The sequence below is a fragment of the Ochlerotatus camptorhynchus genome, unplaced genomic scaffold, assembly GCF_037179485.1.
Source record: "Ochlerotatus camptorhynchus isolate MF236.1 unplaced genomic scaffold, CSIRO-AGI_Acam_v1.1 ptg000082l, whole genome shotgun sequence".
Lineage (NCBI taxonomy): Eukaryota > Metazoa > Arthropoda > Insecta > Diptera > Culicidae > Ochlerotatus > Ochlerotatus camptorhynchus.
In genome coordinates, this window is record NW_027040572.1 from 1,220,931 (window position 1) to 1,365,109 (window position 144,179).

At 39.0% G+C, this 144,179-nt stretch overlaps 3 protein-coding genes across 3 annotated transcripts; 1 reads left to right on the plus strand and 2 right to left on the minus strand.

The window, feature by feature from the left end:
- Positions 1 to 51,405: 51,405 nt before the first annotated feature.
- On the minus strand, positions 51,406 to 80,536 carry MFS9 (major facilitator superfamily transporter 9). The gene is made up of 6 exons (XM_065218012.1): positions 79,764 to 80,536; positions 59,873 to 60,047; positions 59,692 to 59,811; positions 59,066 to 59,612; positions 52,009 to 52,142; positions 51,406 to 51,938 (listed from the first exon to the last, which is right to left on the minus strand). Exons 1-6 carry the CDS (start codon positions 79,790 to 79,792, stop codon positions 51,474 to 51,476), a joined length of 1,470 nt encoding a protein of 489 aa, XP_065074084.1. The 5' UTR covers positions 79,793 to 80,536; the 3' UTR covers positions 51,406 to 51,473.
- A 39,350-nt stretch (positions 80,537 to 119,886) lies between these two features.
- LOC135698074 (sialin-like) lies at positions 119,887 to 121,626 on the minus strand. Its single transcript, XM_065217932.1, has 4 exons — positions 121,499 to 121,626; positions 121,259 to 121,433; positions 121,077 to 121,196; positions 119,887 to 121,023 (listed from the first exon to the last, which is right to left on the minus strand). Exons 1-4 carry the CDS (start codon positions 121,525 to 121,527, stop codon positions 119,887 to 119,889), a joined length of 1,461 nt encoding a protein of 486 aa, XP_065074004.1. The 5' UTR covers positions 121,528 to 121,626.
- A 10,743-nt stretch (positions 121,627 to 132,369) lies between these two features.
- LOC135698129 (sialin-like) lies at positions 132,370 to 136,496 on the plus strand. Its single transcript, XM_065218013.1, has 5 exons — positions 132,370 to 132,409; positions 132,471 to 132,645; positions 132,703 to 132,822; positions 132,878 to 133,418; positions 135,907 to 136,496. The coding sequence occupies exons 1-5, from the start codon at positions 132,381 to 132,383 to the stop codon at positions 136,488 to 136,490; spliced, it is 1,449 nt and encodes a 482-aa protein (XP_065074085.1). The 5' UTR covers positions 132,370 to 132,380; the 3' UTR covers positions 136,491 to 136,496.
- Positions 136,497 to 144,179: the final 7,683 nt, after the last annotated feature.

Here is a 144,179-nt window from a genome sequence, read left to right on the forward strand (position 1 = left end):
TTCTTATCTGTGAATCTTAGGCCTCTGATAAAGATGATAGTTGTAATGAAGCTTTAATGAAGGTCTAAGACTGCTTCAAGTTTTATATCGGTCAGAAAAAGTGTACCATAAAACATAATTGTATGTTTTGTTTTGGTTTTATTCTTCAGTTATAAGTAGTGATGCAGAACCACCTTACAGCTACCGTTAAAACTATGAAGTCTGAGTTTTAATTTAGTAGTCATAAAACAGTTTTATAGACGACTTGACGGCCTGATTTTATGACAAGCACACAAAACCGTAATACAACCACAGGCTGGAAGGGATGCTATGATAAAACAATGATAAAATAAGAATAAATCTTCCAAGCATTTAGATTGTTACTTGGGGGGCTTGTTTCCGAATAAACGCGATTAGTTCATTGTAGGTTGGTATCTGTTCTTCATTGCAGTGATTCTCCCATTCCCTTAGTGTGTTAGAATCTAAACGACGACTCAACCCTTCGACAAGCACTGAATTCCAGTGTTGTTCCATTCCTTCCAACTGATTTAAAATACTAACATGCCGATCAAACTGGTCTACCAATTCCGACAAACTGGTAGCCGACTCACGTTTCAACGGCGGAATCGAAAACAAAGCGGCGAGATGTCTTTTTATTAATAGATTGGGGTTATTGTACCGTTTTTCTAATAATCTCCAAGCTATCAAATAATTGTCGGCGCACATTTCGAGAGACGAGACGATTCTCTGTGCCTCAGACTTGAGCGATGCCTTCAAGTAATGTAATTTTTGTACTGGTGTTAGTTGCAGATTTCCATGAACAAGGGATTTGAATACATCTCTAAATTCTATCCAATCCTCTGAGTTCCCATTGAACTCAGGAATTTTTATTTCTGGTAATCGGACAGATTGGGCCATTGGACCAGGATTTGGAGGCTCCCGTGGTAAATTACGAACGTTTTCACATGGCAATTTGGAAATTAATGATGATTTGAGTTCAACGTACATGTTGTGAAAAGCGATTCGCTCTTCGGACAACTCTAAATCCTCATTTTCATCAACCACTTCCAATGATTCAATTTCATCTTGGACTTCGGAGAACTGTTTCCATAAGTCATCTAGCAATTCTAAACGCACACGCACTTGAGAACCTTGTTCAAGTTGAAAATTATCATTAAATGATTTTATCAAATTGGCTGAGCCCAAAACGGTGGCTCTTTTGCGATTCAACATCTTCAACCGGCTGGTAACCGGACGACTCTTTCTTTTAGGAGTCATATGCCCAAAACTACGATACAAAATCGAGGGAATCGTGGATGGTACGTACCTTCGTAATACTTTAGGAAAGAATTTCGCGGTGATCTGAAGAATTGCAGAACGGCGTTCAAGATGGCGATACCTCGTACTTCCCTTCAGTAGATGGCAATGGCGACACACACAGGGCTTCCAACACGAGTCGATTCGTGTGCTCGAACGGCCCACGTATAACTTCCAGCAAGCACGGTATTGATGTCGGTCGTCGTAGTTATTCCCACGAGAGTGGATCGAGATGATGAACACTAATGCACTACTATTTCGCGCAACGACAAACTTCAACCGGCGACACGATTCCCGGGTTTCGGCACCAAACTGTTAATTAAAGTTTTGTGGGATTCACTTCGACTGACCTTCCGAGGATTTTGTTTAATACTGCTAAGAACTTCTTTCTTATAGACACTGTTGGGTAGAGTTTTGGTTTACAAGTGAGTTCTTTATTCTAAATAATTCTCGATTTTATACCCAATACCATACCAATACAATGATACCTTGAACTACCGGAAGCTATCACCGTTACTATAGAATTATTACTCAATACAATTCAAGTTATAAACTATCCAATGAACTATATTTCAGGCGAATTCATCCTTGCACAGTAACAATATAAAAATAAATTAATTTCAAGAATTAACACCCATCGAGTAGCATGTTGGACGGTATACTCGAATCTTTTCTTGTGCTGATAACAAAGCTCCAAAAATTTCGGGGGTTACGCAGCAAATTCCACTGGACTCTGAGGACGTGTGACCACAATTTACTAAATTAAAACTATTAAAAATATCCCAACTTTAAAAATAAGTTAAATTACTATCTAGTTATAAACAGGAACACAATCATTCAAGTTTCAAGTTCATTCCTTTCTATTAGAAATATAGTAAAATTTTGGGGGCGACCCCGGCGTAGTGGTTAGCATCCATACCTCTCACGCCAAAGTCACGAGTTCAAATCTCATCCCCGGACAAGTCACGAATGACCCAAGAGTGTTAAAATGACTATAATAAAAAAAAAAAAAAAAAAAAAGTTAAATTTTGGAGTTATACCAAATGTAAGTTAGTCCGATGCATCGAATAAAAAATTGTTCTGGAAAAATGCTTTAATACTTTATTTTCTCTTCAAATATCAGAATCATGACATTCAAAATCCAGTATCTTAAAAATCTGATGAAATTTAATTATAACCTGATAATTCGCAACTTTTGCCACATGCCAAGATTTTTTTAAATTTTTCATGTCTTAATTTTTTCGTACTAAGAATTTTTCTCTCGAGAAATGCTGTGAGTCTCATAATCTAGGTGAGTTTCGTATGATCTTGAATTATCAGGGACATTTATTTTGTGAAGTTTTTTTTTGAAACTTTTGATTAGTTCAAACATAAAATAATTATTAAAATTCTTATTTGTTTTCAATATTAATGTACCAGAATTTTTATGAAATAACTTTCTGAAAGGATCTTGCAATTTTATCTTAGTTAGATAATTAGGACAATTCATCTAAGCTCGTTGACTTTTATTTACATTTGTATTCGAAGAATTTATGCTTACAATCTGTATCAGAGATATCCTTTTTTATTAGTTACAATATACCAAAATTATTTTGACGTATGACTACGTCTGTGATTTCTAAATGGGGGTTTGTGAAAACCGAAAATGGAACATGAAACAAAATTGTGAAAGATTTTGAAGGTTGTTAACTCAGCTGCCCCTGGTCTAATTTCAATATTTTTTCCACCAATTGATCAGAAATAGGGCTACGCATCGACAATGCTTCCGAATGTTGATTTTTAACTAGAAACTATTGAAAAAGTGGTAAATGTCCAGCATTGTCCAAAACCGTCGAATTAACTAATAAATCCACCAATTACGTACCTACATATGCTGCTTCCCCAACACAGTCATCAGAGAATCATTCTTAGACGAAACATGTCGATGTAGCATTACGACGAGGTTCGGTAGTTCAGTGGTTACCGTTTCTGCTTACTGAGCAGAAGGTAGGGAGTTCAATCCCAGGCCTGTCCCCTTCCTTGCAATTTTTCACTATGCCTAATTCTATCCCCACTAGATTAAAATAAAAATAAATTCTGCTTTAACCGATCGTATCACTTACTACAGTGAATCCTGATCTAAAAATAACCTACCTCACTAACACAACTATCCTTCCCGATAGGGCTGTCCCTTGTAGTTTTTATTTTAACATTCACAATGTTAAGAATTGTGCATCTGCAGCATATGCATGTACGTAATTGATGGATTTGTTACTTTGACTATATGTTTAGTATTACTTCTGCGTAAAGTCAACGATTTACATAGTTGAAGATGCTAATATCAAATAACAGACTAAAGTGGTAATTTTTATACGATAGATGAGAACATGAAAGTATAGAATTGATAGTTCCGTTAGAGTACGGCAGTGTGAAAATTGCATATAGAGAGTAGAAATCTAGCAAGGACAACTTTAGGAAGGTACAAATCGGTTTGATCATCTCTCTTTACCAAACTCCCCCGTTGGAGAGGGATGGTTAGGGGTATTCCCCTAAAAGGGGTATTTTGTCAAAATAAACAACTTTACTCAAGACATCAAGTCTCCAAAACGTCAGAGAAAGAAGTTATATTGTCGCGCCATATTTGCGGAAGAGTTTTGAACTATTTGTTAATGTCTAAAGATAGTCCTTATTAAGATGAGAAACTTATTAAAAAATCGCGGAAATGCTTCGTTTCGGAGTTTTTGATTTTTCTTCGCTAGATTTCATTCCTGGCCAAGTGTGCAATGATTACCCTCCGTCTCGATGAGTCTCATCGTCGCCCACTGGTCACCATGGCCGGTCGAACTCCAGACGAACCTAGAGCCACACTACCGTTCATACTGGCGAGATCGCTCTGATGAGACAACGAAACCCTACCCCCAAGATCCTCCTCTTTTCCTATCGATCGATAATGTACCCTTCTAACCACGGGTAAGCCGCGAATATTCGGCCGAACTCCTACTAGACATAGAATTAAGTAAATTTTGTTACAAACAAAGAACAATGAATGATCGGCTCCGTAAAGCTAACGCGATTGAGCATTACAAATAAACAAACTAGATAAAAAAATACCAATGATTAAGAATGTTGCTGTTCCAAATGAAACAGAAGTCCGGGGGATCTTGTCTGCACTGAATCAAAATTATCAACAATCTCATCCCATTGTTGGAGCCATTTATAAAAAGACATCTTGCAAATCCTCGATCCGGCTCGTACCAGAAACGAAAATGGATGAAAATGTTAGACGATACAATCATCGTCGCATGTCTATAAAGCAGATCATAAAAAAAACAACACGTCCGTTATTCGAAGATTGATAGAAGATTATTTGCCCGCCGCGAAAACAGTGAGTGTTGATTAACAGGATCATTTTTCGTGCCAAGGACAGGGCAAAACGAAAGGAAAAAAGAAACAAGCCCGACAGAGAATCAGAACGAACAAGGACAGTCTGATATTTTAACCGAGATGTGAAGTAGGTCGTGTAGTTTTAGTATGACTGAAAATACAATCGCTTAGTTCCCGTTGAGCAGTTCCTCGCCAAATGACGCATCGGAAAAACTCGACCTTCTCCGATTTACATATCACTTTGCATAATTGTGCGTTAAAGGGTGTCCACAGTTAAATTGCATCACATAGAAGTACTCGCAAAAAAATTGTTTACCGATTGTCATGATTTTCAAGGAATATAATACTATATTTAAGTTTGGTTAACGTATATTTATTTCTCTCAATTCCAAATGCCCGAACTTTCATCTTAATTCCACCCATAAGGTTTTGTACAACGGTTAAATCGAATTTTTTCCAGCTCTCAGCGATGATTTCAACATTTCCTGTTCCGTAGTGACAACTTTAGGATGCTAACGGAGTTCGTGCTTCATTATAGCCCAGCATCTTCCGATCGGCCGCAACTCCGGTGTGTTTGTGGGATTGAGATCCTTCGGCACGAAATTGACAGCAATCCTCTTGTGCCACTGCAGAACAACCTTGGAGTTGTGACAAGAGGCTAGATCCGGTCAAACAATTGTAGACACGTTGTGTGATTTGAGAAACGGAAGTAGCCGTTTCTTCAGGCACTCATTCATGTAGTCTGGGTCATTTACGGTAGTAATTGTTACGAAAGACTTGCTCCGCTTTCCACACGAACAAACCGTCTGCCAAATTACCAACCACTCGCTTGTGACCTTCAACGCAGTATGGAAACGTTCTTCGAAATGTTTTATGACACGAGAACAGTAGATTGTTGGATTTCCAATATCTTTCATATGACTCGCTACGAAAGATTCGGGTTGTTAAGAAGTTTGTGCAAAATTTTCGACTCCATTTTCAAAACTACTAGAAATTTCACAATGGAACTCACGTAGTGTCAACAGGCCATCTCTCCCAAAATTTCATTAAAATTAACACCCTAATAAAAAAATACTATTCTACAAATGGTTTGGATGATACCCTGAACACGTCGTTTGGCAAAATATCCATACAAATTTTATTAGGGTAGCGTTACCTAATTTTAGGGGGAGTCTTGTCAAGCGTTACTTATGTGACGGTTGTTCCCGACGTCATTTTGATCAAAAGTGACGGTTCCGTGCTACAATTTATTTAATGACAAAGACGCCATTTTTGAAAAAAGAAATACAAGACCCTAATGGTCGAATTTTTGCAAAAATGTTAATGATTGCCCATAACAAACAATTAAACAAAGTTTCGTGCAAATCGTAGAAGGTCGAGTATTTTTTTTATTTTTGTTTTGCTACTTGGTGTGGAGTTAAAAAAAACAGTGAATAATTTTTGCAGCCATGACTGCGTTGTACCACACAAATTAATCAAATCTGTGAAAAATAAACGCAAAAGCTAGACCTAATGCGTAGAACCTAAATGGTTACAAGTGCGAAAAATATGCGAAACAGAGAGAGAGAGAAAACGGGCCAGATAAACAAACATGTTTTCCACAAGATTTTCATCAAAGTAGGCGACGACGACGATAATGAGGAAAATAGTGCGAATCCGCAAAAAAAAATGATGGCATCACGATGCTGATGATGCTGATGATCACATCCGTCTTCGGGCGTTCACTGTTGATCGGAAAGATCCACCACAGTCAGCCGATTTAATGACGAAATAAACAACTTGTTGTTTATATCTGTGGGTAGCATTGAACGTAATCGAGCCGAATACGACGGACGGGGATATGCTAAAATTGGAACGTCCATTGATGTACCTAGTTATTTTCGAACAATGCAGGTTATTGTGGGAGTGATCATCAGAAATAGCACGAAAGTAATCAGTTTTTAGCAATGACTGGATTGATTACCAACAAATCCGAAGCAATGTTGGGCAAATACTGGTCACAGATGATTCCGCTTTTCTGCGTAGGAGCCTGAGGCTGTCAAAGGAGTGTCAAAAATTGCCCGCCTCCGGAAAAAGCACATGACGTCCTGTGGCCAAAACATGTGGTCAGATGGCCCGACTATGGACAGGCGAGTGGACCAGTCAATCATCTGTGACGCAGGCAGCCGAGAAAAGAAAGCATTTCTTTATGTTGATTTAAGGGGTGTTGCTTGCGCGCTGCTACTCTCTGCCATGAGTCACCCCCGTGGTTGTCGTCGCCGCATCTATTTAAACGCTAAGGAGGTGTGAACAAATGAACTGTTCATTGTGATCGGAACGCGTGGGTTCAGGAATATGGGTTGCCTTTCATGCGAGCTTCCGGTGCACTGAAATATATGAATTTCTGAACTCCTTACAATTGACACCTCACTCAGCTTCCGTTTGAGCCCTTCCCTTTCATAATAAACATAATTTTATTTAATGCCCGCCCACAAATCATGCCAACACCAAGCGTCACATCAAACCCCAAGGAGAAACAAATCCACACAGCAAGAATGCACGACCGCAATAAATCAAACCTCTTGATGATGATACATTCATATTGAACTGACAACATCTCTCGCCAAGATCCACCACTGAACTCAATCATGTGAGGTTCCTTGGAATGCGTCTCTTAATTTCTCATTATTAATTTAGAACGTCGTCGTGCTTTGCTTTTAATTGAAACCATACGGTTCGGTTCGGCGGAAAGCATTCCTGAGGCCACCTACACGACGATGTCATCATTGTGCGGGGCAAATAAAATAGATATTTTTCACCTGAACCATGGTAAATCCGTCGTCGCCAGATCGGAATGCGGCTCGGTTCCAGACTTGGAACGGAAAGATTGTTTTGGTGTCTCTTTGACTTAGACGGTATGTTCATTAATCAACTAGAGCATGAAACATCGCTTCAAAAACAGTTTTATCATTTGAGGACGCCGGCGGTTGAGTGTCTTGTTGCGTCGATGTTGTATTCCCTGGGCGGGCGCCACACGCATTTTGAGTCAAACCAACACGGTGGACAAATGAGATATGACAGATTTTCCTACCGCGGTCCCCGTTGGGACGCTGTCGGTCCTAGCAAACGTCGAGTTTTCAGCAAAGTAAACAACATTTAGCAAGCATATCCAACAGAAGTCACATGGGAAAACGAATTGGCACGGTGGTTGTAAATTATTTTATGGTTGTTTTCCCGAAAACAGATTACAAGTTTTGCGATGAGATATGGATTCAAACATGTTGTGGTCTAATGATGAATATTATTGTATCACTTAAGAATGACCGAGACAAGCGTTCTAAATCATAAAATTCTAATGGTTTTCGTCGATCATCTTTTTTCGCTGTCGTAGATTGAGATAAGTCAGGTTGTGTCTTTGGGTGAGAAAACCATTCCCTGAAAGTTTAAGCTCATTTGGTTGTAGGATGAGCTGGTGCTTTTAGTTTGAATGTTGTATGGGGATTTTGGATAAAATATAAGAAGAAATGACACTGCTACTCTCTATCGATCATGAAAAAGTTTCCTTAATCTCGATTTGATTCAGATTTTCAAAATATGTAGTTCAAACAACGAGTAACAACTTTGCCGAAGACTGCATTATGAATCTGGTTTGTTTCATTGAGATCTTCGCTTTTTAATGTATATGAGAATTTTGTATACGAAAATTTCAACCAAATTGCCTATACCAACATAAAACCAAAAACATTAGTCCGTGCTACGTCAAAAACAGTTGAAACATTCAGAAAGTAGTACATGTACATTTATAAAAATCTTGCTTGGTTCTAGAGTAATCATCATTCGTTGAGTTGAACCTAACTATTGACCACGAAAAGGCTTGCCAATGCACATCAAAAATCGACTACATACATTCGAACATCTGTTTATCTCAAATCGACGGAAGACATTCCGCGCAACTACCATAAACCGGACTAGTTCATGTTGAGTATCGTCAAGCTTTGTCTACAATTTAGACTTCTACATCAACACATGTAGAGCAGCCTTCAGGTTCAATTGGCTAAACTTGGTGAGTTCGTTCCACTTTGTAAATTTTTATCTTTTCAAACCAGTAACGTTGGGAGATCACCGTTTTGTGATCTACCACCGAACCTTAGTCGTGACAACTTCAATCTAGGGCATCAGGATTTTACAGTTATCAAAGGATCACATTTTAGTCCTAGTTACTTTTTACGACTTGATAATAGTGACAAGACCCGGGTAGTGACCAACGCGTTATGCATTTATATATTGTATATTTCAAATCAAAAATATTGTTTATGTTCATAGATTTCACATAATCCTTTTCCCTTTGTCCTTCTCCTTTTCCTTGCCCTCTTCTCTTTTCAGAAAGTGAGTAATGGTGCTATAACCATAAGTCATCAAAGGCTAGGACAAGAGTTAGTGCTCATGGCCCAACCGTCAGAAGAAAATGGAGCATCACTTGACCTTTCTAGCTTTGATGCTTCCAACAACCAACCAATCATATAATAACCAAAATCCGAACGTACGGTACGAGATGTCCACGTTTCATCCATTTATTCGATTTAAACAGGCCCGATGTTTTCTGAATCATCTTGCCCCTTAAATTCTGTACAGTAGGTCGTTTTGATATGTGTGACGCATCTTCGATGTGAAACATATATCAAATAGGCAAGAAAAATGATGTAGGTATATATATCATTTTTCGGGATGCTTTCAAGAACTGGCCGTGTTGGTGTTAGATTAGATTACATTAGATTAGATTAGATCTTGCTTGGTTCTAGAGTAATCACCCTGGGCATTGGCATAACCTTGAGGATTGCTTAACTACAACCAGGTCCCAGGGCTTGTCTGTATCTTTACATTTTGAAAGATGCACACTAGTGATGCCAGTTGTGATGTAGCGAACCAAAGTTTGTTTTGATTTAACTACTAGACTAAATTGAATAATTATGTAGTTTAGAATTATAGTATAAAATATGAATTGTTTCTTTTAAATAATTGAGTCTAATAGTTACAAAAATGTAAAAAATTAATTTTCATTATTTGGCTCAAAACTTTTGGAATGCTACATCACACAGATACTACCTTTGAATTTGGCTTGATCGAGTGGCGATTTTGTTTTCCCTTTTCTTTTATTTAGATCAATACGATGCAGTTTTGAAGAAAACAACGATATCAACTATATTCCTTCTCGGATGAAGACAGCGAAGATGATTTCCTTATGAGCGAATTTGAAGACGACGAGAGCGCAAACAAAACGACTGTTCTACCGCAAATCACTCTTTACTACTACTATTCAATATTACTTCCTCGATTTCTCGTAAAATAGTCAGTCATTCATCGGTTTCATTTATTAGCATTCAGTGGAGTTTTTGCTTTTATTTGTACCACCTTTTAAGTTTTTGATGATTAGATTTGCCAGATTGGGTAGAGGTTTCAAAGTTTACGCATGTCTATAAGCCTAATTGTAAACAGTAAACAGGGTGCCTTCCATTCATTTTGGCTGAGGGAATTTTTTGTGAGATGGTGGAGTGGTGGGGTATTATGATGATGTATGTTGTGCGTAAGTGGCGGAGGGAAGTGTGGGGTTTGTGTTTGGCGCATCTTGTTATTCCACAGTTATGTCCATAGTTGAATGGAAGGCACCCTGATAGCAAATATAATAAATGTTACTTATAATACTTAATTAATTAATTTTTTTTTTGTTCTATTGTCTTTCTCTCTTTATATCGGTGCATGATAAGATACACGGAACAAGGTGAAGATAAAATAATACTTAAATGTAAGTATCACATAATCTTGCAGAATTGATCCGACGCCTACGAATATAATGGAGATAGTTAGATAAAAACACGAAGGATCCACGATCAGATTCAAAATGGAAGTGATGCGGTATAATCGAGGAGCTGTACTAGTGAGATTGATAGCAAGAGATGGACACTGTTTATTTTCATCGATAGTGAACCAACTTCATCATACAGAGGTGCATTCGGAGCAACATTATGAGATGGTTTGGCAGCTCAGACGGGAAGTTGTGACTCACATCCGGAGTCACATTCATACATATTCAGACAACCTGATATCCTATCTTATGGATCCTGAAATACGCACTCCTGGTAATACATTGGAAGAGAATATGTGATGAACTAGCCTACGGCTAAAAATCACAAAAATAAAGAAAAAAAAAAAAAAAAAATTGGAAGAGAAAACCCAACTGTTCTTGCAAAGGCTCGAAACCTCAGCAGAATGCCCAACTAACATTTTCAGCTTTGTAAGCCAACTTTTCCAGCGTTGTGCTGTAAAGTAGCTGAAAAGAAGTTGCAGATACAGCTACAAGCAAAGGCTAGCAAAATAGTTTTGGAGAGCGTTTACTCAACTTTCTCACAACCATTATTCAATTTGTCAGTCGCACTGAATAACATCAGCCAATAAACGCTAATGTCACTTCTATACACACACTAATCAACTTTCCACTTGTAGCTGCAAAACAAAGCTAACAAAGTGAATATATTACTCATTTGATGGCTTCTACACAACCAACAACTCTTGCTGAATAACATAAACATCAAAAGTGCTTTTTCAACAACTAAACAACCTGTACTCAGCTTATAAACTGTGTTAGAGCAATTTCGGAAGCATTTTCACAGTCAACTAGGTTTATTTTTAGACGTGTGCAGTTTTATAGCTTTTACTCTACTCTTTTATAACTAGTCGAGAAAAGTGATTCATGTGCACTATTATAAAGCCTCTACTCAGCGATTTTGTTGTAGAAGGGAATGTTGATTTGTTTACATAAGTTCAAAGTGTTGGCGTAGCACAGTTGGTAGTGTCAAGGTTTGCCAATTAGGTCGTCTCGAGTTCGATTCCAGGTTCTGGTGCAGGGTAAATAATTTGGTGATTATTTGTAACTAATTTCGATTAATTTGATTCACAGCAAAATAAACTCAATAAATTCCTTCATAAAAAAGCGTAAACAGTATTTAACCCGGCTTCAAAAGAAAGCTGTGTAGTGATTATTGGACAACCGTGATAAGGTTGAATAAGCGCCTTTCAAGTTCACACACAACTAAACAGCAGGATAACAGCTGTATAGAAGCGTTTATGGATATGCAATAAGAGCTTCTCCCGACCGTTCCAACAGCCATAAGTAGCTGACTAAGTTCGCCAGATTTGCTTGTATGGAGGTTGAGTAAAGGTGTCCTCATATCGTATAACGTTTGAATATAGCTTGAGACTGTATAAATGAAATGAGTAAAGCGTTTACATTGTGAAAATTGTTAGTTGGGTGGGGCGGTGAGGAAACGATTTCAGCGGTATCCATAATCTATGGAAGGAGAGTCGACGTGTACAACGAAAATGGACCAATTATAAAATTTAACGAGAATGGAACAGTCAATGGAGTTATACGCCTTGCATACCGGATTACTGCTCATACTAGAGAAAGTTGCAGCAGGAATCACTACGATAGTATTATCCAAAATCTACAATTACGAAATAATAGATCCCAAGAGGTAACAGAACAGACACCCAATGAATGAGGTTATCAGGCCCCGAACAGCGAAATCGAAATATGGCAGCGGAACCCAAGGATTGATGCATCACAAATAAGTAACAGGTCATACGAACATACGACAATTAATACGACAATGACAGGAAACCCAAACCAAAAATACAGAATAGCAACATGGAACGTCAGAGGATGCTCAAATGACAGGAAACGAGATGAATTAGACATTGCTCTTAACGAACAACAGATCACATTAGCCGCTATACGTCCTTCAATACACTCGCACTTGAGTTACGGTTAAGTTTGTTTACTAGCTGTTTCAATTTTATTGCTTTTCTCGTGTATATTTTGTGACTTTTTTCTTGTGTTAACGTTTGCTGGCTTGAGTTCTCCATAAACATCAAGAGCAACGTGAAGTTCAGTGCAAACACTAGTTGTCCCGTGTGAATTCGTGTGGTTTTGTTTCACGCTGTTGTGATCCAAAATTTATTGACGTAACTCATCGACCACCCACGTCACTGATTTTGCCGCTTTAGTCGACATTGGTTGTGGCGCCTGTTCTCCTGCAACCAGCGTTCGAATTATCTTTCATCGAAGGACAGCGAAGAGTACATCAGTAGGCGCATTCAGACGTGATCAACATCGAGATGGAGAAAAACTGCTCGAAATGTGACTCTGCCATCGTTGGCATTGAGCAGGTTGCTTGTCGCGGATTTTGCGGTGGATCGTTCCACATGGGCTGCGCCGGAGTGTCTCGTGCGCTATTGGGATACTTCACCACACACCGAAGCAACCTTTATTGGATGTGCGACAAATGCGTGGAATTATTCGAAAATTCTCACCTTCGATCTATTGCAATCAAACCCATCGATACTGCTCCGCTCGTGTCTCTCACTCAGGCCATCAGTGAGTTGCGCACCGAAATCAAGCAGTTGGCGTCTAATTCTACCAGTACCGCTTCGCCGCCTGCGCCTAGGCCGATTCCGCAAGTTGAGAAGCCTCGCATCGTTGACAACTGTTTGTCTGGATCCAAAGCATCGTGCCAGGATGTCGTATGCGTCCCAACGTACTCGGAGCCGAAGAAATTCTGGCTTTACCTGTCACGAATCAGGCCTGACGTGGCAAACGAGTCAGTTCTGGGGATGGTGAAGGCAAACCTGAATCTCAGTGAAAATCCTGACATAGTCAAACTAGTGCCCAAAGGAAAAGACGTATCGAACCTAACGTTTATTTCCTTCAAAATTGGTTTGGACCCTGGATTGAAATCCCAAGCGCTGGACCCTTCAACGTGGCCGGAAGGTATCATGTTTCGAGAGTTCAACGGTTCCCAAAAATTTCGAAAGCCCGTCAACCCGTCTCCTACTGGCTGATCCCGGGATGCAACGTCGATAGCCTAATGGAAGCCCCCAAGCCACCTGAAACAGTCGTGCCCATTCCTGCATCCTGCCAACCGAGTCGTCCCGGGCCTGTTAGGGTAGGGGAGGGGGTCTTCCAACCGGAATTATCAGGCAAGTACTTTCCACTATCGACTTATGCTTCGCCTGATGTACCTTCGACTTATAGCACTGTGACTTCTGTTTGTTCAAACACCAATGACGAGATCGAAACCGAGACTGCTAATACTGCATCAACTACTTCATCGATACAAACCAACTACACTTCGACACCGAGACGCCTGCTATACAGCATCATGGAAGCCCCCGATCCTCCCGACATGGTCCAGTTTGCATCCCGTATCAACTTAGTATCCTGCCATCAGAGTCTCGGTCCCGTTGTCGGGAGTGGAGAGGGGGTCTTCCAAACAGTGAACACCGGCAAGTACTCAAGCTTAACAACCTGCTCGCTCCCTGATGATCATTCACTTTCTAGTGCACCCGATTACCAGCGTTGCGTGACCTCGTTCGACGACTGTGGGGGCAGTAGTGGAACCCCATCAAGACATCGATTTCTGTCGGTTTATTACCAAAACGTCAGAGGTCTACGAACGAAAACATCTGACTTGAAGTTAGGATTATCCAGCTGCGATTACGATGTGGTCGTTCTCACCGAAACGTGGCTCCGGCCCGATATAATCGATGCGGAGCTAACATCGGATTACTCGCTGTTTCGATGTGATCGTAGTGAATCAACAAGCAACTTGTCGAGAGGCGGGGGTGTGCTCGTTGCAGTAAAATTGAGTCTGCACTGTACCGAGGTATCTTTAACCGACTGTAGACAGCTTGAGCAAGTCGCTGTGTGCGTGAAACTACCAAACCGGTCTCTGCACATTTTCGGTATTTACCTTCGTCCGAATTCTGATCCTGCGTTATATTCCACCCACTCTTCCGCTGTTCAGTATGTTGCTGATCGATCGGCGGCCAGCGACATAGTCTTACTTCTTGGGGATTACAATCTCCCTCAGCTGCAATGGACCTTCGATGAAGATGTCAATGGATACCTGCCTGCGAATGCCTCCAGCGAACAAGAACTCGTACTAACCGAATCCATTTCTACATGTGGTTTGGTTCAACTAAACTCAATCTCAAACCCGAATGGCAGGCTACTCGATCTGGCTTTTACGAACGCTCCTGACGATTTTGAAATATCGCATCCTGTTTTACCACTCTTGCCTATCGATCCTCACCATCCGCCGTTAGAACTTCAAGTTGATGTACATAGATGTGTGCACGTTCCAGCAAACGCTCAGTCGGACTCTATTGATCTGGATCTTAGGCGCTGCGACTTCGAATCTCTCAATGCAGAATTTTCATCGGTTGACTGGGAGCAGCTTCTTCAGGGGCACTCTGTCGATGATATTGTTCTTCTGTTTTACGACAAGCTTTACGAAATTCTCCACTTGAAGGTCTCTCGACGCCGCCCTGCGATTAGTGGAGCCAACAGGAAGCCCTGGTGGTCCATTGAGTTAAGAAACCTACGCAACAGACTGCGTAAAGCACGTAAACGATTCTTCGCTAACAAAACCATTGAAAACCGAGAATCGCTTCACCTTGTGGAACTGTCCTACAAAGAGCTCGTAGCATCAAGCTACCATGAATACATGCAGAGGCTGCAATCGAATTTGAAACAAAACCCATCAATGTTCTGGAGGTTCGTGAAGCAACAAAGGGCAAGCAATCGTGTTCCGGACAATGTCAAGTATGGTGACGCTTTGGCCTGCTCTTCTGAAGAGGCAGCTAATCTTTTTTCGACCTTCTTTCAAAGTGTGTTTAATGCGGAGTCGCCCCAACCTCACCCGGGTTGTTTTCAAAATGTGCCATCCCATGATATCCACCTTCCTTTTTTCAATTTTTCTCGTGAGGAAGTGTTGAGAGCGTTAGCCAAACTAGATGCGTCGAAAGGAGCCGGAGTCGACGGTTTAACTCCAACACTGCTGAAGAATTGCGCCGAGTCTATAGTTAAACCTTTGACGATACTGTTCAATCGATCGTTAAATGAAAAAACATTCCCAGGTTTATGGAAAACTGCCAAAATGATTCCCATCCACAAATCGGGTAGCGTGCGGCACGTTGAAAATTACCGCGGGATCTCGATTCTCTGTTGCCTGGGAAAGCTCTTTGAATCCTTGGTCCACGAGGTCTTACTGTCTGCAGCAAAACCGATAATTTCGGAATACCAGCATGGATTCGTTCCCCATCGCTCTGCAACAACCAACTTATTATGCTACACCAACGTTTTGTTTCGTGAGATTGAAAGCCGGAATCAAGTGGACTCTGTATACATTGATTTTTCGAAAGCATTTGATACTGTTCCGCATAGCTATGCCGTGGAAAAGCTGAGACATATGGGTTTTCCCGATTGGATAGCCGACTGGCTAATGTCTTACCTGACTGGTAGGAAAGCATTCGTCCAGGTGAACTCAGCACGATCCAGGACCTTCTACATTCCATCTGGAGTTCCACAAGGGAGTGTGTTAGGTCCATTGATCTTTGTGCTCTTCATCAATGACTTGTGCCTGCAAATATCTTCTGGAAAGTTGTTTTTTGCCGACGACCTCAAAATCTTCAGAGTCATCAAGTCTGTTTTGGACTGTGTTGCTCTGCAGATTGACATCGATGCCCTTTCACGATGGTGCAAGGAAAATGGAATGTGCGTGAACATCAATAAGTGCAAGGTGATCACTTTTAGCCGTTGTTGGATTCCCATCAATCATCTTTACAATATTGACACTGCTCCGCTGGAACGTGTGCAGTCTATCCGTGATTTAGGAGTTATCATGGATTGTAAGCTTCGATTCAACGAACATATATCCACCGTTACTGCCAAAGCCTTCTCCGTTCTTGGGTTCATTCGCCGCAATGCATCTCAATTCACCGACGTGCATTCGCTTTGCTCTTCGGCACCTACCGTGGAATGATCCTGTCCATCTACCTGCATATCCAGAACGATGTCAACTAATTGATCTGGAACTGCTATCGGCAAGACGGCTGAAATTGCAGCGGCTGGTTATATTCGATATCGTCCAGAATAACGTCGACTGTTCGGATCTTCTCCTGCAAGTATCACTGAACGTTCCACAGCGTCAGCTGCGGTACTCAGCACTTATCGCAGTTCCCGCACATAGAACATGTTATGGTCATAACAACCCGCTCAGTTCTTGCCTCAGAGCTTTCAACAATGTTAGTGATTTGTTTGATTTTAATGTGTCCAAAAATTGTTTTAAAAATAGGATTAAAAACATAGCATAAGTTAAACTAGTCTGTACGACACTGTCGAAGACGAAGAACAAATAAACAAATAAACAAGAGTCGCGTATGCCTGGATGCACGTTCGAGACACGACATAATGGGTGGTACAATGTTAACGATGACGATAGAATTCGCCAACGAGAAGGAGGAGGGACTGCTATTGTCGTTCATAAATCTATACATAAGCCGAATAAGTTCAAAAAGATAAGTTCGAACTCGTGCTCGTATCTTAGTGACTTCGCTGGAGAAAATATTATATTTATATCCACTTATGCTAGACCGGTGACCAAGGAGGATAATGGAGAATTTTCTGTGTTGATATGTTTAGGTCAGCGACATAGTCTTACTTCTTGGGGATTACAATCTCCCTCAGCTGCAATGGACCTTCGATGAAGATGTCAATGGATACCTGCCTGCGAATGCCTCCAGCGAACAAGAACTCGTACTAACCGAATCCATTTCTACATGTGGTTTGGTTCAACTAAACTCAATCTCAAACCCGAATGGCAGGCTACTCGATCTGGCTTTTACGAACGCTCCTGACGATTTTGAAATATCGCATCCTGTTTTACCACTCTTGCCTATCGATCCTCACCATCCGCCGTTAGAACTTCAAGTTGATGTACATAGATGTGTGCACGTTCCAGCAAACGCTCAGTCGGACTCTATTGATCTGGATCTTAGGCGCTGCGACTTCGAATCTCTCAATGCAGAATTTTCATCGGTTGACTGGGAGCAGCTTCTTCAGGGGCACTCTGTCGATGATATTGTTCTTCTGTTTTACGACAAGCTTTACGAAATTCTCCACTTGAAGGTCTCTCGACGCCGCCCTGCGATTAGTGGAGCCAACAGGAAGCCCTGGTGGTCCATTGAGTTAAGAAACCTGCGCAACAGACTGCGTAAAGCACGTAAACGATTCTTCGCTAACAAAACCATTGAAAACCGAGAATCGCTTCACCTTGTGGAACTGTCCTACAAAGAGCTCGTAGCATCAAGCTACCATGAATACATGCAGAGGCTGCAATCGAATTTGAAACAAAACCCATCAATGTTCTGGAGGTTCGTGAAGCAACAAAGGGCAAGCAATCGTGTTCCGGACAATGTCAAGTATGGTGACGCTTTGGCCTGCTCTTCTGAAGAGGCAGCTAATCTTTTTTCGACCTTCTTTCAAAGTGTGTTTAATGCGGAGTCGCCCCAACCTCACCCGGGTTGTTTTCAAAATGTGCCATCCCATGATATCCACCTTCCTTTTTTCAATTTTTCTCGTGAGGAAGTGTTGAGAGCGTTAGCCAAACTAGATGCGTCGAAAGGAGCCGGAGTCGACGGTTTAACTCCAACACTGCTGAAGAATTGCGCCGAGTCTATAGTTAAACCTTTGACGATACTGTTCAATCGATCGTTAAATGAAAAAACATTCCCAGGTTTATGGAAAACTGCCAAAATGATTCCCATCCACAAATCGGGTAGCGTGCGGCACGTTGAAAATTACCGCGGGATCTCGATTCTCTGTTGCCTGGGAAAGCTCTTTGAATCCTTGGTCCACGAGGTCTTACTGTCTGCAGCAAAACCGATAATTTCGGAATACCAGCATGGATTCGTTCCCCATCGCTCTGCAACAACCAACTTATTATGCTACACCAACGTTTTGTTTCGTGAGATTGAAAGCCGGAATCAAGTGGACTCTGTATACATTGATTTTTCGAAAGCATTTGATACTGTTCCGCATAGCTATGCCGTGGAAAAGCTGAGACATATGGGTTTTCCCGATTGGATAGCCGACTGGCTAATGTCTTACCTGACTGGTAGGAAAGCATTCGTCCAGGTGAACTCAGAACGATCCAGGACCTTCTACATTCCATCTGGAGTTCCACAAGGGAGTGTGTTAGGTCCATTGATCTTTGTGCTCTTCATCAATGACTTGTGCCTGCAAATATCTTCTGGAAAGTTGTTTTTTGCCGACGACCTCAAAATCTTCAGAGTCATCAAGTCTGTTTTGGACTGTGTTGCTCTGCAGATTGACATCGATGCCCTTTCACGATGGTGCAAGGAAAATGGAATGTGCGTGAACATCAATAAGTGCAAGGTGATCACTTTTAGTCGTTGTTGGATTCCCATCAATCATCTTTACAATATTGACACTGCTCCGCTGGAACGTGTGCAGTCTATCCGTGATTTAGGAGTTATCATGGATTGTAAGCTTCGATTCAACGAACATATATCCACCGTTACTGCCAAAGCCTTCTCCGTTCTTGGGTTCATTCGCCGCAATGCATCTCAATTCACCGACGTGCATTCGCTTTGCTCTTCGGCACCTACCGTGGAATGATCCTGTCCATCTACCTGCATATCCAGAACGATGTCAACTAATTGATCTGGAACTGCTATCGGCAAGACGGCTGAAATTGCAGCGGCTGGTTATATTCGATATCGTCCAGAATAACGTCGACTGTTCGGATCTTCTCCTGCAAGTATCACTGAACGTTCCACAGCGTCAGCTGCGGTACTCAGCACTTATCGCAGTTCCCGCACATAGAACATGTTATGGTCATAACAACCCGCTCAGTTCTTGCCTCAGAGCTTTCAACAATGTTAGTGATTTGTTTGATTTTAATGTGTCCAAAAATTGTTTTAAAAATAGGATTAAAAACATAGCATAAGTTAAACTAGTCTGTACGACACTGTCGAAGACGAAGAACAAATAAACAAATAAACAAGAGTCGCGTATGCCTGGATGCACGTTCGAGACACGACATAATGGGTGGTACAATGTTAACGATGACGATAGAATTCGCCAACGAGAAGGAGGAGGGACTGCTATTGTCGTTCATAAATCTATACATAAGCCGAATAAATTCAAAAAGATAAGTTCGAACTCGTGCTCGTATCTTAGTGACTTCGCTGGAGAAAATATTATATTTATATCCACTTATGCTAGACCGGTGACCAAGGAGGATAATGGAGAATTTTCTGTGTTGATATGTTTAGGTCTTTAGGTCTTTCAAACCACCTACAAAACAGAATCGCAATGCTCGGCGGTTTCAATGCCCACCTAGGAGTAGAAGACCTAACGGATACCGATAGACGCTACATAGGACACAACCTACTACATCGGCAGTCAAATGTAAACGGACTGGAATTGAAGAATCTAATTCACTGCCTCAAACTCAAGGATTACCTCACATTCGCCAAGTCAAAATCCGTCAGAGTTACATGGAGCAACCGGAAGAGTGAATCTCAAATCGACCATATACTACTAAGCGTAATGTCCTTTTTATGCAATCCTGATATCAAAGCGTTCCTGCATCCAGCATCAATCAGCGATCATAAAATGGTGATAGGAATAATTAAACGCAAAAGAAATACAGAAAGTGTAACAATTTCACAAGAAGGTCCAGCCATTCATCCAACGAAGTGGGCTAAACTAGATCTAGGACTACTATATAATGACGAAACCATAAAGGAAAGATACCAGGTAACATTAGATAGAAACCTAGCTCGCATCCCTGGTAATGCCAGCAAAAGTGAAAAATGGGAAAAGATAGCTACGGCTATGACTACAGCAGCACAATCTGTTGAGTTGTCCCACATCTCCTATGACTCCAAGGCGTGAGAAAGCTTATAAACGGTACGATCAAATTCATCACAAACTTATTTTGGATCGGTCGAACCCAGTTTTGAAGAAAAGCTGCGCGGAAGCCAGACGCGATAAAGCAAATGCTTTTAAACAACATTTCGAAGACAAAATCAACAGGTTTCTTGAAGAAACAGAACATGATAATGGATTAGATAAAATGGTGAAAACATTCAGGTTTATCAAAGCACACAGAAGGAATAATGGAAGCAAGCGTGGGAAATTTATCCATATTAGAGACTGGGAGATGAGGCTACGAGAACAAGGAGCGGGGACAGATATTCAGCTAACTGATGAAACTGACGAGCGCTCTCCGGGACCAGACCCTACAAAGGACGAGGTGATAAGAATAATAATAGAAATGCGTAACAATTCCGTACCTGGCCTGGATGGAATAGCAGCTGAATTGCTGAAACACGGATCTGAAAACCTACTGGATCAATTAGTGGAACTACTAGTCGACGTTTTTCGGAGCAACGAAGTCCCGGTGTCATGGGCAACAACAATACAGATACCAATCCCAAAAATACCCAGCCCACAATCGACAAATAACTACAGGCGAATTACATTATGCTCAGTAGCATATAAACTGTATGCAAAAATATTGCTGAACAGACTACAACAGCAACTTCCGCAGATTCCCGATTACCAGATGGCCTTCATGCGAAAAAGAAGCGCTACGGACCAGATTTTTGTTCTTCGACGGATACTGGATGAAAAATGGCGTAAAGGAAAACCCGTCATTATAGTATCTGTGGACCTTCGGCAAGCATTTGATAAAATCGATGTGTCAAAGCTTTCCCCAATATTGCGGGAAATGGGCGTGTCCGAATCATTGGTTAACAGGATTCTTAAGGCGTGTTTGAGTGAAGAGACATCCTTGCAGTGGTATGGCCAACGCTCTCAAATAACACGAAAGAAAAGAGGAATCAAACAAGGTTGCCCCATCAGCCCAATCTTGTTTGTTATCATGTTGCATCACGTACTTGTCACGATGAAGGAATTTATCGCAGAACTAAATATGGAGCATATAGAGAGTATCGTACTACCGCTCATTCTGGCATATGCTGATGACCTCCTGTTTTTGTGTGAAAATATTGACAAAGTCGAACATCTGCTATCTGTATTGGAACCATTATTAGCATCGATTGGTTTGGAAATAAATACCTCCAAAACCAAAGTACTGTTTAGGGACCCGTACAATATAAGGAACGTTAACCCAGACCAGACATATGATTTTGGAAAATACAAACTAACCCTAGTAACGAAACTGACATACCTGGGAGCAACGATTACCAGCAGTCTAACCCGGAAACAGACAACATCAGATCGAATAAAGAAAGCATACAAAGCCTTCTATACACTATGCGGTTTTTTGCGGCAACACCCAGTAAGATGGCCTGTGGTAAAGAAACTGTATCACGCTTTGATAACGCCGGTAGTGACGTATTCAATGAAAGTGGCAACGGTACTCAAAAGTAATAGGAACTCCCTCCGTAGAATGGAGAGCACGATGTTGTCTACACTAAAAAGATTGAGCAGGAGTAATGCAGGGTCTCGTGAAGGAGAAGAATCTGAAAACATGGAACAGTCACAGCAGCAACAACCACAAGAACAACAATTAGTCAATGTAGAGACTTCACCGAACAATGAACAGTCTGATTCACAGTATATAGCTGTACGGGAGTTGGAAGGAAGAACCATAAACAATAAAATCAGGGTTTCTCGTCTAAACTTTTATGGACACGTCGTTAGAAGCGCCCCAGGAAAGCCCTAGGGTATAGGATCCCGGAGAAGAAAAAAGTTGGAAGACCCTGCTTCACTTGGAAAACCAGCGCAAGGCAGGATGTAGAAAGAAGCGGTCGATCGGTGGATTATTGGCAAGAGGTGGCTAATAACAGAAGTGAGTTCAAATCAGCCACGACAAGATTGTTCACTGAAATGGTGGAATCAGAATACGAAGACTCGGAAGTTACTCTCAGCGATTCAAGTAGCGATGAGCAACTGATCCTGGATTTCAGAGGTTTCTCTGAAGACGAGGATGATGGTTTCCAAGGATTCGACTAACTATGTGATGGTAAAATCTACTAACAACTTCCCATACTTTTCACCAACCTCGATCATTATTAACAGGTAAATATTCATTTTATTAAATTACTATATTATACTGTCATTACTGTCACTATCATTGCAACTAATTCAATTAGGCATATTCAATTGACCTGCATCGGGTTATTATTTTGCATGTAATGATATGGGAAAAGGAGGGACTCACGATTCAGCATGGAGAGTGTATGGGAGCCGTTCTAGGGGTTGGTTGGGGCATGTGGTTTATTTTAGACATTATAGTCTGACGTGAGAACCATGTTCCACTCAAGTTCTGGAATTTGGCCTTGAGACTTGAGATCTGGCCTTCATAAGACCCCCTTCTGTCTCGCAAAATCAAAATCAAAATCAAATCTTGCTTGGTTCTAGAGTAATCACTTCTTAAAGATAAAAACCTCAAAAATCCAAGGCTGTAGCCTACACAATTAGAAATAACTAATTTTACACGTAAAGGAATCCGTCTTTGGTATAAAAGATGAGACGTAAACAAACATGTTATGTACACACTTAGATAAATTCATGTAAATTTAGGTGCTCTGAGACTGACATATACGAGAGTCAATTTTGACATAAATTTGAGTCATAACAGACGCAAAATATAGCTCAATCAAACGTACTTCTCATCGAGTAACGAACTTTTATATCTTCTGAGCACTTAATATCACATAACATGTTTGTTTACGTCTCATATTTCATGTCAAACACGGATTCCGTCACGTGTTAAATTAGTTATTTCTAAGTGTGTAATATTAAGTACTCAGAGACTAAAAAGTTCTAAAGTACGTTTGTTTGGCTGAATTTTACGTCTATTATGACTCAATTGTACGACAAAATTGACGCTCGTATATGTCAGTCTCAGAGCACCTAAATTTACACCAATTTTTCTACTTAAGAACAAAACCAAAAAGTCGTTTGTTCAGAATGCTACAATAACCATTTAGGCAAAAATTGGTTCAAATCGGTGACATTGACCTCAAGTGGTGTATACACTTGAACTGGAATGACCCACATGTATACTAGCGCCGCATGGTAAGAAAATTCTGAAATACCATCCACCAACCAAAAAGTCTTGAACCCCTGAACAAGTTTTCCGAAGCCAACGAAAAGATATTGACTTCCAGAAAAACTCTGTCGAAGACATTTACTTTCTATCTACTCAACAAAAAATAAGGAATTTTACATGAAATGTAAACCAAAACCATTTCTAAATTACCTCGCTTTGAACTACGTTTTAGTTAAATTCTACATTAAAAATCATCCATATTAAAAAAAAGCATGATAAAACTCATAACATTTCATGTTTATTCGATTTATTTTCTCTTGCAGTGTATTATACTCCACGTGATGTAAAAACTGAACTTCAACGATGAATCACTGAGATATTGGGTAAGACGGTTAGATTTACAGCAGGGTTCGTTTTGGTAAACGATAAGCTGAATTGATGTCCTTACGATAATATAACACGAAATAGCTTGAAATTGAACCCACGGTCTTCTACTCAGTAAGCAAACACGTTTGCCAACGCCTTTTTAATTGGCCAACGAGCTCCTTTTTAATCATATGTTGCAGTTATTACCATGTAGTCATATTAACAAATAAAACGATTCACGAACCTTGGATGTGGATGAGCCTAAGATTAGACTCCTGATGTTCTGCTCAGTAAGCAAAAATGGTCACTTTAAGACCACCGAACCCCTCATATCACATCCTACCATTACTCGAGTTGTTGTGACCATTCTTTCATATGAATGGACCTGGGACCACATTTTTCTGCTCAGTAAGCAAGCCACTGCAACCAACGATCTTTCAAATCCGAAAACTAAAAGCTACCAAAAAGCACTTTGGCCTTCATTAAATTCCACTTACACGTGACGTTCAATGTTTCGGTTTGCTCTTTACGCATTGTTCAGGCTATCATAACAAGCTTTGCCCCTTGCGACGATTGTTTAAACAAGCTATTCAAATGAAATTACATTTTAGAAAGCTGTCAATAATGTATCCCAAACTGGATCGAGCGTGAACCCTATTTTTCTAAACATTTCGAAGCATTCCGCCCAAGGTCTATCAGTTACGAGTTTCTACAATTGTAGCCGGGGATACATCGTAATGTATTTTCTTCCACAAGACTCAACTATGTTCTTGCATTCGAGTGCACACCTTACCGGCAGTAACGTTTTTCTTATGTTCTAACTAAAACCTTAAATTAGATCACGCGCGCTAGAGGTTATCCCGGCAAGAAACAAACGGATTCCCAAAACGAATCATGCTTAAATACATACAAATTCATGAAACACGCACCCAGAGTTAATGTACACGTGCATCCATCCCGCGTGATAGAGACACGCTTTCTATAAGATCGTAGGTGCCTGGTACATTTCGAGACGTATTATTTCGCGTTTCCTTTTTGTTCCTACGTGCCTCATTCGTGTCACATGTGCTGTGTCTCATGAGCTAAGCTCGGCGAGCTCCAGGGAGATCGGCAGCGTACCTACGTCTTGCGTGCATGCTAAAAGTGGTTGGTTGGGGATAAAAAAAAAACAGCAGAGAACTGTTGTAGTCCTGTCACATTCTCGTGTTGCTGGTACAACTGATTGATTTCAAACAGTTGGTATTCAGTTTTTGAGGGTTGAGAGATTGTGGTTTTATAGAAGTTTATTTCAAGCGGAAGATGAGTTAAACGATTACGAACCAACTACCGGCGGGGTTATTTGTTACCGATCCATGCGCATGGAATTTTCATGGTTCAAAATATTGATTTAGCTCCACCAAGTTCAAACGATTTCAAATCAGCTCCTGATCATTCTCACAAAATTTGTTCTCATTAGGATGCGAACTCATACTGCACTTGGCCCTTTGAAGTTTATGTGGGAATTGAACAATTGAACGTTAGGATAATTTGTTATTAATTGATTAGGAAGATGATGTTCTTCTGACATTAAGTTGCAAGGAATTTTGTAGTTCTTAAAGAAACTTTGTGGTACTTCAGGGAACTTTTTAAAAGTTCAGCAAACTTTTTTGAAGTGCAGATTTTTCTTTAAATTTCAGCTAACTTTGTAGAAGCTCACCGAACTTCAGTGAACTTCGATAACTCTTCTTCTACGTACCTGAAAAAGTTATAAGACAACGACACTTCATACACTTCGCAGCTCGTTATTGACAGTATGGGCTGAATGAGGTTATTAATATTGTCGCTAATGTGATTAGTAACACATATGCTTCGTTTGACTCTAATGTTCCGTTAACTGTTTTCACTTGAACACTGTCCTGATTTTGAATGTTTCTTTGGTATTATTATTATTATATTTTATTTTATGCATTAAGACCAACATATGTCAGATGAGCTAATTTTAGTGAAATTATTTGAAGTTCTGAGATCATGGAAAAGTTCAGAAAACTTCGTAGAAGTGGGAACTTTATACAAGTTTAGGTATCTTCGCAGAAGTTTATTGTTTAATGGCAGGGAACCTTTTTATTATTCAGGGACCTTTTTTATAACTTCAGAGCTTTGATGAAACCTCATGGACTTGAAATAGTTCAGAGAATTCCGCACAAATTCAGGAAATTTCGTGCGTCGAACTTTGCGGAAAATCAACGAGAATCGTAGACAAGAAGCAAGCTTTGATGAAGTTTTGTGGACTGCGTAATAATTCGAGGAACTGCGTATAACTTCATAGAAGTACAGGGTATTTTGAAAAATTTCAGGGAATTTCGTAAAGATAGAAGACTTCAGGGATCTTCGTTTCAGTTTAGGGAACTTCATAGCAGTTTGTCAGAGATCTTAAAAATCTCAAAGAACTTCCTGAAGATGAAGATTTTGGGCCATCGTTTAATTTCAAGGTACTTTGAAATTTGAGTAAATTTTCTAAAACTAAAGGAAATTTTGTAGATGTTCAGGAAACGTTGCATAAGTAACAGAATATTCTTTCAGATATGCTCCCTAGACAGTCAGGATGTTTTGAAAGATCAGCATTTGCTGTTGTTTTCTGATCTGAATTAGCGAGTTGCTAAAAAAAAGGATGACTAAAGAATGTCCTCAAATTTTTGAATATCATAATTTTTCAAATGGATAGATCAACTTTCAACACGGTATTTTCCAAATTTAAACCATACACTCTGACAACATGGTGGCAACATTGTGATTTGATTTGTTGATCTGTTGCAGGTTGTAGCAATGGCTGTACCACTTTCTGGTTTGTTGTAGCGAGATGGTGGTGCTTGGTGGTCACTTTGTGGAATTGGTGCCGATACTCAGGCACTTCCTTCTGACACTGGCAATACACAAAGGCAAGGTCGCCCATTATCTAACCAAAAAGGTTATTTCTTCTTAGCGAATACGGACATCGACGCGAAAACGATGCCATCGAAACCCGCAGAGCAATGGTCAGCAGAAGCCACCTAGATCGTACCGTGCCAACCAGAAAGCGATTTGAAGGAACGGAACAGAAGGTCGGTAGACTTGGTGATATTAATAATTGGAATGGTAAATATATCACTGTACTGGGCTACACACTCATCTGAGTTAAAGCCAACGATGCCCGCTCATGTCACTATTTTACTGCAGCTATTTAGCATAGACCGCGCCATCATCCAGTGGGTCACCGCTTCTGTTATAGAATTTATCTGAATGCTCGATCACATGAGGCACATTAAAAAAAATCTGAACATTTTTAAAGTAATGGTAACAAAGTACAAGTGAAAGCGTAAAGGTAATACGCCAAGAAAAAAAAATGCTCTGCAAAAAATTCTTCCACCCATTGAATTATCATAACATTGCTGCATTCGTAGCATTCCGATATATGTAATCTATTCAAAATACGTAGCATCCCATCTAACAATGAATACCAGCTGTGTTGCCGATGAATGATTAAATTACGTTGAAAATGTGTGAACGTCTTGCAACGGTCAAATCCCCGTACTAAACAATACCTATACACTTTTTGTAGAATTTTTGTCCATTCTATATAATAACGTGTCAAAATATGTTAGTCATGCAAGTGCAGTTAAGTGTTGAACCGGAAAAAATAAACAAAAAATATTCTAATTGACCGGCAAATTAATGGCTTTTGCTATTAGAGGATTTCGAGAATTTAAACACTGCAAATATATGCTACCTTTCCTCTAAAATAGGAATGGTTTGTGCAAACGCAAATAAAATGTCGGTCAAAGCAACCAAGTTTCAACAGCCTGTATTTTGCTTACCTACACCTTCCAGAACTTCGAGCTCTGTAGTTCTAGCATTAATCGTAGCACATGAGATGAGGCACATGAGATCAGTGCGAGCCTCGCGCACGCCAGGATTTTTGGGTGTCGCATTTGTTTCTCGCTCGTATTTTATTCTCGCGTGTCTCATTCTCGCTCATCACATGTTGTTTTCGTTGCGACGGGAGACGGTTTGTTGAGAGTCTCGGCAGCACATTTTTGCACACACGAGGAAAATGTAACTCTGCACGCACCATACCGCAAACCGAGCAACACACCAAACGTAGTAAACGAAAATCAACAACAATAAGAAACAATCATACACCCAACCGGGGGATGTAAGATTCGCTTAAAATGTGGGATTCATCATCAAAGGATGTTAGTGGAGACCGCATGAACCGAGGATGCGATATACCTAGCTGTGGTCCAATGCAAGAAAATTGGAGACCGAAAAATGTGGAGTGTATTAGTGTCCACTGCTCCCTACATGCTTCTGAATGTGGATAGCCTAAAAGCAAACACGAAGCGCTGTTTTTTACTCTTACTCGACTTCGTATGCTTTTTCTGCTGGAGGGATTCGAGGCAAGTGTATGCGTCGTTCTACAATGTTATAAATAAAATGCTTCCTGGTAAAGCTATGTCCATTTGGAATCCGGAATAAAAAAAAGCATCTGTATCTCGGTAACGGATTGACGTACAAATAAGTTTAATACATCAAAACAAAGGTAATTCACTGTACTTTTAGTAAAAAATATCAATAAAAATCACTTCTCTTCGTTTCTAATGAAAATTTGCACTTGCTTCTTTATTCCTCCCATCAAGGAGTATAATTTAAAAACTGAACTTGAAATAAAATCTTGTCCTAGAAACTTCTTCAATTATGTGAAAACCAAATTAAAATCTGTTAATTTTCCCTCAAAGATGCATTTGGACGATAGGGTAGGTGAGAACTCGGATGATATATGCAATTTGTTTGCAAATTTCTTCCAAGAAATATATACTACGTTTTCAGAAGAGGACCGTGATCGTGAATATTTTGAATCATATCCAGAATTTTCAAGTGACATCAGCGTAAGTCAAATCAAGGTTCATGATATCTTAAAGGGTTTAAACAATTTAGATGCATCTAAAGGTCCTGGCCCTGACGGTGTTCCGCCAGTTTTTATGAAAACTTTAGCAATTGAACTTACTGCTCCATTATTTTGGATTTTCAATATGTCACTGGAATCCGGAAACTTCCCTAAAATATGGAAAAACTCGTTTTGATTGTACGACTTTTCCCCGAAAACCAGTCCCCCGAAAACACTTTCCCCGAAAGTTATTGCCCCGAATGTAACTCCCCGAATGTAATACAATTCCCCGAAATACAATTCCCCGAATGACACAGTTCCCAGAAAATAATTTCCCCGAATGTACCATTTCTCCGAATCTGCGCATCTTCGCTGGTTAACTACTTGTATCGAACAATACCACAATAAACATATTAATGTGCGTCGAATAAAGACAATAGTTTGACTTTCGTTAAAACAAAATGTAAAGGTCAAGCTCATGAAATCGGTGTAATCCTATTTCAGCAGCTTTTGACCTTTCCATGTAGTTTTAACGAAAGTCAAACTTTTGTTTTATTCAACACATATTGATTTCTTCGTGCTCCATACAATTTTAGATTCACCCTATAAGGAGTCGCCATGTGACTAATATGTTTGGCATGGGGACGCATGGTATCTTTTCTTTGTTCGTATGGAGTTTTTTTTTTAACGGTCGTACCTATCAAACAAACACACACATTGTATGCAATTAGCTCCATGGATCATACCATATTATACGTCAAAGAATGAACTATGATTCAAAGAAGGAAAATTTCTTGCGACAAGCAAAATTTTCCCTTCTTTGTATCACAGCTCGTTCTTTAACGTTTTGAAGAATAAATATCTTACTAATTTATCAAAGCGATATCTCATTGTAATAAAATTGAAGAACGAGCCGTGATACAAAGAAAGGAAAATGATATCTCTTTGAAAAAACCAATTAGATATATTATGCGATACGTTAAGAAACGAGCTGTGCTACAAAGAAGGAACATTTCTTGAAACAAACAACGATTTTTCTTCTTTGTATAAGGGGTGATGTACAAATTATGTCACGCCCTAACGGCTCGTTTCTTTAGTTTGATTACGATTAGATATCAGTTTTATAAATTAGTAAGATATTTATTCTTCAAAACGTTAATTTTTCCTTCTTTTTATCTTAGTTGAGAGCGGTTCCACGAACAAGTGGGAAATTTTTCCAGTTTTTATTTTTTTTGATTTGCATGAAACCTTGCATACAAGTTTTTGGGGAAGAAAAACTCCGTTTTGCATACTTGGTTCGCCATTTTTAATCTAGCCTTACTTATGAGAAGGGCCTATGAAAAATGCACATGATATCTTCAAAAAATTGTATCTCGGAAACGGTTTGTCCGATTGGTTTGGTGTCTTGGGCGAAGTTTTAGACAATTGTTGGTGTTATATGGAGAAAATATGCACGGTAAAAAAAAAGTTTGGTATTTGTGTTTTGAACTAAAATATAAATTTTCCCTTTAAAGTGACATGTCAATAATTTTTTTATTATCCTTATGTTATAGCTGCCTAAAAATGCTATCTAGTGCACAGTAGGTTGTTCTGGAGAAAAATAGGTTACAATGAAAAAAATTGTTTTTAAAAAAAATACAATTTTCAAAAAAGCTATTAAGAAAAGTCAAAAAAGTTTGTCACCCTAATTTCATGAAAGTACATCAAATTTGCAAACAAAAAGTACTTCGGTAACATTTTTCTAAGATGCACCGCTTAGAAGATATTACTGATTTAATATTGTTTTTTTTTTGATAACTTAATAAGTTTTGGCCCTTTTCGGATGTACTCCGTGTTTTTCCAGTTTCAAAAGTATTTTTTTTCGGAAAAATTGGAAAATTTTAAGTTAAAATGACACTGACAGCTGAAAGATTCGAGTGAAATTCTCTGCCTTAAAAGTATTTTGAAAAACAAGTTACAAAATCCCACTATCAGGAACAATGATTTCTTCAAATGATTTTTGGTGCGTTGTGCTGAAAACGTGCTAACAAGTATTAGATACAGGTAATCAGATACCAGTTAGCTGTACTACGTACAGTTGGTGATTGTAAACATGGTCTTTGTTGGAACTAGTCCACCATGGCCACGCTGGCCATAACGAGGCTAGCTCCGTCGTTGACCGTTCCTTAATAATAAATAAAAAGAACGCAGTAGTCACCTTCCATCAAACTAGAGGGCTGCCGACTGATACCTCAATCAACAACCGCCGCACTCTTTATTCATTCCAGGTATATACAATTTACAATCTTCTTCAATAACAATATACCTACGCCAGCAAATCTACCTCGCTCCAACTCTCCAAACTCGTACCTGAAGGTTCGACGATACCTGAGCGTTCAACTCTACCTATCTTCCAACAGTCTTTACCCAGCATTCTATGATTTCTACCCGTGAGCTGTATAATAATGTCTGACTCGGTTCTGAATTCATTCAGTATCTACTAGGGAAAACCAAACAAAATGCAGAAAGGTTGCTAGTAGCATAGTGATTATAGTAATTTCAGCTCATAATCCTGTGTTTTTGAACGAGATCCAGTGTTGTTTGATAACATAATAATTGTAAAGGAAAGTGTAACACGTTTTGGTGCAAAGGTAAGTTTTAAATACACATTTTAATTATATGTTTTGTGATATTTTCGTACAAAACTAACAATTGAAAAATATTTTCTATGTTACAGATTACAAAATGAGTAAAATAAGATGTATTCGCCCATTCAAAGACATTCAGTGTTCGAAAGAGCTGCGATATCTCACGGATGGTATCATCCAAAAACTAAAATCAATTGGATTTTCCAAGGTATCCACACTGAACACCAAGGATTTTCGTGTTTGTTCGTCTTGCCGTCTACATATTAATTCAAGAGCTCACCTCACCCAAAACGAGGAACAAAGCGTAGCCGGCGGCTCAAGGATGCCAACTGTTCAGACCATACCTGATGTACCTGATTCGCAAAGCTATGAAAGTTTGGTCACGATACCATCAGAGTCAACGCTAAGCACAATTAAATCAAATGAAGACTTCACGATGCCTGTAGACGTCGAAATATTCAACCGAGGAATAGCAGCTATTCGTGTTTCGCCTATAGATTTAGGTAAGGTTAAAAATGCTCACTATCCTGAAAAAAAGTGCGCTGAAATCGTCGAAGGTGTACGAAGAAATCTTTTTAAATTAGACGCTAAAACAGAAAAAGCAAACGAGTTTGATGAAGTCATAGAAAATATGAAAATTAAATTTTTAAATTCAGCCACAAGGCAAGAAAAACTATCGATTTTATCATTGTTGCCAAAATCATGGTCAGTACAAAAAATTGTAGACGAATTTAAAACCAGTAGAAATATGGCATCAGATGCAAGAAAGGAAAGAAATAATGTATTTGATTCATCTCAAGGTTCAAGCTCTGGAAAAGCTTTGAGTAATGAAACAAAAGAACTGGTTTTGAATTTTTTTTTGAGGACGATGATATAAGCCGTGCAATGCCAGGCCAAAGAGATTTTGTTAGCGTAAAGACAGGAAATAAGAGATTAGCTGTTCAGAAAAGATTGTTAATGATGACATTGAGAGAAGCTTTTAATCGCTTTAATGAAATGTACGTCAATGTAAAAATAGGGTTTTCATCATTTGCAAGCCTCCGGCCAAGGCAATGTAAACTATTGACTATCACAGGAACACATAATGTTTGCGTTTGCACTACGCATGAAAATGTCAATTTAATTCTACATAGCTTAAAAAAATACAATGTCTTGAATGATCTAAAAACATTAACGAATAGATTACTTTGCGAAAATAAGACAACTCATTGCCATCTACGAAGATGTAAAAACTGCCCAGATACCTCAGTTTTAGAAGACAGTTTATTGAAACAACTGGAAGAAAACTTTGTTGAAAAGCTTTCATTCGAACAATGGGTTACCACTGACAGATGTGATTTAGAAACTATTGTAAAGCAAACCGATGAGTTTGTTTCATTTTTCAGCTCAAAATTAGAAAGTTTGATTCCGCATGATTTTGTAAAAACCGAACAATCCAATTTTTTGAAAACTACAAAACAAAACTTGCAAGATGGTGAATTTTTAGCTATTTGTGACTTTTCTGAAAATTACAGCTTCGTTTCGCAGGATGAAGTTCAATCACACCATTGGATTGTGCAACAGGCCACAATCCATCCTTTCGTAATATATTATACTGAAAATATGCAAATTAAACATTTTAGCTTCATTATAATTTCTGAAGAACTAAGACATGATTCAGTCGCTGTCAATTTGTTTATTGATAAAATGATAAACTTTTTACAAATTGATCAAAATAAAAACATAAAAAAAAATTATTTTATGTCAGATGGTGCTGCTTCACAGTATAAAAACCGAAAAAACTTTTCTAGCCTTTGTAAATTTAAGTCAAAGTATGGTATTGACGCTGAATGGCATTTCTTCGCAACATCGCACGGAAAAGGTCCATGCGATGCTATTGGAGGTACGATAAAACGCATGGCTACCACAGCAAGTTTAGCCAAAGAACGCGAACACCCGATAAAGACTGCAAGAGAGTTGTTTAATTGGGCAAACAAACGAAAAGAAGAAGAACTTACAAAGTTGTAATTTTGTTATTCTACTACAGAAGAATACGAAAATATGTCTTTGCAGCTAAATAATCAATATTATAATGCAAAAACAATTCAAGGAACTCTAAAATTCCACTCATTTCTTCCTCTATCAGAAAATACAATAAAGGCAAAGCTTTATTCAAACTGTCCTGACAATGATGCCAAAATATTCAATATTGTTAAGAAAGTTGTGTAAACAATAATTTTATAAAAATACAGGAATAAAAATAAACTGATGATATCTAACATATAATGTTATTTTTTATTGCGCACAATCACCATCCCTGAAAAATAAGCTTAATTCGCTCTTTTGAATCTTGCTAATTGAGGAGCTTACATTTGCAGTTCTCAAAAAGGTGTATCTCGAAATCGAGTTGTCTCATCGGTTTGATGTCTGTGGCGATGTTCGGCAATAGAGAGAAAATATGCACAGTATAAACACATCCAGTTTAAATGGATTAAACTGTTAGGCGATATGCAAGAATTGAATGCACATTTTCAGCACAACGCACCAAAAATCACTTGAAGAAATCATTGTTCCTGATAGTGGGATTTTGTAACTTGTTTTTCAAAATACTTTTAAGGCAGAGAATTTCACTCGAATCTTTAAGCTGTCAGTGTCATTTTAACTTAAAATTTTCCAATCTTTCCGAAAAAAATACTTTTGAAACTGGAAAAACACGGAGTACATCCGAAAAGGGCCAAAACTTATTAAGTTATCAAAAAAAAAACAATATTAAATCAGTAATATCTTCTAAACGGTGCATCTTAGAAAAATGTTACCGAAGTACTTTTTGTGTGCAAATTTGATGTAATTTCATAAAATTAGGGTGACAAACTTTTTTGACTTTTCTTAATAGCTTTTTTGAAAATTGTATTTTTTTAAAAAACAATTTTTTTCATTGTAACCTATTTTTCTCCAGAACAACCTACTGTGCACTAGATAGCATTTTCAGTCAGCTATAACATAAGGATATTAAAAAAATTATTGACATGTTACTTTAAAGGGAAAATTTATATTTTAGTTCAAAACACAAATAACAAACTTTTTTCTTACCGTGCATATTTTCTTCATATAACACCAACAATTGTCTAAAACTTCGCCCAAGACACCAAACCAATCGGACAAACCGTTTCCGAGATACAATTTTTTGAAGATATCATGTGCATTTTTCATAGGCCCTTCTCATAAGTAAGGCTAGATTCAAAATGGCGACCCAAGTATGCAAAACAGCGTTTTTCTTCCCCAAAAACTTGTATGCAAGGTTTCATGCAAATCAAAAAAGATGAAAATTACTCGTTGCTTTAATGATATGGAACCGCTCTTGATTATTTGACGTATAACTTGGTATGTTCCATGGAGCTAATTGCATACAATGTATGTGTGTGTGTGTGTGTTGGATAGGTACGAACGTTAAAAAACTCCATACTAATAAATAAAAGATACCATGCGTCCCCATGCAATACATGCTATAGTCACTTTGCGACTCGTTATAGGCCGAATCCAAAATTGTATGGAGCAAGAAGAAAACACCATACACCGATTTCAGAATATTCGGTAAAAAATTAAAGGAAATCTGTGAAAAATCACCGAACTGTTTACCGAACGTTCAGCTGTTGAGATTTCGGTAAAATTTCACAGATTTCGGTGAAATAATCTTAGTGTGTGACCTTTACATGTAGTTTTAACGAAAATCAAACTATTGTCTTAAGCGAACCCCACACGGTAAGCAATATTGTCAATACTTAAAAGTATTGACAATAATATTGATGATGTGAATACAGATATATTGTCAATACCGATGTATTGACGTCAATATAAAATGCATTGACAATACGATTATTGTCAATACAAACAGTCGTGTAGAGTCCACTTTAATTCGACACACATTGATATGTGTATTGTGGTATTGTTCGATACAAGTAGTTAACCAGCGAAAGATTTGATGAAACTGACACAATTTTCCCTTCTTTATATCAAAGCTCAGTCTTTGTGCTCATTACAATCAGATATCAATTTGATAAACCGCCAAATGTCATAACAAGTCATAACCACAAACTTTATCTAGGGTGTTGAATGACTTTGTTCTGTTTATCAATATTCAGCAAAGATATTTTTCTCAATTTCATATAGATAAGTTGTAACAAACCCAAGGATCATATTTAAATAGATCGCACAGTGTAAATTGTATCTTTCAGGGAACTAGTTCTTTCGGGGAAATAGTTTTCGGGAAAACGTTCCTTTCGGGGAACTGGTTCATTCGGGGAATCGTATTTCGGGGATAAAACTTTCGAGGAAAGTGTTTTCGAGGAACTGGTTTTCGGGGAAAAGTCGTACAATCCTCGTTTTTAGTGCCTATCTTTAAATCGGGTAAAAAATCCAACATACGTAATTATCGTGGTATAGCTATTATCTCTTGCATTCCGAAACTTTTCGAGGCGATTGTAAATGAAAAACTCTTTCTTCAAATTAAAAACAGAATAACTACTATGCAGCATGGCTTCTTTAAAGGCCGTTCAACAACTACGAATTTGCTCGAATTAATTAATTATTCCTTGAATGCAATGGATAACGGAAACCATGTAGAAGTGTTGTATACAGATTTCAGCAAAGCGTTTGATCGAATTGACATACCCATGCTTCTTTTTAAACTTCAAAAAATGGGAATTCATTACGCACTCCTCAAGTGGCTTGAATCATATTTAACTGACCGTCATCAAATAGTAAAATACAAAGGAAAGATATCAAATCCCGTTGACGTCACTTCAGGAGTTCCTCAAGGCTCCCATTTAGGACCACTTTTATTTATTCTCTTCGTCAATGACATATCTTTCATTATTAAGAAATTGAAAGTTTTAATATATGCTGACGACATTAAACTTTTTTTGGAAATAAAAGATGCCAAAGACATCATCACATTCAAAGAGGAAATTCAAATATTCCATACTTGGTGTCAAAAAAGCCTGCTACAATTAAATATAAAAAAATGTAACTCCATTACCATTAGTAGAAAACAAAAGCTACCCGATATAACAGTCACTTTAGGAAACCAGATCGTAGAAAAAGGTGATAGAGTCAGGGATCTAGGTGTTATTTTGGACTCAAAACTTACTTTCACCGATCATTATAACACAATTATTAACAGAGCTAACAACATGCTTGGTTTCATAAAACGTTTCTGCTATAACTTTCACGATCCGTATACGATTAAAACATTGTACATTGCTTATGTAAGATCGATATTAGAATAAATATTGCAGCATAGTTTGGTCACCTTTTTCAATCACACACGAAGAAAGAATAGAGTCCGTTCAAAAGCAGTTTCTATTGTATGCACTCCGCAAGTTAGGTTGGACTGTATTTCCTCTGCCATCTTACACAACTCGGTGTATGCTCATAAATATCCAAACATTAAAAAATCGTCGTGAATTTGCTATGATTTCTTTCGTAAACGATATCGTATCACATCGAGTTGATTCAATAGAACTATTGTCATCCTTAAATTTATATACACCATCTAGGCATTTACGAAATAGAAATATATTTGCTACAAATCGTCATCGTACGAATTATGCCAAATTTGGACCCTTGAACCAAATGATGGATACATATAATAAGCACTGCGATAACATTGACTTTACAATGACAAAAACCAAATTAAAGCAATATTTTAATTCGTCGCATAACGTCAACTAGAAGTAATGTTTTAACTTGTTCTTAAGACATATTATAAAAATATAAACAAAGACAAAATTGTAAAAATAGCACTTAAGACAACAATTGTAAAACGGTCTACACTGATTGACGACAAATAAATAAAATCGTCAAACGCTGCACACCTCCGGAGTCAATTTCCACATTTTGGTCATCTGAATCGCGTCCCGAGCCGTTTTTCCACTTTTTTAAGCTTCCGCTTCATTATTGCCCAAAATCTCTCGATGGGCCGGAACTGCGGGCAGTTGGGTGGATTTATGTTTTTATCGATGAAATCTACGTTATTATCGCGGTACCACTGGATGACTTCCCGGCTGAAGTGGAAACTCGCCAAATCTTGCCAAAACTTCACGGGACCTTTATGGGTTTTAATGAAAGGTAGTACGCGGTTTTTGAGGCATTCTTTCTTGTACAATTTCGAGTCTATGGTATTTGCTCCGCAGCTGCATATCCCTTGCCAAATCATCAGTTTTTTTTTTTTTGGCAAATTTGTCCATAAAAACAAACTTAAACTTCGCAGGAACATCTCCTCGTTCCGTCGACATGTAGAATTTTTGGCCAGGAAGCTGTCCGAAATCCATTTTGACGTAGGTTTCATCGTCGATGAGCAGGCATCCTTGGTACTTCGTCAAAACCTTCTGGTAAAATTTCCGAGCTCGAGTTTTGGTGACGAAACATTGCTTCAACGTTCTGTTTGGTTACTTGCTGGCTCGATAAGAACGATATCCTGCTCGCAAACTAATTCTTCGAACGGTACTGCGAGCAGCAGCGTATTTTTGTAAGTTTTCATTATCTGATAGTCCAGGTTTTGTTCTGACGGTTCTCAACACCTTCTGGTTCAGCTTTCGGTCATATGTTCCACTACGACGCTTACCTTGAGGCACTCGATCCACGCTCTTTCGCTCCCTGAAACGTTTGAGCACATCATACACGGTTGATTTGGCGATTTTCAACGTTTTTGCGATTTGTTTTGTGGACCACGTTGGATTACCAACGTGGGTGTGCAGAATTTTTTCTCTCCTCTCGGCTTCCATCTGGAATAATTTTTGACTCACTGCACGAAACACCGTGAAATTCATGCCACAGAAAGTGGACGCGTAGTTAAACAAACCGCTGTGAAATAATTCTTGCAGCGGTCACTTTCCGTGCCGCTGCAATACAATAAGTGATTCCGGATTCTAACTGGACATAACTTTTAGTCGAAAGCGTAGATAGAACACGAAATAAAAAATACAAAAACCATTACATCGCCTGCAAGGTCAACTTTTAACATCCGCTGCGATGTTCATGAAAATGTTCATGAATACGTCTTCCATATCTTTTTCGGTGTACCTTTCATGTTGAGCTTATTGAACGCAATCCGGTTTAGTGGTAGGTTTCAAGTACACCCCACAAGACAATTTATATTGACAATAATCGTATTAGAGGGTCGGAGGCTCGAAGAGTAAGGGTACCAGTTTTTGGATCCAGTGGTTCCTTAATTGACCCTATCTTAAATTTAAAATTTGTTCATTCTTCACGCAATTACAAAGGTAGTCATTTCAACGGACTTCTGCAAACAAGCAAGTTTTTTTTCCCAAGAATGTTTTTGTATCAAACCTTCACAAGATGATTTTTAAGCTCCAGGGCATTTGGGAAAACAAATAAAGATTTAAAAATTTCCTAACATAAATTTTACAAAATTATTTTAAAAACCACTTTTTAAATTCTGAATTTCATACAAATCTGCAGCACAATTTTTCATTTCACATTTTTTCAAATGTGTTTTCAAAATAAATAACATACCTTTCATGCGTCAAACTTTCAAGTATGAACCCATGAAGTTCACTGCTCGGTCCGAAGGATAATCTCGATTAAACTTCTATTCCCGAGAATAAACAACAAACACATGATTTGGATACATTCCCTCCTCGTTCTGACCGTGAAATTGTATCATTTGGAATTTTTTTGATTCGCATCCCTCTCCCACACGGCAATCAGGTTAACGATCGTGTTCATTGATACTCTCCTACGATGAGTAATCCAATTTCACCGACTAAATCGTATTAAAAACATCGTCTTCTAAATTTCTCGCACATCGCACCTCAAGGACGACATCGAATCACACTCATCTTAGCCGGTCCTCTAGTCGGCTTAATAAATTAGATCTACTTTATTTACTGACGTGTTGGCTGATTTGACCGCTTGGCCTTGGATCTTAAGAGGTTGTTGCCAAAACCGTTGCGAAACCAATGGGACACGACCGTTGAGTTCAAGGTGACTAAAAGTTCACTTGGACGATGAATGGGCGAAGTAACTCGTAATTTTAGCAGAATCAACCGAAACAAGCCAATCTTTTCCCCGAGGGCCATTCGTTGTTTTCTGGCCTGCTGAAGATGATGAAGTTGTTCCGCAGATAGGATACAGCTGGTTTGCAGATTTGTGGACGATGATGGCGACGATGATGATTCGTTCATTCTGGGCATCGTTGTCGTCGTCGTCGTCGCAGTAGGAGCATTTGTTTTCGAAAAAAATAATTGGTAATGAAAGTGTGCCAAGATGTTTTTTCGCGCTTGTTCTCGCTTCTTGTTCAACCACAGAGGAAGAAAAACAAACAAGCTTCGTTGGCGCTCTCCGACTATTTGTTTCTGCTGATTTGTTGCTTTTCATGAACTTGAAAAATTTTCACCGACGGCGAATGATGATTCGCTACGGACGATGAAATCATCTGGTTCTTTAATTGTAAAATATTGAAGAAACACAAATATTGAATATTGAATAATAATGATGACAGATTCAGTACTTTGCACGGTTGGCCATTTTAGATCGTTTCACCAAGCCGAAAATTTTACAAAATCAATTATCATCAGTGATTAGAAATGATACTAGACGGATTTCACGCCAACTCATCCAGTGGTTGGCAGCACCCTCTCAGAACCTTATGGAACTTTGTGGGTGTGGAGACTTAGCAATTTTAAGCAACTTTGCGTACTTATTTTTTTCAAAATTTATCTCGCCTAACATTTGATAAGGGTCAAAGTTTTTTGTCGATTTTTTTTTCAAATCGATATAGCTTAAAAATGACAAGCCCTACAAAAAAGTGATGTATGGCGAACTTTTAGCAAATAATCTGAAATTTTATAAAAAAATTTAAATAAAATAAAAAATCGGTTTCTACACTCTAAAAAAATATATTTAAAAATTAAAAGTCATTTTCCCAAAAATGGTACCCCTCAGATTTGCTTGATATTTTTTCTCATGAAAGGCAATATAATTACCTAACTTTTCTTCATACATCGCAAAGTGGGCGCTTTTAAGGAAAAAAAGTTGTTCGAACAACAACTTTTTCATGTTAATTTTTTTTTAGCGTGTTTCACTCAAAGTCGAATAGTAATACGCGCACAACCTTATTAAAATTCGATTAAACTTTATGGGTATACTTTTCGATAATCTGGGCGAAATCTAGCCTAACATTTGAAAAGGGTACAGAGAAGTTACCTGCAAATCGTCCAATAAGAGTTCAGAACAAAACGTTCTAATGAGGAACAGCCATCTCAGCATGGTTTGCACTTTCCTGTGATGGATTGTATTATAATATATGCATACACTCTATCCAACTTCTATAAAACCACAAATTGTTCCAAATCATCAGGTAAACTAAGTAAAAATCACTTAGTATGTTTTATTCATGAAAAGATTTCAATTCATGTATTTGTGATTAATTTAATTAGAAAAATAATCATTCATTTATTTTTATGTATTAGGTGTGTCCATTAGTAAGCAATATGCATATATGTTTATACCTCATCTCTCAAGTGAATACATATAATAGCGCAGGTAACTTAACGATTATTTAAGGCATGCCTAAAATAATCGTTAAGTTACCTGCTATATAGCAGTTATATAACAACGCAGGTAGTCACATGAGAGATATAAGGTATAAACTTAAAGCACCGCAGTCTGTTTCTACTGACATAATCTAATATTTAAGTTTGGTGATATCACAACAATGCTCATAGTTGCTGTAGTGCATAGTTGTTGAAAGTGTAGTGCTGCATAGTTGTTGAAACGAAAAAGTGTTTATATATACAACAATGGAAAAATCTGCTGAATTGATTATTAAAAGGGTGCAATGTAGTGCCAACATAAACAATCCCAATTGCAGCCGCAATAATTTACGTAATTTATCATCAAGTCTCATAGAGAAAATACATTCATGGGGCTTTGATCATCAATTGGATGTAACAATGCGTATTTGTGAATCGTGTCGTGGAATTTTAGTGCACAATAGGACACCTCTCCCGAAAAAGAGGCGATCGGATGGAAAAGAATCAAGCCATGCTCGGAAGTTTGAAGAGCCGCAACCATCAACAAGTCATCAGCAATCAGAACATCAGGAATTTGATGATACACTAGGTAAATAATAATAACTTTAACTGTTTCAACTGTGTGGTTTAAGGATTGTACATCGAAGATACAACTTCATTTTCAACATTTTTTTAGAGCACGAGCTGGATGAACCGCTTATCGTACAAATTTGATCGATTGGTAGGCCAACCTCGGTGAACAATCTATCAAATTTTCACGACTGTACGATATGCGGTTTATGCAGCTCGTGCTCCACAAACATGGGGAAAATTCAGATGCGGCTTCGATGTACCGTAAACGGGGATGTCTTTGATAATGGAGGTAACTTTGATAATGCAGCTAATCCAAAAAGTTATGACTTAATGCTCTTCGTATTCATTATTTTGGAAGGGAACATCGGTTTCCTATCCAAAATATTGCGTACGATGTGCCTTAAGTCATAAATTTTTGGCTTAGCTGCATTACCAAAGTTACCCCTATTATCAAAACCACCCCCGTTCATGGTACTATCACCTTAACAGCGTTATATATTAATGTGTGGTAATATTTTTTTTTTCTTTTCTTTAATTTTACAGATACAGATCCATCGCTAGAATCAATCCCATCAGCGGATCAGATCCAAGGTCCATATAATGTGGAACAATTCAATTGTATAGCTTCAACCTTACAGTTATCACCAATTTCATCGAGAAGTATGAGAAGTATGAATTATCGTGTTCAAAAATCTGCAGAGATCACAAAGGCAGTGCGTAAAAATATATTTGGGATGGATTCAGACGATGTCAACAAATCAAATGATTTTGACGAAATGATCATGCAGTTAAAGGAGAAATTTAATTTGCCTTCTACGAGTACAAATGACAAATTAAAAGTGTTATCAGTGCTCCCTAAATCATGGTCAGTGAATCAAATAGTTAATGAGTTTAATGCACCCCATCATACAAGCAAGAAGTGGTCATGGATTTAATGATACTGAAAAACAAATTGTTTTAAATTTCTTTGACAGTGATGATATTAGTAGGCCTATGCCAGGAAGTAATGATTATGTTTCTGAATATCGAAATGGATATAAAGAGCATGTTCAGAAACGTTTATTGATGATGTCTCTTAAAGAGGCTTTTATGATTTTTGAAGAGAAATACAAAAGTGTTAAAATTGGATTTACTTCGTTCACTCAGCTCCTTTTTCCTTAAAAGCGCCCACTTTGCGATGTATGAAGAAAAGTTAGGTAATTATATTGCCTTTCATGAGAAAAAATATCAAGCAAATCTGAGAGGTACCATTTTTGGGAAAATGACTTTTAATTTTTAAATATATTTTTTTAGAGTGTAGAAACCATTTTTTTAATTTATTTAAATTTTTTTTATAAAATTTCAGATTATTTGCTAAAAGTTCGCCATACATCACTATTTTGTAGGGCTTGTCATTTTTAAGCTATATCGATTTGAAAAAAAAATCGACAAAAAACTTTGACCCTTATCAAATGTTAGGCGAGATAAATTTTGAAAAAAATAAGTACTCAAAGTTGCTTAAAATTGCTAAGTCTCCACACCCACAAAGTTTCATAAGGTTCTGAGAGGGTGCTGCCAACTCCGAAGACGAGTTGGCGTGAAATCCGTCATGTAAAGCGCGATGCGTGCAAATTGATAGTGATGGTTCTTAGTCAGTGCATCCGAATAAAATTTTTAACGAGTTGATTGATTAATTACGATTAATATGAGTTAAGAGAATGTGGATTTTAATATTCTGTTGTATAAGAATCATGGTGTAGTGGCAGTGAAGATGGTGTACTCAACTACATTTACATTACCGATGGATTAAAATATGGTAACTTCCATAACATAGTTTTTCCGCTTGTCTATAGGACAATTGGGTGGGTTGATGTGTTTGATAACTTTGCTAGCTTGGAACGACCATAGAACCAACAGGGTATAGTGACCTGACCAGATCTTCACGGCATTGATAAATATGGATATGCAAAATCCTTTCCTTCCTTAATGGTATCCTTGATCATTTACCATTATCCTCCCACAACTGCGAATACCCTGTTAAATTCTCATTTTTCGAACAAATTGGTCCTCACAAAAAGTCGAAGACAATCTTCTTGGTCGTGGTAAATTACATTTATGACTTGGGGCCTGACTGAAGTTCATGTTCATTTTTACAAACGTCTCATTGTACATCAGTTTTTTTTTTTTTTTTTTTTCTTCGGTTTGTCGATCTTGCTGAAATTACTCATGAACCAGGGACCAACGGCTTTACTTCCCTTCAGAGGGAAGGCGTGGTCAGAGATGTTATACCTCAGAACATCCCGGCGGCGCCGACTGGGATTGAACCCAGGCCTGCTGGGCTGAGAGGTATCACGCTTTCACCACCGGCGCCGCTTTTGTATATCAGTAGACATTTCTCGAGCCTGGTCAAAACATGCGTTTACAGTTTTCATGCACGTGCTTTGGTCATCTGATTCTGATTTAGGGTCCTGTATGCTGTATGCTTGCTTGCAAGAAGCAAGCGAGTGCTTTCCTACCACCAATACTGCAAGCTGCACCGGAGCTTCACTGAAAACGTAAACTGGAAGGATTCCGTTAATATTTTTCTTAAGGACAAGATTGACGGAATATTTCCACTTCTTGCCAAGCCGGACGTGGACGTAACATTGTGACTGCATTACAACATAGAAATTAGTGCATTGGTTAGCATATAAACCTCTCATTTTATGTTACTATAGAAATTCATTAATGAGCACTAAGTTGAGAATAGGCAAAATCTCGTGTGTGTGCATCAAAGCCAGGACAAAGAAAAAGAAGAAGAATAAGAAGCTTTTTTGTAAATTAATTTATTCGTACAGGTTCAATCGAATAAACTTTACAGAGTCAAATTATCATTTGTGTTATACATTATCAATATTTTAAATCTAAAGTTAACTTCTAAAGTTAAAGGGATTGAACCGAGTACTCGCGGTCGTATTGAGGTTAGATTTACAGTTTCATGGATGGGGAGAGGGAGAAGGAGGTTTGAAATATGATTTACGATACAAATATTTCATCATTCCTAAAACATGAACTTATTTCTATTCAACTTGATATCAGCACTGTAATTATACTATTATTATAAAACAAACACTAAAAAACACACAATCAAAATACAAACTAAACACAAGGTTAATCAAACTTACAATCTAAGGTTAATTTTCTTCAAGAAAACATATATGAGCTTCATAAACCCCAGATCGCGTCCAGCCAAAACATCCCGAACTTGAACATTAGGTTGTCTACCTCGAGCCCGAAGGGAATCGTACAACTCGGATCTGATTCCACGATACTCAACACAAGACCAAATAATGTGATCTGCGTCCTGGTAACCTTGTCCACATTCACAGAGATTGATGTCCCCCAGCCCAACACGGAACAAGTGAGCGTTTAACGAATAGAGATTGAACATGAGGCGAGACATCACATGAATGAAGTCTCGACTCGACCCACCTCCAAACCTTTGAACCACGGAATCTTCGACACCTTAGGGATGATCGAACATAGCCATCGTCCCAAACACCCTTCACTCCATTTAATTTGCCAGCTGGCGAGCGACTGTTGACGATAAATGAAGAAAAATTCCTTGAAGGCGATATGTCAATCGTAAATATCGCCTTCCATCGCACCCACCTTTGCAAGCGAGTCCGCCTTCTCATTGCCCGGAATTGAGCAATGAGATGGGACCCATGCAAAAGTGATGACAAAAGATCTTAAAGATAAAGCACTTAAATAGAAGCTCTCGTATTCTCATGAGAAAATACGAGGAGTGCTTTAGCGGTCTCATGGTCTCATGGAGCGAATAGCCTCGACAGAACTGAGACTATCCGTAAAAATAAAGTAGTGATCTGGTGTGAGTGAGGCGATAGTTTATAGCGTATAATGTATTTCCGCTAGCTCAGCAGCATATACGGAACAAGGAGCTTGAAGCATTCGAGAGGCACTATGAAATTCGTTGTAAATACCAAAACCAGCGGACGCCTCTATTAGAGATCCATCTGTGAAGAACGATCTTGCGGAATCAACTTGGCCAAACTTTGCAAACTTTGACGGAACAATCATGGAACGATGATGCTCTGGCATTCCGCGAATCTCTTGCGTCATGGATAAGTCAAAATAAACAGAATTGCCGAAGTCGGAGAAGCAAACACGATAAGGATTATGCTGCGAAGGGCTGACATCATGTGTTACGTACACGTAGCACATAGTCATAAAACGAGTTTGAGGGTGTAGCTCAAGAAGCTCCTCAAAGTTTGCAATCACCAGTGGGTTCATAATTTCACACCGGGTGATGAGCCTGAGGGACAATTCTATAAACCGATCAGAGAGTGGCAACATGCCCGCTATCACTTCTAGACTCATCGTATGAGTCGAGTGCATGCATCCTAAAGCGATACGAAGACAGCGATAATGGATCCGATCCAGTTTGATGATGTGCGTTTTAGCCGCCGACTGGAAACAGAAACTACCGTACTCTAAAACCGATAAAATCGTTGTCCGGTGCAACGTTAGAAGATCTTGTGGATGAGCTCCCCACCACTTTCCGGTAATTGTTCAGAGAAAATTGATCCTTTGTTGGCATTTTTGTCTCAGATACTCAATGTGGGATCTCCAAGTGCATTTGGAATCGAACCAGACCCCAAGATATTTGAAGGACATAGAATGAGTGATCGGTTTACCCAAAAATTGAAGCTTTGGCTGTGCTGGGCTAGGCTTCATAGAAAAAACGACCAACCTAGCTGAATAGCCCAAGTAGAAAAATTTTCTAAGGTATCCTGTAAGGGACCTTGCAGGTCAACCCTTTTTGGGCCCTGTGACAGACACTACGCCGTCATCTGCAAGTTGTCTCAACGTGCAGATGTCTCTAAGACAATCGTCAATTTATCTGACGTAAAAGTTGTACAAAAGGGGCTTAAACATGATCTCTGCGGGAGTTCAATGTAGCTGAATCGTGAAGCTGTAGAGTTTCCATGAGAAAAGCTTATATGTTTCTCTGACAGTAAATTGTACAAAAAAATATTTATTGATGGAGAAAGGCGACATGCGTGGATTTTGTCTGAAAGAACTTCAACTGACACCGAATCAAAAGCCCCCTTAATATCCAAGAACACAGAAGCCATTTGCTCTTTTTTTTTAGCAAAAGCCAACTGAATTTCTGTGGAAAACAACGCATGAAATCAAACTGAGTATCTGAGCGGAAAAAGATCATTTTCTCCAACAATTTTCGAATACATCGCGATGGGTCTGTACGAGTTGTAATCTGACGCGGGTATGCCAGGCTTTTTAATGGCTATAACTCTCACCCACCTCCAATCATCCGGGACAACATTGAGCTCCAGGAACTGACCAAACAAGTTCAACATGCGTCTCTTAGCGTCTTAGCGACGTCTGGGAGGTTCTTCAACAAGTTGAACTTGATTCTATCAGCCCCCGGAGCCGAATTGCCACACGAAAGAAGCGCGATTGAGAGCTTCACCATTGAAAAAGACTGGCTGATCTCGTCTACCGAATTTGTCGTTTCACGAGGAATCATCCGTGCCGGCATGGAATTAGGACATACTTTTCGCGTGAACTTGAGAATCCAACGATCCGAGTACTCCTCGCTCCCGTTGTTTGAAGACCAGTTTCTTCGCGCCGCGTTCCAAAGCGTATTCATCGACGTTTCGCGCGATAATCCACCCACGAATTGCCACCAGTATCCGCGTTTTTTGGCTTAAATGAGGCTCTTGAGTTCGCGTTCAAGAGCCGAGTACGCTTCGGAATGTACGGCTGTTCCACGTTTCCGGAAAAGCTTAAACGCGTCGGACTTTTTACGATAAACCTCAGTGCATGATAAGAAGAAGCTTATCAAGTTGAAAATAGTACATCAAGTAGATCGCCAAATGTGGGCCCAAGAAAACGCGAAACGGTATCATCAGAAGTTCCATTTCACGGGATATTGTTATTGACCTGATATTTTCCAATAATGCTTAAGCCCACTACACACGGCTAGTTTGGTAAATTTTAGTGACATCGCGACTTTCGAAGTAGAGTGTCCAGAATTAACATTCCCTGGTCTTACTATATATCAGATTACAAACGCACAACGATAAGAAGTTTAAAAAAAACTTGCTGTCAAAACCATCCAAATCCGGTTTCCAGGAGCGTTTTAATCATCATAATTCTGCATTATGATTTGAAATAAACCAAGCCTTAGTACGTTTTGAAATAGAGAATGCACATACACTTTTTTTTAGTTACCATTGTGATTGGGCTGTTATATTAAATGGATCATTATTCTACCCGAATAACCTTCGACACGTTATTTCATAAAACAGCAAAAAAGGTTATCTTCCATTAGATTCAACTTAATTAATTTTGGTATCTATAACAGATACGTTTTTCAACTACAATGTGCAGTCTTCATCACTGTCGTTCCCACTAAAGAATTTTAAAAATCTAACCCCGTTAAGTACTCATACCCTAGGTAAGAATATGAAAATCACAGGTAAAAAAATGAAACTACAATGTGTAGAATAGGAACCTACCTTACTAAAAGAACCAAAGATTTAAGCAAAGTAAAGGAGAAAAATCTATGCAACTCTCTTGTACGGAAAATTTCCAAGGGCTTGGTAGCCATCATAATGAAGTAATGAAATCGGGTTGTGTACCGTTGATTAAAAAAAAATCATTAACTAAAATCATTCTGCCCTGTATATTCGGAAACCGGAAGTAATATCTACAAAAAATTCAATAGCGATCAATGGGGCCTTTCAAACGAGATATCAACCATATTGATCGGATAAGCCATCTCGGAAAAGCTTATTTATTTGTCTGCATCAACAGGCTGTGTAAAGCCCCAATGATGATTTAAGTAACTTATATAGGTAAAAATCAAATCAAAAAATAAAAACTAAGAATAAAATACATAAATAAAACACACAATCATTCACGGTTAACTGTGCCAGAAAAGAACGATGAGAAGTATCTTCGTAGCAGCTGTCGAGGCATATGGAAATCGAAGATGCCCGAGACTCGATTGAACACTCGTTGCAGCCCACCTATTGCACCGTTCATGCCATAGTTTGTGCGCTGAAGTGGCAATCTCAGCATAACGTTGTTACGTAGCGCACGGGGTTGGACGTTAATGTTGACTTGCCCCAAGATTGCACTGCAATCAATTCTACCTTGTAAAGTGTCCACAATGAACAGGGCCCTAGAGGTGTCTCTTCTAGTTCGGAGAGGCTCCAGATCAATCAGCTGGCAACGACTTTCATAGCTGGGCAGATGAAATGGGTCTCTCCAAGGCAGCTTCCGCAGAGCGAATCGAAGAAAACGGCGTTGGACGGACTCAACTCTCTCAGCACCATTGTTGTAGTTTGGACTCCAGACCACAGAACAATATTCCAGAATGGATCGCACTAAGGAACAGTACAGTGACTTCAAACAGTAGATATCGGAGAAATTCTTTGCTATCCTGAAGATAAATCCCAACGTCCTAGACGCCTTGTCGACAACGTACGAGATGTGCTGCTTGTACGTAAGTTGAGAATCTAGAATAACACCCAGATCTTTCACATGGTTCACACGGTCGATTACAGTGCCGATAAGTTTGTATTCAAATGTGATTGGTTCTTTCTTCCGAGTAAAAGTGATCACTGAACACTTAGTGGGGTTAACCACCATTCGGTTCAAATTACACCAGCTGGCAAAGGCTTCGAACTGACGTTGAAGGAAGTGACAGTCATCAATCGAGTGGATTCGTAGGTAGATTTTAAGATCGTCTGCCTAGATGAAACGCGTCCACAGACGCACATACAGACATCAGCAAATTTCATCTTGCCGGGTCGATTTTTCATATTCAATTTGATTCTACAATGTCGTAATCAAACTGTCAAGCCAGATAGAGCAGAGATCTATCGATTGGGAATGTTTTATACAGGTGAGTTAGCTTGTGTGGATGGCTATCGGTCACAGACCGCAAGACGTGTGAAATCTGATTTTAGGTAATTTGACTCTAATCGCGATCTGAGAGGTGTTCAGATTGTAGAAATTTTAAAATCCAGATTTACATGTACAAAATATTCCATAAATATTTATTTATCGGCTGATGGATTTCCCAAACCTTTATATTGATTTATCTCCGTAAATATGGCTCTAATCGCGATTTGAGGGGTGTTCAGATTGTTGAAATTGTCATATCAGGATTTCCTAGTATAAAACATTTCAAAAACCTTTATTTTTCGGCTGGTGGGTTTCCTAAACTTTTAAATTGGGGTTTCTCCGTAAATATGGCTCTATGTTCTTTGAGGAATACCTTTTCTGGTGGAATGTAAACGATGTAGTGAAAATAAATATAAAACTTATCCCACAGACAAACAGACATAACACTCCCAAGTTGTCAATCGAACAAGCATTTAACGGTCAATTTAAAAGTATCGTAGTTGATAGTACCGCCACCTGTGGTGCGCATAGCCATTTTCCTTGAGTTTGACGTTTACACACTACCGCCATCTGTTCAGCGCACTACCCACCATAGTGTACTCAATAGATGGCGGTAATGTTTTAGCGACGATGTTTTACATTGAGAAATAATCAATGTGCTATGTCTGTTTGTCTGTGCTTATCCGCTCAGTATTTCTTTGAGACACCTATTCTTAAACTTTGTGTTGGACCCGATTACTCTGCCATCGCCTGTAGCATTGTACCGCCTTTCGTCATGCAAACCGCAGAACCGAATATTATTGTAAGCAAATGCACGGCCGTTAAATCCAACTTAAATTTGAGTTCCATCTACTCAAATTCGCAAAAAACGCAGGTCAGTTATAGACTCAGCTAAACTTGCTTCGATTTTCCTCTAATGTTTACTTAATTATCAGGAAAATCGTGAAAATGAGTTAATCCAAAAAAAACTCAGTCACCTATGCTTTTATGAATTTAAGTGAATAGAACTCAAAGAAATAATCAGATTCTACGGCCACACGGACGTTGAGATCAACTTAACATTTCGTGGGTTATGACTCATAGACTGTTTAAAATTTTCCTTGCTTTTTCACACAAATATGCACGACAAAATTTTTACTCAGTCTATGAGTAACGTACGTTTGAGCGAATTTAAGTGAAAGAAACTCAAATTTGAGTTGGTTCAATCGGCTCAATCGGTGGGTCACTTTTACTCATGCGTATGTATAAATTTCTTAAAGCGTGGTTACTTATGCTTTGAGTGACCTACGCTTTTAAAAATGTCTCCATATGAATGGGCAAAGGTTACTGATAACTGAGTTAAAGCGGCTCATTCACCCATATTCTTGTTTTCGTTCAAACCGTATTTTCAATACAAAAAAAAGTTTTTGTATTGAAAATACGGTTTGAACGAAAACAAGAATGTGTGTGATTATCTGAGTACGTTCACGGCAAATGAGAATGACCAAAATTTGAGTTTAGTTTACTCATAAATCAGCGATTAGTTCCAAGTCCAAGAAAAAATTCGTTAATATGAAAAAAGTAAAGATTGGATTCAGTTTATTGGTGCTACTCCTCGACTGAGTAAAATTTTCGTCAATTTTCCTCACTCACCGGCAGATTTTTGAGGTTTTCCATAGGAAAACATGATATAAATTTCCTCATCGCTGAGTTCCTGCATTTTCTGCAATTATGAGTAAACTAAACTTAAATTTGGGTTGTTATCATTCGCCGTGTAGGTTCATTGCATACAAGTTGAGGAAAATATTCTTTCATGCAAGTTAAAATGCATACGATATCTCAGGTATCTGAACATTAACGAGTTAAAACATTTTATTCATCACATCACATAAATTTTATACATTCATTTCTAACATGAATGTTTTTCAGTAAACTACACATAGTTAAATACTTTCGATTTCCCCTTCAGGAACGCCGCTTCCCCACGTCACTTTTCGTCTTCGATCGTCAGCTTATTCGCGTAACCGCCATCGGCGCTCTTTCGTCCATTCTGCTGTTTGATCAGTTTCTCCTGCGCTTCAATCGACCACGGTTGCAACTCGCCGGAAGCCCAAATCCAATAAATCACACACCCAATCAAATAAATCCCCGCTGCAATGTAGAACACCACCCTCCATTCGTCGTCCGACTTGTTCGATGTTATGTAACCCGTTATGATGGGACTCACAATTCCGGGAATGGTGGCAAAGGTGTTGGAAATTCCCATCAGCACGCCAGCGCTCTTCGGTGATAGATCCAGGTGATTGACGGCGAAGCCGGACCACGCGAAAGCACCGATACCGACGGCGATCGTGAAACAGGTGATCGTGGCCGTCGGCTTCAGGATGAATGCTCCCGTAATCATGAACACCGTTTGACCGAGGAATGCACCGCAGTTGAAAAACCGACGGACCTGGAGATATGAGTTTTAATTTTAGGATGGTTAAACATTTTTCTGCTTGCAGGGAATGCTTTAAATATACCTGTGTTGTGGTGAGCCATCCTTTGAGTTGACTCAGATCAGCCAGATAACCGGAAACGAATAGGAGGATGCCCATGACCAGGTACGGAATGGCGGAGATGAAGCCAGTCTTTTCCAGCTGAAAGTGCATTGTGTCTGGGAAAAAGAAAAAAATGTTGATACGAAATTCTCAAATCCAAGTTTATGCCGGTAACCGCAGTGCTGTAATCGTAGCGGTTGTGAACTTGTAATCATCTGTTAAATTGCGTATATTTTCAAATTTGTGATAAGAAAACTATTTTGAATGTGATATTGTAATTTCTTTACTCAATAACAGGTAGCTAGTATTAACTGGTAAGTAAATATTAATGTTTAAAAGCAATATTAATAAGATTCCTTCAAAATGAAAAATATGTTTCTCCCACCAAACACCAACAAATAATGGTAACAATATTTTAACAGGATTCAGCATCGGAGATTGACTTAAATCATTTTTTGCTGTTTGAGGTGAGTTGTTAGAACAATTTTACATATTTAATTGATATATTGTTCCATCCGCAGGAGGGTTACGTTTCCTATAGCTGAACCAGCTGTGATTCCATTAGGAGGAAATCACACCTGGTTTGGTAGGTTCAGACAAGCGGGACAACAAAGGAAGTACCAATGCCTGTGTCGTAGACGGCATTGGATAGTTTGCCTGATCACCAGAAATATAACCAAACGGAAACCGTTTCTTCTCTGGCATCCTCGAAGAAAAACAAAGCCCGCGGATTGCCCATTTTAATTCGATGGAATCAAGCGAAAAGAACTGGGAGTAGAGATACTGACCACGGATGGACAATCAGAAGCCAACAAAATTCCTGCATGATTCATCGATGGCATCGATGCATGATCGTATCCGAACACAATCCTACTGGATTAAACTAACAACCATCATGAGGTGCCTGCATTGGAATACATTTTACAAGGTTCTTCTATTTTTCTTTAATTTGGTTGGCACATCTCCATATCAACATCAATTGATGTGATATGGCTGTTAACATAACCATAACCTTAGTAGGTTTTTTCAATTTTATTTGAAAATTAGTGATTTATATTAAAGATCGACACATATCACAATAGCTTTTTTTTTATGCAACTACTGAAGAATATGAAACTCATAAGCACGAGCTAAACAAACAATGCTCAAGAGCTATAACCATTCAAGGAACTCAAAAATACCGCTAATTTATTCCTATTTCTGAAAGACAAGTAGAAGTCAGACACTTTTCAAACTGTAATAATGAAAAGAAAATTGTTTATATTACTAAAAATTAAAGAATGGATTTTTATTACAACTATATCAATCTAACATTGTAAAAACAAATTAAATCATTCTCGAAAAATTGCAATTATAAGTTCTTTGCATATACTAACGAGCGAAATATGGATTTGCATGAAAATAAATTGTTTTAAAACATACACATTCCGCAAAATTTAGATCATATCGATAAGCCACCAAGAGCATTTTCATTGTAAAATTTTCTGATCTCTCGGAAAAAAATATTTTCGGAACTGAAGAACCGCGAAATACATTTAAAAATGGCCAAAAACTACCAACATTTTAAAAATATCTGCTTTTAAACCGCAACATCTCAAAAACGGTGTGACTAAGCAAAATTTTACTCAGTTTTTTTACTTTTTTTATTGTAAATTTGGTGTACTTTCATTACATAAAGTCGAAACAGTAATTGGACCAAGCTTTGGATTTTTTTTTCAAAAACTTGAGTTTTTTTAAATCAGAACTTTTTGGTTCATCATTTCTCCATCTTGACCAATGGCATTTTTTGTCTCCTTAAACATATCGTCAAATAAAAAATACAAAAAATCCTTTTTTGAGAAAAAATGTTTTTAAAACTTTATTTGAAATTAAAAAAAATGTTGGGTTATTTTTTGTAGAAGGCATATTTTTTTCAAATAGTCTCATCTATCACCAGCAATATTGCCCGAAACACCAAACCGATCGGACAAACAATTTTAGAGTAAAAAAGTTCTGAAGATAAGCTTGATATTTTTCTATGTGCCCTTTTCAAAAATAAGGCTGGATTCAAAATGGCGATATGAAGATGCAAAATAGCATTGTTGGTCATAAGGAACGTTTCCGCAAATTTTCAACCAAATCAAAATATTAAAAAATACACCGATTTGCGAATTCGTAGGGAATTGCTCATTGATGAAATATAATAAAAACTACAAGGGACAGCCTGGGGTTGTTATTTGTTAACTGCAACAGGAGCTTGTGTTTTGGGCTTGTGAATTTTAGTTGGGACATGTTCAGAAATTCAACAACAACAACGCTGGTAGTCTTAAAGCCTTTGGAAGATGGTGAAGCCGGGTAGGCAGCTGGATTAGCAAATCAGACCGGACAATCCCATATTCTTCGGTTCAATGATTGTGCACTAGCAAGAGTCTCGGCCCATCTGCAGCTGGACAGGGGTTACACTGGTGTCTGCGACAGGTTGGAAGGCCGCAGAATATCAGTGTCCAACCAGCTAAATTTCCTCCCCTTTTTAATTTTTTTCGTTAAACTCCTGGTAAATCTTAGACTTTAGCAGAAAGACACTTAACACTTTTTTTCGGCGAATTTATGATCATGTTTCATGTCATGGTTCTTCTTTATGCCTGTTCAGATAAATAAGTACTTTTATTTATTTCCTCTACTGCGCTAAATCAAACGAGTAGAAATAAGAAGGGTTACGCGCTCGAATAATTGAAAGTTCGATAAATATTTAATCGAATAGCTGGAATAATCTTTAATCGAATAATTGAACTTTAAGGCATCCCTAGAAAATAGTGTTAATTCACGTTTTTGCTGGTCCTTCGAAAATGTCGAACAGCAGAATTGCAACCACAAGTGTTACCCAAGAACCAAAAGCGGTGCGAAAGTCAATTCTCTTCATCGATTTCCTCTTTTGATGACTATGTGTTTGCTAACCTATTTCGCACTATTTCTGCTATGCTCTTCTATCAGAACAACAAACGTACCAATGAATGTGCTTGCCGTCGAGTTATTAACTAAACAGAAAGTCGATGATAAGAATCGATCAAAATCACTTGCATCCCTGCTTCCACACAATTTAGTATCCAACTCTAATTCCCAAAGCATGTTCTAGTATAATCTCAATTTGCAAAGTTCTAAGGAAAGCAGAGTAGACAGCACTGACCTGTTGACAAAAATGGGACAACACACAACTTTACTACACTTGAAACAGTCTTGATCAATCTAATTTGAGCGTCTAATACCAATTACTCTTGACTGGAATAGGTTGGAACTAAGTGAAGAGCCATTGTGACAGAATTATCTATCCAGACAGACTGGTACAAAATCTCGAACAAAAGAATTTTCGGAAGAAGAATAGAAACTATAGAAGTTAATATCCAAAGTTTAAAGCGACAATTGTTTGTTTTTCTCTGACCTTAATTTTAACCCAATTAGGTAATGTCCATTTTTGCGAACTAGTTAGCAAAAAGCACATATGGGAATTTACATATTCTCAGTCAGTCCAAGCAGCGTTCGTGCTTCTATTTGCATTTTCTTACTTGTTGCATGCTGTTCTATCCATTCTCTATCCAAAATTGTCCAAAACTAATTGAAAACTTTTTACAACGCTCCAAACTGCTCAGGTCAGTGTGAATATTGTCGTTATTAGTTACCATACCAATCAGGCTACGACCATGATGTCCTCTGCTGTCCGAAGAAATCGTCTCGAATCTACTCAATCCATGGCCACACGTCGCCAGGCTCGTAGTCTGCGAAGAGTCCGCAGGTAACCTTCTACCTGGTCGATCCACCTCTTCTTCTTGTTCATGTTGGGTCCCAGCCCACCGTAGTCGCCCAACTTTTGTAATGTGGACGATGGATGGTTCTCCCAGCAGCTGGTGCAATTCGTGGCTCTATCGCCTCCTCCACGTTCCGTCATCGATCTGCACTCCACCGTAGATGGTACGCAACACCTTCTGTTCGAAAACACCAGGGCGTTAGTCCTCCACGAGCATACTCCAGGTCTCGTGGTAGTAGAGGACCACCGGTCTAATCAGCGTCTCGTAGATAGTCAACTTCGTGCGGTGCCGAATTTTATTCGACCGGAGAGTCCTCCGGAGTTTTCGGTGGTCACCAGTGAACCTAAATACACGAACTCGTCGACCATCTCGATTTCGTCACCGTCAATCTGAACTCGGGGTAGGAGGCTAAATAACATTGTCTTCGCTAGAACGTCTTCCTTCATTCGTCATTGGTGAAGCCAAGAAGCTGCATGTACTTTCTGAAGATCGTGCCACTCGTGTCTATCCCAGCTCTTCTGATCACACTTTCTGAATCGATGTTAAATAGCAGACACGAAAGTCCATCACCTTGCCGTAACCCCCGTCGAGATGCAAAGGGACTTTACGCGGTACAGATTTTCCATCGCCTCGCAACCTTAGTCTTCCTGCTGTCCTGCTCCACATTCAATCTCATGCGGTGTTGCAGAATTCTTGCTCGTGCTGCATTCTTCTCCTCTACTAATAGTTTGCATTCGCCGTCAAACCAGTAATTTCTTCGATCCGGGATCGCAGTACCGTAGTACCAACAATCAATACGAAACTAACGATTTTAAATTGGCTCACTACTTGACTAGCCTATTGGTCCCAAGCAAACGATTAACGTACCCCATTCTAGTCAAAATTCTAGTACTACGCAATGTTTGTTTTGATTCGCTATGAAAGTTTGACAGATAAAATGAGGGGCTATTGATTTTTCCTTTGTTTCGAGGGGTGAATCGATTAGCTTGGGACCGAAGAGAGTACCAGAGCTGAGCCAAAAAGTTGAGCACGTTTCTTCGAGACCTTCTAGTCTTAGAGTTACCTCTATGGTAGTTATATTACGTGTATTACGTGTATAAATTATACGTGTGTTCGTGTCCTTGCTCACGATATAACGCGATGGGATGAGTAGATGGTGGTAGTTTTTAATGTATTTTAAATATGGCGTCTTGGGCAAGAATTTGAATGTAGCTTCCATAAGCTGGCACGTCGGTTCATCGGTGGTAATAGTCCGAAGGGCCTAATCAGGATTGTAATGTCCAAGCGTTACGCTTGGACATTTGTTGCTCATGATATCATGAATATTATTCATTGTGTATTTTCATAACATGAAAATACCCAACAAACAATTTGAGTTGATCAACAGCTGATTAAGCTATTTTTTAGCTGAAGAAGCTTGTTTTTGCCTGAATAAGCTCTTATTCAACATTCAATGTTTGTTGGGTACGCTTTGATCATGAAATCATGAGTCATTTTTCTCATTTCGGATATCGAATTTTTTCCCGTTTTTCCCGTATGAGCAATACATGTACTAAATGTGACCAATGAAAATAGGCAATAAATTTACGGATTACAATTTTACCACAGACAAACCGGACTAATTCTTCGTCCTGAATAATTGTTCAGGCATTTAACGACTGATTTGAATATTATCATTTCCACGAACTGCTCACCGCAGCGCTGGCATTAAATCACTTTGACGTTTCTATATATTCTGTTTAAGTTGCATGCAACATTGTTTGCGACTTAGCGAGCAAGCTTGTTTGCCGCGAGTTCGAGAGATGTCGCTACTGAGGTCTTGTTTTATGAAGTACAATGTTTTCAAGAAAAATGTATTCAAAGTGTTACGTCTGTTTGTCTGTGATTTTACAACAGATGTGATATTTATTAGTTTTCATTACTATTATGAATTATTTCTGAATAAATTAGTTATTTGCTTGATAGACCGAAGGGAGGGGCTAGGCTGACATTACATTACGAAACCCAAGGAACTTAACATTCAAGCATTCTTCGAAGCCGGTACACCAGTGGTTAAATAAAATCAAAACAATACAGAAGCAGCTTGCTTTTCGAACTTAACGGGAAACTGATACATACAATTTGCATAGCTGAATTTTTAAAAATTCAAACCCAATTATTTTGTCAACTCATTACCAGCATTATCAAGTTATCATTGCATTCCTTCTGCCATTTAACATTAGATGACGACAGATTTTTACAATCTGAATTTATTTGTTAAAAACAAGGTTATGTTTGTTTTTTTTTGAAAATGCTGCTTAAAAAACTTATTTATATTATTTGCCGACATCAACTGAATGTGAACGTGTATCTTTTTGTTTGTTTTCCGTCTATCTTGTTTTCCGTGCTGAGCACCAAACTGCCGACGCCAGGGAGGCAGCTACCACACCTGAACGCTACCTATTGACCCAACAACTCATGAACCGGGGATCAATGGCTTTTCTTCCCAAATGTGTGATCAGATATGTTATGCCTCAGAACATCCCCGTCGTGCCGAATGGGATTGAACCCAGGCCTGCTGAAGTGAGAGGTAATCACGCTTACCACCACACCACCGGCACCGTTATGAACGTGTTTCTTCCCTATCCGCAAATATTTGCAACAAAACACAATCGGACTTTCCATAAACCCTAGTTTCAATACATACATAGAAGTATTTTGGTGAGAAAATGCAGTGAAATTATCGTTTTGTTGCCGAAAATAGTCAATGGGTGCCAAAGCCTTTCTAGTACATAAAGAAAGATACCTTTGGTATCCAAATATTAAATTTTGTTATTTACAATGTATTTTGCAGGCAATTGTTTGGTATAATTTGGTATTTTACCTCTTATGTCATTAAGTCAACACTAAATTTTCATATCAGGAACATAATAAGGTGCTCATAAGTTATTTTCTCTTGCTCGGGTAATTTGCAGACTTAAGAATTTTAGACGCAATACGCGTATCTTTCAAGGATAAGCAATTAAGGTAGTGGAACTAAATGGAAGTAAGTAATCCTTCTCTTTTTCATTAATTCCTCTATAGTTGGTGTGGATTAGCTCTAGTCAACTGTCATAATTACCTAGGAATTTTCAAATAATTTAAAGATTATTTAATCGTAGAATAATCATTAGATGATGCAATCTGTCAAAATCGACACGGCCTAATAATCCATTAATTCCAGCCTATCCATCTCGCTACCGACCAGCATCTTGAAGCCACCAGATTCTTCGTTAACTCACCTTTCAAGAACGTCGGCAGCTGCGTTAGCAGCGTATAGAATCCCCAATTTTCGGAGAAGTGCGAAGCCACCAGTGCCCACACCGCCGCCGACGTCAGCATTCCCTTCCACGGGTGCCTGATCTTCTCCGGTACTCCTTCGGTCCTATTCAGACTGGACAAAATAAACTCCTTCTCGTTGGCGCTGATGCTCCGGTCTACCTCGGGCGATGTCTTTATCATAACGGTCCACAGCACGAACCAGACGCACCCGATAGCTCCGAAAATATAGAACACACTCTCCCACCCATAGGCATTGGCAAAAATTCCACTTAAGGGCATTGACACCACCGTTCCGGCATAGTTGCCAGCGAAGGCAATTGATGCCATTCGAGATCGTTCGGAAGGTGGAGCCCACTTGGACCACACGGCATGGATGCACGGGAACGTGACACCCTCGAAGATGCCCTCGATTATTCGCACTGCGATAAACCAACCCACACCAGCTTTGGCGGCCAGTGGGGTGAGAAGGGTCAGCACGGCTGTCACTCCTATACCGACGCCGAAAACCTATGATAAGGCGAAATAATTAATTCGATTAAGGTTCAAGTGGTGCCACTCGACGAAAGGGTGATGATAGACAACTCACATAATTGCCACCGAGTTTGTTGGAGATGAATCCACCCAGAAACGGTGTCAGAATGTATCCATAGAAGAATGAACTCAGCACGTAGCCTTGCAACTGTGAGCTCCAGTCAAAGTATTGCTCCTAAATTTGAAGAATTGCATCACAATTTTTGTAAAACCAGTTTGTTTATTTCATTACTTACATGTCCGATTGTGCCATTACCGTAGTCTACTTCCCGCATCTCGGTCATAGCGACGATGGCCACACTGAGATTCACTCGCAGAGCATACACGTTGAAGAAACCCAGGAAGGCCATAAATACTACTATGTATCTCCGCCGCTTCCAGAACATCCATAGTGGAGAAGGGATTCCATCGCTGCAAATGGAAACGGCAAAAAGGAACAATTAGAATTGAATAAGCAAATGTCATTAGTAGAATCCCACAACTCTGCACAATGATAAATGGCAGATCGTCGACCAACGTTTTAGCAGCTTTTTGAACGAGGTCTGGGGTAAAATGCATCTGACTTTGTGGTGTTTAAATAACTTTTTTAACCTCTTGCTCGAAAATCTGTCAAGCAGCATTATTCAATGTATTCAAAACTGTCAAAACATCATTTTACCCCATATACCATGCACCCTTCTCTGCTTTGGTTGTATTGCGTCCCTACTGGGTTTTTACGCCAACCCTCAACATAGTGTTCAAGATGCACTTCCACAGTTGTTGATTGAGAGCTTTTTTAGCCAGTACCATTTTTGCGTTAGTATAATCATACTATATGCCCAGGGAAGTCGAGGAATTTTCCAGCTCGAAAAATTCATAAAACGAACCAGGAATTTAACCCAGCAGCCTCCAGCATGGTATCATAGAGGTCACTCTAAGACTAGAAGGTCCCGAAGAAACGTGCTCAACTTTTTGGCTCAGCTCTGGTACTCTCTTTTAGTCCCAAGCTAATCGATGCACCCCTCGAAACATAGGAAAGTTCACGAACCTGTCATTTTATCTGTCAAACTTTCATAGCGAATCAAAACAAACATAGTGTAGTACTAGAATTTCGACTAAACTGGGGTACGTTAATCGATTTGTTTGGGACCAATAGGCTAGTCAAATAGTGAGTCAATTTAAAATCGTTAGTTTCGTATTGATTGTTGATGGTATTGCTTTATAGCTACGCCTTTACCGATGAACCTATTTACCCCTAGAAGTTAATTACTGCCCCTGATGGTAACTATTTTATGATCGCCATCCGAAAGATAACCGTTGAAAGATTGAATGATTGCAACTGCAATTTGTTTTAATTGATTCATTGAAGCTTATTTCTACGACCGCATTTTGTCAATGAGTCTGATAGATTAATGATATGATTAATTGTTGTACAAATATGGGAATCTTAGGTTATGTGTACTATCTGATTTGCATAGTAAGCTGGATGACCTAGCCGAACGCTCCACTGATGCGGATTTTGTATTCAGGACGTCACAATATCAGCTTCAATCGACAAAATCGATGCGACGAAGAGACTGCTGGCTTTCTTTATCGGTTGAAGTCGAACAGCTTCGCAATATTCTAGAACCTCAGTTTTCGCGGAATACGAGAAAGGGCCTGCCATTGTTGATCGATTATCTTCATCGATTTTCTCATTGGCGAATAGCCCGACAGCAAATGCATTTCCCATAGGATGCTGCACGCTGACGTCACGAATGAATGCGATGAACCCACATTCATCAGTCTGACATCCAGTGGTGGTTTGTTTACCTTTGGATGTTAGTCGATTCAAGTGGATTTGAGTTTATAAATAAAAATAATTAATACATATGATATCCGACTCTGTTCGTTTGAAATATATTCCTCTCCAAAAAATCTAAAAAAAAAACAATTAAAGAAACAAAAAAACAAAGCAAACCACTGCCAGATGTCAAAAAAGTGAGGTTAACCCGAGGGGGCATCTCCCTATTGAGTGTGTTGTTTCAGGCGCAAGCTAACATCATCTTCTGTCGAACTGTGCTGCGAGCTTAGCGAGAAATCCGTTTATGTAGCCGTGGTAAACCAAAGATTAAGTCAAATAAGAGAATCGATCAACGAGGATAGGCCCTTTTCAAATGTTACGCGAGAGTTGGCGCCTACAAACAAGTGTCCAATCGCTTGTCTCTCTTTCTACCATTGCTTTATAATAAACATTGTTGAAGTGCTTCTGAGCGAGTCGGTGTTCAAGGTATGTAGTAGCTTCATTTAAAACCTACGAGTACCTGGAGAAAGCCTTAACTAACACCTCACAAGACAAACATACGATGCGGTCGTACTGAAGATGCAAAACAAATAACACGTTCCTGCGGCATTAAGAGCTTATACAGCATGAACAATTTATGTTACTATCAATAACCAATAGAAACTTTGCTTAGTAATAGGTTACACTTGTTATAGTACGTTCAGACTACAGAGTTATAACATGTTATAACGGTTGTCAAATAATTGCAACACAGAAACCACCATCAAGATAGCGCTGTTATAGCATGTTATAACTCTGTAGTCTGAACGTACTATAACAAGTGTAACCTATTACCAACAATCAATACGAAACTAACGATTTTAAATTAGCTCGCGACTTGACTAGCCTATTGGTCCCAAGCAAACGATTAACGTACCCCATTCTAGTCGAAATTCTAGTACTACGCAATTTTTGTTTTGATTCGCTATGAAAGATTGACAGATAAAATGAGGGGTTATTGGTTTTTCCTATGTTTCGAGGGGTGAATCGATTAGCTTGGGACCGAAGAGAGTACCAGAGCTGAGCCAAAAAGTTGAGCACGTTATTTCGCGACCTTCTAGTCTTAGAGTTACCTCTATGCTATTACTAAGCAAAGTTTCAATTGGTTATAGATAACAACATAAATTGTTCATGCTGTATAAGCTCTTAATGCCGCAGGAACGTGTTATTTGTTTTGCATCTTCAGTACAACCGCATCGTATGTTTGTCTTGTGAGGTGTTAGTTAAGGCTTTCTCCAGGTACTCGTAGGTTTTAAATAGGTTTCAAAGATTGTATAAATTACCACGAATTTTCACCATTCCAGAACATCTCATCTCATGCCATCGATGCCTAATTTCGGTAGGGAGATCCGGAAAAGTAATCTAACCATATTTCTTCACCCTGTCATAAAGTTTACCCGTCGATGAACTGACAGACCTGTCAGTTAAGGACTACAGCCATGTTCTAGTTGAAGTGCTAAGTTGGCCGATATTACCTCCGTACATGGACAAGATGGAAAATCCTTATCCTTTATATAAATCAATGGAATGATGTGGCTCCAGATAGTATAATATACAATGTTTAATTTATATGTAATATGATTTTCTTTAACAAGAACATTAATTTTAAAATATAAATCAATATGAATATATAACGCTAAATAACAACGAAAATACATGTGGCTAATAACGCTCCATAATACATCATTCATATTCTCACTCTCTATACATTCTCATCCATAAATCATTTATACACTAAGTTCGTATTCTCTCACTTTATACCATGCTATGCGTTGGGCGGGACAGTTGAGATTAAGTTTATCTTTTAATCTATTTAGATTTAAATATTTTTTGAGTGTGCATTCCAGGCCAGGGTAACCCAATCACTAACCGGTGGAAACTAACGATATTAAATTGGCTCACTACTTGACTAGCCTATTTGTCCCAAGCAAATCGATTAACGTACTCCATTCTAGTCAAAATTCTAACACTACACAATGTTTGTTCTGATCCGCTATGAAAGTTTGACAGATATAATGAGGGGTTAGTGGATTTTCCTATGTTTCGAGGGGTTAATCGATTAGCTTGGGACCGAAGATAGTACCAGAGCTGAGCCAAAAAGTTGAGCACGTTTCTTCGCGACCTTTTAGTCTTAGAGTTACCTCTATACTATCACTGTCAACCACATATAGATAGATAGAGCTGGGATTAGGGCGTAACAGTTTTAGCAAACAATGACTTCTCTCGATGATTTCTCGACACTCATGGCTCTCCCTGGCAAATCGACATCACCATCGAAAAGGGAAAGACTTCCCTAACCCGATGGATATGTTGGTTTGAGTAGATGTGCCTTGAATTCCCAGAAATCAACGAGAGAAGGCATTGTTTACAAAAGCTGTTACGCACTAATTCCAGCTTCATATAGTATTAGCATAGAAGTAACTCTAAGACTAGAAGGTCCCGAAGAACCGTGCTCAACTTTTTGGCTCAGCTCTGGTACTATCTTCGGTCCCTAGCTAATCGATGCACCCCTTGAAACATAGTAAAATTCACGAACCCCTCATTTCATCTGTCAAACTTTCATAGCAAATCAAAACATAAATTGTGCATTACTAGAATTTTGACTAGAATAGGGTACGTTAATCGATTTGCTTGGGACCAATAAGCTAGTCAAGTAGTGAGCCAATTTAAAATCTATAGTTTCGTATTGATTGTTGGTATTAGCAAAGATAAATACTAAGATGACACTGTCGGAAGAAAAAATTTCAATTTTAGTGTCCTCTTTCACGGTCCCTTTCATCCAATGAATACCCCCAGTATGCAAGGTAATTTTGTGGTTTTGCTGCCCCCTCGGTAGAGATGAAATTTTGCGCTTTTTTATCAAAACAATCACACCAAAATCAGAGGTGTCCCATTTTTTAATTACTCGATAAACAACTAATCGATTTTTTTTTGTTCGCTGTGCTGCCATATTTCCATCCATGAGAGTGCAGCACATGTTTGAAACGATCGGTGATGATCCTCTGGAGAAGTTAATGCTTATATCGGCATGATATAACCGATTACAAATATTTTACTGTTCGGTTCGTTAATCGATTAATCGATTATTCGAATGAAAATCGGCCATCACTAGATGAATGTGAAAATTCATTTCAAATATAAGGACCGTACATAAATAATGATACAATTTGAAAGAGACCGGGGCTAATCACAAATTACGTCCCCACGGTAACTGAAATAAGCACGAGTTTTCACCGGTTGGTATTAGCCTTTCTTTCAAACTTCGGTGAAGCTGTCAAGTGAAAGAGCGCTTGACTTTGATAGTTTCATCTTTCATTAAAAACATCAACAAAGTTTTCATGACGCATATGACAGAAAATTAAAATATGTATTTAATGCATTTTCAAGTGAAAATACGAAAATTACACGTAATACACTCTCGATCATAAGTTTAAGGACAACCCCAAAAAAACATGACAAATTTGTTATATTCATATCTCTGTCATGTTACGTCCAATTTTCGTGCTCTTTAGATCATTTGAAAGATATTGAATGGAACTATTCTCGTAGGCAAATTGTTCAATATAATTTTCAAGTTTTGTGTGCTAAAAGTTCACCCAAAGTTACAATATTTTACAAAATTTACTCTGAAGAATTGTCACTGATTTTTTCAGCATTGGGTTGGCCAAATTTTGAAATAAAAGTAGTAGTAGAATACTTATGCTATACCCACAGACAAACAGACATAACACTCGCAGGTTGTTCATCGAACAAGCATTTAACGGTCAATTTTAAAGTATCGTAGTTGGTAGTACCGCCACTTGTGGCGCGCATAGTCAATTGCCTTGCGTTTGACGTTTACACACTACTGCCATCTGTTCAGCGTACTACCCACCACAGTGTATTCAACAGATGGCGGTAATGTTTTAGCGACGATGTTTTACAGTGATAAATATTCAATGTGTTATGTCTGTTTGTCTGTGCTATACCATTCATACCATTCAAATAACCTTTGGAGATCGTAAATTGAACGTAAAATGAGAGATCATTTAACAAAATATATTTTCATGGTTTTTTTGGGGTGTCTTAAACTTATGATCGGTAGTGTATGTATAATTCATCTTCCATCCACATATTTATCGATAAAAATGTAACGAAAGCAGGACATAACATGTTAAACAAATTGAAAGAGCGGTGATACAGTGTTGGCAAAAGGGATTGAGAGCCATAAGGAGGTTCCGTTTCACCTCGATAATCGACGTTACTTTCATTGAAAGTGATGAGCAATGCAACGACGAGAAAATCCACTGAAACCCTTTCATTGTAAGCGTGCTTCATTTTCATTTCCGTTTCGTGCTGATAGTCAAGCTAGGTGTCATAGAAACCTGGCAAGAAAAAGCAGATAGCACACACGCATTGCTTGGCTCCCAATGACAGTTCGTGACTGCTGCCGTCTGGCTGCATTTGACGTTCCATTTTTCTTTCTTCACAACTCTCCCCAAAACTCGTATTCATTTAAGAGCTCCGAAAGTGTAGAGCCCTGCCAGTCATATATATACAATGACAACAAAACCTAATGGTTGGCATCTCGTGTGGGAGTTTCTGTTTACGGGATCACCCCTCCGGTTTTGACCCTTCATACAGCGCCAAGCTGAAGATAATTTGTCAGTGGGACTTGATCAAGTCGTCTGATTGGATTGCCTATTGCTATGTGCAGGCGCCTTGCTACATGAGCGGTAGTCTCAATCATCAATCAATTAATCAATGCACATGGCCTCAATGTAGACGTCATTGCTTCAAAATCAATCTTCCACAAATCATAGGCACTTACACTGCAACCTTCAAGTTTTCTAGGGAGTTAATCTCGGACACTATTGCGATTTCTGGCATTGAATTTGCTTCACCATGATTGCTGCGTCGCAGCAAACTTGGGAAAGCTATTTTGATATTAAATGTTTCCGGTAGCAAATAATTGTCCTTAGTCTTAAAATGGTGGATTCAAAATGACGGTTTATTAAAATAATGGTGGACTCAAGAAGGCGAATGTATTTTAAAATAGTTGTTCACGATGTCGGGTCTCTTATGAAAAAGTCAATAATCGTAAGTGTAATATTGTTGAATAGTTTTCATAATTCTACTATTGAAATGACAATTTCAATTTGAAGATGTCGGATTAAATTGACATTGATGGATCCAAGATGTCGGATTATTATTAAAAATGATAGATCTTTGCCAAAAAGGTTCGATTTTCTGTATAGTTTTGATGACATTAAAAAAATTCCTTTGGCAATGGTGATTTCTAAAATAGTTCAATTTTTATAATTATCTTAAAAAATATTTAGATATATCAGAATACCTCCATGAAATTGGCTGAAATTTTCACATAATATCCTCAAATACTTGTGAAGCAACTTGTGAAAATTGAGGAACCCTTTAATTTAAAAAAAATAATAATATATAAATACACTGAAGTCGCGTAAAAATAACCGCGTAAATTCTGAAATCCTTGTAAATTATTTAATTCAGCTTAATTTCAACCAATCGAGATTTTTACAAATTTAATTGTTTTATTTTAAATGTAAAAACTCGTGATGTCTCCGGTATCTTCATCATATAAGAAAAGTTAGTTTACACCAAGCTAAATCTTTTTTTACGCAGCATTGAGTTTATGTCCCTCTTTTAACGATAACGAGGATTTTTTTTACGAAGTACACACTTAGAAATTATTATTTTTACACGAGACTTAATCCAGCTTTGACGTAAATCATGGAATGTAAACAAACAGGGCATGTAAAATTAAGTGTCCTGAAACTGAAACATATGCAACTTGACGAAAAGTGCGTTTGATTGAATTGATTTTCCCGTCCTTTTCAACTGATTCTTATGTCAAAAGGCCCGCTTGCATGTGTCGGTCTCAGGGCACTGAAATTTACATGTCTTTTTCGTAGTGTGTACGTGTAGAGTCCGGAAATTGATGCCTGACGCCATATTGAAACCCAAGATGGCGGCTTCCTGTGAAATAAAAACATGGAAACTCCCTCAATATGGGTATTTTTGGAATCGGGGTGGCGTGAAGGGACCGAAAATCCATGTCTAATGCCATTTTGATATCTAAGATGGCGGCTACAGATTAGAGAAAAACTAAAAACTACTGTCAAATACCCCACAATATGAATATTTTTGAAATCTGGGTGATGAGTAGGGACCAAAAATCTATGTCTGACGTCATTTTCAAATACAAGATATAACCGGAAGCACAGACTGTCAAACTATCCACAATATGGGATACTGTCAAACTATCCACAATACGGGTATTTCTAGAATCGTGCTGACGTTTAGAGACCGGAAATTCATGTCTGAAGCCATTTTGAAATACAATATTGCGGTTTCTGGATACATAAAAACTTGAAAACACTGTCAAATACCCCACAATATGGGTATTTTTGGATCGGGATGACGCTTAGGGACTGGAAATTTATATTTGATAGCATTTTGAAACTTGGAAATTCTGTCAAATACTCCTCAACATGAGTATTTTTGTATTCCGGGTGACGTGTAGGGATCAGAAATCCATGTCTGACGTAATTTTGATATCCAAAATGGCGGCTCACGGTTAAAGAAAAGCTGGAAAATACTGTCAAATACATACCACTCAACATGAGTATTTTTGAAATCGGGGTGACGTGTAGGTACCGGAAACTATGTATGACGCCATTTAGAAATTCTAGATTGCGGCTTCCGATTAGATAAAATTTTGTAAATACAGTCAACTCTCCACAACTCGATGTCAACTAACTCGATATCGAAGCCACCATATTTAATTTCAAAGTATATTTAGACAAGAGTCTCTGGTCCCTACAATATAACCCGTTTAAAGGGTGATACGGTCAAAATTTGGTCAAGGGAAAAAGCGTGTAAATCGGTGAAATCGTTTATTTAAAAAATCAAATTAAATTTCTTTTTCAAGTTCAATTAGTATAAAATTCAGGAAAAATATTCAGTTAGGCTTCCGCTTTTCCAAATCCGAATTGCCGGGCCTTACGCTTGACCCCTGCCATCAGATTTTGTACAGCCACCTTGTCCACCTTCTTCGCCGCAGAAAACCAGTTTGCCTTGAACTGCTGCTCGCCCTTAGCAGTTTTTTTGGTCTTCTTTAGGTTCCGCTTGACAATAGCCCAGTATTTCTCAATTGGGCGGAGCTCTGGCGTGTTGGGAGGGTTCTTGTCCTTGGGAACCACCTGCACGTTGTTGGCGGCGTACCACTCCATGGCCTTTTTACCGTAATGGCAAGATGCCAAATCCGGCCAAAACAGTACGGAACAACCGTGTTTCTTCAGGAAAGGCAGCAGACGTTTATTCAAACACTCTTTCACGTAAATTTCTTGGTTGACAGTCCCGGAAGCTATGAAAATGCTGCTTTTCAAGCCACAGGTACAGATGGCTTGCCAAACCAGATATTTCTTTGCGAACTTTGACAGTTTCATGTGCTTGAAAACATCTGCTACCTTTCCCCTTCCTTTTGCCGTATAAAACTCCTGTCCCGGAAGCTGCTTGTAGTCGGCTTTGACGTAGGTTTCGTCGTCCATTACCACGCAGTCAAACTTCGTCAGCATCGTCGTGTACAGCCTCCGGGATCGCGCTTTGGCCGTCGTATTTTGTTTATCATCGCGATTTGGAGTCACTACCTTCTTGTAAGTCGATAGTCCGGCTCGTTTTTTGGCTCGATGCACGGTTGTAGACGATACACCCAGCTTATTTGCGGCATCTCGGAGAGAGAGGTTAGGGTTTCGCTTGAAACTACCGGCAACTCTCTTTGTCGTCTCAGCGGCTTCCGGTTTTCGATTTCTCCCCGATCCAGACTTCCTGGCTGTCGACAAACGTTCCCCAAACACTTTAATTACATTTGTAACGGTTGATTTGGCAACTTTTAGCGATTTTGCCAACTTTGCGTGCGAGTAGCTCGGATTTTCGCGATGCGCGAGCAAAATTTTGATACGCTGCTCTTCTTGCTTGGACGGCATTTTGACAACTGAAGAGTGAATTCCAAAATCAAAATAGGAGCAACATTCTACACACACACACCTTCAAAATGAGGGGTGTTCAGGTTTTTAAATGCAAAATTGAAAGAAATACGTCAAGTTGATATTGACCAAATTTTGACCGTATCACCCTTTACAAAAATACCCATATTGTGGACAATTTGACAGTATTTCCCAGTTTTTTCTGTAACGGGAAGCCACCACCTTGAATTAAAAAAACGGCGTCATACATGGATTTCCGGTCCTTACACGTCACCCAGATTAAAAAAATATCAATATTGTGGGGTATTTCACAGTATTTCCGAGTTTTTCTCTATTCGGAAGCCGCCATCTTAAATTGAAAAATGGCATCTGACATAGATTTCCGGTCCCTACAAGTCACCTCGATTTCAAAAATATCCTTATTGTGGGGTATTTGACAGTATTTTTCAGTTTTCTCGAACATACTCGCAGAATATTTCGAATTTAAATAGCAAAAGATAATCAGGATGCCTTTCATTCATTTTGCCTAGAAAAAAAGATTTTTGAAATTATTGAATAAAAAGATATTATGATAATATTTTGTTTTTGTAAAAGATTGTAAAGTTTGTGTTTGACACACAATACCTGCCAATTTGCTACATGAGAGTCGTAATAAGCGATTATGTTATTTATCTAACCCACTTTTTGTTCTTCACTCTTTGTGAAGAGGTGATCAGAAAATCGCTCATTGTGATTCTGTCATAGCAAAATTTGCGGGTGTTATGTGTCATATAAGTTTATTACAATCATTTCTTGTTATTTACACATACAAAATATCATCATAATATCTTATTATTCCATGATTTCGTAAAACATTTTTTTAGCCAAAATGAATGGAAGGCACCCTGCTTACAATATTCATCAATTATTGCAAAAAAAACGTCACGCGCGAGCTTGATCATGCTCTCGGTGCTGATGGTTTTTCTTGATAATTCATTCATGGATCGCCCCGTCGTCTGGCTTTTTTTTCGCATTGAAATAATGCATTTTACAGGTATATTGTCTTCGGAGAAAATGTTTGTAAGAATATTTTAAAACGATCTGTGGAAGTCAAATATGACCTTCTATACTAAATACTTGTATAATTGATGTGCAAAGTTAGCGACCACCATGATTGTGATTCTAAAATTGAACTAAAAAATCGTTTTCAAAAAATTGAAACAATAAATCAATTTTATAAATGTTGCTAGTGATAGCAATTTCAGATCTTTAATTTTGCACGGAATAGTTTTTTTTCGATTGAAACTGCAACGTACATAATCGGACCCTACCTAACTTATAGGCAAAGATATACGTAAAGTAAAGAAGGAAAATCTAAACAACTCTTTAACAAAGAGCAAGTTTATCTTAAAATCATTACGGTTAAAGGTTAAGACGAGGTGAAGAAAAACATTTCTCGTAGTAATTTCCATATAAACTTTAAAGATAAGGAACTGATTTGGAATTTACTGAACGTGGTGGAGCAAAATCAATATATTAAACTGCCCTAATACGTAAACATATCGCTTGATTTTGATGAATCTGAGCAGGATTCTCATTCATGGAACTCATTCAATCCACTTGAACAAACAGGAAAAGATTTACTGCTCAAAAGAATTAGGTGATCATCATCTTTGCCAAAATTCCCAACTACCCAATCAACCCACCATATATCATACCAGTAATACCACATGGCGCCCTTATCTGATAACAGGCTAAATTCAACTTGACATACACCACCCTCGCTTAGTTGATTGACCATTTACAGATTATCATATCCTCACATCCGTCATTACTAATCAGCAGTTTATTATTCGATGCCTGATGCCTGATGAACCTATAAATTGAGCTGTCACTAAATATGAAGATTTGAACCCGGCTTTGTCCTCTGGTTATCTTCACAGATTCCATTATTGCCGCGCTATTGTCATTCCTGTGATGACTACTCGTTGGGGAACTCTATCAGGTTAGTACACTAATATCAATGAACTAACCACGCATCACGTTTTCAAATCATTATTTCAGCATTGACCATGGTCGGGTAGGCAATCCATGTGACAGGTAATAATTTAGCATGCAAGCGTAGTGCATCATCAGTCAGCTTGTAACTCGCATTTTAGCCAAGTAGTGGCCTCCGTCGGTTTACACAATTGAATAATGCATCGGTTCTCGTGCGGTCAACCCGAGCATAGTCTGAGATCAAATTGAAACCTAAATCTCGCTGTTGTGGTGTTGCTGAGAATGATTACTCGGGTTGCTGTCGTTAACGGTTAAAATATCAAAATTGAGATCAAGCCAAATCTGCGCGTGATATCAAATTGAAATCTCATTCTGCTGTCAGTGATAACAAATGGAAAACTTAATTTGATGTACATTTTTCCAGTTGATAACAAATGGAGTATTTAATTTGATGTTCTGCTAGGCAATGGAAACGTAAAATTTTCGACGCTTGTGGTGTATTGATAAGCGTGACTGCTTTCTCACCCCAATGGGTGGGACCCCCCGAGGTCAGTGGAATTTTTGTCCGTCGGTGATTGGCACTAGATTGCGGAAAGGCAAAATGAAAACATAATTTGATGTGAAATTTGTCAATCGCGTAAACTGAAACCAAATTATGATTTCAGTTTGATGCTGTTATCAAAATTTCGGGTTCGGGTTCCCGAGCAAAGTCCAGCATCAGAATGTCAGCAAATCGAAATCAAATTTTGATAACAACATCGATTGACAAATGTTATAACAAATTCTGTTTTCATTTAGCTGTACATTTGCTCAGATTCAAATATATGTTGATGTTTGCTCTCACTGATAGCAGAATTATTTTTCAATTTGATGTCACTGGAAGATTTTTTGCTCTCAATATTGATATGTGAACCGATAAAACGACCAAAACGAAAGCAAGCTGAGTAATCATCATCAACAACATCACAACATTAAATTTAGTTTTCAATTTGATCTGAGACTTTGCTCGGGAACGTATTCAAGAGAGAGCAAGGGCACAACAAAATGAAATTATGATTTGATGCTGTCATCAAAATTTGATTTCTATTAGATATAATTTTGTCGGTGGACTTTGCTCGGGAAGCTCGCTCAACATCGCTTCTTTTCATGTGCTTTTCGCTTGGTGGGGGTTCGTGAGCCCCAAGTTGAGAATCGGTGGAATAATGAATTGAAATTGAAATAAAATTCGACTTGCAACGAGCAGCAGCAGGTCATTCCTCCAGTAAACTGATGGCTCGATGAACTAAGCCTGCGTCGAGGTTGCTTCAAAACACTGACAGGTGCCACTTTCGTGCGATTAGTTGCATGGAGTGCGATGGTTAACAGGTTTCGTTTTATTTAACTGTGGGAAAAATGGGGCTTTGAGTTCAACCGATTACCGATTGGAAAATTGTCAACATCCGAACGCGGTGCGGTGGCTAGATTGAGGCACCAACTTGAGAGTAATGACAATGACACACGCGAATGATCGATCATGATTGATCGGACGATGCGATGCGATGAGAAAGTGCCACTGGTAGCTGTCCAGTAGCATGTGTTTTGCCTTACCATTGCATAATTTAATTGACTGGAAGCTGGAACTATGATTGATGAATATTGGAAATCACTACATGTTATGTATGTGAAGAAGACTACACAGAAAAAAAACTTTGTAAAGTTACGTGATGCATTTTCTTGCCTTAGTATAAACATTCAGCAATTATTAATTACTTTGGATGAATATATTTAATAACACATTCATTTGCATTGATCAATTGACTTTGATTTAATTTTCAACCAACAATGATATAAATTTACATAAACGTGTAATTTTCAGCTTTGAATAATAGGATTTCAGATTGTTAAACGTGTAATTTTATATTTAAAACCCTGCTTAAGATGGTAGTTGAAAATTACAGCATATTTTTTATCTGTGTGATTAGTATATTTTATAATTAGATTGTCGGATTCATATGTGTTAAAAATCCAGCAATGGTAAATTAGAATAGCTAAAGAGTCTAGGTGTGTGGAGCATTAAAGACTAGTCAGTATAGTCACGGAGGCGGCGGGTTCGATTCCCGATCCGGTCGAGGGAATCTTTCGGGTTTGAAATTTTCTCGATTTCCCTAAACTTAGAATATCACTGTGCTTGCCACACAATATACAAATTAATGCATTGGTATTGGCATCGAGAGCTCTCAATTAATAACTGTGGACGTGCATTTAGATAGAACACTAAGGAGAGCACGCAATAAGCTAATATGCGATAAGCAATAAGCTTGAAATGCGAAGAAGAAGAGAAGAATGAATCTATGTTGTAGCTATTGAATAAAAAACTTGTGTATTACCCATAGTAATGTGCCTTGAAGTTGGTAGTTCTTATAAGATAAATATCAGCTACGGTTTAAACAAACAACTTAAGAAGGTAATAATAAGACTGCTGATATATTATAATAAAATCTACGCTTTGCTGTAGGATTTGCTACTTAGGGGAAATGTATGTAATGTCGGCCTAAGTGTCCCTAATTTAGGCCCATTCATAAATTCAGCAATCGACTAAATTTTCCCCTACTATGTAATATTTTGCCTTTAAATTTGGATTCCACAAAAGTGCAGATTCGCGCGGAATCACAAAAGTGCGTTTTTTCGTTGCATCTTCTGTACACTTATTCCTTTATAAACAAGGTATTTTTTGTACTGCGAGGCCCCCTATGATTTGATCTACATTTTCTAAATCTAGCACACATGAAATAAAAATAGGTACCGAAAAACGGGGTAACATTGATAGTTTTGTAAAGTTTATCCTAAATATGTTTTACAACAATCAATGTTTTTCAAATTTTATATTTTTAAAACAAGTACTGAGGATCCAAGAGCTCATTCGTCAGTAATATGTTGAACGGAAATTTAAACATTTGCACTTTTTTTTTTTTCGTTTTGTGACCGAACTTCAGTATTTTGATTTGGGGTAACTTTGATAATGCTCGATGAATTTAGTAGAAAGTGAGTGAAACTCAAACAATTTAATTCTTTAAATATGAAACTTTGAATGGGTATATAATCAGAAAACATCATAAGAATACAACATTGAATTTGTGATGGCTCTATCAGTTATACATTTCATAAGTGATGGTTTGAGCATAGAGGTAACTCTAAGACTAGAAGGTCCCGGAATAACGTGCTCAACTTTTTGGTTCAGCTCTGGTACTCTCTTCGGTTACAAGCTAATCGATTCACCTCTCGAAACATAGGAAAATCCACGAACCCCTCATTTTATCTGTCAAAATTTCATAGCGAATCAAAACAAACATTGCGTAGTACTAGAATGTCGACTAGAATGGGGTACGTTAATCGTTTGCTTGGGACCAATTGGCTAGTCAAGTAGTGAGCCAATTTAAAATCGATAGTTTCGTATTGATTGTTGGTTTGAGTGCTTTTTCAAATTGGCAAAAAACACGAAAATTGTTTTTTAATATCTAGGGGAATTTACGTATTCTCGTCAATCTAAGCAGCGTCCGAACTTCTATTAGCGATTTCTCAGCGTCACACACATACATGACAGGTTTGTTTGTTGACATTTATCTGCTGCTTGCTGTTCTACCAATTCCAATCGACAGAATTGATCAAAACGGGTTGAACATGTTTTTACAACGCTCCAAACTTCTCAGGTGAGAGTGACTATTGTCGGCAGTTTCTTTTTCTTCGGCACCCTTTCCATTTGAACTGCGTGTTAACCAGCTGTTCTATTATCGGCAACTCGAAATCAGCCGTATTTTGTAGTATGTATATTTCATTTAAAGAAAAATATGGTATAACAGGAATTCACAGTCGTAAAAATGTAATCAGATTGAAGCTGAAAAGGTAAGGAATCGGCTTAATACATCCAGCGAAGAGTTTTGATGGGAAAATACAGTGAAATAAACGTTTCAATTTCGGTTGCCGAAAACAGTCAATGGGTGCCGAAGCCATAATTTACCCTACGTAAAATATGTAACACAAACTATATAAAAACTATAAACGATACCAACGGAAATACCCTAAGCTACAATATGGAATCAATGATTCTAATTTGGAAAAAAAAGTGCAGTCAGTAAATAAATTCCATATACTATCAAAGTTACCCGCATTATCAAAGATACCCAGGTAACAATCTTATGCTTAACTAGTGTTATTCAATCGATTTTAGTTCAGCCTTAGTTTGAATAATTGTTGTACATAGACCACAATAACCTTTTTCAGCTTTTAAACATCTAAATCTAGTGATTTTAATCAGCCAAAAGCTTCACAGTTATATAAATTATAAGCTTTTCAAGGCATTAGATAACAGTCTTTTCCAACCCTTGTTCAGCCTTCCAGTTTTATTTAGAAAAAAATAATTGAAGACTGCTTCATATCTTATATATTTTTATGGGACTGCAACAAGGTGCTGACTAACTAATTGGATTAACATATTTGTATTGTTATTATAAGTCTAAAAATTACCTTTGCATTTCGGGATTCGAACCGGTAGTCGCTCATTCACAGGCATCAATCATACCTACTGGATCACTTTAGCATATGTGAGGTAAAAGGTATGATCATTGACAAGAAACACGTCAAATTTAAGTTGAATAACAGCAACCGGAAGAGTATTATACAGCAATGGAGAATTGTAAACAACAACTGGTGACAGTAAAACATTCCTCCCATTTTCAAGTGCGCAATTTATTTCGATCATCATGTGGAAGCTGTTTTAGCACAGGCAAACAGACATAACACATTGAATATTTCTCACTGTAAAACATCGTCGCTAAAACATTACCGCCATCTGTTGAGTACACTGTGGTGGGTAGTACGATGAACAGATGGCGGTAGTGTGCAGACGTCAAACGCAAGGGAATTGGCTATGCGCACCACAAGTAGCGGTACTACCAACTACGATACTTTTAAATTGACCGTTAAATGCTTGTTCGATGAACAACTTGCGAGAGTTACGTCTGTTTGTCTGTGGTTTTAGTGCCATAATTGAGTTATATGTTTGGATATCTGTTTGAAAATTCAGTGCAATATAGCAGTCTAAACACAGTAATACAAATGTTAATGCTTCCGACGTCGTCGCAGCCCACTTCTACCAGGAGCTATTCCTAAAAAGCTCCTCTACCTTATCTCTACTGCTGCCGCTGCTTGGGATTAGAAAGGTAGGCAGTGAATATAGAAGAACTAAAATGCCGGAAATGCAACGAGTGATACTGACTACATTTAACACATCAGGCTATCACAATATTTTCAGTGCATTGCTGATTTGTGGAGTAGTATTATGCTAAAATAAGGCTTGTTCAAACTTTAGATCAGCTAACCTTAGAAAAAGCTAGCCTTATGCTCCATGTCCGAGTGAAGTGGGAACACTTCAGGAAGACTGGAGGAAATTTCCAAAACCTCACTCAGTGCCGTAAGTGCCAGGGATGGGGTCACGGAACTAAAATTGCTACATGCCAGCTAAATGCATGAATTGTGGTGATTCCTCTCACGCAAAGGACGACTGTCCTGTGAAGGAAGATCCTAAGAAATTTAAATGTTCAAATTGTGGTGAAAACCACAAATCCAATTTTTGGGAATGTAAGACTCGCAAAGCGATCCTACAATCTCGTTCTAACCGTCAGGTAGGAAACGCTCCACGTTTCCGACCAGGTACAAATTCCTATGCTGTTAACAACGGTCAGCGAGGAACAAATTCTACATTCGTACCCGTAGGTACAAATATCACCCCTGCTTCAAATTTTTCATCTGTACCTACTCCCCTCGCTGCTAACAATGTTCAACGAGTTAATGGAGCTACCTATGCTGCGGGTAGAAATCAAAATACTAACCAACGTTCTAACGGAAATTTTGACAATTTTGACTTAGGAAGCATTACTGCTCCTAAAATGGAATTTTTACAGAATTCATTAATTGACGTGATTTCTGATGCTATTCAAACTGGAGTAAAATTTGCAAATAATATTGTCATGACTTTAAAATTCAGTAATGGATTTTAAAGCATTAAATATTTTAAATTGGAATGCTCGATCTCTTAAAGATAATTAAGATGAGCTATTTAACTTTTTGAGAGTTCATAACGTGCATATTGCCGTTATAACTGAAACGTTCCTTAAACCTGACCATAAGGTTAAGAAGGACGCAAATTATTTGATTTATAGAAATGATCGTCTTGATGGACCCTGTGGTGGCGTTGCCATCATTGTTCATAGACGAATCAAACATAAAATCCTTTCTACATTTGAAACCAAAGTTTTTGAAACTTTGGGAGTTTCTGTTGAAACAGAATTTGGACAACTTACGTTTATAGCTGCCTATTTGCCATTCCAATGCGTAGGCCAGCAAAAGAATTTTCTCAAGGGTGACCTTCAGAAACTTACCCGTCATAGGTCTAAGTTCTTCATTATTGGTGGTTTTAATGCAAAACACCGCTCATGGAGTAATGCTCAAAGCAATTCAAATGTTAATATTCTGTTTGATGATTGTTCTGCAGGTTATTACACTATTCAATATCCAAACAGCCCAACATGCTTTTCTTCAGCGAGAAATCCCTCAACTATTGATTTGGTCTTAAGGGGTTACGCCTACCTGCAAACTTTCAAAAAATCGATTTTTTTTAATAGTCCTAATCGAAAGTATATAAAGTCAAGAATATTTCCTCAAAAGATCAAGTTGATCCGATGAAAATTGTGACAGTTATGCGACGTACAAAAATATTCACTTATAGTGGACTAAACCCAACTTGAAACTTTAAAGCGATTATCTCGGAATCATATTTTCAAAACCGGTGCCAAAAATTTCTCGAAATGTATACATTCGATTCGTCCGATTCGTTTTGATTTCTGTTCAGTACTATTTTGTGCAGTCCACGATCGTTCGGATTTCGTCTATCATTTAATTTCGATTTTTTACAGCCGATCAAAGACAAATTTTAAGGATCAACAATCGACACTTCAACTTTGCAAGGCCACCATTTTGTCAAAAAAATTAAAAAAAACCGAACGATCAAGGACTAGTTTAACACATGCTTAACGATTTGGCATGGTTTTTTTTATTTCAGATGATTACGTCACAAACCGCAGTTGGCACCGCAAAAAGCGTTTTTTAGAACATCGTCCACGGGGAGCAGCCGTGCGGGGCACCAGGACCTCGTGTTCGCAGCATCGACTGATAAATGTACCATTTAATGTGTGTTCAATAAACGGCAGAAAACCGATTTTCAATATGTTGCGTCGTTTTCGAGAAAAAAATCCAAACTTTCGCTTTTTTTTCGGTCTTGCAGGTAGGCGTAACCCCTTAACTGATTCATGTCAACTTTGTAGCCAATTGGTTACCCATGCTGACTTCGGTTCTGATCACCTTCCAGTAACTTTTGAAATATCGCAAGAAATAATTTCTAATCCCAACAGCTCTACTTTCAATTACCATAGAGCTGATTGGGAGCTCATAGAGCTCATTTATGGAATATTATTTCGATGCAAATATTCCTTTGCAAACCAAAGATGATATTAATTATGCTCTTGAATCTCTCACTACTTGAAGCAAGAGCTGCCTCAGTACTGAAATGCAAATGCAATGCAAAATTCGATTCAATTATAATAGACGACGATCTTCAGCTCTTGATCCATCTTAAAAATGTCCGTAGGAGACAATATCAAAGAACACACGATCTTGCCATGAAAGTTATCTGGCGGGGCAAAAACAAATTAAAAAGCGATTCTCTGCCCTGAGGAACACCAATTTTGAAAATAATGTGTCAAAATTAGACCCGAGTGTCAGACTCTTTTGCAAGGGCGGCATAGAATATTCCTTAGAAGCTAATTTTAGAATTTACATAAGAAGCTTATTTTAGTATCTTTATTAGAAGCTTCTTTTAGAAGCTTCTTTTGAAATATTATTTATAGAATTTTCTTTTAGCCATATTCTTAAGACCTGCCCATCGCTCCGATCCTCTGACTAAATAAAACATGGAAAGGACAGTATATCTGAATAGCTTTACATTCTCTCGTCGGATGTAATTGAAAGCTTTCTTACTCTTTGAAGCCGAAATCACGTACATAATTTTAATATTTAATTGTTATTCACATACTGCAGTCAATCGGCTTATGCCAGATTTGCAGACATATTTACAATTACAATACCATCCATTATCGTTCATTCTCATCACACCTGCCCGAGTATTTTAGTGTAAAATTCCATTAGATTTCACCTTCAGCCCGGGCAATCTCGTTTTTATTGGCCACTAGAAACAAGCAACTATCTATCTCTCTACCTAAGCCATCACCACTCACAGTTCCCGGCGTCAGTATACATTACCTTAGTTTGCTACTTTCCGCCACATCCATATTGTTTTATTGCTCGGTAGCAACAGCAGCAGCTGGTTTTTGCAGGGAACACAAAAACAGAAAACTTTCGCAAAACAAGTTTGAGCGTTTGTAGTTTGTTGGGCAGTCGATTAGCTGCTCGGTTGGTGCTCCTATCACTCTACCACCCACCTGGTGGTTGTTGACACAATTGTTAGGGAATTATTTTATCTTGCACTAATTTGGATTTCGTCGCATTGTTGTTAACGAATTTCACACGCTATAAAATCCAGCTGTTCAAATTTGACGCACTTCCAGTAGCTAAAGCTTCACTAATTATTTACACTATTTTATTCTTCTTTAATTTCAGATCACTCAACAGCGTCACGTTGAGTTTAAAAATTATGACTCTTGCACTTTTTCCACTCAGCGGTAGCTCATTATGCCGATCGCGCGGAATTGCCGTTTGACCATGTTGTGTGCAAAATAGTGACTGCCGCCTGGCAAAAATTCCATTCGGTTCAATGGGCAAAAACTTGTTTCGGGTCCGTAGCTGTCGTCGTTGACGTAACAAACCGAAAGGAACTCACGGCCAACCGGCCTGTGCAGTCCGTCACTCAGGGTGGATTGAGGCCAACGATGCGTTGCAAAATAAGCCACTGATCACCGGGGTGTAAATATTTCACCGAACAGTACTTTCTATCCAACACGCCGCAAATTGACTGGTGCCCACCCAACTTCTGGAGATTGATTCCGGTTGATGGAATCGAATCGGAGCAGCACCTTCTACTCCAGTGTGCACAAACAAGAAACAAGAACGAACCGATTGTGCTGAACGCAAACAATCGACTGACTGAGCCAGGCTGGATAAAGGCTCAGCATTCAACCCGACGCCCAACGACGACGTCTGTCGATCTCGATGGTATTGCAGGCATATGGTGGTTGTGTGGTATTTCCCTCCGGGCCAATGATTAGGCACACGCCGCACACTGCCACTCGAAGCGAGATTGGGGGTGATAATCGGTTCGTTAAATACTTGGCAATTGTACAGCAGTATTAAGATGTTATGATGGATACACCGAAACTCGTGTACAGGTAAACGTGTTGCTGTAGTTATTTGTCCGATAAACACCGACCATCAAGGTATCAAGTCCGCATGAAAAAATCCAGAGCATCACCAGAACAGGGCCTTTGCAACATATGTTAATAATGGGTATTTGCGTCGATTTCTCACGAATTACAACACACCCTCGCAAACGGCCGTTGGTTTACCTGACTAAGTCTTAAGCAGACACCATACGGGAAAAAATATTGTCAATAATCATTGGTATTGACAATCATATTGATACAAATATTGATGAACAAATTAACGCAAAATCGAAACAGTTTGATTTCATGTAGCAATATTTCCAACCATTTTCTCCTTTTGTTTGACTACACGCTATTTCAAAACTACCCAAACTTGGGAACAGTCCAGCCAGATCGGTCAAAGCTGAACCTTCCCAAAAATTGGTAAACTATGTTGGGAGTAACAAGCTGACAAATGGACAACATTGACATCCGACAGAATTTGTTCATTTGTTAACTTGTACTCCCAACATACACTGAGGCAAATGGACGTAAGAATTACATAAGATCTACTTTTTAGCCACAAGGAATCAGTATGAATTGCACTGATTTGCCTTATGAAATATAATGTTGACAAAAAAATAATACAACGGAGCAGACTGGAACCGAACCATGGACTTAACGTGTAGATCACTCGTCTTTCAACGCTTAGGAAAATCAAACGGTTATAAGAGCTACCTCATGCTAGACGAAAATCATTCAAAAGTCACGCTTATGAAATTCATATGTGTCGTTCATAAGTCGAGCCTTATGAAATTCTTGCCTCTGTGAAGTTTACCCATTTTTGGGTAGGTTCAGTTTTGACCGTTCTGGGTGGATTCCACCCAAATTTGGGTAGTTTTGAAATAGCTTGTACAGCATCAGCATATGGATCCTGCTCCTGTGCATCTTTTGTCAGTAAAGTTGTCATTTGTATTGGAATAGTCCATCGGATACAACAAATTTAATGATGAGGAGCTCAGTGTTGATTACCCACCAAAATTATTGTTGAAAATATTGACATAAATCTTTTGATGGAACTATTGACAATACTTCTATGGTGTGAAGTGCACTTTAATCCACGGGAAACTGACATATAAAGTAATTTCTCGAATTTGACATACAGGCCCTTGTCATATGTTGCTCTACACATAGTCATTAAATTGTTTAATAGCGAATTCGTTTATCATCGGAGTTGGAACCAGTTTTAAACCAGGTTTCAATCCAGTGCGAAACCAAACTTTATGTCAGTGCGAACCTCAACCTGAGGTAGGTTTTAAAAACAAACGATCAAACTGACAAGCAGACCCAATCTTGATACCCGATCCAGGTTGGAACTGAATAATAAACGAATTCGCTATAAGTGATTGGGAGAAGAAATTCTTGATGATCGTAAAAGGAACTTTACCTGATGACTGAGCAATGAGACACCACAGACAAACAGACATAACACATTGAATATGTTCACATTGCAACATCGTCGTTAGGACACTACTGCCATCTGTTAAGTACACTGTGATGTGCAATATGCTCAACAGATAGCAGCCGTAGTGTGTAAACGTAATAAGCAAGGAAATGTACTACACTGAACGAAAAAAACCACTTTACTTCAACTGATTATTGCATTGCTAGAGCCCTTTAACAATATGCTATTGAATTTCGGATGATTTCCTTATGGTTGAATTCGTCATCAACTGATGAGCATCCATATGACTGTCCTCCAAATAAAGGATGATATTTATTTGAAAATTGACTGTAAAACATACAGGGCTCAGAGGACAACAATTTAAGAATGATTTGCAAATGCTTTAGATTAGATTATTAATTCGATTGTTAACATTTCCATATTGAATAGACATGAACAGCCATTCATCATGGATACAAAAATTCCTTGTTGGTTAACAAGAAACTATTGAAAAGTGGTAATTGTCAAGCATTGTCCAAAAGCATCGAAATAAGTGACGAATCCACCAATAACGTACAATGCTGCTTCCCCAACACAATCATCAGATAATCGTTTCTAGACGAAACATGCCAATGTTGCATTGATGCTTCCCCAACACTGTCATCAGAGAGTCGTTCGAAGACGAAACAAGTTGAAGTGGCTCCAGAGTTGTAATGTTGTAACCAAGTGGGCGCAAGTGATTTTGATCGATTCTCTTCATCGACTATCTGTTTCGTTAATAACACTGGGTTACACTTGCTGGTTGCAATTCTTCTGTTTGACATTTTCGAAGGACCACCAAAAACAAGAAATTTCATTATTTTCTAGGGATGCCTTAAAGTCGATGAATCGCAAAGATTTTTCCAGCTATTCGATTAAATATTTACCGAATTTTCATTTATTCGAGCGCGTAACTGACATCTATTCTTATTTCCAAACGTTTGATTTAGCGCATTAGAGAAAAAAAATAAGAGTACTAATTTATCTGAACAGGCATAAAGAAGAACCAAGACGTGAAACAGTATCATAAATTATCCGAAAACAGTGTTAAGCGTCTTTCTGCTAAAGGAAAAGATTAATCAACTTGTTGAGACAAGGAGTTTAACGAGAAAAACTAAAAAGGGGAGGAGCTTAAGTTGGGTTGACACTCATCATAATCTTCCAAATGCTTTAAGCCTGTACTATCCTTTTCAGGGCCACCAAGATTTACCAAAATAGCTAATTTTTTGAACATGTCCCAACTAAAATTCATATCAAGAGGTTCTTTTCAGGGCAATCTAGAGAAGAGTATGAACAGTGAAAACCCCGCTCAAATTTCCATTCCTACGCAAAATACAAGCTCCTGCTGCAGTTAAAAAATAGCATTTATTATATAAGACCACGTAGTCCTACGTCCCCATTGCGTACAACCCCATAGGGCTGTCCATTGTAGTTTTTTCTTGATTTGTTTTCCATACCAATGCTACCGACACCAGGGTGACAACTCCCACACCTGGACCCTACCTATCGACCCATCAACTCATGAATCAGGGACCAACGGCTTTACTTGCCGAAGGAGTGATCAAAGATTTTATGCCTAAGAACATCCCGACTGCGTCGACTGGGATTGAACCCAGGCTTGCTGGGGTGAGAGGCAATCACGGTTACCGTTACACCACCGGTGTCGCTCAGCATTAAATGTTGTAAGCAATAATTTAATATACTTCAAAAAACTATCAAAGCTACCCCGTTTAACAAAAATGTTAAAAAGCGTTTATATATAGTAATTTCAAGAACTAAGTTTGTAACAGAAAACAGGAAAATCGTTAACTGGCAGTAGGGACTTTCGAACATTCTGTAATTAGAAATGCATGATGCTGTGGGTCTAGTCTAGTCTAGTCTAGTCTACACATACACAGCCAGTACTTGAAAGAATCCTGGAAAATGATACATCTATCATTTTTCTTGTCATTATTAATGCCTGCTGCACATCAAGGATGTGAAACAAACAATAAAGCGGCCAGGCCTACTGTGTAGCGTTTAGTTAATTTTTGTGGAAGTGAATGTTTACCATGTCTACTTAATAAGTATAGACAGTGGTTAACATTTAATCCACAGGTAATCAAAGAGCGGGGACATACCGTACCAACCGCTCCGTATGCAGGATTTGAAAATAGGCTATATAAATCGTTGGGAGTGACAGAGCTAAGAAAGTTAATGTACACTCCTTGGTTGTCCGATCTCCTGGGATGGAACACAGGTATTTACCCCTTGTGTTCGAGCGTACAGTCCTCCCTCCGTACAAGCGTGGACGGCACCGCCAACCCACTGCCATTCCTCAATCGATCCAGCCGACCTCAGTCGAAGGACAACAGAGAGCGGTGTGCGGACGTAACCTATACGGAGGGAATGCTGTATTCGCCTAGGTTATAGCGCCCTTGCTCGCTACCATTTTCTTCTAGCGGTTGGGACCTGAGCACTAACTCTTGTCCTAGCCCTATATGGCATATGGTTATAGCGCCATTACTCGCTTTCTGAAAAGAGAAGAAGGGAAGGGAAGGAGAGGAAAAGGACTTGGGAAAAGGAAAAGCGGAATTCCTTTCCTCATTATTATTTGTATCGGGGGCGACCCCGGCGTAGTGATTAGCATCAATAGGGTAACCAACTGATTTTGGACCCCTAGAGGAAGTGAGATCACGTTTATGTCAAAATAATATTATTTGTTTATTATTATTATGCAATTTACATGCGGTTGTGTTCGAAAGCTACTCATCTTGGATGTAAAATGTCACTAGATGTTTTATTTATTGATATATACTCGAAAAATAATTCTTTTCACATCATGATATTCACATATTTTGGACCCTTCCACTTGATTTTGGACAGTGTCCATAATATATTTTGGACACACTGAATGGGAACGAATATATTTTGGACATGCTGAAGTTCTTTCAACCTATGAGCCTAAAATTAATTACGACGGTCACTTCTTCCTATCTCGCATTTGTTAGGTCCGTCTAGGTGGGAAAATTTTCAAAGAAGGTGCCGTAAAACGGGGTGAAATTGATCAGCGGGGTGAATTTGATCGCTGAGTATACCCAATATTGTACTTATGCATAATATTTTTACAATGTATACAAAGATACATTCGTACGCTTAGTAACGAAAAACATGTTACACATGAAAAAATATCACGAGAAATTTCAGCGATCAATTTTGCCCCGCTGATCAATTACACCCCGTTTTACGGTATGTATAAAAGTTAACCCCCCGTTACTCGCGCTGTTGTACTTTGTACAACACATATGAGTTTTCCATTGCCATTTTGTTGCTGCCAATCGATCTGAAACCAATTTATATTCCTCAAAAAACTTGTTTTGAACTAAAAAAGCTAAACTTTGATTACAATTAACCCCCAAAATGCGGATAATAGAGAAAATGTAAATGGAAACCGCATAAACGGTGTCCATACTACGTGGGATTGACTTAATTGGTTACAACATGAAATATCTCGAGATCCTGACCAGATAGAAAGTTACTGTCTTCGGCAAAGTTGTTCAGGAGGTCAAAGCCTATTTCTTAGTGTACAATAGTTCAGAATTATCTCACTTCGTGGTGCCAGTATACATGTGAAATTCTCGTGTATAAAATATCTCTAGATCCTGACCAGATAGAAAGTAAATGCCTTCAGCAAAGTTGTTCAGGAAGTCAAGCTCTTTTCGTTGGTGGAGTAGTTCAGAAATTTCACACTACGAGGCGCTAGTATATAAGTGTAATTCTCGCATATATAATAGCTCGAGTTCTTGACCAGCTAGAAAGTTACTGTATTGGGCAAACTTGTTCGAGGGGTCAAGACTTTTCGACTGGTAGACAGTAGTTCAGAATTTTCTCACCACGTGGCGTTTGTATAGCCTATTGCTTGGTGTAGAATAGTTCAGAATTTTCTCACTATGTAGTTCTAGTATACACGTTAAATTCTCTCATATAAAATATCTAGAGAGCATGACAAGATAGAATGTTACTGTCTTGGGCAAAGTTGTTCAGGGGATCAAGGCCTTTTGGCTAGTGGACGGTAGTTCAGAATATTTCACTTCATGGTACTAGTATATACGTGCAATTCTCGCATATGATATATCTCAAGACCTGCAAAAAATGTACTGTAATCGGCAAAGTTGTCCAGGAGATCAAACCCTATCGTTGATGGAAAGTACATAATTTTCTCACTAGGTGACGTTGAAAGACACGTGAAATCCTTGCATATAAAATATCTCTGAATGACCCGCATACTAGTGCCACGTAAAGGGAAAATTCTGAATTACTGTACACCAACGAAAAGATCCTAACATCCTGAACAACTTTGCCGAAGACAGTAACTTTCTGTCTGGTCAGGATCTAGAGATGTTTTATATGCGAGAATTCCTCATGTATACTAGCGTTGCAAAGTGAGAAAACTCTGAACTTAAGTCCACCAGCAAAAAGGCCTTGACTTCCTGAACAACTTTGCCGAAGACAGTAACTTTTTATATGATCAGGATTTCGAGATATTTTATATGAGAATTTCACGTAGGGGAATTTACGTATTCTCGTCAATCTAAGCAGCGTCCGAACTTCTATTAGCGATTTCTCAGCGTCACACACATACATGACAAGTTTGTTTGTTGACATTTATCTGCTGCTTGCTGTTCTACCAATTCCAATCGACAGAATTGATCAAAACGGGTTGAACATGTTTTTACAACGCTCCAAACTTCTCAGGTGAGTGTGACTATTGTCGGCAGTCTCTTTTTCTTCGGCACCCTTTCCATTTGAACTGCGTGTTAACCAGCTGTTCTATTATCGGCAACTCGAAATCAGCCGTATTTTGTAGTGTGTATATTTCATTTAAAGAAAAATATGGCATAACAGGATTGCACAGTCGTAAAAATGTAATTCGATTGAAGCTGAAAAGGTAAGGAATCGGCTTAATACATTCAGCGAAGAGTTTTGATGGGAAAATAGAGTGAAAATAACGTTTCAATTTCGGTTGCCGAAAACAGTCAACAGGTGCCGAAGCCATAATTTACCCTATATGCTAGCACCATATAGTGAAAAAATTCTGAACTATAGGCTTTGAACTCCTGAACAACTTTTTCGAAGACAGTAACTTTCTATCTGGTCAGGATTTCGAGATATATCACATGCGAGAACTTCACATGTATACTAGCGCTATGTAGTGAGTAAATTTTGAGCTACTGTCCACCAGCAAAAAGGTTATGATCTCTAGAACTACTTTGGCGAAGACAGTAACTTTCTATCTGGTCAGGATCTCGAGATATTCCATGTTGTAACCAATTAAGTCAGAACCCTCGTAGTATGGATACCATTTACGCGGTTTCCATTTACATTTTCTCTATTATCCGCATATTTTGGGGGTTAACTGTAATAAATATTTAGCTTGTTTAGTTAAAAGCAAGTTTTTTGAGGAATACTCGTTGATTTCAGATCTATTGGTAGCTCGGCTGCAAAATGGAAATGGAAAACTCACACTGTTGTACAAAGTACAACGCGTGAGTACTCGTGTTACAAAAGATGGCGCGAGTAACGGAGGAAATATAATATAACATAAGGACACAACTGATCATACCAATAAAAAAACTCATTCAGAAGTAAATCTTAATACGGAGACCTGACTCTATGCTTGCAGTCCATATTATTTTTTGTATGGGCTGTTCATAAACTACGTAGACGGTTTTTGAGAGATTTCAACCCCCCCCCCCCCTTCCGTAGAAGACAGTCTCAACACACAAAATTTAAAAAAATGTATGGACCGTAGACATCTGCCAAGCGCTCCCACCCCCCTAAAGCGTCTACGTAGTTTATGAACAGCCCCTTAGCTAAATGCGTTTGGGAGATAGGAAAACTTTTGTGGAAAACTAGGAACTAGGAAAACTAGGAAAACTCAGAGTGGACCACTCTACGTGTTTTGCCGTTTTTCCCATTTTGAATCGCCTGATAAACAAGAAATATATTTAAAAACAATGAATTCATATAATTTTGATTGATTTACTTACCAATTTAATCAGAAATCTGAGATAATAGCACGATCGACCAACCGGAATTTTTTTTGTCGCTCTTTTGATGATTCTCATTTGATAAGTGTCCAAAATAAGTTGGTAGCATTTTTTTACGATCTTTTTTGGACCCTTTTTATTTAATACTTTTTAAGTAAAATCTTAAGGTGAAATCTTTATAAACACGTGAAATACATCTTCCAAAGTCAGATAAACTGATTTGATTAAAAAAAATCATTGAATTGTATATTTTAGACCAAATTTAAAACAAGTACACTAACGCCGATTCCTCTTGACAAACGTCGAAACATGAAACTTTTCCGATAACATTTTCTAAAACTGCATAAATTGAGCAATTGTAAGCAATTTGAGGTGAACTAATGATCTTGAGACATAGCAAGTAATTGAAAGAATGTAATTACAACATCAACCCAGATGAATTTGAAGAAACTAGACAGTAAGCGAGGAAAATATATGAAAAGGGTCCAAAATATGTAGGGGTCCAATTCAAGTTGGTTACCCTACCTCTCACGCCAAAGTCACGAGTTCAAATCTCACCCCCGGACAAGTCACGAATGACCCAAGAGCGTTAAAGTGACTATAATCAAAAAAAAAAAAAAAAAAAGTATTTGTATCGTCAACTTTTATGAAAACTGTATAAATCATTTTTCCTTGGTCAGAGGTATTATTACGACATTTGAATAAGATTGTTTTATCATTTGTTATTGAAAATTTAATGTTATAATGATCAACATAGCTTTGGATTATCCAATATAAATCGGTAACACTGTCCTGCAACCGATGATTTTTCTAATCCGAAAACTAAAAGTTACGAAAAAGGTATCCTTCACTGTACTTTTTGACACTATCTGGATGTTCGAATTTCAACCCCTTCCCTTTCCCTCTCGCAGGAACAGTAGAAAATGGAACAACATACGCCCTCCAGTTAGTGTCAAAAAGCACAGTGAAGGATACATTTATTTATACAAACAGGCCGCAATTACCGAGCATGGAAAGCTGGATACTAAAAAGATGTAGGAGAAGAATAAGATTAAGAAGAAGAAGAAGAAGATAGCAGCGCCGGTGTGTGGTGGTAAGCGTGATTACCTCTCACCCCAGCAGTTTCAATCCCAGTCGCCGCTGCCGGGATGTTCTGAGGCATAACATCTCTGATCACGCCTTCCTTCGGTGGGAAGTAAAGCCGTAGGTCTCCGGTTCATGAGTTGATGGGTCGATAGGTAGAGTCCTGGTGTAGGAGCTATCTCCCTGGCGTCGGTAGCATAGGTGCTCAGCACGAAAACAAGATCGACGGAAAACAAATAAAGGAAAAAAACCGGCAAGGCCACCACAATGCGCGTCCAGCTATTTAGTCGCTGGGCCTCTAGCAGCTGATCCGTTCCGCCATTTAATAATTCGATGTGTGTTCCTACTTACACGTTGAACTAGTTCCTGTAACTAGCCAGTCCGCAATCGCAGTTAATATCAATAGTCAGATAATTTATAAAAACAAACCCGCAAGCAATTCAATATCTGACTCACTTTGTTGATAAACACAAAATAAATACAGGGGTGCCAGATGGTTTAGTAGTTGGTTTGCTTCGTTTGTATATCTTGAATATGAATTGCAAATTTGGATTTAAAATTAAAATACTTTTAGATAATTAATCTGACTTGGTTTCAATGTAATGCACATGGTTTCTGATTAGAAACTGCTGATTAACATGCAGAAATAGAGATTATCATTGAGGATGTGAAACATATGCCGAGTTAAATTTAACTCGTGATGAAAAGAGACAGTTCGAAAGTTATTTTCTATGTTCGAAAATTCCTGTGCTGTAGGTCAACCGGTTTACGAACAAAACTAAGTCACGGTTGCCAAAATTTAACTTATTGGTGGTCAGAAATAACCACAGTTAGCAGGGAAGACTGCAGCATTGTAGTCGAAATACGTATCTGTCATGGATACCAAAATTATTTAAGTGGAAATAAATGGAAGATAACCCCTTTTTTGCTGTTTTATTTAAGCATTCCGCTAACAATCAAATATTAAAATATTATTACTTCATTAAAATAATCCACCAAATGGTTCAGAGTCTAAGACTGTGTTCCATTTGGTGAATTTTCACTCACCTTGTATAACATTATGTGATTAATATAAAACATTAGTATTAACCGGAAAATTTCTATTTAAGCATGTAAATTTTTTTTAAAACCGTTTTGCTTATACAGAACGTAAATCGGAAATCAAAGAAAATCATATCTACTTTCAATTCGTGGCATATTATGAAGTTCATCAAAGTTCAAAGGAAATCAACCACTGGGCGATCTTGCCGGCCCACTGGAACACCACCACAACCGTCGCGAGAAACAGCAGTGAAGCATAGTAATTCTGAAAGACTCCCCCGCGACGCCCCACCGACGTTAACGTGATTACCTCAAAAAAAAAAAAGAGACGGCCCGCAGACACATACCGACGCCAGCCGACGCCCGTCGACAGTCCGCCGACGCTCCGCCAATGCTCCGCCGATGCTCCGCCGACGCTCCGCTGACGCTCCGCCGACGCTCCGCCGACCCTCCGCCGACGCTCCACCGACGCTCCGTGGCATCTACCCTGGAAGCGGCGCGTCAAAATGAGGCGGCGCGCCAAATCGAAGCGGTGCCTCAAATCGAAGCAGCGCTTCAAATCGAAGCGGCGCCTCAAATCGAAGCGGCGCCTCAAAATGAGGCGGCGCGTCAAAATAAGGCAGCGCGTCAAAATAAGGCAGCGCGTCAAAATAAGGCGGCGCGTCAAATCGAAGCGGCGCCTCAAATCGAAGCGGCGCCTCAAAATAAGGCGGCGCGTCAAAATGAGGCGGCGCGTCAAATCGAAGCGGCGCTTCAAATCGAAGCGGCGCCTCAAAATAAGGCGGCGCGTCAAATTGAAGCGGCGCCTCAAATCGAAGCGGCGCCTCAAATCGAAGCGGCGCCTCAAATCGAAGCGGCGCCTCAAAATAAGGCGGCGCCTCAAATTGCAGCGGCGCCTCAAAATAAGGCGGCGCGTCAAAATAAGGCGGCGCGTCAAATCGAAGCGGCGCCTCAAATCGAAGCGGCGCCTCAAAATAAGGCGGCGCCCCAAATCGAAGCGGCGCTTCAAATCGAAGCGGCGCCTCAAAATGAGGCGGCGCGTCAAAATAAGGCAGCGCGTCAAAATAAGGCGGCGCGTCAAATCGAAGCGGCGCCTCAAATCGAAGCGGCGCCTCAAAATAAGGCGGCGCCCCAAATCGAAGCGGCGCTTCAAATCGAAGCGGCGCCTCAAAATAAGGCGGCGCGTCAAATCGAAGCGGCGCCTCAAATCGAAGCGGCGCCTCAAAATAAGGCGGCGCCCCAAATCGAAGCGGCGCTTCAAATCGAAGCGGCGCCTCAAAATGAGGCGGCGCGTCAAAATAAGGCAGCGCGTCAAAATAAGGCGGCGCGTCAAATCGAAGCGGCGCCTCAAATCGAAGCGGCGCGTCAAAATAAGGCGGCGCGTCAAATCGAAGCGGCGCCTCAAATCGAAGCGGCGCCTCAAAATAAGGCGGCGCCTCAAATTGCAGCGGCGCCTCAAAATAAGGCGGCGCGTCAAAATAAGGCGGCGCGTCAAATCGAAGCGGCGCCTCAAATCGAAGCGGGGCCTCAAAATAAGGCGGCGCCCCAAATCGAAGCGGCGCTTCAAATCGCGGCGACGCTTCAAATCGCGGCGACGCTTCAAATCACGGCGGCGCCTCAAATCGCAGTGGCGACTCAAATCGCAGCGACGCTTTGACCCGCGGCGGCGCTTTGACGCGCAGTGACGCTATAACGACAATGAGGCGCTGCGACATCGCTTCAACAATTATTAGTACAATTTTAAGATAAGTTCATGTAAAAAATCCTGATAATTCCTACACTCAAAAGATCACTACGTTGCTGCCACGTGAAAAAGTGATTAACAGCCCACGCAAAAAAAAACAACCTAGAAGCTGCTTCGATTGCTTCAACTTACATGATAGCGTAAAATTGACAAACATATCATGCTATGTTTACAGGACCTGATTATGAAAGTAACAACATTTTCACGTCAAACGTGTATGTGCGCTTGTGTGAGTGTGTTTGTTCTTACGTGAAATGTTTACGTGTTTTAAATGTATGAAAAAGTGATTCAATATGGCTTTATCGAGTTCATTAGAGAAAGATTTACTCTGTTTTAAATTTCCTATCACTTTTTCGGTATAAATTTGATTTTTTTTTTTCAATTATCTTTTTTGCATTTTTTGAAGACCGCACAACAGTGTTGTGGTTGTGGGTAGTCGCGGGTAAGTCGACGTTTACTTAGCTTTAAACCGAAATAACATGCGCCCTTGGTAGAAAATTTCAGAGAAAAATTATCAAATTCGTAAAATTTGAAATGCTTTGCGCCCCTGACAAATTCATTCTGGAAAACATTTAAAAAAGGATGTATTTGAAATGACTTGCGCCCCTTGTTTAAAATGATTAAAATCGTTCAATTTAAAATGAATAGCGAAAATCTTAAAAAAATATAAAATTTGAACTTGCTCGCGCCCCTGGCATGGTTTTTTTTTTATTTCAGATGATTACATCACAAACCGCAGTTGGCACCGCAAAAAGCGTTTTTTAGAACATCGTCCACGGGGAGCAGCCATGCGGGGCACCAGGACCTCGTTTTTACAGCATCGACTGATAAATGTACCATTTAATATGTATTCAATAAACGGCAGAAAACCGATTTTCAATATGTTGCGCCGTTTTCGAGAAAAAAATCCAAACTTTCGCTTTTTTTCGGTCTTGCAGGTAGGCGTAACCCCTTAAGAAATGTTCGGATTCACTTCTGAACGTACTGAATCGATTCAGAACAGTTTGAAATCACTTCAGTCTGAAATGTTAAGAGTCACTCACAAAATACTGAATAACTTCAGAAAAGATCGGAAACATTCAATAAATATTCGAAATCACTTTGAAACTTACTGAATCATTGCGGAAAGTTCACTTTGAAAATATTGAATCACTTAGGAAATTACTTCAGAAATATTCGGAATCACTTCGGCAAATACTGAATATCTTCAGGCAAAAAGTTTGCAGTCATTTCCGCAAGAACGGAATTACTTCGAAAATAATTGAATCAGTTAGGAAGTACTTAATCACTCCAGGAACGTTAGGAATCACTTTTGAACTACTTAATCGCTTCAGAATGTTCATAACCACTTCGGAAAGCACTGAATCATTTTATAAAGTACTGAATCACTTCATAAATTTTTGGAGTCACTCCGAAAAGTACTGAATAATTTCAGATAGTTTGTAATCACTTCCGAAAGTACTGAATCACTTCATAAAAGCTCTGAAATTATCGGATAGTTTTGAATGACTTAAGAAATTTTGTGAATCCCTTTGAAAATACTTAATCTTTCCTGAACTTTTTGTAATCGCTTCCATAAAAACTAAATAATTACGGAAAGAACTGAACAACTTCACAAAACTTTGGAAAGTACTGTATCAATTCTATCAAGTTTACAATCACTTCTTCAAAAGCTGAATCACTTCGTAATAACTTAATCACTTCAGAACAGTTTGGAATCCCTTCAGCACATATTTAATCACTTCAGAAAAATCGGAATCTCTTTAAAAAATGTTCAAAATCTCTTCTGAAACACTTTAGAAAATCTCGGAGTCAGTTTAAAAAAAAAAAAACTAAATTACTGCAGAAAAACTTGAGAAAGTACTGACTCACATCAGATAGTACAGACATAATTGAGCTTGAGAATGATTAACTGCTCGCGGTTTCTACTCCGTTATTACCAGATCACCTGACAGAGAAGAAACAAATGATGCGTTGGACTAGCATGCATCTGCAATGTGTAAAAACTGGTGATCTCATACTTTACGATAGGCAATAACAGCGCTGGACGCTTCCAAATGTAGGTCATTTAGACCGTAAAATACCGAGAGATCGTCCTCTCTTCCACGAATTTTTCAATAGTTTTTCAACAGGATTCACTTAACGGAGCATTGGTTCTTATCGCTAAGCCACATCGTGACACATCGAAAAAGGTCTCGATTTTGGCAACATAGATGAAGTACAGTCAACTCTCCACAACTTGATGTCCACTAATTAGATATCGAGTTATATAACCCTAATAAAAATGAGCCATGACTACTGCGATAACGAATTTGTATGGGATTGTTATTCTATAAGGGGCTATTCATAAACTACGTAGACAGTTTTTTGGCATTCTTGACCCCCCCTCTCCCTGCGTAAACAATAGTTCATAATTTTTTTTTAATTTGTATGGGTCGTGGATAATTCTCAACCCCCCCAACTTGTCTACGTAGTTTATGAACAGTTCCTAACTCGATAATTCTATAACTCGAGTTGTAGAGAGTGCACTGTAGTTACGTTTCCAAAAACGAGATCTGTCTGTACAGACATTACATTACATTAGGAAAGTTTGGAATCACTTTGAATTACTTCAGAACGTACTGAATAACATGAGAAAGCTTAGGATCACTTTAGAAAGTAATGGACCATTTCGGAAAAAAATACCACGTACAGAATAAATTCGAAAAGTACTGAACTTTACAAAAGCTATAAACCACTTCGAAAAAATTGGAAACACTGGATCCGTGGATTCAGCTCATAGCATATTTAATATCTTCAGAAAAGCTTGAGCTCAGTTGGGAAAATGTTGAATCACTCAAAGATAGATAGACTAGCTTCCGAAAATGTTAAATTTTCTGGACTGATTTAAAACTTTCTTCAGTAATGTTACGAGTTCTTGGGAACGTTTAAAACAAGAACCTGATATAATCGTAAAAACCAGGCACTGAAACAGTAAAAGTATTGCTGGTTAAGGTTTCCAAAGATAACATCAGTTATAACATGTAACATGCACAAACATCTCTGGTTCTTATTAAAAAGATTAGCGTAGAAACGATTGCGTTATTGACACGCACACATGCTCGAGGAGTTTGGCATTCCACTTTTGCTAAAATTGTAATTGTAATTGTTCAGTGCATAGGCTGTGCCTTCCGCTAAGAAGGCTTATCTAGGGACCAACCCCCTAGTCTATACACCTACTGTCCTTCCCGTTGCACTCGTCAGCTCGTGCGATACTCTAGACACACATGGGTGGTCGTATCCGGGTCCTCCCCTGGGTAGGCTCGTGTCCGTCCAGGTTCTGGTACATTAACTTATCTATATGCATGGTAATTATACTTTTAAAACTCACCTTTTGATTATAATGTCGAAAATGCTGAAACTAAATAAAGGTTAGCGATCCATATAAGGTGTGTGCTGCGACGGAGTAGTAATTGAAGGAAATGTGGTTCTGATGTGAAGTATAGGTAATTCTAAAATAGGTAAATCAATTAATCATTAGCTGCTAACAGTTACTAATAAATGGGTACGATAAATCACTCATCAATGAGTATTGCCACTCCCACTGAAAAATGGGCAAAACCTTAATCATAAATGGATATTTGATTCCTACCGTGTATTTAAAGAAAAGTTAGGATCTTATCAAGCAAGCACACACCTTTTACGATTCTTATCCTACTTACGGTTTCCTGCACATACGACTTTTCCTAGATACAAGCTTCGTCCAGTAAACATTGGCTGTCTCCAACCGGCATGATCCTTTCTGTCTGCTTCCTCTTGCCGGTGCAAGTTTAATTCTTCTTTTCTTGTTCGAATTTTCTCGCTACTTTTCTCCTATTGAACTTCTGGTCGTGTTCCCATTTGTCCTCAGGCAGTTAATATTAGTACATGATAGGAAGAAAGAAAGAAAGAAATAGAACAAGTTAAGTGTGAGCCGCATGCATTGGTTACTTATTTGGGTCATGGTGTTGTCTTCCCTATTTATTTGCCTCTATTCGCTCTCATATCGCAACGTTTAACTCTGGATCAACAATAGAAAAGGGCCCATCAGCACTCGCAAACAAACCGCTCCAAAGCCCCCCACTCACAAAGCGAAGGCCACCCACGCAAACCAACACCATCATCGGATAGGGGAAACTTCCACCTACACGAAGATGGTGTTGGCCTGCGTGAGCAGCCTCCGATCCGTGAGGAATGGACTTTGGACGGTCTGCCCACAAATGCCGATGGGCCCCCCTCCATTGTTGATCCAGAACTCACCCCCTTCCCTCACACTATTATGGTCGGAAAAGAGAACCCATATTTAGTAATCTATCGCGAACTGCGATGCAGAAGATATTAATAGCAAACTAATCTGGAACTGGTCTAAGACATATGACCCAGTGAGTATTGACACCTCACACTGTTGTGAATGAGCACGGACGCGAGATTTACTAGAGTATTAAATGCAAAACGCAAATTCAAAATAAAACTTGACAAGTCATCGTCAATCCCCTTATTCTTGGGCAGGGTCTGACGATGTGAATCTGATTTTGATCAGTGAACGGGCCCCATATGGTACATTTTCTCACTATGAACATGTCATTTCCAGCCTATCTGAACTATTTAATAAATGGAAACCATAACATGGGTTACGCTTCCCCTAAGCGGGCCCTCCGTATCCTATATCTGTCTTATCTCAAATGCCAATGGTTTGAATGTATCAATATATACATTGGAAATGACGTTCAATCAAATAAACCCATACCCCACTCACTTCCCAACAAACAATTTTAGCTGCAGATTAGCTTATACAGCCAAAATTTGCCTTATGCAGCTAATTTTTGCCTGTATAAGCTAAGCTGCAGCTAAAATTGTTCGTTGGGTTGGCCAGGCTTCAGAATCGTCCAGTGGGCAGTGCGCTCTACACTCCAAGTTCCCTTTCTTTCAAATTCACCCCAAATTTGATATTTTACCCCTTTGAGTGTTGATTAATCACAATGAAACATTATGACAGAGCACGGACTTGAGGTTACTAGAGTATTAAATAATCTAGGTCCTATTTAGGATTATATCTGAAAAATCCAAATTTGGCCAACGCCCACCTTAGAAATGCATGATGCTGTGGGTACAGAGAAACTTATTTCTTGTTACAGCTTTCCCCCAAAGGACGCGTTACTCACTGAGTTCTACCCACAGCTTTGGCTCGGTGGGTTTTCAACCAAGCTGATTTTCTGCAAGTGACTAGTTCTCCATTGGCACTACTCACATGCAAAAAATGAGACCAACTGATTGAAACCTCGCCGAGAAAAAGCGGTGGGTGCCACTCAGTGGGTAACGCGTTCTTCGGGGGATAGCTGTATTTTTTCTCATATTTCAGGAAGTGATCCAAATTCCATCACTCGAACAAAGGCAGCTTAATAAAAACATGCTCAATTTGCGTATAGGAGCTCAACGCCATTCATCTTGCTCCTTACTTGGCAGAAAATTCCTCTCTGACAGGGCCTGCAATCTATCACTCTAATGGCCCATTGAAGCACCTGATGCAGATAACGAATAATATCGTCTTTCTAATCACCGGCTTTCTGTGCCAGAGTATTGTTCTTAAGTTATGTGGCGGTTGCTTCCTGTCATTATTGGATACGAAAGATTGTATACCCTGTCTGTGGTGTCATTTCTAACCCGCCTTCAATTCATCATCTCAATCGGGAGAGAAGATTGGATGACGGTTGATAATTATTTTTTGAATATTATCACAGTGACCTTCACACTTCACTGTTTACCGAAACTCTGTAATTTCGGCACCACCAATTTGGCACTGAGTTTCATCTTAGCAAAAATGGTGTGTGGTTGCTAAATTTCGGGAAACGAGATCTCAGTAAAACATTTTGCCGAGCTGGCCGAGATTCGGCAAACAAAACTAAATTTCAGAGTTCGTTGGAAATACTATACAAATATCAACATGAAGCTGTAGTTTGATAGTGTATTAACTGGAGAAAGTTCTGAAGAGGATAGGTTGATAGGCGATAGTGTGTTATATAGTAATGCAATTCTTGTTTACCCTCCTATTTCGTTGCTCCTCTCGTCAGGACCAACGAAGCCATCTCACACGCTATTTTGAGACTACTCAGTGACTGGATGGATCACATTCATTTTTTCATGCTATATGGAGTTGTCAAAAAATGAGTAAACTGGTTTTGCTCCGTTGAGTGGAATCTACTCAGATTTTGGGTAAATGTTTCTGATATCAATTTGGCGCGAACAGGCGATTTTTGCGCAGTGAGTCTAAAATTAGTTTTTAGAAGTGAATCAGTGAAAAAGAAGAAGCTACGTAATAGCATAACGGTAACTCTAAGGCCAGAAGGTCCCGAAGAAACGTGCTCAACTTTTTGGCTCAGCTCTGGTACGTTAATAGATGTACATGACAGATAGGCTAGTCCAGTGTGAGCCAATTTAAAATCGTTAGCTTCCACCGGTTGGTAATAGCTTGAATGGCGAAAACTATAAACAGCTAGTTGATGTTGGTATCAATAAATGCTTGATTATAATTTCATAATGTTTTTTTTTTCAATATTCTTCCTGGACGAAATTATTTATTTATAAAGCATTCATGGGGCATTCATTCGTTTCTATCGAAATGGGAAAGGTTTACCCAGTTGATAAATGTCATCATCTGAGTAACCGTTACCCAGTTTATTTGTTTATTTGTTTATTTGGTTCTACATCAACATACTGGGTTTAGTCCTAGTGATGGATTAAGCAATACTAGGAAATACAATATAGCCAAGAAGTAACAAGCAGCAAAGGCCGTGAAGTCCAACTTAATTCCTAATTCTTAAAAATATAGGGTTAACTACCCCATTTCCGGCCTATTAAGCACAACCCGCACTTAGTATTTCTTAATCTATAGCAGTTTAGCACCGAACGGAATGTTTTTATTACTGATGGCTTACAAATTTATTAACCTTTCCGTACATACCGTAAGATTTGATAAAGAGAAACCAATAGTTGAGATATTGTCAAAAGTCTAACACTGCTTCTTGACGCCAAACTTGGCCTACGGATTCTAAACTCGGCCTAACGCATTAAAACACCATTGAAACGCCAATGAATTCACTTCGGCCTATCGGATGAAGATAAAACATGATTCGGTCGGAGCGCTTGTTTTGTTTTTGGGAAAAATGGGTGCAAACATTCATATCACGCGTTTTCATTGACTTCGTTCGGTAGCTTATTAACTAAAGTATCGTACCAAACGCATAATTGACTTAGCATTGCGTTGTTACGGAGTGCAGGTGGTTGAACTTTAACGCCGATTTGTTGTAGAATACAAGGACAATCGATTCTGCCCTGTAGAATGTCTGCAACAAACAGGGCCCTTGTCGTATCTCTTCGACTCCACAAAGGATCCAGGTGAATTAAATGGCACCGACTTTCGTAGCTTGGAAGGCGATGAGGATCCCTCCAAGGCAATCGTCGATGAATAGACTCTACTCTTTGTACACTGTTTTGGTAAATGTGATTCCATACAGGGCAGCAGTATTCTAACACCGACCGGACGAGGGAGCAGTAAAGCGACTTCAAACAGTAGATGTCCGTGAAACTTTTAGCTATCCTGAAAATAAATCCGAGCGTTCTGGATGCCTTGTCGATCACGTACGAGATATGCTGGCTGTATGTGAGTTGCCAATCTAAGATAACTCCCAGATCCTTAATGTGATTCACGCGATGTACGTCAACGCCTTCTAGGATATAACTGAATGTAATTGGATGTTTCTTCCGTGAGAACGTGATTACGGAACATTTTGTTGGATTTACAACCATGCGGTTCAGTTGGCACCAATTAGCAAAAGCGTTATGTTGGAGTTGGAGAAGGTGGCAGTCAGCAATGGATCGGATTCGGAGATAGATTTCCATGTCATCTGCGAACGACAGTCGTGGACCGTCGAGGACGACATTGACGTCGTTGAAATACACAAGAAATATCAACGGGCCGAGGTGGCTACCTTGCGGAATACCCGAAGTGGCAGGGAACGAAGGAGATCGGCAGTCGTCGATTGTAACTTCCAACTGACGATCAGATAGATAGGATGCGAACCATCGTAGGAGACTGCCTTTTATACCGAGCCTATCCAGTTTGGCGATCGCTATAGGATGGTTCAATTTGTCGAAGGCGGCTGACAGGTCAGTGTAGATGACATCTGTTTGCATATGGTCTGTCATACTCTCCGTAATGTACGAGGTGAGACACAGGGGGTTGGAAGTAGTCGACCGCCTTGCCATGAAACCATGCTGATCTTCGCTCAAGTGCTGCTTGAAGTGAGAGACTAATGGTTCCATAACGACCAACTCGAACAGTTTAGATATGGCACACAACGATGTGATGCCGCGATAGTTGGCGATGTTTCTTTTGCATCCCTTCTTATGCACTGGAAACATCTCAGATGATTTCCAGCAGGAAGGAAACACCCCACTGGAGAAGTACATTTAGAATAGAAGGCAGAGAGGAGCCACCAGGCTATCGATGTGTTGCTTGAGAAAGACGGAAGGAACTCCGACAGGTCCAGGCTTAAATGAAGACTTCAGTTGCGAAGCCACCCTAGTTATCATAGCGACGTCGATGTTGATAGCTGCCAAAGATTGACCAGACATTGGAACATTACTGGCTGCTAGAGAAACGTGCTCGTCAGGTTTTATCCGAGAATACACTCACAAACTTGGTTGAGAACAGACGGCACATGGCCTGAGGGGATGAAGCTTCTTCGCCGATAAGTACAATAGTCGATGGAAAGCCAGACTCCTTTCGTTGCTCATTCACCTAATTCCAAAAGGTTTTCGGATGAGATCGAAGCTTCCGTTGAACATCTCGTTGATAACGCCGATAACATTGGCGACTGGTTCGTTGATACGTATAATTGATCCTCGCATAATGGTCCTTGAGTTGTAGGGTGTGGTACTTGGTGTATTTTCTTAGCGCGGCTCTTTTGGAAGACTTTAACATACGGAATTCACTTGTTTGCCAAGGATGATGCTCTGAAAATGTATTTTCGTTATTTCTCTGAAAACCGTTTCGTAAAAAATGAATATCGTACATACAACACATCTTTCATAAATGGTACGAAACATTCGTTTTTCCTGTCATCTGGCGCAATGCCAATATTACGCCTTATTCGTATAATATACAAATACATCTTCGTACAATCAAACCAATAACTGCGCTTATTGTCTCCTAAAGTGCTGATTGTGTGTTGGAGATGGGATATATGTTTTTTAGAAATATTGTCAGTTTGACCAATACATGCAAGCTACCACAATAAATCATCGCGGTGGTTCTATGCTAGAGAAAAAAATATATGCAAGCAGCAGAAAAAGCAAGAGAAATCGAAGTACCACTGCATGAGTGCTTATTACTGCCTTTAGCTTTACCTGTTCTAATAGCACAGATAGAGCGATGGTTAAAGCACAGGTCGGACTATCGCAAGGTACATGTGTCGAGTCCGGTCTGAGGCCTATTTTTATTTTTTTGTCATATTTATTCCTTCCAATGATGAAGTTATTTTTACCCATCCTCACCAACACACTCCACATTTTTCGGTTTCCACAACCAACACTTGTGGACCGCTGGTTGGGTGTAGCGATAGCGAGTGTGGCAGTTCTAACGAAACTAGCTTCATACAATGTACAAATCCATTTCGTTGCAGAAAACAACGAATAAATTCGTAGAACAAACGAGTGATTTCGTTGTATAAACGAAATTTTATTTTCAGTGTGATAACCTTGTTTAGGAACTTTTTTCGGAACGTGTCGCTCAATGACGTAAGCCAAAATATGCGGGAGCGTTTGGGCAGCTGCATTGACATCGGCAGGGACGAGTATCCTGTGCCAGTCAAAATTCGAAAGAAGTTCCCCGATACTGTCGTGGTCAGCATTTTGAAAACCGTGGAATGACCTCAGGAATTTGGTTGCCTTCAAGTGCAATAACTAAAGGAGAATGGTGTGGAACAGTCTTTATCAACGAAGGGGCGACCCCGGCGTAGTGGTTAACATCCATGCTTCTCACGCCAAAGTCACGAGTTCAAATCTCACCCCCGGACAAGTCACGAATAACCCAAGAGTGTTAAAGTGACTATAATAAAAAAAAAAAAAAAAAAAAAATATCAACGAAGAAACAGCTATAGACAAATGCGGAGCACTATCCTGAGCGAAGCAAAGGTCTAAGCTACGATTGTTCTCTTTAACCAAAAGGCTTACAGCATCAGAGTGAAATGTAGAACGTACAGGAATCCACCGTAAGATGATCGCCAAGAAATTTCCGGTAGATTGAATTCGTCAATGATTATCATCTGGTCGGCAACTGTAGCGATCTCCATTAAAGCTCGAATATACTGACTGAGGAATTCAATTAGCGTAGAGTCGTGAGTTCGATTCGGAGGACAGTAAACTACACACAAAAACATAGTGCGGTCAACGAGCTTAACGGCAATCCAAACTTGTTCCACACAATTCCATGAATCGTTTTCGATAACTTTTGCCTTCAATCCAGGGCCGACCGCTATGAGAACGCCTTCACCAGTAGATTTGCGGCTGTTGTGCGGATAGCATCGAAAAACCTCGTATTCGGAACCAAACACTTGATTTGACAATGTGCGAGTATCGAGCCAAGCCTCAGTGAGCAACACAGTCGAAGCAACGATCCGAAACCGCTAAGCGATAATCATAGATGTTGGAATTCATCCCACCAGCGATCTGGTAATACATACAGATGGCCTGACTGTGGCGTTAAGTAGCCTGGTGGGGGCTGCATTGCGATCTAGAATTGGCAACGACATCAGGCAGGGGATGTTCCAAGACAGATCTTGAATTATACTCGCCTGATTGGGAGATTCGGAAGACCCCCTCTACATTTCCGATCGCAGGGCCGGGCCGATTACGATGAGCGATGTCAGCGGGGGGCGTGACTGCGTCGGAAGGACTGGGGACTTCTAAAATACTGTCCACGGTGCGTCCCAGGGTCCAAAATGAAGAAGATGGAACCGGCTGATGCGGAGTTGATTGCATGTTCCCATGACGAGCGTTTCCTTCGTTAGGAGATTCCTGTGCGCTGAAAATCAAACCGACTTCAGGCAGCGAATGATCAATATTGAATTTATTCTTGCCTGGTATAGCAAGTTGGAAGACCCCCGACCCACATCTAAACTCAGGGCTGTGTTGAACGTTGGCAGGAAATGGCGCGACTGAGATAGAGGAACCGGGGGCTTCCACTGTGCTATCTACGGTACGTCCTGGTTGGAAAGTAGAACCATTCTTCAGGAGAGGGGAAGACAACGACGCCACCTCCTTATGCGTCGGGGTATTGGTGAGAATCTGGATGTGGGGGAATTCATCACGCAACGAAAAATTCGAATCGTAAAAATACTTGCCGGTGCAAGCATGGTGGAAGACCCCCTTTCTACACGAACCTCAGAACCGAGACGACTGTGGTGAACGCTGGCTGCAGTTGGTGGGACTGGGATGGGGTGATTGGGGGCTTCCATCAAGCTTTCTACGGTGCGTCTCGGATGTATATCGTCAGATGGCGTGATTAGGCGTTGTCGCGTTGTGCTGGGCGTTCCTAAAGGGACTGGTGCACCAAGGGGTGCTGGGGTCCCGAAAGGGGTACCAGTCAGAGAGCCAACAGGAATTATTTTTGGGGTAGCAATAGGTACCGGGGCATCAGATGGTAGCCATACAGTATTTTTCGTCTGCGTGTCCTCAAATTCTCTAAACGCAATCCTCTGAGGCCAAATTCCAGGGTTCAAAGCGGTTTCTTTCAGTCCCAGAGGAACGCCGACCTTGTATGAGATGAAGTTCATCGTTCGTAGGTCAGCGCCTTTTTTCAACAAAGAAACCACTTTGATGCCACCACATGTTTACTCATTTTTGAGTAACTTCCCTTTTGGCTGGACTGAGGCGTTTTTGACTCAAAAATGAGTAACCTCAAAATAACGTGCAGCATCATCAGCATTGATTTTTTAAACTTTATTTTTGAGATTTTTAGCCGTAGGCTAGTTCATCTCGTAGATCATCAGCATCAGCATTGTTGACGGTTACTCCCATCTTGTACTGTTACATTCAAAGTGTTTTTTGTTACTTCATACGTGAAGTTTACGATTTCAGAGTTCTGCTGGAAATGATTTCGGCAACGTGGGGCTTCAGGGAGTAATAAACGTCACTAGAACTATTCCACAGCCGCAGACAATATATGAGCAAGTCAAACGCGCACTCTTTTGCCCGTGGATTTTAATAAAAACTTCAAGTCCCCTCATTCATTAATGTATGAGTTAGGTTAAGGAGTGTGCGTTTGAATGGTAATGTCGGATTATTGGCCCTTCGCTTAATTTCAACTTCTATTTAATTACCACACTGCCGTACCTACTCTATAGATAACTATCAACTATCTATAGGGAACTATCAACCTATCCTCTTCTACACTAAAGCTTCATGTTGGTATTAGTATAGCATTTCCAACGAACTCTGAAAATCGTAAGCATCACGTATGAAGTAAGAAAAAAATTCTGTCTGTTATTTTGCATTTTGCATCGATTTCGAATCGTACGCCATACAAATCCCCCATGCTGTTCGTGCAAGTCTGATCAAAAATAATCTTGCATATCTACATTATACGTTTTCGGCATGCTATTGCTGAAACAATATGCAACATGACCTTGTTTAATTATTACTACATTTTTTCGATTTAGTGTTGCTAGAGTTTTTCCTAAGCTTGGCTTGTTTAATTTTACATAGGACAAAGAGTTTATTTTTCTCGTACGTTTGTGATAAATTATAAAGCTGTTTTGAATTGCTTTCATCCATCATGGCTACGAAAACAGAAGCCACATGTTTGTAACGACTTATAATTTGCTCGACAACACTGAAAGACGTCAAAAACAGAGCAATTTAGAGGAATATTCCATGGAATGCATACCAAGGACGAATGCATATGCGATTATGCCATTACGATTTTGCTTTTTTATTCATATCGAGTTATGTCAGTTAAGTAGCAGTTCCTGACCAACAGTTTCCTTCCATCTGAATGCAATGTTATGAATAAAGCTTAGAAAAACATTTTCCGCCGTTTACAAACGATTCCAACCAACCGTTTACAAACGATTCCAACGAATCAACGACAATCAAAACAAATTAAATCACAAGCAAACTACTGTCGCGCCCAACCTTTTACAACCGTAGCTTTAACTGCACTACTGCTAGGCTCTCCCAGAACAACAACAACGGTGAAACCTGTTACCAGCTCTAACTCTAATCCACCTTGCCTCCCAACCGAACCATTTACCATCAAGACCTGAGACAACAGAGGCAGCACTGATCACGTAGTAACCAACTCGGCACTCGATGCAGGACAGGTTTTCTGAATTTATTCAAAGAAAGTAAAAGTGCATTTATTTACACACTCGTTCGCGATCGCGTCATCTCTGGCTACCGCACACTGCTGGACAATGAGCATGAGAAAATAAAAGTGAACTTGAAGAAGGTCTCACCTAATCAACGAGTCATCCATCCATCGATCTATCGCTACGGGATCTTAAGTGACAGGATTTGAACAATTTAATCTAATCTCGCCAACGACTAAGGCTAGGTATGTATTGGCGAGATAAAATATGTGCATTTCAAATTATCCAACGACGAAGACGACGGGCAGGCCAGCTTCCTGGGGTGACTTTTTTGACTATAGCTTCAATCAAGTGCTCAAGTTCATTATCTCGTTCAGCTACGTCGTCTATATACCTACCAATACGATTTGCGGTATGTTTTGAATTGCTTTACGACGATGACGACGACGGCGATGTCTTCTGAATGGTCCGCCGTTTATGACAGCACTTCAACGCAAGACAAGGCATCAATCCGGAGGCGATAGGCGAAATTCTGTTTGTAAATAGCCGGTTAGATAATTGAGTTGATACAGGTTGTTTTTATGGCGATAATGACAGTGACAGCAGTACGCGTAAGCCACGTGAGGTGATTAGTTAACTGATTTGTTTTAGGTTTTAGTGAATAACGGGTTCTTTATTTTGGAAGGGGTTTTCTTAACCTTTATCGTGCGCTAAACAACGGTGATGATGGCGTTGATGATTATCATTGATACCACCACTTACGTAAGAAGCGTTTTCCCATAGCAATAGGCTGCCTTTGCAGAACGACTCAAAACCCATTAACAAAATCATACTCAGCTTGTGTGGAGTTGAGTGGACCCATAAGCAGATAAACTTACGATATACCCACGGGAGATAGAAGAATCTCTTTCTAGCAAGCAATCTAGATCGTATAGTTTGCAGTAGGACGAGCTATGGTTCTGAAGGTTGCTCCTAAGAGTGTGAAGTGGAACCCGTCCTTTACACGAAATTTGTAAATAGGGGAAATGGATGTAAATTCGGCAATCAACTAAATTTTCAATAGCGACCAAATATATCCATTAGTACCGTTCCAATGACGCGTTCATCTAGCTAAAATTAATAAATAGCAAATTTTTAGCGATGGACTCAATCTTAGATCCATAGGCCAACATTAGAGCCATTTCCCCTATATTGATATATCTCGATTTCTTTTTCGATGGAAGTTGTTTGTGAAGTATTCAACCTTTCTGACAGGCACTTGTTATCTTGAAGTTATAATTCGGTATTGCATGACTCAATTACCTGTTAATAACACATTTATAACCGATTGTTAAGCCAATTCCAGCGCTTAAAGAAGGTGGTAAAATTTTGATCACAAATTTGGAAAAAGCTCAGAAACTTGCTAAGCAATTCGAGAGTTCCCATAATTTCACTTTGGGTCTTACTAGTCCTATGAGAATCAGGTTGCTCGGGATTGTCTGAATATTTTCTCTCGGGATTTGGATGTAAGATTTGGACGAAGTAAGGTCTATAACTAAAAAGTTTCAAAATATGAAAGCTCCAGGTGATGATGGAATTTTCTATATCCTCATCAAAAAACTCCCAGAGAGTACCTTGTCTTTCTTGGTAAAATTATTTAACAGATGATTCCATTTGGCATACTTTCCTGATAAATGGAAAAATGCAAAAGTTGTTCCAATTTTGAAGCCGGATAAAAATCCAGCTGAAGCTTCTAGCTACCGTCGAATAAGTTTGCTTTCTTCAATAAGTAAACTTTTTGAAACGATAATTTTGAATAGAATGATGCTTCACAACAATACGAACTCAATTTTTGCAAATGAGCAGTTTGTATTTCGTCATGGGCATTCAACTACTCATCAACTCTTAAGAGTTACCAATTTAATTCGTTCAAACAAATCTGAAGGCCACTCAACTGGAGTTGCTCTTCTAGACATAAAAAAGCATTCGACAGTGTTTGGCATGAAGGTTTGATTGCTAAATTGAAAAAGTTTAATTTTCCACTTTATATTATGAAATTAGTTCAAAATTATTTAACTGACAGAACTCTGCAGGTAAATTATCAAAATTCCAAATCTAATCGACTACCTGTTAGAGCAGGAGTTTCTCAGGGTAGCATTCTTGGGCCTATATTGTATAACATTTTCACTTCGAACCTCCCTGATTTGCCTCAGGGTTGCCACAAATCTTTGTTCGCTGATGACACAGGCATTTCCGCTAAATGAAGAAGTCTTCGTGTTATTTGCAGCAGACTGCAGAAAAGTTTAGATATTTTCTCTTCTTATTTACAAAAATGGAAGATTTCTCCCAACGCTTCCAAAACTCAACTTATAATATTTCCACATAAGCCTAGAGCTTCCTTTTTGAAACCTAGTAGTAGTCACATAGTCACAATGAACGGAGTTCCAATTTCCTGGCCAAACGAAGTGAAATATCTTGGATTAATACTTGACCAAAAATTAACTTTTAAAGATTGAGTGCATTCAAGCCAAATGTAACAAATATATAAAATGTTTGTATCCTCTTATAAACAGGAAATCCAAACTTTGCTTGACGAATAAACTTCTAATATTTCAACAAGTTTTTAGACCGGCCATGCTTTACGCTGTGCCAATATGGTCTTGTTGTTGCACTACCAGGAAAAAAGCACTTCAAAGGATTCAGAACAAAGTTCTGAAGATGATTTTGAAGTTGCCTCCCTGGTACAGTACTACCGAAGTACATAGAATTTCGAATGTTGAGACTTTAGAACAAATGTCCAACAAAATAATTAATAATTTCAGGCAAAAATCGTTTCAATTCTCAATTGCAACGATTAATTCCCTTTATACTTAGATAAGATTTAGTTTTAGTTTTTAGTTTTAAGATATCAATTGTTATACTGACATGCAGGTTTAAAAAACCTGTTTAAAATACTGAATTGCCAAGACAGGAACAATGATAAAACACTTAGCTATACATCATAACAATTAAGGCTGGTAAGTTACTGTAGTAACTGGAGCACCTAGGTTAAAATGAAATGTAATTTATTTTGAATTTGGAACAAATAAAGAGATAAAAAAAAAACCGATTGTATTTGGTGAAAACTTGCTAGCCTTATATACAACATGTTTTCATATGTCAGTTTTAGAACCATGAGCAAACATGAATACATCTTGACTCTAACTTATTTATAACATGTTATTAATAAGTTATCTATCAGTTCTACTCATGCTTCCAAAAATAACATATGAAAACATGATGAATATAAGGCTAGGAATTTTTCATCAAATACAATTAGTTATAGATATGTTATAAACAAGTAACTTCAACAACAGAAAGCAGTAACAGAAAGCTCTTAAGAAGCCATGGTTGTCCACAATATATATATCAAAAAAGATTGAAGTGGGCCCAGGACCACATTTCATGGACCAAAATTTTATGGTATCTGATGGTACGGTCTGATGGTATCAATGGTGACCCAAATAGCATTACTTTCGTCTCGTCTGACCAGATCACCTTATTCCAGTCATCACTGGTCCATGAAATGTGGTCCTGGGCCCAATTCAATCTTTTTTAATTTTGCGGACAACCATGCCTTCTTAAGAGCTACTCTGCCTTTAAGACTTTTCTTATGAAGACGATTTTGTACGGATTGTGATGTCAGTTGAATGGAAAACTCGCTTTCAATCTGTTTCGCAATTTTCGGAGCTGATAGTCCCCGGTTCAGCTCCGCTTTCTTCACGATACCTCTGTCAATTCGGCCAGTTGTCTTTGAAGGACGCCCCGATCGCTTAGCTGGTGAGATAGAACCACGCTTTTTGTACATCTGCACAATTCTAGCGACCGTATCTTTGTAAAGCTGGACAATATTGGCAATATCACGGTAGCTTTTGCCAGTTTTTTGATGTTCAATAATCAAATTTCGGATACTGATCGAAATTTGGTCTTTTTTGGGCATTTTGAAACAAATAACTTCCAATTTTGAACACAAAACTGAAATTTTGAGCATGAAAACTTCAAGAGCACTAAATGACAGATAGACATAATGTTTATATTCGATAAAGTTACAGAATACAAACTAAAACTCTGTATAACACACATAAATCATAGTATCCGTTTGGGGGTGGATAAACTTTTTTTGCGTAATTTTTTACCATTTTTCATAATTTATCACATGAAATCTCAAGAGAAGATACAAACGCCGTATTTTCAATGGCAATGTGATAAATAAACATAAATTGATAAATCATGGAGAAATACTCATAAAATTAAACTGATTTTCACCAGAAAAACAAAAACAAATTGTAAATTGGTAGGGGGGTGGATAAACTTTTTTTTGCATACTGTAAGTGACTAGATGTAAATTGTCACAGCTGAGATTGTCATATATAATCTATGTAAACCAGTTTATGACAAGCTGAGTTGCTTGGGCTGCTCTTTTCTGAAAGCACACTTTTTTACTATTGAATCAAATTTTCTGATTCTTCTGGCATCTTTAGCGACGATCCAATTGGTTGGTTTGGTCTAAAATTTTGGAACAGACCCAGACCGAGCCCTTGCACTGGTGGTCTATATTTTGTTTTAGACTAGTTCCAAACTAGTTTGACAGCTGTCACACTCGAGCTTTTGTGTTGTTTTGTTTCGTTGTTGGGATTTTTTTTCTGCAAAACAAACCGATTTAGTTCCTCGATTTTCTAAGAAACGTGGGCGGAACAATCGACTGCGGTTGACATTGGTGTAGTTCTAGCTAGAGCTAGAGCGATAGATCGCGCTATCGGTGCTGCTGTTGCTGCCGGCTCTGTCGTCGCAGCTGCGAAAGGATCACAAGGGAAACATCCGGACGCTTCTGTTCTGCAGAATTTTTTATGTTGTTTTTGAAGGGTATATATATATATACCGCTTGGGAAACCAACTTTCGATCCGAGGCTCGGAGGGCCGAGTTTTTCATACCAATCGACGCAGCTCAACGACATCGGAAAATGTATGTGTGTGTTCATGTGTGCAACGAAAAGAATACGCTCATGCTTCTCAGCAATCGCTGCACCGAATTGGACACAACTAGCGCCAAATGAAAGGTACTGTGGTCCCATTGAACGCTATTGAATACTTTTGGATTCCGTCAACCGGTTCTGGAGATTGCATACCTATCATGCGACGCATCAAATCACATGCGAATTCAAAAACAAAATCATTGGTAATCAAATAAAGTACCCAGGACCACCTTGGCCACTTCCGGGCATGTTTTGGAAACTCCCAGGGAACTGGCCAATTTCTGACTTGGTCCAAAACTCATCATGTGACACATCAAATCACATAAGATTTCAAAAGCAATATCAATGGTAGTCAAATATAGTGCACAGAATCATGTTGACCCCTATCGGATATGTTCCAGGCACCTCCAAGGAAATGGTCAGTTTCTGATTTAATCCAAAACCCATCATGCGCCATATAGCAAATCACATTAGATTTCAATGGAAGTCAAATAATGTGGCCAGGACCACCTTTCTTACTTACAGGCATCTTTCAGAAACCCCTAGGGAAGTGACTAGTTTCTGATATGGTCTAAACCCTGTGATTTGACACATTAAGTATCACAGAAATTGAAAAACAAGATCAGTTTAAGTCAAATAAAGTGCTTAGATCCACATTGGCCACATTCTGGTATTTTCCGGGTACCCTCCAGGGAATTGTCCAGTTTCTGACTTGTATATGTGTGTGTGTGTACAATCTAACCCCCACTGTCCGGCAGTGTTATTATGGAAGAAAACTGCTTTTTACTACCCTTAAATTAAAGCAGGTTTAGTCCGGGAGTTAGAAGGTGTTAGCTCTATTGCAGCTCCAGTGACCCATTTCAGAATGCCTGGTAATTCACGACCACTCCGAGGTCACTTTTACTTACAATACGCCCCGCATGTTCACTCTACCTTTATCAAATGGATAATGGTATCATAAACACACTTCCAGATTAAAAAAATATTATTTCCAAATCTGGCACGTACATAGTTTTGAAATTTGTTCAACTGCATTAAATCGATTTGAATGGACATTTCTTATCAATTTTGTTTCGAATACCTCTTGATTCATCTGCTGGCAGTACTTACTGGCCCTTACCGGTGACCAACGCGTCTGCCCGCAAAAGCAACAACGCCTAAATCTCAAAGCTCTCCGGACGTCCCCTCGAAAATGCAATCGAGAAATGTATAAGAACGATCTTCAACTGGAACGTACTCACCAAATCAATACATCCGAGAGCACATTCCCGATGCTTATTTTTCTCTCGCAAACCCGTCGTCGTCGAACGGCAAAAAAAAGGGAACTCGGTGAGCAATTTTGTGATACGGAATTTTCACTGAATATAAACCGCGAATTCACGAATTTCACCACACCCAACTGCGAAACACGTTCAGAAGCACTTTTGGTACACTTTCGATCAATTTCTTTGCAAAAAAAAAGTTGCAATCAAGCCAACCTTAACACCGATTGTCAGGGAATTGTCTAGTTTCTGACTTGGGCCAAAACCCAACACGCAACAACATACCAGACAAATTTCAATAAATACAGGTTTCTATTATTATTTCACTGGGAAGCACGAGGAGCACATCAATCCCGGAGACAGCCATCGGAGGTCAATTTCACGGTAATTGCCGGATAAAAACCGTGTACGAATGCGCACGAGATTAAAAAATGGCTGACCACGAAATCAGGGTGTGAGCTGATTTTGATTCGGGTTTTGACGTTTGAAATAGAACGGCCAAAAATATACCGCACACAATTTGATCTATTTTGGCTTGATCTTTTTAATTTTAGCTGGTTCAAATGTGACATAAATTTGGATCTAGATCAGACCACCGCTAAAGATGCCCTTCTGCCCGCGATGTAAAAATTAATGATCTAAAATCTGACATAAAACTATTTGGATATTCCAACTATTCGATTTTTATGCGCATTTGCGTAGTGAATTTTTCAAAGAAAAATCGAACTTATTTTTTGTTCTATTATTAGGTTTTTGCGGTGTGCATTGCTTTTGTGCACAGAGTGACATGAAGAAGAAAAGTGATATTTAGTTATTGTGTGTTTGGATTCGCTGGAGGAGGAATTGTTTAAAAATGACTAGAGAAAATTAAGCATCGAGAATGCGCTCCCGGATGTATTGATTTGGTGAGTACGTTCCAGTTGAAGATTGTTCTCTCTAAATATCCCTTTTTTGAATACGTTTCATCAATCAAACATTATTATATGTTGGGTTTGGGGGGGGGGGGGGCAGCCTAAGGGTTTCAATGGATTTGTAGACTGGACAAGTGTTCGTGGATTTGCCAGTCCCTTGTCACGTGTTGATAGACGTACATCTTGTCGTTTGTCTTCCAAAGGTCTTCAATGAAGTTGATTCACCCAGCTGCAACAAACCATCAGGCAGAACTTTACAACCAGTGAAGTATCTACAGTCATATGTAATCCTTGCACTGATGGTGGGTTCTATTCACATCACATGTTCCCCTATAAAAAAGTGAATTTGTGTCGCATATATTATAATCTCATCTGATTCTGGATTTTACAGTCAGCTTCACAGGTGTCAACCTCCTGCCCAGGAATAAGGAAAACTTCGTTAAAGTCTCTTATTGTGTTTCCCTTCCGACTGGGGGACTTGTAGACTTCGGGGCAAACTTTCTTTGACGGTGGTGGATTATTCCCTTCGTTCGCCTCCGTATCCGAAACTGGCTACATCTGTTCCAATTCTGCTTCAGCCTCCAAGCGAGTCTTGAACTCTCTTTTTTTCACTCAATTGATACGTTCCCACATTGGGTTTGGCATGGAGAACTCGTCTTGAGAGAGTTTCGCTACCGCGTTTTTTTTCCGGCCAGTGTAGGATTCCAGCTTCTTTCCAACCAGAAAGAATTACGGTTAGGCATGTTTCGCATCTTTCAATTGTTTGTACCACTTTAAATGGCATGTTTTCCGCACTTGAACTTGGACGACACTAGCTGACTCCCTTCCGAAACATTTTGAACTGTCACTTTTCTCCAGGCAACTTTGTCATCATAAAACTGAACGGTACCAAGTCAAGTCAAAATGGATAATAAATAAACAATAAGGTATTCAAATTTACTTTATAAATGCTATAATAAACCATTGTGCAGCGATGATCGAGACGTTTCCGTCGGATAAGATTATTTTGCGGCCGAGTGTCTAGGAAGCTATGGAAACCGAAATGGCTCTTGATTTTGTTTTATGCCCTTATAGTATAAACCACCATCGCACTTTGTGAGTTGCCCCAATAGAACCCTTGCTTTTGGTTTGAATCAGTACAAATTCGTTCTATTATATAAAAAAAAAAGAAGTATACATATTCATTTTCTTCCGAACTAAATAAACCACCATCACACTTTGTGAGTGGCCCCAACAGTATCCTTGCCGTTGGTCTAAATCGGGTCAAATCGGTTCTAATAATTATTTTATATTCAATCAAGTAAACCACCATCACACTTTGTGAGTGGCCCCAACAGCATCCTTGCTGTTGGTTTAAATCGGTTCAAACCGCTTATAATTAATTATTTTGGTCATTGATAAAATAAAATAAACCATCATCACACTTTGTGAGGGGCCCCAACAGTATCCTTATTGTTGGTTTAAATCGGTATACACACATCTAATAATGATCTACATCTCTAGACAGCCGGCTGTTTAGAGCATAAATCGAAAACACTTAAAAATAACTACACAAAACAAAAGATCGCATCACTTATCAAGGTGAATCCTGATCCAACGAATCTAACCCACTAACAAAACCTCCTTCCTGTGACTTTTGTGGGATGCAGAGGTAAACACGGTCCCAAAACAACAAAAGTCACACACTAACATTCCTTCCCTCTCCCACCTGATTGCAAGGACGTGGCCGGTGACGTTATTGATCTTTAAAGGTAGGAGTCACTGGAACATGTACACTGAGAATGGCAGGTTACTACCAAGCCCCATTCAGTTGATTCTTTGTACAATTTCACTGGTTCAGATCAATCACGGAGTGCAACTATCGATACGTGCAGTCAGACTAAGCTAAGCTAAGCTAAGCTAAGCTAAGAAAAATCGAACTTATTTTTTGTTATTTTGAATTTTGAAAAAATCCTATGTGATATTAGATATTTTAATAAAGAACTCAAAACACTAATTCAGTGTCAACATTTCAAAGGGGCGTAATTGCATTTACAAACAATGACTTTCGCCGTCGATTTCTCGTGAATAAAAACTTACTCGTGAAGATTAATGACACCAGCAGGTAGAGGAATGTTTCCTTTACCAGCTAGCATTGTTAATTTGGAGGGATGGGCTTTTATTTGCGAGAAATCGATAGCTAAAGCCATTGTTTACAAAAGCAATTACGCCTCTTTGAAGTGTTAGCAATGAATTATTTCTTTTCTACTATGTTTCAGTGCTAACAACGCTGGCTCACAAGCGAAACAAAAACATCGCCTGCATCTGTCTGATTGCAAATATTTTTGGCTGCAATTTTTTGTTAATAAAGCTGAAATGTTCCTTAATAAACCTTGGGAAAATACAGTGAAATTTACAGAATTAGGAGGAAATGCTACACACTTAGAAAAATTGATGTAAATGTAGGTGCTCTGAGCAGAGTTGAAAAAATCATGAAAAAATCACCAGCATTCACTATGAAATGAATTTTTCATCCATAGTGAACTTTGATGAATTTTAGTGATTTTTTCAGCCCTGGCTCTGAGACTGATATATACTAAATTGAGCCATGATAGACGCGAAATTCAGCTGAAACAAACGTACTTTCGAATTTTTCAGCTTCGGAGGACTTAATTTTACATGACATGTTTGTTTACGTGTCATCTTTTGTGTCAAAGATGGATTCCGTCACGTGCGAAATTAGGTATTCCTAAGTGTGTATGTACTAATTTCAACATGAAGCTTTAGTGTGATAATTAGAGAAAGTTTTGAAGAGGATAGGTTGATAGTTCCGCTAGAGTAAGGCAGTGTGAAAATTGAAATACTACTATTTTTACACGAGACGTATTTCAGCTTTGACGTAAATCATGGAACGTAAACAAACATGGCATGTAAAATTAAGTGCCCTGAAACTGAATTATATGCACCTCGACGAAAAGTGTGTTTGATTGAATTGATTTTCTCGTCCTTTTCATCTGATTATTATGTTTAAAGGGCTGCTTGCATGTGTCGGTCTCAGGGCACTTAAATTTACATGTCTTTTTTGTAGTGTGTTGATGGGTTATAAGATTTGAGTTAACGGTGTTCAAAGTTAACGTATATTAGAATTAGCTGTTTATAATTAGCGTGTAGAACATCGGTCGATTCCGTTGAACGGAAACCAATACGTGCGAGATGATGTGATAAACGCCTCCACAGACGAAGGTCTGATCAAAGAGTAAAATAAAGTAGACAGTCATTCGTATCTGACAATTCAAAGTAATCAGTTCTCTTTTACTACTTTCCTCCAATCATACACAGTTAAAATTATTTAGTAATTTTACACGAATTTCCATGCACAAAAAAAAATAGCATGCATATTCATGTAAGATTAAATTGGTTTTTTTAATTTGCACGACTTGAAATTTAGATGCATGTAAAATTAAACGTCAATTGAATTTTACATGGATGACTTTAGATGGGCTCATCTTGTAATTTTACAGGACATTTAAAATTACACGCAACCGTCATTGTGCTCGTTGTCTTTTTGCAGAGGAATCTCAATTGCGGGAATGAAATTGTAATGCTCACGGAAAAACTTGTTGAGATGTACGCTAATCTAAATGTGCCAGCAGATCCAAACATGACATCAAAAATGTTACGATTGAACATGATCATGAAGGTCAAAGATGCATTGATGCATGTTTTGCCATCAATTTAGCACTATTTTCCACAAAATTGCACGAGGAAACGGACAACGAAAAGCTGATTTTTAAAATAAAAGAGGCACTCTGGAAAAACACATTCCATAGAACTGAGCTCACAAAACACACAATACAACATTTTCCACTAAATAAGTTACTCGAGCATCGAGCTATACGCGGCGGAGAAAAAAAAAACTGATCGAATAATCGGTCCATCCGTCTTATTAGCTTTCTCAATTTGTTTGTTGATTAAAATTATGCACGAGCATGTATAGTTTTTATCGATAAAAATTCGATGTTCTTCGATAATTTTTTACAACGCGTGCTGATATTTCACTGCAAGAGAAAATTAATCGATTAAACGTTTATTTATATAAGTTTTATCATGTTCTTTTGATGTGCATGATTTTTAAGGTAAAATAAAATTAAAACATAGTTTAAAGCAATGTAATTTTTAAACAGTTTTGGTGTACATGTCATGTCAAATTCATTACTTTTTTTTACTGTACAGTCTCATAGTCAGAGCTGATAAATATCACGACCGCCATGTGACAATGAAAAAACAAGTTCTCTCACTATCACGAGCAGAGTTGGTAACGGTCAGTTTGGTCAGTGACGTTTGACGAAAACCAAAAATAAATTTTCGCGGTACAAAAACCATAATTTCTATACATCTTTCGTCATTGACAGTAATCCCTTTGAACAAATCCTATCGCATCTTTTACAGGTCTTCACTTTTTTTTTGTATCATGCATGGACAAAAAAAAATCAAACACCGTCGAACGTCCTTGTGAGCATACTAGTAACCACACTATGAGCGCTTCTTGTTTTCCTTTAGCCTTTCCATTATCCAAAGCGTTGATAGACCAGTGGTAAAGACACAAGCCTTTTAATTCCAACGTTGGTGGTGCAGATCCGTTCAATACCCATTTTAAGTTTTTTGTGTTGCTTCCAACGATCATCATTTTTTTTTTGTCAAACAATGTGGCTGACTAAAACGTGCCGTTTTTAATCCTCTCCGAGTAACCGACAGATCTAAGAGAGAGAGAACGTACTGAGCTAGATTTTTTTCACGACGTAAATGAAAGAGGACTGTCTTCATACGGAATTTGTCATGCGCTGCTTGGAGTGCGACGAAGATAGTAATAAAATCTTTCGACTCCATTTCCGCGAGTTTTGATCACAGGACTTTAAAACTTGCAGGATGTAAATAATTCACTATGAACTAAATCCACCCAAATTTTCATTAAATTCTAACAAACGGTTAAAAAGTTAGAGCAATTTCAAAGTGTGGCAATTTCATCGTGGACACCCTTTACAATATTTATCATCACTGACTTTGCTCTCTCTACGTTGATGCAAGACAGCCCTGATCACGAGGCAAAACAATTTAGCATTCATGAGAATAATTGTCATAATTGACATCAGCATTTCTAACTGATTTAGATTAATATAGACAATCAACTGTATGTAATCGGTAAAGTGTCAATAATATCAATAAATGAGCTAGTAATAGCGATGTTAACAACACTGTCACGTTCTGTCATGACAAAAAATCGATGAGATTCTGAAGTAAATCTTTATCATCGTTTCTCATCCGATGATAGTGACAGAAGTATCTCTGTAAATATCAGGTGAGATTTTTTTTTTGAAAATGACATTTGCCAGCTGTGATTGCTGCTCAATACACCTTGTTCTAGAAATTCACAAGATTGGCTAAATAAAAACATCAACACATACATTTTAAGCTCGTTTTGTATATCTGGGGAAAATAGCTTCACTTAAATGTTTGTCACTATAAAATCATGGATTTCTGCGCTCGATCACTGTCGCCATCACCTTACTACGCCCCTGCCTTCAAGTCTGTAAAATACTCACCAGGTTTTCTCGAAAATGGCAGGACTGATTGCATCCAGGCTCAAGACACCGTCACTCAATTTGGATTCTTCTTGTTTTTTGTGTGGCATATGTTAGAGCTAGTGTAAGCGGGTCTTAACTTGACGCTTAACTAGTCAGCAAGCCGTGCGTCCAGCTCGTCGATGTCAGCGCCGTTACAGTTCAATGCCGTTATACGGCGAGCTCGATGGCAACGCTTCAATGAACACGCACGGACAACTCCCCTCACTTTTTCGGACCATCTCTCAACGAGGTAAGTCACACATTTTTGAAATATTCTTCAATCATCATAATTAGTATACACATACATTCACACACAAGCCATCCAAAAATTAGTATTTCATGATTTAACATCGTGTATTTTCTGGGTAAAACACTATCACTGCACTTACTTACTTGTGTTCTTCGTAGCATTCCACAATTTCACTTAAACAAATACACAAAGTTAATATAAACTGGAGGTCAAATCTCTTGTAGAAAAAAAATAAAACTTCAAGAAATCACTTCGACTTCACTTCTTTGCTAGCCAACGTAAAAGAATAATTGAACAAGCGTTGCCAGATGTGTTACCTCTAGCAGTGAATATAAGTTTATTAAAACATGCAAATACGAAGTTTAAACCAATAACTTTGACGAGTGGATGTGTTTAATAATTAATAAATATCAAACACAGAATAAATAAAACTAAAGAGGAGCGTTCCAATTACAAAGGTAAAAAAATTGAATTAAGTAAAACAGCAAAAACGGGTTATCTTCCATTTAATTCCACTTAATTAATTTTGGTATCCATAACAGATACGTATTTCGACTACAATGTGCAGTCTTCATCAGTGTCATTCCCAGTAAAGAACTTATCAAAATCTAACTTAATTCTATGGGTAAAAAAGTCAAGATCACAGGTATAAAAATGAAACTACAATGTGTTGAATCGGAACCTACCTAACTAATAAAACCAAAGATTTAAGTTAACTAAAGGAGAAAAATCTATACAACTCTCAAATAAGGACATTGAATTAAACACAAACAATCTCCCCTGGCAGCATTGCATGTAGCCTGTTAGTGGCTTTCCCGCTCAGGGGTGTAAACAAAGCGTGGTCTGGCAGAGTGAATGTTTTGTCTACGACATTCTTATACACGTGCATGTGTGACGTCACATTTGCTGTTGTATTGAAAAGTAAAAGAATAAAAGATATGGTAGATTTTGCTCACCATACCAGTTGATATTTATGATTCATTGACTGTTTTGGCACGGCGACGTACGCTACCAACGAATTTTATCAATACTTTTAGAAAGCGATGATTTAGGAATACATGAAGAAGAAGTAAAAGCAAATCGAGTGATGGTTAGTTGTCTCTTAACGATGATCGCACATTTGGTTCCGGAGATATAAAGAATTTTTGTAACTCACGTCTATGTTTTCTGTTTGTTTTCATCTAGCCTATTAGGTTAGATACTAGTTTCCAGAAAATAATAATAAAAATATGGGATATCTTTCAAATACTATTGAACTACTGAATATCACAAAATAACTACCACTACCATCACTCTTCCACTTTGATTTTATTAACATAAACAAAACACTCGTTCCGTTGTTCCCGTTCCTTTTCTTCACGCTCCTGCATCTCGATAGACCACGGTTGTAGCTCTCCGGAAGCCCAAAACCAATAAACAACAAATCCAAACGCATAAATTCCCGCTGCAATGTAGAACACCACCTTCCACTCATCGGGAGAGTTGTTTTCCGTAAGATATCCAACCACAATCGGAGTTATAATTCCCGCAGCCGTGCCAAACGAATTCGAGATGCCCATCAGCAAGCCGGCGCTTTTGGGTGACAGATCTAGGTGATTTACGGCATAACCGCTCCATGCAAACGCTCCTGCCGACACCACCAGCGTTATAAAGATGATGGATGCAATCGGAGTAAAGATCACCGCTGCTGCAATCATGGACAAACATTGGACCAAGAAAGCACCACAGTTGAAATTTCGCCGAACTTGGGTCGTGGTGAGTATGCCTTTGATCTGGAACCAATCGGCAAGGTATCCGGCAATGTACAAGGTGATGCTCATTCCAAAGTATGGCAGTGCAGAAATGAAACCGCTGGATTGAACTTCAAAGTGCATTGCATCCTTCAAAAATCTTGGTAGCTGTGTCAATAGAGTGTAGAAGCCCCAGTTGTGGCAAAAATTTGCCGTCACCAATCCATATACAGCCGTTGACGTAAGGATGCCCTTCCAGGGATGTTTCACCTTTTCGTTGTCCTCTGCAACTCTACCCAGACTTTGTAGGATAAATTCCTTTTCTGTTGTTGTTATGAATCGGTCTTCTTCCGGAGATCTTCGTACGAGCATCAACCATCCAACATACCAAGCGCAGCCGAATGCACCGAAGAAGTAGAACACACTTTCCCAATTCCAGTGCTTTGCCAAAACCCCACTCAACAGCATGGCCAGGATCGTTCCCATAAACACACCAGCAAATGCGAACAGAACCATTCGGGATCGTTCGCTCGGAGGCGCCCATCGGGCCCAGATTGAATGCATGCACGGAAAGGTTACGCCTTGGAATATGCCCTCTAGAACACGAACAGCAATCATCCATCCGACGCCTCCATGAGCAGCCAGAGGGGTCAAAAGCGTAAGGACTGCCGATACTCCAACACCAATTCCAAAAGCCTGCAATTACAAGGTATATCAATGGCTAACACCACTTTGGTCAAAGTTCTTACAATATGAGGACCAAACCATTGAGAAACGTAGCCTCCGGGTATCTGCGTGATCAGGTAGCCGTAGAAGAACGAGCTCAGCACGTACCCTTGCACGCTAGAGCTCCAATCGAAATATTGTTCCTGAAATTGTAAACCGTCACTACTGATGCACTAAACCAGTCCAATCAATAACATTCACCTACATAATGAACCGTCCCATTATCGATCACCAGCGTTCTGTTCTCCGTCATGGCCACGATGGCTACGCTCAGATTCGTCCGCATCGTGTACTGATTTAAAAATCCCAGAAAGGCCATCACAACCACAATGTACCGGCGTCGCTTCCAAAACATCCACATCGGCGCATCGATCCCATCGCTAATGAGTTGACAAAATACGAATAATCAGCCATAAGTGTTGCCTTCTTATCAAGATCGTACTACCTTAATTTACTGCTTTCCGCTGCATCCATGACGGTGTGGTGGAGCTTCTAAGTGCCTCTGATTCCTAAGGGCAAGGTCAATAAAAGTCTATCGGCAGCTACCGCTGGGAAAACTCAACTTAGGAACCGAGCCAGGGAGTGCTTCACGTTCAACTGGTAGCCTTGAGGTACCCTCAGGAAAGCTGAGTCTGCCTTCTGCCGAGAGGAAGATAGGTTGCTCGCTCTTTGGTTATCATAGCATGTTTTCTTCTTCGCTCGCTCCAAGTGAATACGAGTGTAGCTATTAGCTGCAAGTACCTGTAGATAGACGGATTTGTCGTGGGTGTAATTGTCTTTCGACAGCATTTGCAATGACTGATTAGATGGGTCAGGTACGGTAGTAAAATGATGATTGCCTGCCGTTCGGAGGCAACTGATTAGAGTGGATGATTTGCCTATTTTCATATTGTCACAATACTAATGAGCTTAGTGTGGTGTATACCTTTTGTCTTCGCGATACGTTTGCTCTGAACAGCATTTCGAACTATTGAAGCATCACTGACTGGCATTTATTAGCAAATATTGTAGTTTGCATGCAAAACAGCGTACTAGATTAACAACAACTTTCTGACGGGATAGCTATTTCTGGTTGGAACGTCATCCAAGCCAAACTAAAGAACCAGCAAAGAATGACTGTATTTCGATCAAATCTTCGGCACCAAATAACCGATTCGAATGAAATACAATGGGGTTCTATGAGAAATACACACAAACATGACAACAACAACACTCAAATCAGTTCAGCCTTCTTCGAGAAAAGTGAGTCAAAAAGTACGTAACGCAATAGGGGACAAGAAGTGGAGTGTATAAAAGTGTTACAATTTTCAGAGTTGGTTGGAAATGCTCACATGAAGCTTTAGTGTGATAATTTATTAGCTAGAGAATGATCTTTTAGAAGAGCTAATAAATTATCACACTAAAGCTTCATGCTAGCATTTCCAACCAACTCTGAAAATCGCTAACTTCCTATATGAAGTAACATAAAAACACTTTGAATGTGTTACAATGTGTTATACTTTGCTGAGAGGGCGAAAAGGGGTGCTTGGTAGAGTTAGGGGTAAAAATGAATATTTAACCAATGTTGTCCCTGGTAGGCAAGTTTACGGAAAAAAAATAATTCAAAATATCTTGCGCTCCTGGTGAACACAATCTAGGAAAACTAAAAATAAAATGGCTTTCAAACGTTGAACAAAAAATAAAATAGCAGTATTTTGATTTTTTCGAGACTGAAAAGCCATTCACAACACACATCAATTCCCAAACAAACCGTACAAAACAAAGGACAAATGAAAAACTAACATTTTCAGTTTAAATTGCTACCACTCCTGCTGGACAAATTCAGGAAAAATTAAATTTATGTTAAATTTGAAATGGCTAGTGCGTACTCTAGCGGAACTAACAACATACCCTTTTCAGACTTTTCTCTAGGTAATAAATTGTCACACTAAAGCTTCATGTTAGAAAGCATTTCCAATCAACTCTGAAAATCGTAAACTTCACGTATGAAGTAACAAAACACACTTTGAATGTAATAAAAAATGGCAAATTTAGTACAAACCACGCCCCTAATCGAGGAAAAATTAAAAAAGTTAAATAGTACCACTAAACTGTTAAAAAGTTCATTCGGTTGAGGTTAATCTCTAATGGTGTAAATCCTTATTGGCGGACCAAAATTACCACTACTTAGTGGCGTAAAATATAAATTTTGACACGATGATGCTTTAAAAATTCCTTCACGGTGAGTTATGGGAGAGAAGTTTCGGAAGTTCAGAAAGTACTGAATCAATTGAGAATATTTCGGAATCACTTCGAAAAGTACTGAATCGCTTCAGTACCCTTTGGAATAACTTCGCAATGTAATGAATGACTTAAAAGAATAATTAAACCACTTCGGAAAGTAGTTAATCACTTCAGAAAAGTTCGAAATCACTTGAGGAAGTACTGGATCACTTCAGAAAAGTTTGTACATCACTTCAGAAAATACTGAACTGCTTCGGAATGTATTGTATCACTTTTGAAATTACGGAGTCACTTCCGACCAAACTGAATCGGTTAAGAACAGTTTGGAATCACTTCAGAAAGTATTGAATAACTTCAGAAAAGATAGAAAACACTAGGAAAAGTACTGAGTCATTGCGGAAAGTTCACTTCGGAAATAATTGAATCTTTTAAGAATGCATTAAATCACTTCAGAAATGTTCAGAATCACTTCGGAAAATACTGAATATCTTCAGGACTGTTCGGAATCACTTTGGAAAACTTCATGCTCGCTTCGGAATGTGCTGAATCATTTCAGAAAGTACTGAAATACTTCAAAAAATGTGAACCACTTCAAAAGGTACTAAATCACTTCAGAAAAGTTTAGAATGACTCCAGAAACTACTGGATCATTCCAGAATGAATATAATCACTTTCTCAAGTACTGAGTCACTTTGGAAAGAGAGCTGAATTACTCTAGGAAAGTTTGAAATCAGTGCAGCAAGTACTGAATTGCTTCAGACAAGCTCGGAATCTCTTCGGATAATATTGAATCACTTCAGAAAATTTCAGATTCACATTGAAAAGTACTGAAACGTCCCAGAAAGTTTGTAATCATTTCCGCAAGGACGGAATCACTTCTAAAATAATTGAGTCCGTTAGAAACGCACTAAATCATCTCAGAAATGTTCTCAATCACTTAAGAAGTACTTAATCGCTTCAGAAAATTCATAATCACTTCGGAAAGTACTGAATAATTTCAGATAGTACTGAATCACTTCAGAAAAATTCAGAAACACTCTAGAAAGTACTGAATAATTTCAGGAATGTTTAAAATCACTCCAAAAAGTACTAAATCATTTCAGATAGTTTGTAATCACTTCCGAAAATACTGAATCACTGCGTAAAGAACTGAATAACTTTGGAAAAGATGGAAATAACTGCTGAAAGTACTGAATCACTTCAGAAAAGCTCTGAAATTCTTCCGATAGCATTGAATGACTTAAGAAAATTTCTGAATCTTTTTTGGAAAATACTTATTTTTTTTCAAGAGTCGAATCACTTTGTTATAACTTAATCACTTCAGAAAAGTTTGGAATCCCTTCAGAAAATATTTAATCACTTCTGAAAAATTTGAATCACTTTATGACACACAGAATCATTTCAAAAAAGTTCGAAACCTTTTCTGATTTTTATCACTAAGTCATATATGTACTCAATTGTGACACATCGAAAAAGGTCTCGATTTTGGCAACATAGATGAAGTACAGTCAACTCTCCACAACTCGATGTCCACTAACTCAATATCGAATTATAGAACCATGGGAAAAATGAATGTTAGCAAAAGCTGGGTTCACGAGGTTTCCTAGACAAAAGTTTCATTTACGGAAGTAAGGTTCTTATACGAGAGCCACATGGGATGTGCCATTTTACATGAATCTGCTTATATTTTTCATTGCAGATCTTTTATGCTGCCTATTAATTTATGCAATCTTAACAGTAGTCATAATTTATAACTACTCAAGATATCACAAATACAAATCCATCATGCTGTATTAATTGAGCAGCAACACAGAACCCAAATTGGTAATGATTTGTAAAACGCCAGGTATTCTGAATTAAACGCATAAAGCGAATCCATATTTAGTCATTTTTTTTTTTTTTGCTTTTGAATTTAAGTAGGGTAGAGAACTACTTCGGCCTAATCGCCCATTTTGGACCTATCGAGCAGAAAACTTCAAATAAATCCATGATTTCAGGGTTAACTAGTCAATTATGTGTTTGGTACGATACTTTAGTTAATAAGCTTCCGAACGAAGTCAATGAGAAAGCGTGATATGAAGGTTTGCACCCATTATTCCCAAAAACAAAAGAAGCGCTCCGACCGAATCAATTTTTATCTTCATCGGATAGGCCGAAGTGAATTCATTGGCGGTTCAATGGCGTTTCAATGCGTTAGGCCGAGTTTGGCGTCAAGAAGCAGTGTTAGACTTTTGGCAATATATCAACGATTGGTTTTTCTTTATCAAATCTTTTGGTACGTACGGAAAGGTAAATAAATTTGGAAGCCATCAGTAATTATAACATTCCGTTTCGTGCTAAACTGCGTTAGATTAAGAAATACTAAGTGCGGGTCGTGCTTAATAGGCCGGAAATGGGGTAGTTAACCCTATCATCATGTCGATAATTTTCCTCTTAGTTAGCCTCATACATGAGACTTAACAAAGGTGACCGAGTGCTTTGAAGCGGGTTATGGTAATAAGGGCTTCATACTGTGGACGTTTTGATTTGGTAACTGACTGGTAGTTTTACTCGAGGTTTTGCCATGAATCTGTAGGAAAATTTCTAGAAATTGTTCAAGGTTTTTCTTTTTTGAGAAAGTTAAGTATGTAGGTATAAGACAAAACGAAATTTTGTTTTCCTTTTTTGCTTAATAAGACGCACCTGGATCTCACTACAAGTCGCCTCTGATGAACATGAACGTGGATTACTTGTTATTATTTGCAAATGGGAATTTGAGAGGTCACACCAAGCTCAATAAATTAACAAAAATTTGAAAGCGATATGGATTCTGATACGAGTGTGTTCCAAAGTTCATTTTTACCGTTGAGATAGTTTGTGGATCCAATGCAAAAATAGTTTGGCAAAAGCCAACTCCATCTACCGCACTACTGTCGCCCAATCCATTTTATGTTTATCAAGAAATCATCTGAGGTAATTAATGAAAAGACAAGATTTATTGAAAATGCAATTAATTCGCTATGGCCGACAAAAGTTGCATTAAATGGCAAGCAGTTCACTAGTAGACATTATTTTATGCTGACTTTGGTTGATAAGAAAGTGTGCAATGCTGCAACTGAAACGACATCAACAATGAAATGTTATATAACTATGTGGCGCAAGTTCAAAGGAATTCAATAATCGTGGTGTTTAAAAGGAAATCAACACAGATTCTCATAAATTCGGATTATCTATTCTTTATGCTAAGATTCGTATTTTCGTGACAATTTTATATCTTTCTTAGAAATTGCCGATCAAACAATGGCGGTTAACTGGCAATGAAAAGGAAATCGTCAGAGAATGAAAAGAACACATTCAAGAAAACTTCAGAGAAACATTGGGACTCCTTGTGGATTTTCCAAAACCAGGTTTGGTAAATTCGAATGATGGCACCGCTAAGCAAAGATTCTTTGCTGATCCGGAAGCTGCTAATCAAATAACAGGTGTTGATTTTAATTTGATCTACCAGCTTAAATTTATATTGGAGACACTAGGTAGTGGTTTAAAAATGGATACGAAAAACTTTGGAAAATTTACTCAAGAAACAGCGGATACATGCGTTCGACTGTATCCGTGGTATTCAATGACTCAAACTCTGCATAAAACTTGAATCCACAGTACCATTGTTATAGAAAATGCACTGCTACCAATAGGGTAGTTGTCAGAAGAAGCTATAGAATCGAGAAACAAATATTTAAGATTAAACAGCCAAAATTTTCCAGAAAGTTCTGAAGACAGGCTTGCAACATGGATTGACTGAATAGACTGCTGCATAGTTCTGATCCTGTAATCACAGGTAAACAGCATAATGATTATCATACGTTAAAGTAAATAAATATTCTTTTAGGATTACTCCCAGAGCACCTCATCCAAGAAAGTGAAGATTGGCTGGAAACATTAGAGATGGAAGAAATATATGGAACAGACCTTTTTAATGAACACGAAAATGTCTTCTCAAATTCGGAATGAGGTTTTTTTTATCATTTAGTTTTAGTTTTTTTTTTACTTGTTGTTTTGTTTTTGTTTTGAATTGTTAAATATGTTGTTGCTGCGTAATACTCGGTGTAATATAATTATTTTCTTAACGTGAAAGTTGATGGAATCCACAAATGGCTGCTACTTTTTTAATTTTGCCTCACCACTTCGAATTTTTGGCGGCACGAATCTCAGAAACTACAAAGTCTCCGTACATGAAATTGTAATGATATGTGTGTGAGCTATAATTTGACAAACGAAATCCTTTTAGTTTTTGAGATCTGTGCCGCCAAAACTTTGAAGTAGCAAGGCAAAATAAACAAAATAGCGGTCATTTGTGGATTCCATCAACTTTCACCTTAAATTTCAAATTCTAAATATATATATATGTTATCTTTTTAAGCTGTACTTATTTTACAATGACTGATTGTAAACGTTAAAAAAACTCTTCAATTTTTTATTTTCATATAAATTTTTACAACTGCGGCTAAGAAAATAGCACCATAACTGGATTTTCATATAAATTAGTCAACTTTTACATGATGTAATTATGATTGGTTATGATCAGTTAAGCTGAAATTGTTATGCAAAAACAAACTATGGTGAATGTACGAAAAATTAATTTTAAATAAGGATCTTGAAATATTTCGAATTTCGAAAATGCCATTATTTTGAACATTTTTAAACGCCAATTTCCGACAGGAGTTTCATAAAGTTTGGCCTTTTGTTCATGGAAAATTAAATTAGCTTGCAAGCAAAATTCGGCCTTTGGTGCTTTTCGATTGACTTCAGGTGTAAGTGTATTTTTGTATTTTTAATTTAAAGTATTATTTTTTCCCAACATTTCATCCTTTGACGGGAACTTAATCCGACGAATACTTAACGACATGTAAATTTAAAAAAAAACATCATTATAACATGCCCCGCCCCCCTCCAAAACGACTCCGCCCCTTTTTTACATTTTTTTTTATCATCCGTCAATAATAAGGTGTATGTGGCAAGTTAAATATTTTTAGCCAGCTAGAATTAATAAATACCTCACTGTGGGACGGCTGTTGGCAACGGAACGTCAAAATCGTCATCGGCGACATGAACGGTCAGGTACGACGGGAGGCAATGTACAGACCGGCAATCGGGCCAAACAGCCTGCATGCCGTATCGAACGACAATGGCCAACGATGCGTGAACTTTGCAGCCTCCCGTGGTATGGTAGTCCGAAGAACCTTTTTCCCCGCAAGGATATCCACAAAGCAACCTAAAGATCACCCGACAAAAACAATGAAAACCAAATCGATCACGTTCTAATCAATGGGAAATTCTCCTCCGACATTATCAACGTCCGCACGTACTGCAGTGCGAACAAAGATTCGGACCACTACTTAGTTGCAGTATGCATGCGCTCAAAGCTCTCGACGGTGCATAACACCCGTCTAAGTCGAACGCCGCGACCCAACATTGAGCAATAACGGGACGCCAAAATTGCCCAGGATTACGCGCAGTAGCTGGAAGCTGCACTACCCACGGAAGAGCAGCTTGGCACAGCTACTCTTGAAGATGGCTGGAGGGACATTCGTTCCGCCATAGGTAGTACTACTGCAACGGCACTAGGTATTGCGATCCCGGACCGAAGAAATGACTGGTTTGACGGCGAATGCAAACTGTTAGTAGAGGAAAAGAATGCAGAGAATGCTGCTACACCGCACGAGATTGAATGTGAAGCGATACAGACAAGCGCAGAACAGACAAAACTCGGTTTACCTAAGGAAGAAACGTCAGCAGGAAAACCGAGATTGCGAGGCGATGGAAAACCTGTCCCGCGTAAAAGACCCACGGAAGTTCTACGATAAGCTAAATAGTTCGCGCAAAGGCTACGTGCCGTAAGTCGATATGTGCAAGGACTAGGACGGAAACCTTCTCACGAACGAGTGTGAGGTGATTGAGAGGTGGAAGCAGTACTATGACGAGCACCTCAACGGTGATGCAGCAGAAAACGAAGGTGGCACGTCAACAGACCTTGGAGGACGCGCAGAAGACGACAGGCTACCGGCCCTTGATTTTCAAGAAGTTGACGAGGAGAACGGTCGGCTGAAGAACAACAAAGCAACTGGTGTAGATCAACTACCAAGTGAGCTATTAAAAAACGGTGGTGAAGCACTGGCTTTTCTGTAACCGGAAGCCGCCATCTTGGATTTCAAGATGACGTCAAACATAGATTTCCAGTTCCTACACGTCACCCTGATTCCAAAATACCCATATTGTGGGCTATTTGACAGAATTCCCAAGTTTATATGTAACCGGAAGTCGTCATCTAGGATTTCAAAATGGCATCAGATATTGATTTCTGGTCCCTGCACATCACCCTGATTCCAAAAATACCCATATTGTGGGGGTATTGGCAGAATTTCCAAGTTTTTCTGTAACCGGAAGTCACCATCTTGGATTTCAAAATGGCGTCAGACATCGATTTCCGGTTCCTACACGTCACTCCGAATCCAAAAATACCCATATTGTGGGGTATTTGACAATATTTTCAAAAACATCTTTTTACGAAGTAAATCCCAAATAAAGAGTTTTCTTTTTACGAAGTAAATCCCAAATAACGAGGTTTTTGTTTACGCACTAATTCGATTTACGAACCCCCGTTTTGGTTCGTAAATGGAGGTTCCAGTGTACATCATTTTGAGGAATGCGGTTGATGAAAAAAGTTAGAGGCAAATGAATGTAAATGAATGCATGAAACGAATGTAAATGATTTTCCATGCCTGATCAGAAGAGCTGGGATAGACACGAGTGACACGAGCTTCAGGAAGTCCATCCAGCTTCTCAGCTTCGCCAATGACATCGACATCATGGCACGGAACTTTGAGACGATGACGGAAACATACATCATACTGAAGGCTGAAGGTAGGCGGATTGGACTCTCCATCAACGCATCGAAGACAAAATACATGAGAGGAAGAGATTCTAGTGAAGACAATGTTAGCTTCCCACCCCGAGTTCAGATTGTCGAAATCGAGGTGGTCGATGAGTTCGTGTCTCAGACGTCATTTCGATTTAAAGTAGTGAGTGTTCGCGTCTCAGTGTCGAGTAATTTTTAGAATGTGGAAAACGAATGGCCTGGGTCACTGACCAATTGTCAAAGGACAGTGACCGAAAGAATGTCTTTCTAGGTTACATACACCGATCAGGCCAATCATCAAACAACCATCGAGTTAAACGGTCGATAAAGTCTCTGATGAAATAATCAAACAAAACGAAGCCTACAAAATAGAAAACATTACTGTGCAGACAGAAAATAGTTGAAGATAGTGAGAGGAAAGTGAAGAAGAGTGAGTGCAAGAAACGGACAGCAGGTAAATTCCCGGAATCATCATTTTGGTGCAAAGGTTCTGGCACGAACCGCCGAAGCCGAGTCCGTCAACATACTCGATGGCCTAGCCTGCATCAGAAGTTAAGTTCAGTAGCAATTCAGTGGAGGTATCCAACGCCGCCGAAGGGTAAAAGGAAGAAGGTGGAACGTGGAGCCAAGCGTAGCAGTCGTCGAGGAAACGTGGTGATGGAACTGCGAGGGGCCCCGAAGAAGAAGTGAAAGACAAAAGAAAAAGGTCAGATAGAAATTAAGAAACTGGGAGTAGTACCAACAATCAATACGAAACTAACGATTTTAAATTGGCTCACTACTTGACTAGCCTATTGGTCCCAAACAAACGATTAACGTATCCCATTCTAGTCGAAATTCTAGTACTACGCAATGTTTGTTTTGATTTGCTATGAAAGTTTGACAGATAAAATGAGGGGTTATTGGTTTTTCCAGGTTTTTCCTATGTTTCGAGAGGTGAATCGATTAGCTTGGGACCGAAGAGAGTACCAGAGCTGAGCCAAAAAGTTGAGCACGTTATTTTGGGACCTTCTGGTCTTAGAGTTACCTCTATGGTAACACGCTAGGGAGGAATAAAAGTCTCAGTAGAATCCGACGATAAAAGTGGTAGTTTTTAAAAGTGAAGTGCTGCAGAAGTTTTTTTACTGTATCCAGTGTGACCATGTCTTGACACGTGGAAACCTAGTTCGGTAAGCGTGCTGACCTTGAGGCCATTGTAGTCAGGGAATCTCAGGATTGCTCTTAACTGAGGTGGCTAGTACTTACAAGGTGACATTTTCGTGAAACGATTTATTGAAGAATGTCAAATACGCCATATAGAAAAAAATCAAGATTTTAAATGGTCGAATGTCGGCACAAATGTGGATGATTGCCCATATCAAACAATTATGCAAAGTTTCACGTGAATCGGAGAAGGTCGAGTCTGATCAATTCGTCATTTTGCGCGGAACTGCTCTACTTTATCTTAAAAAAGGCATACATTTTATGATGGCAATTATAAATGCCATTTATGCCTTCTCTTGCTTGGGAGAAAATGTGTTACGCGTTACACCTGGGAGAGGGGGAGAGGCCTTAGCTAAATACAATATGTTTGGTTACATGTGGTAGGGGGGAGTTAAACAGTTAAAATGAGGAACACACCGATGAACACGCACACACACATGCAAACATTTTCCAATCTCGTCAAGCTGATTCGAATGGTATATGACACTCGGCCCGCCGGACCTCGGAACAAAGGTTGGTTTTCCAAGTGATATGTATACCCTTCTTAGAAAGACGGGTTAAACATATACTGCCAAAAAAAAAGGAATGATTGTTTTACGAATGCCACGCGATCTCTGCCGATAACAAAAAAAATAAATACAAATACTAAGATAATAAATACTATGTTGTTTACATTTCTGTCAGACCGCTCATAAAAATTGGCACGTCTCCTAAATTCGCTCTGTACATTTATCAGCCATGCCAGCCCCTGTGGAATTAAGTAGCGCTTCTCAGACGTAGTTTGTTCGCGGAGCAGTAGATAGGAATGTTTAGGAAATTTCTTGGAATATTTTAGTCACACGCCAATCCAATCGATCGGTTATCGGCGGCCAGCATCCGCTTTGATTGAAAGGTTGAGCTCATTCAATGAACAGTAGAATCCCGGCAATCTGTTGATTGGTACTGATTATAAAGGGCGCCAACACAATTTTCTCTGTGAGTTTGAGCGTAAAGTTACGAGTTGTCTGCGATGGATGCTGCCAAGAGCATTAGAATAAGGTTTAGTCAAGTCCGGGTGAGTGGTACTTTGTTGGGTTTTAAATAGCACAATTGTTTTTAGCGATGGAATCGACACTCCCCTGTGGATGTTCTGGAAACGACAGCGATACATGGTGGTCGCTATGACTTTCCTGGGATACTTCAACATGTACTCGTTGCGAGTGAATCTAAGCGTAGCGATCGTGGCCATGACAGACCTTCGCGAAGTGATGCATCCGAATGGGACTGTGGAATTTGTGAGTGTACAGTTATTCAAAGCAGCGGATCAATAATGAAGGCAAGAATCATTTCAGGAACGGGAGTTCGACTGGAGTTCTAGCGTTCAAGGATACGTACTAAGCTCGTTTTTCTACGGTTACATCCTGACTCAAGTGCTTGGAGGTTACTTATCCAGTAGATTTGGCGGAACAAATGTATGTGTGTCTCTTTATTTCGTACCTAACTAGCAAAGTTATAAGTTCTTCAAAGGTCTTCGGTGTAGGAATAGGTGCAACGGCAATACTCACCCTGTTGACACCATTACTGGCACGGCAAGGCGTTGGGTGGCTCATAGCAGTACGCGTCCTTGAAGGAGCCTTCGAAGGACTTACATTTCCCTGTGGTCACGCGATTTGGTCAGTTTGGGCACCCCTTGGCGAACGGTCTCGGCTATCTGCAATAGCTTTGACGGGAGCTTTCGCTGGAACTGTTGTCACGATGATGGTTAGTGGAATTCTCGCAGATGCGTGGGGCTGGGAGAGCGTATTCTACGTGTTCGGAGCGATCGCATGTCTGTGGCACGTTGCTTGGGTGCTGATGGTGAGGAGAAGCCCGGAAGATGATAATCGGATATCCAAACAGGAGAAGGAGTTTATTATGTTGGGAAGACAAAAGGAAGATAAGGAGAACGTTCGGCACCCTTGGATTAGGATGCTCACTTCGAAAGCTGTTATTGCCATGTCAATTGCCAACATCTCCGAAGATTGGGGCTACTATCTTCTGCTAACCGGCCTACCGACATTCTTGAAAAGTAAGTCCTTCTCTTTGATGTTGAACGTCTGAAATGGATCACATCATTCGAGCAGTTTAAAATGACGTTTCCTACCACTCGAACTTTAACGTGGAACAATATTTTAATATTTTTTCTTCTACAACCTCGAGAAAATAGGGTCTTATTTGTAAAATGCTTGAAAAATCTGAAATTGATTGCTTCATTTCCTTAAAATCGCTGGTAGAAGGTCGTCCCAAAACTGCTCGACAATATGATTAATTGAATAGGAGTGAAAATTCATCCCGAAGCCCAACTACGAACTGATCGCAGTTATATTTTTCTGTGTATGAAATTGATATTTTACGTTCTCATATTCTCTCAATATCACGTGTGATATTGGAGCAAAATATCATTAATGCTCCACCACACTGGCGCAATTTATTCGCGGCGGCAGCGGTAGGGTTATTGATGATATTATGATCTCATATGATACCAGCTAACTCAGAAATTATTCCAAAAACTTTCAAGTGAACGAGGATATTGATGAGAAATGCTGGATATTTTTCAAGACTTCAGGATTATCATGTATTATTCTGAAGATCTCTACGTCTCTAAGATTTTCTTTTATGACACCAAGTTGCTCAAAAATTATCCCATAAACCTTCAGTTGATCGAAGATATTGATGAGGTCCACTGGATATTTTGTCAACTTTTCATAATGATCAGATATTATTCTGAAGATCTTCAACTGTCCAACTGTCTCTCGTAATTCCAGGTGGCTCTGAACATATTCTGAATATTCTGCTTATTATTATGAAGATTGATTGTAAAATAAAACAAATCATGTCTCTTTTTCACGGTGATAAGGAAGTAATACTCATAATAAGAGCCGTGATTGCCGTGCAAATCAAATGGGAATCGCTTCACCGTGACGACAAGTGACAAGTTTTCACCGTAAAGTGACATCCGTAATAAGCCCCATTATCACCAAAAAGAAGGTTGATCAATAACCTTAAGATGATCAAGGACCTTCATAATGTTCTTTGGATAATTTGGTGATTCATATGGTTAATAACGTATTTTTCTAAAGATCTCTAATTGTGCAATAAATCAAACCATGCCTCTAGATATTCTCGCAAAAAAAAACAGGATGATCAGGAATTAGTCAGCTGATCAAGACCCTTAATAATTTTCTTTTGATGATTAAAGAAGTCTTCCAGTTGATCTAATTTTAATCTAAAGATCTCCAACTTTTTTTTTAGTTCTTTATTAAGGAGATTTTTAGCCTGTGGCTAGTTCATCTCCAGCGATCTCTAACTGTCCAGTAATTCAAATTATATTTCTCAGATATTTTTTTTTCAGAGATGTAGGATAATCTTCAGAAGATCTCTAATTATTCAATAAATCTCTTAGATATTCTCACAAGAATGTAGTTTGATTGAGAATTATTCCAAAGACTTTCAGATGATCAAAGATCTCCATAATCTACTCTGGATACTTTGTCAAGACATCAGGTTTATTAAGTATTATTCTGAAAATGTGTAACTGCCCAGCAATTCAAATCACAGGTAATCTTTCATAATGCAGACTGATCTGCAGTTATAAAAATACTGAGATATTCAGAGCAGCCTTGGGAACTTTTATACAATTCTGAAATCTTTTGGAAAGTTTTAATAACAACAGGAAAGTCTAGACTATATATTTCAAGGAAAATCAAATTCCCCGTGAATTCCCGGTTTACTAGGTATGTTCATGCAGCAGACACCCCGTCATATCATATATTGTATAGGAGGCTAAGTACATATTTTACGACACCAGCACTGCCTATACAGCCGCTCTTCGCATGTCGGTCCCATAGTTGTTTTTGTCAAAACTGAGTTTTTCAATGCAAATGGTAGATAATCACCCATATTTTCACAATACTGGATGAACTCAACAACTTTGCTCTGAAAAAGTTTGAGAAGACAGTCAAATTAGTTGTCCCATCACATAAGAAGCAATGGTACGAAGCTAACATAAAACGCGATTTTCTCGGCTTGCTGATTTTCGCTATGGGACGGACATGCGAATAGCGGCAGTATATTCGTTACTAGCTGACCCTGCAAACGATAGTTGTTTGATATAAACCCATCGGTGCCCAAGACGATCCAAATAAAAAAGAATCTTGCAAATCCGTCAATCCATTCTTAAGTTATAGCGTGACATACGAACATAATTTCATTTTAATTTATAGAGAAGATAAGAAGAGATGAGTTAGGTAATACAATAGATTTCCAAAATATATAAATGTAAATGGTTTATAAGCTTAGAGAGCTCTCAGATAACAACTGTGGAAGTGCTCAAAGAACAATCCATTGAAGGCATTAAATTAAACGTTCATGTTCGTAGCGTTGAGATCCGCAAAGTGAGTCATAAATTATGATCAATACAACTTCCAGTCGTAGGTTTTGATAGCATTTGTAAAATGCCTACATTAGCTCAGTCTGTAAAGGAATCTTACAACAGTTCAACTTTTTATCCCTTTCAGCCGTCCTGGACTTCGACCTGCAGGACTCGGGAATACTATCCGCTCTTCCATACCTGGCGATGGGCATCATTCTGAGCACATCCGGATATCTGGCTGATTGGTTGCAGATCCACGGCTACCTCAGCACCACCCAGGTCCGGAAGTACTTCACTTGCGGAGCATTCATCGTTCAGCTTATATGCATGTTGATCGGGGCTTTGACCTTAAGTCCCGCTCCTACGATTATCTGCGTTACTCTGGCCGTTGGAATAGGTGGAGTCGCATGGTGCGGTTACCTGCTGAACCCCTTAGATCTTTCTCCGAAAAGTGCAGCTGTTCTGATAGGGATTACCAACGGATTTGCCGCCATCTCCGGAGTCATAAGCCCCATCGTTACGGGATATATTACAACCAACAACAGCGAAGATGAGTGGCGGCTGGTGTTCTACATCGCCGTAGGAATCTACATTATTGGAACCCTAGTCTACTGGTTCTGGGCCTCCGGTGAACTACAACCCTGGGCACTTGAAGTAACAGAACAGCAATGCAAACCCTCCAATGAATCTGGTTTCAACCACAACTCAGTAGAAAATAAACAAGTTTGATTTTCATCAACATCCAATTTGTCAGTGCAAACAACTTTAATCAACATTTCAGATGATTTCAACAGCAAATATCAATCCCTTCACACTTGTTTACGCGCATACCGCCGAGCTTCAGTGTAACAATGACGGAGTTATACATTGATCTGTTCCCAGCCTTCATTCGATTCATTTGGTGAACATCCAAGCGACCTTCCAACAGATCCCGTTTGATGATTTTTTGGCGATGACCTTCCGTGCACCAGCGATTTCCACCGTTGTTATTCTATCATTAAGATGTTTGATGCGCAAACTTTGCTCTCTGATCTTGGCACGATTAGTAAGGATGATTATCCAGGATCTTTCGTGCTTATTGTTCAAGTTCTGAGGCGCTATTCCCGTTTCCGGATCCATCATCATGGTCAAGAAGTCGTCCGGCACGGACTTGAGTTTTGTTTGTTGTAGTTGTTGGCCTTGCATACGGCACCATTTTTCAATGAGCTGGAATCGAGTTTGAGAAATTGAAATTTAAGATCAAACTAACTTATATTGAAAAATACATACCTCATTTAATCAATATTTCGACGAAATTCAGATTTCTGTAATTTGCAATCTGCTTGGTATTGTTTGGTGACAAAGAATTGATGAATTTCTGAAACAAGAAGAACATGTAGATACTGTAAAGTGTAAGTCATTCTGATCCATCACATCCGAAAAAGTACGATGGCATAGGTCAGGGTCATTCAAACTCTTTGATTTGAACCAACCAATGGGAGAGACTTATTTTAGGCTATAAATTAAAAATTCAAAGTTTTTCACAAATCGGCATACTCCGCGACTGTGCACGGTCCTCCCTTTTCACTAATCTTGTATAAACACCATTAATTTGACTTACTTATAGAACCAATGGACGTTGTTTTTCTGATGAATTCGGTCGGGAACTACCGAGGAATAAACCGAAGCGCACCAACATCCGGAATGTATACGACTCCATTCCGGCTTCTGGTTTCACCGTTAATTGTGTAGATACTTATGGGTGCTCACCAGCAAGCACACTCCTGGAAAAATTATATTCGAGACCTCATCCATCCTACACCATTGTCCGTATAATTTTGCTCAGTGGATGATGCGTCGTGAAAAAAATTGACGTTTCACTGAAGAAAAAACATGCACGCCTACGTTGATCAAATTTTCCGATTTTCACGATTTTCACCCACTGCGCATCCCTTCCATAGTCGCTACCATAGCAACACCCTCGTAACCAAATTTTCACACGCCAGAAGTCTATATAAGGAAGCCTGCTGCTAAAAATCGTTAAGAGGCTTCTGAGGTGAATTCAAAGCGGACGTACGTTTGATAGCTCTCCCAATTTCTCCAATCAAGGCGGTTCAAGAAAAAATGTTTCCCAGTAAGATGAAAAATGGCCGCGATGCTCGGCAGACCCGGTCCAGTCGGAATGTTAGACCGGTGTCTTTGCCGGATTTCATGCGTGCCGACCCGGATGGTAAGCTAACGGCCATTTACCAGCGTATAAAAGCGGCTTCTTCAAAGCCGAAGCTGCCAAAAAGGCAGGATCGCTGGGAAATGCTTAAAAACTTACCGGTAACCGATGAGTATGACAATGTAAGGTCATCGGTCGGTGAGTATATCCGGGGGCCGTTTTTAGCATCTACTAGGAAACTAATGATTGGTGAGGGATTTGAGAGGAGCGGAATTACCCAGAATGCCTCAATCGCGGATAATGTTAAGGAAGATTTAGGTGATAATTGTGAGAGAGTAGGGTTAGAAATAAATGATGAATTAGGAGATAAGGTGGAAGAAAAGAAACTAAATTTTTGTGAGGAATTTAGGTGCAGCAGAGCCGATGTAGATTCGGTTCTGACAGCAGGAATAGCCAGGGTACAGCAATGTACGACAACGGTAGCAGTGTTTGAAGCATACGCCAAGACACACCATGAACTTTTGGAGCGTGTGACGTATGTAGCGGACACTGCTAACGTTTATACGCAAACTACTTCTCCCAAACTGCAGCGTACTCAGTTGAATTTTGTGTATGCTGGATTTTGGGAGCACTGTACCCTGCGAGAAAATACAGGCATGCAAACCGAGGATGATCAAAATTTGACAGTTTCAAAGCAGCCTACTGTGCTGCTTGAAAAAATTTCCAGTGGGCCCAACCCAAATTTGGTAAAGAGAATGTTTAGCTGGAAATGTTTAGGATTGACTTTTTTGGTTTCGGCCATGGCCCTCGGTTTAATGGAAATTTCAAATTTCGTCTAGTAGTTTGGTATTCTTTTTTGTTATCAGATCGAGCTCACTGGTGGTCCAACGAATTTCATTAAAATTTCTTAGCTTCTCCGAGGTTTCCTGACGAGTAAAGGTGTTGTAGCCGGGTACTAATGAATACCTCGAGCTACCATTTTTACTACGAAGATTCCTCGGAACCCATTGACACCGGATAGGGACTTTTTGGTGAATAAAATTCGTTTAGGGACCGTGCTTTCGAGCAAACCAATCGATGTGGCAGAATGCTATCATCGAAGATCTTTTTGTTTATGGAGTTCGAAGGACCACTACCGTGAGCTCGATCGTTGCATTTCAGAGTAGTAGTGATAGGGTTTAGATATAGTACCATATTTGTAGAAAAAAAATCAGTTAGATTGATAGGAGCTAGGGCAGGAGCACATATGTGATTGGCAGGGAATGTGGTGGGAGTTTAAAGGTACTGAAAAGTCAACCCTTTTGATGATTTTGATTGAAACTGAAAATCAGTTTCGATCGAAATTAGTAATAGAGGTGACTTTTCAGTACATTTAACGGGGCTTATCACATATGTGCTCCTTTTAGCTTGTTAGTTAGCTACCTCAAAATTTACCATTCACTTATAGTAGCTAGCTAGTTAAAAGAGTGGTATCATATTTCCCGGATTTTAATTTCAGATTGGGCCATTGATCAGTTTAACGTTTTCGGCAATATTTTCGTTTAAGAATTTTTAAATTAAGAAAGCTTTAAAAAAAAAATTGAAATGGGAATATTTTCTTCTTTGAATGTTGATTGCGTTGTTTTGTTATTTTTTTGTTTTTATCTTTTTCGTTTGCTTATTGTTAAATATATTAAAATGATATTTGAATAAAGAAGACAATATTCCCATTAGCAAAATTTTGAATAAAGAAATAACTTTTTCCGTTTTGAAAGCACATAATTTTATACTTTCATGTAAATGGTCCATTTTGGGAAATGAATCTTCGGGAAATGTGATACCACCCTGAGAAGCATTTTTAATCAGTTAGGAGCTAGAACAGGAGCACATATGTGATTGGCAGGGTTTGTGGCGGGAGTTTAAGGGTACTGGATACTTTGTTCAGTACTTTTAACGGGGCCTCTCACATATGTGCTCCTTTATTCTTGAAACAAAGGATAGAAAGTAGATAGTTTGAGTGAAACTGTATTTAGTAGAAAAGAGCTAGGGTCGGAACAATAATTTAATGAGCAGGAAATGGAGTTCCATTTTTTTTTGTCGTTGTCAATTAAAATTTGTGCATTTCAGGGTACTATTTTCAAGTAAAAAATAATCCCATCCCATCTTTTGTATGAATGAAAGTGTATCAATTAAGCGGTGTTGCTTAATTTGGTTGAATTAAGTGTTTAAGGCTTCAAAAGATCCTGTTGACAAATGATAATTCAAATAGTATTACAAAACTAAAGCTAACCAAGACACCATTGTGGAATGCTCTTCGGCAGGGGAACTATGCCATTAGCGCGAAGCATTTTTAAACCACTGATGCTGGCGCCAACTAGTATTGTCTTTACTATCTGGTTATCACTTGGTTCAATAGGATCAGATCCACCGTGATCACAAGATGGGTAAGTGTGTCAGATTTTGATCAGGAGGTAAGATCGATTCTACGTTTGATCGCATTCTTACTGGAGAAAATTATAAACATGGATTGCCACTATATCTTGTTCAGACCTCATACCAATTTGACGCTATACATCAGTTTAAGATAAATCCAATAAATTTGAATTTAACAACATTAAATTTCAGATGACGACGTTTCGTTTGAGCTTATTGTCAAAACCATCAAACCCAATCTCGTAAGTTCAATGTTAAAACTGGTGCACAATGGCAATGCATAAAATCGGTGAGTAAATAACCTAGCTCTTACGTGAAGAAATGGAAGGACGAATGTCTAAGGTCGCACCTTTGAAACAAATAACTAAGCCCAGATTTGAGCTTTTCGTAGCACTAGAGAGGGTCTAGGATAAGAAAGAAGCGGACTGGTTGATTTTAAGCCAACCCAACTGTCAAAGCCAGAACCAATCGAGCAACGCACATTTTGATTGAAATGACAGTGTTGGTAGAAACCACTTAGGCATAGGGTGCCAAGGTCGTTTGTTTTGAATACGTTTCTCTCTTATCTTAAAACCCCTCTCTAAGTAGCACCTTTGGCTGTTGCGCTATAATAATAAAGGAAGTCGTACCTTCGTCAGTCAAGATGCTGTTTAAACGAGAGATGCTCCGGTTCGACAGTCAACATTGTTCGGGTGGCTTGAATGTCCAAGTTCTGGATCAGCTTCAATGAACTTCAACTGGAAATGGAGAAGCGTTTAGACAAGACTTGGTTGTAAATTTTTTTTATCTGAAGGTGTTTCCTAGCATTATATAAGAATTTAATTTATGAATAACCCTCCTGAGGTGATGATTACATGCGTAACCTGCAATCCAACTCTAGTGAGTGTAGGGTTACCATATGGTTTCCTAAAGGAGGACATGTCCTACTTTTCCAATAATTTTTCTACATCCTCCTTTTGCACGAAAATGTCCTCCTTTTAAATCCTTGCATTTTTTTTCCAGTAACATATTCATAAAATTGTTTTCAACGAGCGTTATTTGCAGAGCTTAATCGTTTAATTATGCCACAACCTCATCTTATCCAGCAAAAGCCATTCGGGTATATAAGACCTATTTTGATCTCACTCGATCTCTTGCGATCAATACCACAATGTACCCTTCCTTATCATTAGTCTTCGGATAACGAGAGAAGAGAATTTTGAATAGGCCTTTTGCTCTCTTATCAATCCACTGAATTCGCATTTATTACTATTACACGAACCAGAATTGTATCAGTCAAAAATAAACCTAAAATTAGAGGTGTGTAATAAATACAATTGAAGTTAAATAAAGTAACCTTTCTCTAAACGATAATTCAGTCGCGATTTTTTAGTGTCTAATCCGAGCGTCTCGTAAGTGCCCGCGTCAACATTGTTGGTCCTTCGAGCCGGATCAACCATGAGAAATGCGGACCATAGTGCAATAATTGAAGCAATTAGGATCGCGCGTGAGTTTTCGATCACAGTTCTACTGTATAGAGCCTGTGGATCAACGCGGGTCAAAGTTAAAAGAACAATAAGTGCGCGGAAGATCACGTAATTAAACGTGATCTCGGAAGAATTTTGTAATCATTGGGAGTTTGTCGGTCTACGAGGGAGAAAGCTCCAGGCAAGCAGACGGACATTGCGTGGGAACGTTATCTTGGCTTGGCTTGGCTTGTGCACCACTGGACAATAGTACAAAAAGGTGGACGTTGAACGGACGCCGTTCTGGGTGAAGCGGAGCAACCGAAAGTACCGCATGCGAGTTGAAGCTTCGAGTGATAACGGGCTCATTTGAAATGAAATAAAAGGATTTTACGTTATTTGACTTATTGCATACAGCTTTTTGTGCAATTCCACTGAAGCAATTATCGATTTTTTGGATTCGTTTGCTTTCATCCCTGCTAGTTGAGGTTGCATAGTGTGCTCTGGTGGTTCAGGTTGGTCACCTGTGTCGTATTGTTGTACGAAATATTGTTCGCTGGTTGAAGAATGGCTTGAACTTTGAGACAGCTGAGCCGCCAAGAACGCTTTTATTTGGATACGATGGCCAACTTGAAGCAGTTTATGGATCGTTTTGATGCGGATAGAGATAAGAACCAACTGGAGGGATGGAAGCAACGAATTGAGGTTTTTCATAGGAAGTCTTAAACTCGAACTACTGTTGGATGAAACAAAGGCGGCAAACGCGGACGAAACCATTTGTGATGAGGAAACGGAGAATAGCAATAGTCTCATTCGCCAGAAATTCAAACTCGACTATATCCTCACATCTAATTTCGTAACTAGCAAAATTCGCGCTCAAGCTCTGTCTGTCGTTAATGCGCCAAATCTACCCCAGTCCCGAATCAAACTCCCTGAAGTGAAGCTTCCAACTTTTGATGGATCCATTTTGGAATGGATCACATTTAGGGATAAATACAAATATCTGATTAATTCAAACACTCAATTATCGCAGATAGATAAGATGTTGCATCATTAACCAAGGATGCCAGAAAGGTTATTGAATCGATTGAGCTGACCGACGCAAACCACGCCGTTCCGTGGCAGTTGTTGGAGAAGCGGTTTGACAACAAAAAGTTAGTTGTTAAAACTTACATAGATTCACTTTTCACAATTGAAATGATGCGAGTCCCTTATGCGTCTTATCGACGATTTTGAGCGCAATTTGTGCCTAATCAACAAACTGGGCGTCCAAACGGATGGTTGGAGTGTGCTTCTATCCCACATGATCTGCTGTCGTCTTGATTCGTTCACCCCAAGGCAATGGGAAGCTCATCACAAATCTACTGAGGTCCCACAGTATCGGGAGCTTATCGATTTCCTGCGTACACATTTAATGGTTCTCCAGTCGTTGGCACCTTTGAAGTTTCGCTCATCTGATTCGCAGAAAGCCGTTGAAATCAACGAAGGTTAATACAATCCACACCATTACTAATTCGACGCCTGGTTTCTGTTCGTTCTGTTCGAAGTCTCCATACTCACCATTCAAGTGTGGCGTGTTCCAGAAGCTGGCCGTTTCCCAATGATTTGACCAAGTGAAGAAAAAGAATCTTTGCATTAATTGTTTGTCCTCCTCTCATCTTTTGAAGGGCTGTTCGTCCTGCGGTTGGAGGGGTTGCAACCAGAAGAACCATACTATGCTACACCAACCTCCTAGCGATCGTTTGTCATTACAACAAAAACCCAATATAATTTTCGTTTCTGGTTCGAATTCCTCATTCTCGAACCAAACGAATTCCTCGAATTAGTCTTCTTCGCAATCTCGGTTGAATTTTGAATCGATTGAATCCCAGTCACCCTCAACCTCTGCCCAAACAACTAGCCTTGTTTCCACCACTCTCGTTGAAAGCACCCAAACCGTTCCTGCTACTGTTCTGCTGCAAACCGCAATCGTCAAGGTTTTCGGTTTCGATGGAGATGCCCAATGGGACAGAGCGTTGTTGGATCCTGCATCGAAACTTTGCATAGTCACCGAGAATATGGTTCAGAAGCTGCAGTTAAGTCGCTATCCTTATCGTCGAGAAATTGGAGGCATTGGCAACACTCTCGTCGTATCGTATCACGCTGCTGATGTTAGGATAGGGTCCCATTGCACCAAATATACTGTCGAAGAACCTGTCACATACTGAAGAAGATCACCCGTGAGCTTTCTGTCAACGTGGTTGATTCTTCCTGCTGGAACGTTCCATCTGGAATCACACTAGCAGATCCCAACTTCCATGAACCGGGACCAATAGATCTTCCAATAGATTTAGAACTGGTCCTAGAAGGATTCATCAAGCTGGGTCCTGAAAAGCCAGTTTTACAAAATACCGTTTTTGGCTGGGTAGCATCCGG

Coding starts and splice junctions, on each gene's coding strand:
- MFS9 (XM_065218012.1), bottom strand. CDS start 79,792: ATGGATGTGGCGGAAAGTAGCAAACTAAG. Junction 60,048..79,763: donor GCGGAAAGTAGCAAACTAAG/GTAATGTATACT, acceptor TTCCATTTGCAG/CGATGGAATCCCTTCTCCAC. Junction 51,939..52,008: donor GATGGCTCACCACAACACAG/GTATATTTAAAG, acceptor TCATATCTCCAG/GTCCGTCGGTTTTTCAACTG.
- LOC135698074 (XM_065217932.1), bottom strand. CDS start 121,527: ATGGATGCAGCGGAAAGCAGTAAATTAAG. Junction 121,197..121,258: donor ATAATGGGACGGTTCATTAT/GTAGGTGAATGT, acceptor TTACAATTTCAG/GAACAATATTTCGATTGGAG. Junction 121,024..121,076: donor AATGGTTTGGTCCTCATATT/GTAAGAACTTTG, acceptor TTGTAATTGCAG/GCTTTTGGAATTGGTGTTGG.
- LOC135698129 (XM_065218013.1), top strand. CDS start 132,381: ATGGATGCTGCCAAGAGCATTAGAATAAG. Junction 132,410..132,470: donor GCCAAGAGCATTAGAATAAG/GTTTAGTCAAGT, acceptor AATTGTTTTTAG/CGATGGAATCGACACTCCCC. Junction 132,823..132,877: donor GTAGATTTGGCGGAACAAAT/GTATGTGTGTCT, acceptor AGTTCTTCAAAG/GTCTTCGGTGTAGGAATAGG.